Source organism: Rhinoraja longicauda, chromosome 21 (genome assembly GCF_053455715.1).
Source record: "Rhinoraja longicauda isolate Sanriku21f chromosome 21, sRhiLon1.1, whole genome shotgun sequence".
NCBI classification, from domain to species: domain Eukaryota; kingdom Metazoa; phylum Chordata; class Chondrichthyes; order Rajiformes; family Arhynchobatidae; genus Rhinoraja; species Rhinoraja longicauda.
Window position 1 is genome coordinate 35,688,573 of NC_135973.1, and position 144,179 is coordinate 35,832,751.

At 42.9% G+C, this 144,179-nt stretch overlaps 2 protein-coding genes across 9 annotated transcripts in view; one reads left to right on the forward strand and one right to left on the reverse strand.

Annotated features, from left to right (window-relative positions):
• Nucleotides 1-1,959: 1,959 nt before the first annotated feature.
• On the forward strand, nt 1,960-70,823 carry LOC144604144 (bMERB domain-containing protein 1-like). Its single transcript, XM_078418331.1, has 6 exons — nt 1,960-2,295; nt 24,933-25,062; nt 46,825-46,898; nt 63,518-63,632; nt 64,944-65,026; nt 67,333-70,823. Exons 1-6 carry the CDS (start codon nt 2,202-2,204, stop codon nt 67,449-67,451), a joined length of 615 nt encoding a protein of 204 aa, XP_078274457.1. The 5' UTR covers nt 1,960-2,201; the 3' UTR covers nt 67,452-70,823.
• A 4,279-nt stretch (nt 70,824-75,102) lies between these two features.
• Nucleotides 75,103-144,179, reverse strand: part of marf1 (meiosis regulator and mRNA stability factor 1) — a 70,103-nt gene continuing 1,026 nt past the window's right edge. Inside the window, exons 2-27 of one of the 8 annotated variants that reach the window (XM_078418335.1) lie at nt 133,872-134,092; nt 132,276-132,944; nt 129,262-129,433; nt 126,119-126,345; nt 124,309-124,426; nt 123,767-123,939; nt 119,552-119,986; nt 107,801-107,955; nt 106,257-106,412; nt 105,903-106,086; nt 103,668-103,846; nt 101,755-101,835; nt 101,090-101,326; nt 100,587-100,706; nt 96,450-96,625; nt 94,467-94,687; nt 92,002-92,144; nt 90,775-90,908; nt 88,475-88,677; nt 87,343-87,570; nt 87,030-87,260; nt 84,706-84,918; nt 83,436-83,496; nt 80,129-80,224; nt 78,185-78,349; nt 75,103-77,321 (exon numbers count right to left, since the gene is read on the reverse strand). In XM_078418335.1, the coding sequence (XP_078274461.1) occupies nt 77,083-77,321; nt 78,185-78,349; nt 80,129-80,224; nt 83,436-83,496; nt 84,706-84,918; nt 87,030-87,260; nt 87,343-87,570; nt 88,475-88,677; nt 90,775-90,908; nt 92,002-92,144; nt 94,467-94,687; nt 96,450-96,625; nt 100,587-100,706; nt 101,090-101,326; nt 101,755-101,835; nt 103,668-103,846; nt 105,903-106,086; nt 106,257-106,412; nt 107,801-107,955; nt 119,552-119,986; nt 123,767-123,939; nt 124,309-124,426; nt 126,119-126,345; nt 129,262-129,433; nt 132,276-132,944; nt 133,872-134,030 (5,175 nt within the window). In that variant the 5' untranslated portion in view covers nt 134,031-134,092 and the 3' untranslated portion in view covers nt 75,103-77,082. Of the gene's footprint in view, nt 77,322-78,184; nt 78,350-80,128; nt 80,270-83,435; nt 83,497-84,705; nt 84,919-87,029; nt 87,261-87,342; nt 87,571-88,474; nt 88,678-90,774; nt 90,909-92,001; nt 92,145-94,466; nt 94,688-96,449; nt 96,626-100,586; nt 100,707-101,089; nt 101,327-101,754; nt 101,836-103,667; nt 103,847-105,902; nt 106,087-106,256; nt 106,413-107,800; nt 107,956-119,551; nt 119,987-123,766; nt 123,940-124,308; nt 124,427-126,118; nt 126,346-129,261; nt 129,434-132,275; nt 132,945-133,276; nt 133,376-133,871; nt 134,093-144,179 lie in introns of those variants that run through there. The other 7 variants (XM_078418334.1, XM_078418340.1, XM_078418341.1 and 4 more) reach the window with 7 other exon arrangements.

Consider the following 144,179-nt stretch of genomic DNA (forward strand, 5'->3'; position numbering starts at 1 on the left):
TTATATTTAGATAGCACTCTGATCGATTTGTATTAGTTTAAAATTGGATGATATCAGGCTTGTATATACTGTACTGAAAACCTTTTGCAGCAGAATTCATCCTTCCATTACATTGGCATCTTCACATCATTAGCAAACTTGACATATGGTTGTATATCATAGAGTTGTAGCATCATACAATACAGAAGCAAGCCCTTCGGCCCAATTTATCCATGCCGACCAAGATGCCCCATCCAAACTAGTTCCATTTGCTTATCTATATACTAAAACTCTCGTTTGTTTGTTTGTTTGTTCCTGAACTGCAGCCAAAATGGTACACGATAGTGCGACAATTTTAGGTCCACCTTACTCACCCTTTGGTGCTAATGGAACAAGTTTCATTGAAGTCGGTGTTATATTTTTAGTTATTCACATTTTAAACTTTAAATCTATCTCCTAGGGAAGGAGGGGGGAGGGAGGGAGGGGGTGGAGGGGGGGAGGGGGTGGAGGGGGGGAGGGGGTGGAGGGGGGAGGGATGGAGGAGGAGGGAGGATAAGGGGAGTTGAGGGGGGTGGAGTGGGGGGACGAGAGGAAGGGGAGAGGTGGGGGAGGGGGATGGAGGGGGAGGAGGAGGGGGAGGGGAGGGAAGGGGGAGAGGAGGAGGGAGGGGAAGAGGGAGGGAGGGGGAAGAGGGAGGGAGGGGGAGGGAGAGGGGAGGGGAGGGGAGGAGGGGGACAGAGGAGGAGGGAGGGGGAGGGAGGGGGAGGGAGGGGAAGGGGGAGGGGGAGAGGGGAGGGGAAGGGGGGAGGAGAGGGTGCTGCACAAATGCAGGAGAGGTTTGGGCCCACTTGGTCTAATATCCCTCTAACCTTTCCTATCCATGTAGCTACCCAAATGTCTTTTAAATGTTGGTCTTGTACCTGGTTCAACTACTTCATCTGGCAGTTCATTCCAAATACTCACTGCCCTCTGGGTGAAAAAGTTGCCCCTCAGGTTCCTATTAAAATTTTCCACCCCATCAGAAATGTCTGCCTTCATAAATCCCCCACCCTGGGAAAAAGACTACGTGCATTCACAATTACTATTAAAACACAAAATAGTTGCGCAATAACACCAAGATAAGTGCCCAACCAGTAAAACCAAGCCCTGATATCATCTAAACATCTAAACACTGTGCTGCCCTTTTAAAGGGCACTCAATAAGCTCGAGCACAAAGATTGATCAACAGGTTTAGTGCATGCAATACAGACTAATATACTGACATGGTCCATGAATTGATTAGTGATTGGAAAGCAAAAATAGATAACATATGGAGTGTTCTCAGATTGAGAGACTGCGTTTGGCAGAGTGGTTGAGTGCAGGGCCCAGGTTTTCATGATACATCAATGTTTTGGATAAGGGGTCCAAATAAAATATTTCAGAGTTTGCTAATGATACCAGACAAAGTGGGACAGTGAGTGTGGAGGAGAATGTGAAGAGGTTGTAAGTGTCACTGGGGCGGCTAAGGTGGGTGTGAACTTAGACCTGGTGAGGATCTGGTGATGAAGGTGGGTAGGGGAGCTTGTTGGAGTGAGGTGAATGAAGGCAGCAAGAGAGAACCAGTAAAGGATTGATCTGATTGTCTGAAGAAGGGTCTCGACCCGAAACGTCACCCATTCCTTCTCTCCCGAGATGCTGCCTGACCTGCTGAGTTACTCCAGCATTTTGTGAATAAATACCTTCGATCTGATTGTACACCAGGTTTGCACTCTGAAGATGCTGGAGTAACTCAGCAGGACAGGCAGCATCTCTGGAGAGAAGGAATGGGAAATGTTTCGGGTCTGAAGAAGGGTCTCGACCCGAGACGTCACCCATACCTTCTCTCCAGAGATGCTGCCTGTCCCGCTGAGTTCCTCCAGCATTTTGGGTCTATCTTCGGGTTAAAGCAGCATCTGCAGTTCCTTCCCACACAACAGGTTTGCACTCTGGTTTGGCTGGTGTGGTGAACACCGGGTGGTGAACGATCTCTGTTTCAGTGTAAGAGCAACTTGACATTGGTACCCAGCCTGGGAAGCTGTAAGCATGCGTAGTGCAGGCTCAGCCAACGACCAAAGCCGCCTCCCCCTCACCAGCCCAGCCCCAGTGGGACCAGCAGCCGGCGGCATGGAGTGAGAGAGAGAGAGAGAGAGAGAGAGAGAGTGGAGAGAGCACACAGCGGACAGCAGAGAGCAGAGAGCCGGACCATGGAGATGAAGGCATCGCCCTCAGCCTCCCGGTCACTGAGGAGCTACGGGGCGGTGGAAGAGACGGAGTGGAGCAGGTTGTCGGTGGGGAAAGGCAAGTACTCGCTTGTGGATGGACCAACAGCCCACGGTCCATGCTCTGCTTTACTGTGGGGTGGGGGATTACAGGACCTGCAGAATGATGATACGGTAACCCATGCCCAGGAACCTTGGTTAGTGCTCAGTGTCGGTGCTGGGCTCATGGAGAATCCACCAGCAGCAGTATGTATGTATGTATGTATGAATGTATATATGTATGTATGTATGTATGTATGTATGTATGTATGTATGTATGTATGTATGTATGTATGTATGTATGTATGTATGTATGTATGTATGTATGTATGTATGTATGTATGTATGTATGAATGTATATATGTATGTATGTATGTATGTATGTATGTATGTATGTATGTATGTATGTATGTATGTATGTATGTATGTATGTATGTATGTATGTATGCATGTCATCTCAGCCTGCGCCCTGACCATGTATGTACCCGGGGATAGTGACATTAGGAATATCTGTACACATTACAGAGCAGCGCTGTCAGGCTAGTCTGGACATCCCCACAGCTTTCCCGTGTAGCAGACGGACTTAACCCTAGGCTCAGTTCTTTATTTTTAAATTGCATTGTAAAAATGCAATTAAAATTCTGCTGTTTAAATGTTCATTTCTTTAAGTGGGTTATTTTTGAAACAACAAAGTTTTTAGTGGACATGGCTAATGTTTAGTTTAGTCAACAAGCGTGTTATTATTTTTGCGCCCCGCTTTTTAAACGCATCCATTCATATCCAAATACTCAAACTTAAATTACAGTGCTTGAAAAATGTAACGGAGGATGTTAAATGCTGCCCTATAGAAAAGGCAATAAATTCTGATTAGGTAAATGTGTTTCAGGTTTAGTGCTAAGCTGATGACAAACATATTAAGAAGCAGACACAAAGATAAATAGTGATACATTATTTGTGGGTTTTACAGTCAAGTACAAATAAATTAAAATGCCGGATTAAAATGTCCATAATCATGAGTTTTTAAAAAACAGGTTAGTGTTTTGCCCTGATTCCTTTTTTGGAGCTCGGTACATTCAAGTAATCAGGGGAAATTCAAATAATGGACACATACAAATGAATTTCCAAATTCTTATTCCTTTAATATGCTAGTAACTCAGCCAAGGCGTTTGTTTGGAAGAGTAGGAAGCAGATCTGAGTCAACAAACATTGACCATTTGAAAAGCTGGCAAGCTTCATAAATAATCCATCTAAACAATAACATCGCTAGATGGCTCATTGTAACCCACGCACACTGTGCAACGCTTAAAACAAAATGTGGTCCATATTTCGCTGCTTGGTGAAGATGGCCGTTTTCTAAAATAACATGAATCTTTTTATAACAATAAAGCTTGTTTTTAATGCACGACTGTTATTTTTCCATTGCTATTTATTCATTGGAACAATGAAATGCAATGCATGTAATTAAACACTGCATGTTTAAAATGACCAACTGGAATAAGGATTAATGGATTGCAGTATTCCTGGATGTAACTATTTAAAATGTTAATTGTGTAAGGTGTTAAAACTTGCACATTGTTCCATACAATTTTACTGAATACACTGCTAATAATGTGATAACGAACTTCACATCAGATCTCAGAGGAATGATTCTTGTATAACTTGTATAATTAGAAACGATGTTACAGTAACAGTATGTTTAGTTGATTTATTTTAATGTTAATTTGAATGGTTGTGATCATTCTATGTACTTACTCTCTCGAGACGGTTTGATGACAGTGAAATGTCCTGGCTTTTAAGAAGAGACATTTTTCACAATCTAACTCCTTTAGAATATTCCATTGTGCCATACAATGGTGAATATTTTGATTGACAATGATTAATTGTATTGTACAATCCATTTGGAACAAATGAAACAGTAAAGACAAACATCAATTTGGAATGTGATATGAAAATGTACACCCAAACCCTGTGGATTTAATATATATTTAATCTAAGATAAACATCTCCTTTCTTGTAATATATTAACAGAAAATATACATTTTATAATTTCACTACCTGAACAGGAAATATTTTTATACCAAAATAAACTTTTTTTCCCATAATTAGCCACACACACACACACACACACACACACACACACACACACACACACACACACACACACACACACACACACACACACACACACACACATGTACACACACACGCACACACACACACACACACACACACACACACACACACACACACACACACACATACACATGCACACACATATACACACACACACACACACACACACACACACACACACACACACACACACACACACACACACACACACATGGAATATGCTTGTGTATTCTATTTATATCACTGTAAAGTTCAAAGCTGATAGCATTTCTTATTTACCTCCCATAGTAATTATACATACTGTACATGTAAAACTGCAATAATCTACATTCTGAGCCACATTTATCTTTTGAAGAATAATTTTCAATTTTCTGATATGGTCATCTTTATAAAAAACAGATATTTAGTTTGTGCTTCCTGTTTATGGTACAAAATGGGAATTTGTTGCAATTCTTCGATTTGGAATCACCTGCTAAACGTTTCCTATGTAACTTTCAAAAACTCTATGAGAACAAAATTATGTATAACTGCTTGGTTATAGAACGTAATAAATCATGGTACAAAATTAGATGACCAGCCAGGCAGTCATCTTATTACTCCGAAAAGCTGAATTCTCACCTTCAGTTGAGATGGTTTCTTGTCTAGATCTTTCATCACCTTATTGTGGAGAAGCATTTCACTAACACATGTCTTTATGACCAGTAGAAATTAATAACTTGAGCTTGACAAGACTGGACAAAACTGTAAAATGGGCACATAACATGAAATTCAGAAATGTATAGTAAATAATGAGGATAATAACAGAGCCCAGGAAGACAAGTGTAACCAGTAGACAGACAGACAGCAGGCAAAGAATAGGTAGACAAATTAAGTGATATTTTGTGACAGCAACATTGAAGAGAAGGAATGTTAACATTTTGTAAAGCTCACTTGAAAAATTGTCTCCAGCTTTGTGTAGCATTCTTTAGTCCCATGAAAGGTGGTGGAAGCATATTTAATAGTCTGAAGAAGGGTCTCGACCCGAAACATCACCCAATCCTTCTCTCCAGAAATGCTGCCTGTCCCGCTGAGTTACTCCAACTTTTTGTATCTATCTAATAGTTATTGCATGCAATTCTGGTCACTCCATTATAGGAAAGACTAGACCAAGTGGACCCGTTGGGCCCAAACCTCTCCTGCATTGGTGCACCACCCTGTCCTCCCCCACTCCCCTGTCTCCTCAACCGCCCCTCTCCCTTCCCCCCTCCCTCCCTCCTCCCTCCTCCACTCCCCCTCCCCTCCTTTTAAACTTTAAAATGTGAATAACTTTAAAAATATAAGACCGATTTCAATAAAACCACTTGGATTATCACTAAAGTGACAATGGTGAGTAAGGTGGGCCTAGAATTGTCGCGTTATCCTGTACCGTTTTGTCTGAAGTTCAGTCACAAACAAGATAACAAACGAGAGTTTTAGTATATAGATGTGGAGGCTTTAGAGTGGGCGCAGAAGAGGTTGACCAGAATGTTGCATGGATTAGAAAGTTTCAGCTCCAGGCAGAGGCTGTGACAGAAAGTTTACGAGAAGCTGACCATGATTGGAGACCAAATATTCCAAACTATATGAATTTTGATCAGAGAGGGAGAACAGGTGAATTATTTCCATATTAGAAAGACAGTCTTCAGTGAGGTTTAGTATGGAGTGGAAACTGAGCTGTGTACTGCCCACCCTCTCTTCCACCCCCACCACCCTCTACAATCAGTCTGAAGAAGGGTCCCACCCCTGAAATATCATCCATCCATGTTCTCCAGAGATGCTGCAAGACCTGCTGAGTTACTCCAGCACATTGTGTTGTTTGTGTAAACTGGCATCTGCAGTTGCTTGTTTCACTCTGATAGGACCGTCTGCTTTAGAACAGATGTTGAGAGAGACCGTACCAGATTCAGCAACAATCATAATGAACCCATTTCAGCAATGAAGGAACCAGAATTAATTTACTATCTGATAGAATGGGAAATTCTTGCAAATAGTAACTACAAGAAATTGAATTTGATATTAAGTTTGAAAGGGCAAAGGATTGTCATAAACCAAGGGTTTATATTTTGATAGGACTGATTTTGAAGAATTGAGGAGTACATTGCATGCAATAAGCTGGGCAAAGTTGAGCTAGATCAGGAGCCAGTGACCTATTTGAGGGTTACAAAATCACCGCATGTCTTGGGAAAGCAGAAACTGCTTTTGTGGTCCTTCTGACACGATCAGCAAATTAATTAAGGGAAAAAGATCAAGGGAAAGTGGGAACCCAGCTGATTGGAAGACTTTGCTTCTATCCTGGGGAGAGAAACAAAGTAACAAGGGGTACAATATGGAATCTGAGGGAAAATCTCAGGTCGTATCAAGCCAACAGAATGAATCGCAGCTGGCACCTTGTGTTGGTCTTGCAGTCACACCTACATTCAATGACAACACCGTTCCTCATATCCCCCAATACTCCGTAGAAGGGTCTCGACCCTGAAACATCACCCATTCCTTCTCTCCAGAGATGCTGCCTGTCCCGCTGAGTTACTCCAGCTTTTTGTGTCTATCTTCGGTTTAAACCAGCATCTGCAGTTCCTTCCTACACATTGTCCCACCACCATGGTACAAGTAGAGAGGATGCAAGCTCGTGTTAGGCCATGAGCAGTGCTGGGCCTCTGGCAGCCTGTCCTGTCAAATAACTTTCTAATGCACCTCTGGTGATCCGAGATATTTAGAAATAGTTGAAAAATATTAAAATAATTAAAACAAAACTTGTTATAAGAAGTTTATAAGAAGGGCGGCACGGTAAAGTTGCTGTCTTACAGCGCTTGCAGCGTCACAGACCCAGGTTCGATCCCGACTACGGGTGCTGTCTGTACGGAGTTTGTACGTTCTCCCCATGACCTGCGTGGGTTTTCTCCGAGATCTTCGGTTTCCTCCCACACTCCAAAGATGTACAGGTTTGTAGGTTAACTGACTTGGGTTTGAATACTTGGTATAAGTGTAAATTGTCCCTAGTGCGTGCAGGCTTGTGTTAATATGTGGGGATCGCCGGTCGGTGCGGACTCGGTGGGTCGAAGGGCCTGTTTCCGCACTGTATCTCTAAACTAAAAAACGGAACTAAAGTTGTTAAAACACATTAACCATGTAAATTAATTAGAAACATGAATATTATTTTGAATAAAGTGAAAGAATACCCAGCCATTAACCCGGCAGAGGTCAGTGACCCCTTTCAGATGAATGAGACCACAAGAGATACAGCTGGGGTGAAGCTGAAGTGCCAGGAATGAAATATAATTGGCCTGTCAGCTCAATACTCTATGGATGTCCCTGAACTCACTGGTGAATGTGGTGGAGTTGCAGGTCAGTGGCACTCCTATCTGGTCTCTCGTGCATTCAATACTCTGCACCACACAGGGCCAGATGTAGTCAATGCCAGAACATAATGGACCTGTCAAATTGTGATTGTAAAATCGAGTTTCACAGGGGAGGAAGAAGGCAAATTGATGCTGAAAGGACTGGACAAGCTAGGTGTAGGAAAAATGTTCCCAATGTTGGGGGAGTCCAGAACCAGGGGCCACAGTCTAAGAATAAAGGGAAGGCCATTTAAAACTGTGGTGAGAAAAACTTTTTCACCCAGAGAGTTGTGAATTTGTGGAATTCTCTGCCAAACAAGGCAGTGGAGGCCAATTCACTGGATGAATTTAAAAGAGAGTTCGATGGAGCTCTAGGGGCTAGCGGAATCAGGGGATATGGGGAGAAGGCAGGCACGGGTAACTGATTGTGGATGATCAGCCATGATCACAATGAATGGCGGTGCTGGCTCGAAGGGCCAAATGGCCTCCTCCTGCACCTATTTTCTATGTTTTATATGTCTAAAAGGAAACTTTTAAATAGATCATTAAATCTTTGTGGATTTAATACAAATTTAAAATGAAAATATGATCCTACCCATTGAGTCCATCAGGGCAGCAGGAGCTGTGTCATTCCTCCAGTCTCTCTTACCACCTCACCTCCAACTAGCTTCCAGGTGGAGAGGAGCTAACAGGATAAATGAGAAACTGTTCCATCCACATTACCTCCATTCCAGACCAACATCATGCCAAAGGCATCTGAAGAATGGTTTCAACCCGAGACGTCACACATTCCGTCGCTCCAGTGGTAGACAATAAACAATAGACAATAGGTGCAGGAGTAGGCCATTCGGCCCTTCGAGCCAGCACCGCCATTCAATGTGATCATGGCTGATCATCCACAATCAGTACCCCGTTCCTGCCTTCTCCCCATACCCCCTGACTCCGCTATCTTTAAGAGCTCTATCTAGCTCTCTCTTGAAAGCATCCAGGGAATTAGCCTCCACTGCCTTCTGAGGCAGAGAATTCCACAGATTTACAACTCTCTGACTGAAAAAGTTTTTCCTCGTCTCCGTTCTAAATCGCCTACCTCTTATTCTTAAACTGTGGCCCCTGGTTCTGGACTCACCCAACATTGGGAACATGTTTCCTGCCTCTAACGTGTCCAATCAATAGACAATAGACAATAGGTGCAGGGGTAGGCCATTCGGCCCCCTTCGAGCCAGCACTTTCATAATCATATATGTTTCAATAAGATCCCCTCTCATCCTTCTAAATTCCAGCGTATACAAACCTAGTCGCTCCAGTCTTTCAACATATGACAGTCCTGCCATTCCGGGAATTAACCTAGTGAACCTACGCTGCACGCCCTCAATAGCAAGAATGTCCTTCCTCAAATTTGGAGACCAAAACTGCACACAGTACTCCAGGTGAGGTCTCACTAGGGCCCTGTACAACTGCAGAAGGATCTCTTTGCTCCTATACTCAACTCCTCTTGTCATAAAGACCAACATGCCATTAGCTTTTTCATTGCCTGCTGTACCTGCATGCTCACTTTAAGTGACTGATGAACAAGGATGCCCAGATCTCTTTGTACTTCCCCATTTCCTAACTTGACACCATTCAGGTAATAATCTGCCTTCCTGTTCTTACCACCAAAGTGGATAAACTCACATTTATCCACATTAAACTGCATCTGCCATGCATCTGCCCACTCACACAACCTGTCCAAGTCACCCTGCATCCTCATAGCATCCTCCTCACAGTTCACACTGCCACCCAGCTTTGTGTCATCCGCAAATTTACTAATGTTACTTTTAATTCCTTCATCCAAGTCATTAATGTATATTGTAAATAGCTGCGGTCCCAGCACCGAGCCTTGCGGTACCCCAGTAGTCACTGCCTGCCATTCTGAAAGGGACCTACTCTTTGTTTCCTGTCTGCCAATCAATTATCTATCCATGTCAGCACCCTACCCCCAATACCATGTGGTCTAATCTTACCCACTAATCTCCTATGTGGGACCTTATCAAAGGCTTTCTGAAAGTCCAGGTACACTACATCCACTGGCTCTCCCTTGTCCATTTTCCTAGTTACATCCTCAAAAAATTCCAGAAGATTAGTCAAGCATGATTTCCCCTTCCTAAATCCGTGCTGACTCGGAACGATCCTGTTACTGCTATCCAAATGCTGTGCAATTTCTTCTTTTATAATTGACTCCAGCATCTTCCCCACCACTGATGTCAGGCTAACTGGTCTATAATTTCCTGTTTTCTCTCTCCCTCCTTTCTTAAAAAGTGGGATAACATTAGCTACCCTCCAATCTACAGGAACTGAACCTGAATCTATAGAACATTGGACAATGAACACCAATGCGTCCAAAATTTCCAGAGCCACGTCCTTAAGTACCCTGGGATGCAGACCATCAGGCCCTGGGGATTTATCAGCCTTCAGTCCCATCAGTCTAGCCAACACCATTTCCTGCCTCCTGTGAATTTCCTTCAGTTCCTCCGTCACCCTAGGATCTCTGTCCTCTAATACATCTGGGAAATTGTTGGTGTCTTCCTTAGTGAAGCTGCCTGTCCTGTTGAGTTACTCCTGCCTTTTGTGTCTATCATGCCAAAGGCAGTGATTGAGCGGTAGTGCACAATGACTCTTGTGAATGGACAAACCATAAGGCTGACCCCCAGGTTATAGTCAACTTGCTCACTGAAGCATATGAGAGAAATGGGTGGCACAGTGGCACAGCGGGTAGAGCTGCTGCCTCACAACGCCAGAGACCTGGGTTTGATCCTGACTATGGGTGCTAACTGTACAGAGTTTGTACGTTCTCCCCGTGACCTACGTGGGTTTTCTCCAAAATCTTTGGTTTCCTCCCACACTCCAAAGACGTACAGGTTTGTAGGTTAATTGGCTTGGTATAATTGTGAATTGACCCTAGTGTGTGTAGGATAGTGTTCATGTGCAGGGATCGCTGGTCGGCGCAGACTTGGTGGGCCGAAGGGCCCGTTTCCGTGCTGTATCTCTAAACCAAACTAAATGGTCTTGTGTGTGATATCAGCAAAACCAAGCACCTCTGTCAACCTTTCCCCTCTGTACAGTGCCATCTTCAACAACAAAGGTCCATGGCCATTCCCTGGAATATGTAGACCACTTCCTACATTTTGGTAGCTGCCTCACAACAAAGGCAGACACCAGTGATGAATGTCATCTTCAGTGTGCTGGCACATCTGAAGAAAAGAGTATTTAAAGATCTGAAACAAAGCTCAAGGTCTGGTGGGCAGCTTTGATCCCGACCCTTCTATAAAAACATTACCTACAGCGTGCATTTCAAAGCACCAGAGAGAAGTCATTACTGCTTCGTCCACCAGCAGAATTAATGAACCAGTGCCAATGTCCCAATCTGCAGCACACCGTGCCTAATTACATTCGGTTGGCTCAATGCCACGTTGTCTGCCTGTCCAACAGCAGACTTCCAAACAGGTCCCTATCCGAACTTCACCAAGATGAGAAATTGCAAGAGAGTAGTTCAAAGTTCAAAGTTCTTCAAACTTCTTTCACTAAATGTAACAGCCCCCCTGACTAACGGGGATCCTGGCAGCTTAATTTCCCAAATGGCAAAGATTTTGAATGCATTTTACAACATCAGGTGCTTTGTATGAGAGCAGGCACCACAACTAGCTCCCTGCCTGCTCCATCAAGCACCTCCAGGTTCACCTGCAACACTGCCTTCCACATTGCCTTCATCAGCCTCCTTGGCACCAACATAACTGGAGCGGAAGAATGTTACCCTTGTTCCTGAGGGACTGCGTAAGAAGAGGAAGATTGCTTAAAAAGACACAGGAATATAATTAGATTCTCCAAGTAATCAATGCTATTACTTATTCTCATACTTTTTTTCCTGACGTATAAAGAGGTCCTAATCCTCACTGAGTTTATGCTGACTCTCAGAGCAGCCCCATCAATCCTGTTCCCCCACTTATTGAAAGCACCTACCACCAGATACAGGAACAGCTTCTTCCCGCTGTTATCAGACTAGTCCTCACTCAAATGGTCCTCTGAGAAGGTAGCGCTAGCCCTGATCTTCCAACCTACCGCATTACGGATGTTGGATATTATCTCTGCAACTGAAATGCTACAATTCTACAAAACTCTGTATTCTGCCCTCTGGTATTTTTCTCTTTGCACAACCTGTTGTAGTTGTGTAGGAAAATAACTGCAGATGCTGGTACAAATCGAAGGTATCACAAAATGCTGGAGTAACTCAACGAGTCAGGCAGCATCTCAGGAGAGAAGGAATGGGTGACGTTTCAGGTCGAGACCCTTCAGACTGATGTCAGGGGAGGGGGCGGGACAAAGATAGGATGCAGTTGGAGACAGGAAGACAGTGGGAGAACTGGGAAGGGGGACGGGAAAGAGAGGGACAGAGGAACTATCTGAAGTTAGAGAAATCTACCTGTTGTATTTGTGCATGGCTTGATCGTATTTGTATTTAGTACTAGACCAAGTGGACCCGTTGGGCCCAAACCTCTCCTGCATTGGTGCAACACCCTGTCCTCCCCCACTCCCCTCTCTCCTCAACCCTCCCCCCCCTCCCTTCTCCCCCATTCCCCCCTCCCCCTCCCCTCCTTTTAAACTTTAAAATCTGAATAACTTTAAAAATGTAAGACGGATTTCAATAAAACTACTTGCATTATCACTAAAGTGACAATGGTGAGTAAGGTGGGCCTAAAATTGTCGCGCTATCGTGTACCGTTTTGGCTGAAGTTCAGTCACAAACAAGATAACAAACGAGAGTTTTAGTATACAGACTAGAAAAGAGGGCCCGTTGGGCCCGTCCCCACACCCCCCATTCTCACTCCCCCAGCCCCACTCTTACTCTCCAAGTGTGCCCGTTGGGCCCGGAAAAGAGGGCCCGTTGGGCCCGTCCCCACACCCCCCATTCTCTCCTCCCCCAGCCCCACTCTTACTCTCCAAGTGTGCCCGTTGGGGAGGGCCCGTTGGGCCCGTCCCCACACCCCCCATTCTCTCCTCCCCCAGCCCCACTCTTACTCTCCAAGTGTGCCCGTTTTTTTTTTTTTCCTAATCAGATGTTTTTTTTTTTTTTCCTAATCAGATGTGCAGTACTTTGGTCAACGTGGGTTGTTTTTAAATGTGCTATACAAATAAAAGTGACTTGACTTGACTTGACTTGACTTGCAATAACAAAAAAGACTTCTTGGAAGCTTTTCGAAACAATGTAGCCGCCGTCACAAGCTGAAAACTAAATCCTTGCTGAAAACTAAATCCTTTTCTGGAAACTTTTGGAAACAAATGTAGCCCCTTGAAGAAAAGGGTTAGAAATGAAAAATTTAAACTTTAATATCTCTCTAGCTTTAAAAAGGTAGCTTCAATTTGAACGAAAGTACTTACAATAGTTGCCCAGGTTAATGGTGAATACGGCGGTACAAAAATCGTAGCGCTTTGGTGTACCGTCTAGGAGGAGTAGGGTTTGTAAGTAATCTTCCGTACATACACATATACATACATACATACGGAATGTTGGACCGCAGAGTTTTAGTATTATACTAGAAAAGAGGGCCCGTTGGGCCCGTCCCCACACCCCCCATTCTCACTCCCCCAGCCCCACTCTTACTCTCCAAGTGTGCCCGTTGGGCCCGGAAAAGAGGGCCCGTTGGGCCCGTCCCCACACCCCCCATTCTCTCCTCCCCCAGCCCCACTCTTACTCTCCAAGTGTGCCCGTTGGGCCCGTCCTCCTGATCTGTGTATGTCAAGTGACCACTATAGCCTTCATTCTTTTTTTTTTTCCCTAATCAGATGTTTGTTTGTTTTTTCCTAATCAGATGTGCAGTACTTTGGTCAACGTGGGTTGTTTTTAAATGTGCTATACAAATAAAACTGACTTGACTTGACTTGACTTGCAATAACAAAAAAGACTTCTTGGAAGCTTTTCGAAACAATGTAGCCGTCACAAGCTGAAAACTAAATCCTTGCTGAAAACTAAATCCTTTTCTGGAAACTTTTGGAAACAAATGTAGCCCCTTGAAGAAAAGGGTTAGAAATGAAAAATTTAAACTTTAATATCTCTCTAGCTTTAAAAAGGTAGCTTCAATTTGAACGAAAGTACTTACAATAGTTGCCCAGGTTAATGGTGAATACGGCGGTACAAAAATCGTAGCGCTTTGGTGTACCGTCTAGGAGGAGTAGGGTTTGTAAGTAATCTTCCGTACATACACATATACATACATACATACGGAATGTTGGACCGCAGAGTTTTAGTATTATACTAGACCGAGTGGGCCCGTTGGGCCCGTCCTCGTAGGGTTTCCATTGTAACCGGGATGGGAGGAAAGGGGGAGGGTTGGGGGAGGGAAGGGGGAGGGAGGAGGGGAGGGAGGGGGGAGGGAGGGGGGAGGGGAGGGGGGGAGGGGGGAGGGAGAGGGGAGGGAGGGGGGTAGGGGTGAGGGAGGGGGGAGAGGGGGGGATGGGAGGGGGGAGGGGGGAAGGGAGGAGGGTAGGGGGGGAGGGAGAGGGGAGGGAGGTTGGTAGGGGGGAGGGAGGGAGGGGGACCTCCCCTTTTCCCAGTACCCCTCTTTCCCCGTTGGGCCCGTCCTCGTAGGGTTTCCATTGTAACCGGGAGGAGGGGAGGGCGGGAAGGGGGAGGGAGGGAGGAGGGAGGTGTGGAGGGAGGAGGGGAGGGGAGGGAGGGGAGAGGGGAGGGAGGGGGGAGGGGAGGGAGGGGGGTAGGGGGGAGGGGGAGGGAGGGGGGTAGGGGGGAGGGGGAGGGAGGGGGAGGGAGAGGGGAGGGGGGAGGGGAGGGGGAAGGGGGGAGGGAGGGGGACCTCCCCTTTTCCCAGTACCCCTCTTTCCCCGTTGGGCCCGTCCCCGTAGGGTTTCCATTGTAACCGGGAGGGGGGGAGGGAGGGTGGAAGGAGGGGGGAGGGGGAGAGGGGTGGAAGGCTGGAGGGAGGGGGGGAGGGAGTGGGGGAGGGTCGGATGGAGGGAAAGAGGGACGGGTGAGTTAGGGGCTGAGTGGTGATGGAGGTTGGGATTGAAGGGGGAGAGAGTGGGGATGGAGGTGGGAAGGAGGGGGGATGAAGAGGTTGAGGGGGGAAGTGGGACCTCCCCTTTTCCCAGTACCCCTCTTTCCCCCACCACCAAGCCCCCACCGCAACGACCCCTGTTGTCCCCCTCCCCAGTCCCCATTCTCAGACCCTCCCCATTCTCTTGGAATAAAAAAATACTTAAAAAAAAAAAAGTGCTTTTTAATTGCTTGTTTTGAAACATTCGCGGTTAAGTGCTTTTTAAAAAAACATTCGCAGTTAAGTGCTGGTTTTGAAACATTCGCGGCTACTTAGTGCTTCTGTCAGCTGCTTTTCAAAACAATGTTGCAACCATCTCACACAAGCATTGGGAGGATGGGAGGGAGGGAAGGGGAGGGAGGGAGGAGGGAGGTGTGGAGGGAGGAGGGGAGGGAGGGGGGAAGGGGAGGGGGGAAGGGGGCGGGAGAGGGGAGGGAGGGGGGATGGGATGGGGAAGGGGGGAGTGAGGGGGACCTCCCCTTTTCCCAGTACCCCTCTTTCCCCGTTGGGCCCGTCCTCGTAGGGTTTCCATTGTAACCGGGAGGAGGGGAGGGAGGGAAGGGGGAGGGAGGGAGGTGTGGAGGGGGAGGGAGGGGGGAGGGGAGGGGGGAAGGGGGGGAGGGAGGGGGGTGGAGGTGGGAAGGAGTGGGGAGGAAGGGGTTGAGGGGGGAAGGGGGGGGAGGGAGGGAATAGGGGCCCCATGCTGATCTGTGTATGTTAAGTGACTCGCACAACTTTAAAAAACTGGCAGTTGCTTTTCGCAACAATGTTGCAACCATCTCACACAAGCATTGTGACGTCACAAGCTGAAGACCTTGAAAAAAAAGGTCAGAAAAAAAATTATGTAAATTTAAAGTAGTAAACACCCAATAGCAGCCGCTTGTCCATCGCGAGCTGATCTCTCATTGGTGCACGGGTGCCATTGTGACATCACGCGCTGAAGCCCTTCAAGAAAAGGGTTAGAAATGAAAAATTTAAACTTTAATATCTCTCTAGCTTTAAAAAGGTAGCTTCAATTTGAACGAAAGTACTTACAATAGTTGCCCATGTTAATGGTGAATACGGCGGTACAAAAATCGTAGCGCTTTGGTGTACCGTCTGGGAGGAGTAGGGTTTGGCCCCTTCAAGAAAAGTGTTAGAAATGAAAATTTAAACTTTAATATCTCTCTAGCTTTAAAAAGGTAGCTTCAATTTGAACGAAAGTACTTACAATAGTTGCCCAGGTTAATGGTGAATATGGCGGTACAAAAATCGTAGCGCTTTGGTGTACCGTCTGGGAGAGTAGGGTTTGTAAGTTATGGACAGAAACTCTTCGGAATCTTTGCGTACATACACATATACATACGGAATGTTGGACCGCAGAGTTTTAGTAGTATATAGATAGACTAGAAAAGAGGGCCCGTTGGGCCCGTCCCCACACCCCCCATTCTCACTCCCCCAGCCCCACTCTTACTCTCCAAGTGTGCCCGTTGGGCCCGGAAAAGAGGGCCCGTTGGGCCCGTCCCCACACCCCCCATTCTCTCCTCCCCCAGCCCCACTCTTACTCTCCAAGTGTGCCCGTTGGGGAGGGCCCGTTGGGCCCGTCCCCACACCCCCCATTCTCTCCTCCCCCAGCCCCACTCTTACTCTGTCCTCCTGATCTGTGTATGTCAAGTGACCACTATAGCCTTCTTTTTTTTTTTTTTTTCCTAATCAGATGTTTTGGGTTTTTTTCCTAATCAGATGTGCAGTACTTTGGTCAACGTGGGTTGTTTTTAAATGTGCTATACAAATAAAAGTGACTTGACTTGACTTGACTTGACTTGCAATAACAAAAAAGACTTCTTGGAAGCTTTTCGAAACAATGTAGCCGCCGTCACAAGCTGAAAACTAAATCCTTGCTGAAAACTAAATCCTTTTCTGTAAACTTTTGGAAACAAATGTAGCCCCTTGAAGAAAAGGGTTAGAAATGAAAATTTAAACTTTAATATCTCTCTAGCTTTAAAAAGGTAGCTTCAATTTGAACGAAAGTACTTACAATAGTTGCCCAGGTTAATGGTGAATACGGCGGTACAAAAATCGTAGCGCTTTGGTGTACCGTCTAGGAGGAGTAGGGTTTGTAAGTAATCTTCCGTACATACACATATACATACATACATACGGAATGTTGGACCGCAGAGTTTTAGTATTATATAGATAGATGATTTAATTTGACTGGATAGCCACAAACAAAATCTGTTCACTGTACCTTGGTGTACATAACAATAATAAACCAATACTGATAATGATTATTTCCTGGTTCTCTCTTGAATACCTATTCACCAACCCCTCCCCCCACCCCCTCTAATTCTCTGACCACCCACCTACACGAGGAGCAATTTACAGTAAACAATTAACCAAGTAACCCTCTTGCCGTTGGGATGTGGGAGGAGACTGAAGCACCCAGCCAAACCCATAGGAGAACATGCAGCAGAGTTCATGCCAAGAGCTGATAAACAGCCCAATTCTCTGCAGCACCACTGCACTACTCATTTGGAATGGTGTAAATTTGTGGAATTCTCTGCCACAGAGGGCAGTGGAGGCCAATTCGCTGGATGAATTTAAAAGAGAGTTAGATGGAGCTCTAGGGGCTAATGGAATCAAGGGATATGGGGAGAAGGCAGGCACAGGGTACTGATTGGGGATGATCAGCCATGCTCACAATGAATGGCGGTGCTGGCTCGAACGGCCAAATGGCCTCCTCCTGCACCTATTTTCTATGTTTCTATGTAAATACATCTAAAAAAAAATGTCAATTATAAAGAAACATAAAACTGGTTATGTGCTTGTAATTTTGGTGCCAGAAGCATGAGACATGATTGTGCTGACAATTGATAGACAAAACCAACAGAGAAGTCAACCAGCTTAAATATAGAACATGAGTGAATGTTTAAAGAACACAAGTCAACAATAATTAAATATCATAGTGCACTTACGGTCACAGCTAAATAATAAGGCTTCACTTAATAATACTCATTACTTCCAGATGTTTGAAAGCCAACAAAATAAGATGGATACAAAATGCTGGAGTAACTCAGCGGGACAGGCAGCATCTCTGGAGAGAAGGAATGGGTGACATTTCGGGTCGAGACCCTTCTTCAGACCAGTCTATCTTCAGTTTAAACCAGCATCTGCAGTTCCTTCTTACACAAAATAAGATGGATTGTGTATTACATAACAAAGTAATGGAAATGAATTGGAAATAAGTAACTAAAGTGGACAATTAGAAAGCACATAGATGTTACTAATGTAACACGGTTTTAGAATAGTCTGCTGAGCATGTTAAACCGGTTCGTCCGTACAACGAGTGGCGTGGAACAGCACAGGAACAATGCCGGTGCTGACCAAGATGCCAAATTTAATTAATCCCCTCTACTTGCACTTTGATTCATGTCCCTCCATTCCCTGCATGTTCATATATCTATCTAAATGCCTCTTAAATGTCACTATCGTTTAAGAGGCATATCCCCCTCCTTGGCTGTGCGTGTTCCAAACACCCATCATTCTTTGTTGCAAAAACATGCCTTGCACATCTCCTTTCACCTTAAAACTATGTACTCTATATCTGACATTTTTACTCTTGAGGCCAAAACTCTGACCCTATAAAAGCCTCTCATCATTATCTAAACTTCTGTCAGGTCTCGCTTCAGCCTCTGATGCTGCAGAGTTTATGCAACCTCTCCTTATAGTAATATTCTCTAATCCAGGCAGCTTCTTGTGCATCCTTCTCGAAGCCTCCATATTCTTCCTGAATGAGGTGACCAGGACCTCAGCTCGATGATAGCTGCTCTACACTTCGACTATTTTTACCTGTCCTTTGTCATTTCTCACTTGTTTGATAGAATTCCTGCCCTCTATCCGAGGCAGGTGGGTTTATGTTTAAACATCTCTTGAACTCAAACATTTTGGCTGAAATTCTATCAAGAGAGCTTTTGTTTGTGATGTTTAATTCTGGCCCTTTTTATTCTCTTGGGTGGATGCAACTAAACAGGTGGTAGAATGTTAAAGGTGGTAGAATGGTAAACCCATGATTTGGCCAATATTCACACCAGCTGAAATCAAAATAGATTATTTGACCAAATCAAACATCCAGATTTCAAAGATGACTTTCAAAGGAAAAATGATTAACTATTCATTGTGGATGGACACAAAAAGCTGGAGTAACTCAGCGGGCCAGACAGCATCTCTGGAGAAAAGGAATAGGCGACGTTTTTCTCCAGAGATGCTGTCTGACCCGCTGAGTTATTCTAGCTTTTTGTGTCTATCTTCGGTTTAAACCAGCATCTGCATTTCCTTCCTACACAACTATTCATTGTGTTTATCACATTAGATTTATAAAATCATACTTGGTATTTCAAAAGTTTATTTCACTCAATTATTTCATTGTTTACATTTACACAAAAATCCTACATACTGTCAAGGATAATATTAATTCTTGTTTTTCATTGTTCTTTGAACATGTTACACGTTGAGGGTTGGATCTGCTTTCTGTTTGTTTTGTTATTGTCTTCCAAGCTTGGTTTTTATTAACATTTTGTTCCAAATACAATACAAGTTTTATATAAACTTAATATTTAAGGAACAGCAATGAACAAAGAATTGAGATCAAAAGTGAAAATAATTTTATTTCACAAGCAAGGTAAACGATTTCAAAGCTGACATTAAAAGTATAAATTTTTGCCTGAAGATATTTTGTAATTTAATATCTATAACGTTAATACATTATAAAATATCTTAAGGCTAAAAATTATACTTTTAATGTCAGCTTTGAAATTGTTTACCTTGCTTGCCAAATAGAATTATTTTCACTTTTCAACCAAATTTTTTATTGACTGCTATATTGATGTAGATTTTACATTTAAATTGTCTGATTATTTTGTTAGTGTTGAAATAAATGTACACTGCTTCATTTTGCGTTTAATTGGCAACACCATTTTACATTTGGAGCTGCTGAAGTGTTCATCACCAGTTAGCGCTGTCTTTGTTTTTTATACAGTGATTCCATTAAGGCAAGCATTTGCAACATAAAGAGGCAATTACAGCTGCAGGCATTGCATTAAATTGAGTACTTTGTTGTCACATGTGACAAGTCACAGAGAAATCCTTTGCTTACATACCCAAGGTATGCAAACGGTCGCCATGTAAAGGGCGCTGACAAAGTTACAAAGTATCCCATGCCAGGTCCAGCGATAGAAACATAGAAACATAGAAAATAGGTGCAGGAGGAGGCCATTTGGTCCTTCGAGCCGGCATTCATTGTGATCATGGCTGATCATCCACAATCAGTAACCCGTGCCTGCCTTCTCCTCATTTCCCTTAATTCCACTAGCCCCTAGAGCTCTATCTAACTCTTTTAAATTCATCCAGTGAATTGGCCTCCATTGCCTTCTGTGGCAGAGAATTCCACAAATTCACAACTCTCTGGGTGAAAAAGTTTTTTGCATGTGTGTCATCACGTTGCGATCTCAGAATGCCTCAGAAACATTGCTTCTAATAAATTATTTCCAAGACCTCGTCCTGTTGTTCTATAGACAAATGCAGTTGCAGGCATTGCGCAAAGCTGGAGCCGACGGGCAACAGATAGATGTGGTATACCTTAAACATGGGGGTGAGGTGGAGAAGTTGCTAAAGGCATTGGCTAATTTCTATCCCTTTTCAATATACTTACATGGCAAAGCTTTGAGGCACCACAACATTAGAGTAAGTGGCGATGGCTTATCAGAGAATAATAGCCACTTTGTCAATGATTTTCTGCCTCTTACAATAATGTACAGGTGCTCCATCTGAATTGACCTGAACATTGGAGAAGTCAAATCACGTTGTGGAGCATCTTTACGTGCTTTGCCATGCAATATCAATAAAGCAGAATTGTAAAGATAAACGATGAACTTGGTTCACATCTATATACTAAAACTCTCGTTTGTTATCTTGTTTGTGATTGAACAACAATTTTAGGCCCACCTTACTCACCATTGTCACTTTAGTGATAATGCAAGTAATTTTATTGAAATCGGTGTTATATTTTTAAAGCTATTCACATTTTAAAGTTTAAAAGGAGGGGAGGGGAGGAGGGAGGAGGGAGGGGGAAGGGGGAGTGGGGGAGAAGGGAGAGGGATGGGGGGTTGAGGAAAGAGGGGAGGGGGAGGACAGGGTGCTGCACCAATACAGGAGAGGTTTGGGCCCAACGGGTCCACTTTGTCTAGTGTGTTATAAAATTACATAACAACTGGAGCTCAAGTAAACTAGAGGCATGGAGCCGTAGATCACGGAGTCAATCTTACTTGTCCATGCCAACCAGGTTGGTACCTAAGCTAGTCCGATTGGGCTGCATTTGGCCCATGTCCCTTTAAACTGCTGAAAACACCCACTAAATTAATGTCCCCTTCCGATCCAAGCTATTTCCAGACCAAACCCACTCTTTGTAATCTAATCCAAATAGGGTACATTCAACCAAAGCAGCACTCCCTCAGTACTTTACTAAAGACTCAAGCCAGCTTGTGTACTGGTGTAGACTTGAATCTCCCAGTGGTGAGGCAGGGTTAACAGATCTATCCATCTTAAGGTGATCATTCCAGCACTAAATGTAAGTTTTGAAATTCCATGAATAATAATGGGTTTCGAGGAGTTTTAGAAATGCCATAATTGGTGAAATGAATGGTTGCAAAAGCTCCAGCCCTGCTTCCAATACCTTTATCTCAGCCAAGCTCATCTCCAAACTTGTGGAACTTGGAGCTAGCGCTCTCCCCTGCAACCGGACCCTGCACTTCCTGACCAACAGGCCACAGTCAGTGAGGATATGTGATACATCATCCTCTACAACACTCCTCCACACTGCTGCCCCACAAGGATGCATTCTCAATCCCCGACTATACTCCTCATGCACTCATGACTGTGCAGCAATATAGCAAATCAACTCAATGTACAAATTTGCAGTCAACACCACTGTAGTGGGCCGCGTATAAATAACAATGAGCTGGAGTACAGTGATGAGATTAAGAACCTCATAATCTGGTGCCAAGCCAACACCCCGTCCCTCAGGGTCAGCAAGTCAAAGGAGATTGCGATTACGTCGCTTCCTGAAGTCAGTTCACAAACCCTGGTAAACATTGAGGGTGCCAAAATAGTTCCAAGTTCCTGGAATAAATAGCACCAGCAATTTGTTCTGCACCAGCCACATCAAATCTAAGGCCAAGAAAGCACAGCAATGCCTCTACTTGCTTAGAAGGCTGAGGAAGTTCGACATGTCCCCAACAACTTTCACAAATGTCTATATTTGTGAATATAGTTGTAGAACTATTGTTCTACATTGTAGAAAGCATTTTATCGGGAAGCATCACAGAATTGTTTGGGAATAGCTCCATCCAAAACCGCAAGAGATTGTAGAGTGGGAAAGAAAACTGCAGATGATGGTTTAAATCGAAGGTAGACACAAAATGCTGGAGTAACTCAGCGGGTCAGGCAGTATCTCTGGAGAGAAGGAATGGGTGACGTTTCGGGTCAAGACCAGGGTCGGGTCAGTCTGAAGAAGGGTCTTGAACGGAAACGTCACCCATTCCTTCTCTGCAGAGATGCTGCCTGACCCGCTGAGATTGCAGATTTGTGGATGATGCCCAGACCATCACGCAAATTAACCTCCCTTCCATTGACTTCATCTACTCTTCACGTTGCCTCGGAAAGGCCGCCAGCATAATCAAGGACTAGTCTCACCCCGGTCACTCCCTCATCTCCCCTCCCCATCAGGCAAGAGATACAGAGGTGTGAGAACGCATACCAGGACCGTTTCTTCCCAGCCGTTATCAGTCAACTGAACGGTCCTCTCATCAGCTCGCGTGCAGTTCTGAACTCCCATCTACCTCATTGGAGACCTTTGAACAATCTTTTATCCGGATTTAGCTTGCATTAAATGTTGTACCCTTTATCTTTTTTCTGCAGACAACTTGATTGTAATCATATAGTCTTTTCTTTGACTGGATAGCATGCAAACAAAATCTTTTCACTGTACCATGGCAGTAATAATCTTTTCACTGTACCGTGACAGTGAAATCTTTTCACTGTACACGTGACAGTAATAAACTAAACTAAACTAAAAGTCTAAACTCAGCACCCGAGAGGAAACGGTCCGGAAATATCCTGCAGTGAGATCAGGGAGGGATGCTGTTAATTTGTCCGCTGCTGCTGGCTTTGATGCTGCTAGAGATTGGAAAATGCAGCACATGGAGCAGTGGGGAATTGGGCTCCAGGGCAGAGAAACTGAAGTGAGATTCTCATCTCCTCTCCTCAGTCTCAGGAGAATTTTAGTGAATGGAAGAATGACCTCTTAATTAAACTTCAATCTACAATCGGGCTCCATGTCAAACACTGAGGTCATACTGCAATGTTCATAGACCCATGACTGAAAAATTAAAAATTAAACGAATTTTGTGAATCAATCGGGCATCAATTGTGAATCTGAGGCAGGTGAGAAGCCCCAGACAGTCACCTTCACAATATTAGAGAAACCAGTTTGACTAAAACCTAACAATGCCATGGAACGTTATTTAATTTTGCCTCTTTATACAGTGATTTTGGGGCAATAAATTACACTGAGCCTAGCTGTCCGAGCTCTTATTACCACATTGCAAAGTTTCTGTATTCAACACAGTTAGCATGTTGATGGAAAAATTGGCTTCATAGACAATCAGGGGGCTTTGGTGCTTTTCCTAAATATTCAGTTAAGTTTAGAACAGGGGGTGGTCAGAAATCACATGCCTCTCCTCCCTGCAGTCCCCAGAAGGTGTCGATGTAAACACTAGGAGAATATTCTATATTGGACCTCAGATGCACTTAAGAGGAAATAAGTTTTAGTAAAACTCATGCACCATCTTCTTTCGATAAACACACAGTGGCTTCTTACTCTGGGGCAATTTGTTGGGATTGTGGATAATCTGCATCGGTTCCAGTTCTGAGGGATGAGAGATGTTTGTACTGGACTCTTAACACGGAGTTGCACCACATGGACTTGACAGAACAAAGTCTTAGTGGCAAGTAGTTTGATTGATCGTAGATAGACACAAAAAGCTGGAGTAACCCAGCGGGACAGGCAGCATCTCTCGAGAGAAGGAATGGGTGATGTTTCGGGTCGAGACCCTTCTTCAGACTGGTTAGGGATTAGGGAAATGAGAGATATAGACGATCATGTATAGAGATAAAAAACAATGAATTAAAGATACTGTATGTAAAAAAGTAACGATGATAAAGGAAACAGGACTTTGTTAGCTGTTTGTTGAGTGAAAACGAGAAGCTAGTGTGACTTGGGTAGGGGAGGGATGGAGAGAGAGGGAATGTTGGGGCTACCTGAAGTTAGAGAAATCAATATTATTACCACTGGGCTGTAAGCTGCCCAAGCGAAATATGAGATGCTGTTCCTCCAATTTGCATTTAGTCGCACTCTGACAATGGAGGAGACCTAAGACAGCGTGGGAATGGGAAGGAGAATTAAAGTGTTTAGCAAGTGTTGATCGTAGGCCAGGCACAGCACAAACATCGAACACAAATGCACATGTGGACCTGAGCATAAGCAACACTAATGCACCCAGCTATGCGCACACAGACACTGACACATGATCTTACCCAGATTATTCTCCTTACATCCTTCACTCCACTTCACCTTGATAATGACTAAACTTCTCACATGTATAGAAAATTCTAAAACACTGAACGAAGAAGTATCTTCCCATCTTAGTCCCTGGTTGACAGCAGTACAGCCTAATGCTTCTGTTCTCAGTAGAAGATAGTGGCAGTATCATTGGACGGGGTGAGGACATTAACTGTGGTTCCTGAACCTGGAAATATAGCCGTTATAATTAATTAAAAATTTAGAGTCTAATGGCGCAAGAACATGATTATCTCATTCAAATAATGATTTGTATTTTTCAAAAGAATGGCACTGATTAATCAAAATAGAATGTGCTGTTAGAAACTAATTACATGCAAATTGGAGACATTTGGTTTTGAGTCACTCAATAAAGCCACAGCAGAGATTGTTTGGATTCTTGAACAAGGCTGAAACCTGTAATTTTCAGTTTGTTTATTGCGGTTTTGGTTTCTCTCCACAGTTGCTGATCAGCTTGACATCATCTCCATGGATGATTTGACTGCAACTCCGGATGAAATTGAAATGGAAATGGCACGGATCCAGCGTCTTCGGGAGGTGCTAGTCCGGAGGGAATCCGAGCTCAGATTTATGTAGGTACTTGGCTAGCAAACTCTCACCATCAAACTCTGTTCAATGAATTATTTCTATAGATGTTGGAACTACAACTGTTGGTTCTTGATAATGGAAAATAATCAAAATGGAGAAGTAAGTATTATTATGTTGTGTAGGAAAGAAAACTGCAGATGCTGGTTTAAATCGAAGATAGACACAAAATGCTGGATTAACTCAGCGGGTCTCTGGATGCTTGACAAAGATAGGATATAGTAGGAGGCAGGAAGATTAGTGGGAGAACTGGGAAGGGGAGGGGAATGAGAAGAACATCTTAATCATATTTTTTTTAATTTTTGGTTCAGTTCAGGAGCAATTATTGCTTTTTAATTTTATTGTGCAATTGGTTAAAATTTGAGAGGGTCCAGAGGAGGTTTACAGGAATGAGTAGGTGAACATATGATGAGCGTTTGATGACACTGGGCTTGTAGTCACTGGAGTTTAGAAGAATGAGGGGGACCTCATTGAAATGTAATGAATAGTGAAAGGCTTGTCTGGATCTTCTGATCTTATAAGAAGATAACTGCAGATGTTGGTACAAATCGAAGGTATTTATTCACAAAATGCTGGAGTAACTCAGCAGGTCAGGCAGCATCTCGGGAGAGAAGGAATGGGTGACGTTTTGGGTCGAGACCCTTCTTCAGACTGATCTTCTAATCTTATGATCAGCAATTCTGGAACATTGGTTCACAGGTGGAGTAACGTTTACCTGTAAGAAGGACCTGTAGATGCTGGTTTACACTGAAGATAGGCACAAAATGCAGGAGTAACTGAGCGGGACAGGCAGCATCTCTGGGGAGAAGGAATGGGTGACGTTTCGAGTCGAGAACCTTCTTCAGACTGAGTTTGGCTACAACTCTTGTGTGATGGTTTACTCATTGCTGAATGGAGATGAGGCATTCAGTTTAGTTTAGTTTAGAGATACATCGAGCCTACCGAGACCGCACTGACCAGCAATCCCCCGCATATAAACACTATCTTACCTACACACACTAGGGACAATTTACACTTGTACCAAGACAATTAACCTACAAACCTGTATGTCTTTGGAGTGTGGAGGAAACCAAAGATCTCGGAGAAAACCCACACGGTCACGGGGAGAACGTACAAACTCTGTACATACAGCACCCATAGTCAGGATCGAACCCGGGTCTCCGGCGCTGCAAGTGCTGTAAGGCAGCAACTCTACCGCATGCGCCACCGTGCTGCCACTTCATTAGAGTGAGACAAGGAAAACTAAACACGTGTAAAATGTAATATAGAATTCCAAATCTTTACTTAGATGGGAACTTAAAACTACACTTTAAAAAAGATCAATGTAGTAATCATTTTGGTCATAAATATTCAATTTAAACGCGATCACTTTGTCTGCTGATGTGTGCCAACCTCCACTATGATTCAGTATGTGAAATAGCTTGTTTTAAATTATGCACCTTTAATCTCATAGATGATTATTTAGTGTTAAATAAATTCCTTGTGAGTTAACTTAAGTTAAATAAGATCCTTATTAGTTAACTTTGTCAGGCCTATAGACACACAAGAGAGAAAGGAAAGGTAACAGCTTGGCTGCAGCAGATTTACTGTTAAACCGATCCAGTTGCATTCAATGTGGGGTTTCTCCGGGTGCTCTGGTTTCCTTCCACATCCCATAGATGTTTACAGGTTAATTGGCCGTTGTCAATTACCTCTGAAGTGTGGATGAATTGATGGGAAAGTAGGATGATATAGATTTTGAGTGGGATGGTGATTGATTGTCAGCATGGACTCAGTTGGCCAAAGGGCCTGTTTCAATGTTGTATCTTTCAATGATTCAATGAGGAGCATTATCACAAAATAAAACTGAGGAGTTACAGCTTCCTTTACACTGAGATAATAAGAATATATTCAGCATTTACTGCTCATTTCAAAACAACATTGGGGCTATTGCTGCATTTTGTATATTTTATTATTTGATAAAAGGATGGCGTTATAGGATAGGGATAAAATATATTTGATTTCTGTCTCTTCCCATAAAAACAGATAGCTGAGATGGCATGATGGGATGGCAGTGGATAGAACTGTTACCACTAGGGTTGCCAACTGTCCCGTATTTTCCGGCACATCCCGTATTTTGGGCTAAATTGGTTTGTCCCACTGCCCTTATCACGTATTAGGCCCGGGGGGGCGCTGTAGGCCCCGACACTGTAGGCCCCGACGCTGTAGGCCCCGACACTGTAGGCCCCGACGCTGTAGGCCCCGACACTGTAGGCCCCGACACTGTAGGCCTCGACACTGTAGGCCCCGACACTGTAGGCCCCGACACTGTAGGCCCCGACACTGTAGGCCCGGACATTGTAGGCCCCGACACTGTAGGCCCGGACACTGTAGGCCCCGACACTGTAGGCCCCGACACTGTAGGCCCCGACACTGTAGGGCCGGACACTGTAGGCCCCAACACTGTAGGCCCCAACACTGTAGGCCCCAACACTGTAGGCCCCAACACTGTTGGCCCCAACACTGTAGGCCCCGACACTGTAGGCCCGGGGGGGTGCTGTAGGCCCCGACGCTGTAGGCCCCGATGCTATAGGCCCCAACACTGTAGGCCCCAACACTGTAGGCCCCAACGCTATAGGCCCCGACACTGTAGGCCCCGACACTGTAAGTCCCGATGCTGTAGGTCCCGACAGTTTAGGCCTTGACGCTGTACTCCCCGACACTGTAGGCCCCGACACTCTAAGTTTCCGACATTTTAGCTCTGGACAGTCTAGGCCCGGAGGCCCGGGCGCCGCCTAACGGAAGTTGCGTAGCAACCCACCTCCCGGCCCGGGCGACCGCCAATGGTGGAGCGGGAGCACGTGGCCGCTGGCTGGGTGAGGTCACGTGGGGCGTGGGGTGATGACGTCACCTTGTCCTGTATTTGGGAGTGAGATAGTTAGCAACCCTAGTTACCACACAGCTACTGTGAGAATGTTTTGACACTGACCTCCAATGCTGTCTCTGCAGAGTTTGCATGTTCTCCCCATGACCATGGGGGCTTCCTCTGGGTTTTCCCGTTTCTGCTGACTTCCCGAAGACATCCTGGTGCATTAAGTAGCTGCTGTACATTATCCCCCTGTAGGCAGGTGATAGAGAAAGCTGGGGGTGGGGCAGAGAAGGTGGTGGTACAAGAGTGAGAATAGTTTATAGGGAAATAATTGGAGAGATGGGACTGATGGGATTGCTCCAGAGCTGACACGGAAGCAATGGGCTGAATGGCTTCTGGTGTTGTAAATAAATATGGAAACTAGTTTTTTAGTTTACTTTAGTTTAGAGATACATTGTGGCAACAGCCCACAGAGTCCACACCGACCAGCGATCCCCACACATTAACACCACCCTACATGTACTAGGGGCAATTTTATATTTACATTTATACCAAGCCAATTAACCTGCAAACCTGCAAGTCTTTGGTGTGTGGGAGGAAACTGAAAATCTCAGAGAAAACCCATGCAGGTAAGGGGGAAAACGTACAAACTCTGTAGTCAGGATCGGGCCTGGCGCCACAATCTACATTAAACAAATTGATTCTGGAAATCTATTTTTTTTATACAGAATGATTCACATTTTCCTTAGTAACTTTGGTTTCAGAACTGAACAAGGGAAATTTAAAGCTTTTAACATAATTTGTTCCTTTTGTTAATCCTTAAAGCTTAGACTTGCCCCCCCCACCGCCATTCACTAAACAATGATGACTATTTTACTGTTGGTGAGAGGGACCGGAAGTTTCAGATTAAATCCTTGAACTGGCTTAATGTACAACATAAGGGCTGGAGATTCCAATGCAGAGATAGGAGATGGGGTTCACTCATAAGTAGGGAACTGGGAGATGGGAAAAGGTGGTATTAGAAGTTGAGCTAGGATTATTGACCATGAATTTATTCTGTGCAGTTTACTCTAACAGATATCGTCAATTATTCGCTAGCTACGATCTTTAGCCTTTTATTCACAAAATGCTGGAGTAACTCAGCGGGTCAGGCAGCATCTCGGGAGAGAAGGAATGGGTGATGTTTCAGGTCGAGACCCTTTTTCAGACTGATGTCAGGGGGGCGGGATAAAGGAAGGATATAGGTGGAGACAGGAAGATAGAGGGAGATCTGGGAAGGAGGAGGGGAAGAGAGGGACAGAGGAACTATCTAAAGTTGGTTCACAAAATGTTAGCCTTTGATGGACATGGTCAACTGTGTGTAGTTCCCCTCAACATACTTAACCACAATTGTGAGTATTTCTGTGTGAATGTAGGAGGAGGGGGTGGGAAAGTAAGGGGATGTTGCTAATCTTCCCTCGTGAAATTGATTAATTACGGCAACTGTCCAAAGACAAACTATTACATTTGGTTGCCTTTAGATCATAGAAGATAGAACAAGACAACAAAGGAAAATGCTCTCCGGCTCACAATGTCTGTGCTGATCATGATGCCAATCTGAACTCATCCATATTCCTCTATTCCCTGCCAGTTCATGGGTCTGTCTAAAAGCATAATAAACAGTTTTAGTTTCAAAGGTAGACACAAAATGCTGGAGTAACTCAACGGGTCAGGCAGCATCTCGGGAGAGAAGGTTTAGTTTCAGTTTAGTTTCAGTGTAGTTTATTGTCACGTGTACCGAGGTACAGTGAAAAGCTTTTGTTGCGTGCTAACCAGTCAGCAGAAAGACAAAACATGATTTCAATTGAACCATTCACAGTGTACAGATACATGATAAACATATATCGCACGATAAAGCTAGTAAAGTCCGATCAAAGATAGTCCAAGAGATCACCAATGAGGTAGATAGTCGTTCAGCACTGCTCTCTAGAGGTGTCAGGATGGTTCAGTTGCCTGCTTGCTATCAAACATTGCTATCATATCTGCTTCCACCATGTCCAATGCACCATATCCCAGGCACCAATCACCCTCTTTGTAAAAAAAAAACCCTCATAAATCTCATTTAATCCTTTAACTACAACCTATGCTCCCATAATATTTGACAATTCCATCATTCTATCTAAATTTAGCAAATATCTAAGTAAAGGTGCTGCAACGGTGAAATCAAACTCACTGGCTACAGTTTAAAAGATTATCTGGTTAATTCCCGGGATGGCGGGACTAACATATGATGAAAGAATGGATCGACTGGGCTTGTATTCACTGGAATTTAGAAGGATGCGAGGGGATCTTATAGAAACATTAAAAATTCTTAAGCGATTGGACAGGCTAGATACAGGAAAAATGTTCCCCATGTTGGGTGAGTCCAGAACCAGGGGTCACAGTTTAATAAGGGGTAGACCATTCGGGACTGAGATAAGGAAAAACTATTCACCCAGAGGGTTATGAATCGGTGGAATTCTCTAACACAGAAGGCAGCGGAGTCCAATTCACTGGATGTTTTCACGAGAGAGTTAGATATAGCTCTTAGGGGTAACGGAATCAAGGGATATGGGGAGAAAGCAGGAACGGGATACTGATTTTGGATGATCAGCCATGATCATGTTGAATGGCCTGAAGGGCTGATTGGCCCACTCCTGCACCTATTTTTCTATGTTTCTATGTTTCTACCGCAGAATAGTCATGTTGCTCACTCATGTTATTAGAGTCATAAAGTCATACTGGCCCTTCCGCCCAACTTGCCCACGCCAATCACAATCTACACCAGTCCCGTCTGTCAGACTTTTCCTTTGTTGTCTTGTTCTATCTTCTATGATCTAAAGGCAACCATTTGGCCCATATAAACCTTTCCTGTCCATGTATCTGTCTAAATGTCTGCAAAGTATGTGATAGTACTTGCCTCAACTACTAACTCTGGCAGCTCATTCCATATACCCACCATCCACTGTGTTCAGTTTCGTTTAAAGATACAGCGCGGAAACAGGCCCTTCCGCCCAACTGGTCCGCGCCGACCAGCGATCCCCGCACATTAACAACATCCTACACCCACTAGGGACAACTTCTACATTTACCAAGCCATTTAAACTACAAACCTGTACGTCTTTGGATTGTGGGAGGAAACCGAAGATCTCGGAGAAAACCCACGCAGGTCACGAGGAGAACGTACAAACTCCATACAGACAGCACCTGTAGTCGGGATCGAACCTGGGTCTCCGGCGCTGCATTCGCTGTAAGGCAGCAACTCTACCGCTGCGCCACCGTGACCGCCCTTCTATGGACTGTGTGAAAGGTTTGCTCCTCATGTTCCTATTAAATCTTTCTCCTCTCATCCTAGTCCTATGAAAACTATTAGAGACAAATATTATCAGCGGTAGAGAGAACAGAAGATAGTTTTCCTCTTGAATCTCGAATGGTCACAGCCCACCCACTTAATTTTCATTTTAACATCAATGAAAATAATAATAATAATAATAATAATGCATTACATTTATATAGCGCTTTTCAAACACTCAAAGACGCTTTACAGGGATTTCTAGAACATAGAGAAGTGAATAAATAGATAAATAAGTAAACGAACAGAGAAAGGAGACAGAAGATGAGGTGACCTTCAGTGGTTGAAGGCAGTGCTGAAGAGGTGAGACTTCAGTGATGTTTTGAATGTGGTGAGTGAGGAGGAGTCTCTGACGGTTTGGGGTAGTGAGTTCACAGAAGTGTCACAGTTCACAAAATGTCCACAGATGTGTATTACCTTCCAAAAACTCATCTAGAAATAATTTGTTTAATAGTCACTATTATGACACGCTTCTTCTGGGAGTCAATGGCTTACTGCACTACATCATTATACTGAATACAGCCTCATTAGATAAGCAACGTGGGCTTCGAGCTTTAATATTTTTTGAAATAAAGGATTCACACCAGTCTAAGATTTTTAACGTCAAATTGCCTCTGTGCATTGATAAGGTCAGCACATAGGAGATGATCTCCATGTGAAAGTGGATAGATTTTTTTGAGTACTTTAAAATCCCTATCCGGTTACAATCCCTGTGCCGACCTGCCCCAACGGGAGCCTGTTGCCATGGAGAAGGGCAGGAAACATGAGCGGTTTCAAGTCTGATCATCATTGGAACTCCTCTGGTTTCCACAGAACAATGCCTTTGAAATACGAAACCCCACACAGATCAAAATGCTGAACAATTGTCCAGATTGTAAGTGACGTGTTTTGCCAAATATCACCAGCTGTAAAGGTCTACAGTCGATTAGCAGAACACAACCTAATTGAGAAAGGAAACGGCAAAGGCTGTGAAATGAGATGTAAATTTCCTATCAACCATTTTAAGGTATTGCCAAAGCACATTATAACGCATGAAAGCACACAAACAAAACACAGATTCCATTTAAAAACACATTTGAAGTTGTGAACATTGCTTAAGATTGTTCTCAGATATCATGTGTCAAATACAGACATAATGATAAGAGTCAAGAGAGTTAAGAATGTTTTATTGTCCTATGTCCCAGATAAAACAAAAGAAAAGAAGCAGCATCTGCTGATTTCTACTCGTCCTGCAATATATGTGGCACGGTGGCGCAGCGGTAGAGTTACTGCCTTACAGCGCCAGAGACCCGGGTTCAATCCTGACCATGGGAGCTGTCTGTACAGAGTTTGTACATTCTCCCCGTGACCTGCGTGGGTTTTCTCCGAGATTTTCGGTTTCCTCCCGCACTCCAAAGACGTACAGGTTTGTAGGTTAATTGGCTTGGTATAATTGTGAATTGTTCCTAGTGTGTGCATGATAACGTTAATGTGCGGGGATCGCTGATCGGCGCAGCTGGGTGGGCCGAAGGGCCTGTTTCCGCGCTGCATCTCTAAACGAAACTAAACAAAACTAAAATTCCATCCTCTCTGCTCCCACTGCGTGATGCAAATCATCCTGGAAGTTTACCAGCTGCGTGGAAAGAGAATTTAAATTTTAATTCCCATTGTTGTTCTTGTAACATGGTTTGGAATGCTTCCTGCTGTCTGACTCGGTGGTCAGAACTTTCTGCAGCTTGTCAGCTGGCATGACCAAACTCCCGAGCAGCATCAGAACCTTTCCCAGAGTGACATTCCTGCCAGCTCCTTCCTCACTAATCATCATCAAACCTGCTTGCCAAGGGGAATTGGCAGAAGGCGGAAAAAAGCTGTCAACAGTCACTGGCAGACAGTTGAATCAGGATCATCACTGTGCCAACTCCAGGCTCGAGGAGGGATTTATAAAGCCGTTGGTTTGCTGAGAAAATATTACAATTGTATATAACTTCATTCTGTGTTAACACAATTTCATTTAGTCTTTGGGTATTTCAAATGTTTTAAGGTTTGGCTTGATCATTTCACTGTACACGATCACTATTTGTTTTTCAGTTTAGAGATACAGCCAGCTCACCGTGTCCGCGCCGACCAGCGATCCCCGCACATTAACACTATCCTACACCCACTAGGGACAACCTTTACATTTACCAACCCAATTAACCTACAAACCTGAACGTCTTTGGAGTGTGGGAGGAAACTGAAGATCTCAGAGAAAACCCACACGGGTCACAGGGAGAACGTACAAACTCCGTACAGATGGCATCCGTAGTTGGGTGGAACCCGGGTCTCCGGCGCTGCATTCGCTGTCAGGCAGCAACAGCCCATATATCTATATCTCACTATATCTCATTTCCCCTAACTGCTTTGGTTTGATTATTACATGTCGGTCAGTGCAACAAATGAGATCTTGATCTGGTAGATCACTCAGGCAAATGCTGTTATAAGTGATGAATCTGTACTGCCAGCATCTCATTTATACCCTAACAGCTCTTTGAAGTTCACACTGCCACCCAGCTTTGTGTCATCTGCAAACTTGCTAATGTTACTTCTAATTCCTTCATCCAAATCATTAATATATATGGTAAACAGTTGCGGCCCCAACACCGAGCCTTGCAGCACTCCACTCGCCACTGCCTGCCATTCTGAAAAGGACCCGTTTACTCCTACTCTTTGCTTCCTGTCTGACAACCAATTCTCTATCCATGTCAACGCCCTACCCCCAATACCATGTGCTCTAATTTTGCTCACCAATCTCCCGTGTGGGACATTATCAAAGGCTTTCTGAAAGTCTAGATACACTACATCCACTGGCTCCCCTTCATCCATTTTACTTGTCACATCCTCAAAAAATTCCAGAAGATTAGTCAAGCATGATTTCCCTTTCATTAATCCATGCTGACTTGGACTTGTCCTTTTACTGTTATCGAAATGCACCGTTATTACCTCTTTAATAATTGACTCCAGCATCTTCCCCACCACCGATGTCAGGCTAACTGGTCTGTAATTCCCAGTTTCCTCTCTCGCTCCTTTCTTGAAAAGTGGGATAACATTAGCTATCCTCCAATCCACAGGAACTGATCCTGAATCTATTGAACATTGGAAAATGATCACCAATGTGTCCACTATTTCTGGAGCCACCTCCCTGAGTACCCTGGGATGTAGACCATCAGGCCCTGGGGATTTATCAACCTTCAGTCCCATCAGTCTACCCAAAACAATTTCTTGCCTAATGCAAATTTATTTCTGTTCCTCTGTCCCTCTATGTCCTCCAGTACATCTGGGAGATTGTTTGTGTCTTCCTTAGTGAAGACAGATCCAAAGTACCTGTTCAACTCTTCTGCCATTTCCTTGTTACCCATAATAATTTCACCTGTGCCTGCCTTCAAGGGACCCACATTTATCTTTTTCTCTTAACATATCTAAAGAAGCTTTACTGTCCTCCTTTATATTCTTGGCCAGCTTCATCTTTTCAGCCCATATTGCACGTTTTGTTACCTTCTGTTGTCCTATGAAAGTTTCCCAATCCTCTGGCTTCAGGCTACTCTTTGCTGTGTTATACATCTTTTCTTTTAGTTTTATTCCATCCCTAACTTCCCTTGTCAGCCACGGTTGCCTCCTACTCCCCTTAGAATCTTTCTTCCTCTTTGGAATGAAATGATCCTGCATCTTCCGGATTATGCCCAGAAATTCCTGCCATTGCTGTTCCACCATCATTCCTGCTGGGATCCCTTGTGGCACCACCTTTAAAATGATACCTTTTAGATTGCTTTATTTGTTCTTTCTGGAAGAAGATGTCTCTTCTGGAAGAAAAGATGATGAACACATAACAATTTTGAGGTGGAAAGAGACATTGTGCAAGAGACATTGACCCCACTGAAAAATTCATGCAGCTGGGTTATTTTTGGCCATTCTGGATGAATGTGTAAAAGCATTGTCTTAGACTTTATTAATATGTAAATAAAGTGCCTAAAGGGCTTATCTTACATTTACATCTCCATTGTGGGAGGAGGAAGTTGACCTACAGCAAGGATGGCTTTAACAACTTTGTGTATCACATATTGTTACATCGAAAAGTGGTACTATGGTGAGTCGTGAGGCGATGTGCGTTGAGGTAGACGTTTATTAGCAGACTAACACCCGTGACAAAACCAACGCTGTAAACGACAAACAACCATAAATCTTACTGTCTCTCTCGGAGTTCTAAAGCAGACTGCCTGGTACCTTTACCTGCGCACCACCTCACCTCTTCTACCAATCAGAGGGTTCGATGGTCTGGACCAATCCCTGTGCCCCTACATGACCCCCCCCCCAGAACCCTCTGTGCGGTACCGGGCAGGTGCCCGGACCACCCGACCGGAGCGGGTGCAGAGAGGAGAGGGCGGCCCCACCGGGGGTGGGGACGGGGAAGCCGGCACCGTGGGAGGAGGGGAAACTGACGGAGCCGGAGGCGGCAGTGGCAAGGCGACCGGGGGAAGAGGAGTCCCGAACGGGGGCAGCGAGGGGGAAAACTGCTGTACGGGAGCCGCGGCCGGAGGTGGGCCCTGGCGAGGAGGTTGAGCCGCTGTGACGGGCTGGTCTGGGTCCAAATAGGCAGGCTTGAGGCGGGACACCGAGATGACCTCTTGTCGTGTGCCCACTTCTAACGTGAAGGTGACTGTGCCTTTCTTCACAACCCTGAACGGACCCTGGTAAACTGGCCGGAACGGGGGACGGTGGGCATCGATGCGTCGGAACACAAACTCGCAGTCGCCCAAAGCCGGCGGGACGTGTGAAGGGGGATCCCCGTGACGAGAAGCAGGGACCGGGGCCAGGGACCCCACCCGCGCTCGGAGTGAAGCTAAGAGTGCTGGCATGGAGGGAGGGAGGGTAGAACATTGAGGGAGAACGTCGCCTGGTACCCGCAGGGGTGAGCCATAGACCAGGTCTGCCGAGGAAGCTCCGAGATCGTGCTTCGGAGCCGTGCGGATACCCAGGAGAACCCATGGGAGCTGGTCGGCCCAGTCGGGGCCGGACAGGCGGGCAATGAGGGACGCTTTAAGCTGCCTGTGGAACCGTTCCACCATCCCGTTGGCCTGGGGGTGATAGGCGGTGGTTTGCTGTAATCGGGACCCGTACAGCTGAGTCAGAGCCACCCACAGGGACGAGGTGAATTGGGCGCCTCGGTCGGTAGTGATGACGTCCGGGACGCCGAAACGGGCAATCCAATTTAGTGCCAGAGCCCGAGCGCAGGAGACTGCTGAGATGTCGGACAACGGGAGCGCCTCTGGCCACCGGGTGAACCGCTCGACTACCGTGAGGAGGTAGGTGTAGCCCCTGGAGTGGGGTAACGGGCCGACGAGATCCACATGGATGTGGAGGAATCTGACTGCGGGGACCGTGAACTGCTGGACGGGGGGCCGAGTGTGCCGGTGGACCTTGGAGGTTTAACAAGGGATGCAGGAGCGGGATCAGGCGGCCACCTGCCTCCGCCAGACAAAGCGAGCTGCAACCAGAGCCGAAGTGGCCTGGATGGACGGATGTGCCAGGCCGTGAATGGTATCAAAAACCTGGCGCCGCATGGAAGTGGGCACTACCGGGCGGGCGCGTGGCAGAGAAATATCGCACCAGAGTTTGGTACGAGTGAGACCACAGGCTACCTGTGCCAACCGCAACCCCGAGGTGGTGTGGGGGTACAGGGAGGGGGTGTCTTCCAGGCGCTGAGCCTCCGCGAGCTCCTGGAAATCCACCCCGGAACTTACCTCGGCAACCGGGGAAACCGCCGGTCTGGACAGGGCATCCGCCACGGCGTTTAGTTTTCCCGCAATGTGCCGAACGTCGGTGGTAAATTCCGAAACGAAAGTGAGGTGTCTCTGCTGGCGGGCCGACCACGGATCGGAAACCTTCAAAAAAGCAAACGTCAGTGGCTTGTGGTCAGTGAAAGCCACGAAAAAGCGACCCTCTAAAAAATAGCGAAAATGACGGATCGCCAGGTAGAGGGCCAGGAGTTCCCGATCAAAGGCACTGTAAGCTATCTCGGGGCAAGTGAGCTGGCGGCTGAAAAACGCCAAAGGGTGCCAGAGGCCGTTAACCTGCTGTTCTAAGACGCCCCCCACCGCCACGCCGAAGGCATCGACGGTGAGGGCGGTGGGGGCAGAGGAGCGCGGGTGGACGAGCATGGTGGCGTTCGCGAGGGCCAGCTTGGCTGCTGCGAAAGCCGCGTCGGCAGCAGGGGACCACACGAGCTCGGTGGGGTTACCCGCGAGGCATTGGAAAAGGGGGCGCATGATCCGAGCTGCCGCCGGGACGAAGCGGTGGTAAAAATTCACCATTCCTACAAATTCTTGTAACCCTTTGATAGTGTCGGGGCGGGGAAAAGAGTGGATAGCAGCCACCTTCTCGGGCAAGGGAACGGCACCTGCCTGTGTGATCCGATGGCCCAGGAAATCTACTGAGGATAGTCCGAATTGGCATTTGGACGGGTGTAGGATCAGGCCGTGGTCCTGCAACCTTTGGAATATGGAGCGCAGGTGGGACCGGTGTTCGTGAGCCGACCGACTTGCCACGAGAATATCGTCCAGATATATGAACACAAAAGGCATACCCCGACCCACATGATCCATGAGGCGTTGGAACAAGCGCCTGGGCGGCGTTTTTGAGGCCGAAAGGCATCCGCAGCCACTCAAAAAGCCCGAACGGGGTGATGGTGGCGGTCTTAGGGATGTCTGCGGGGTGAACCGGGATCTGGTGATACCCTCGGACTAAGTCCAGTTTTGAGAATACCGTGGCACCACCCAGGCTGGCGGAAAAATCCTGAATATGCGGGATCGGGTATCGGTCAGCCGTGGTGATGGCGTTCAGGCGTCGGTAATCGCCACATGGTCTCCACCCCCCAGATGCTTTTGGGATCATGTGTAACGGTGAGGCCCACGGGCTGTCTGACGGGTGTATGATCCCCAGTCGTTCCAAAGTGAGGAACTCCTCGCGAGCGACTGCCAGCTTATCGGGGGGTAGGCGTCGGGCTTGGGCGAAAACAGGCGGTCCCTCCGTAGGGATGAAGTGTACGACTCCGTGCTTGGCAGCAGGTGTGTCGAAACGCTGGACTAGGAGCTCCGGGAATTCAGCGAGTATCGCAGCAAATGGGTCGGAGGTCGTGGTGACGGCCTGGACGGTCGGGCTGGATGACACGGAAACCGAAGGAGCGGGAGGGTCAACGCTACTGGACGACGGCTGCAGGGTCTTCCCGCGGACGTCAGGGATCAATGAAAAAGCCCAAAGGAAATCCGCTCCCAGGATTGCCTGGCCTACATCTGCGATGATGAAAGTCCAGTTGTAGGTCCTGGAACCAAAGGACAGGGACATGTCCCGTGAGCCGAAGGTACGGACAGGGCTGCCGTTCACCGCAATGAGCGGGGGGCCGGTCTTACCTGATCGCGCTTCCTGGCAGGATGGAGGCACAATGCTGACGATCGCCCCGGTGTCCACGAGGAAAACGGTACCGGTATGTTGCTCCACCAGGTAGAGGCGATGGTTCTGGCCGATCGAGATTGCCTCTACATTTGATCGGCCGAGGCATTTCCCGAGAACGTGCAGGGGCTTCTACAGTTGCGCGCCGCTGCTCCCCACCGTCTATGAAAGAAACACCAGCCGCGCTGGTGTGTTTCTATGTCGCGGGCCTGTTTCAAAATGGCCGCCGTCGACGTAGCAGTTTGGCGGGTTTTTTGAAAAGTGGCGGGCGGATGGGCGCCATCTTGGCCGCGCGGTCGGTCACTCACCGGTGTGGAAACCCGATTTACTGATCCGGGGCGCCTCGTCTTTGCCGCAACCAGTGCGTCCGCCTTTTCTGCGCCCCCGAAAGTAACGTCTGCTAGGACTACGCGGACGTCCTCTGGCAGCTTCTCGCGGAATGCCTCCTCGAACATGAGGCATTTGGTGTGCTCTCCCGCTAGAGTCATCATCTCCGTCATGAGGACCGACGGCGGTCGGTCCCCGAGCTCAGGTAAGTGCAGGAGTGTGCTGGCCCGCTGTTGTTGGCTGTGGCCGAAGGTTTTCAGCAGCAGCGACTTGAGGCCCGCATACTTGCCGGTTTCTGGCGGGTCGGTGACGTACTGCGCGACCCGTGCGGACGTCTCTGACGGCAGGACGCTCAATAGATGGTAGAACCTGGTTTCGTCCTCCTGTATGCCCCGGAGGTGGAACTGTGCCTCCGCTTGGGCGAACCACAGGCGTGGTTGGTGGGCCCAGAATGGGGGCAGATGAACGCCGACTGCGTTCGGTGTCGTTGCCTCCCGATGGGACATCTTGGTGATCTGTGATCACGTCGGGGTCACCACTATGGTGAGTCGTGAGGCGAAGTGCGTTGAGGTAGACGTTTATTAGCAGACTAACACCCGTGACAAAACCAACGCTGTAAACGACAAACAACCATAAATCTTACTGTTTCTCTTGGAGTTGTAAACCAGACTGCCTGGTTCCTTTACCTGCGCACCACCTCATCTCTTCTACCAATCAGAGGGTTCGATGGTCTGGACCAATCCCTGTGCCCCTACAGTACAACATTTGTTGTACCAGACACAGCTGTTAGAGTTTGCTGCATTTGATATGTGACGATCGGTGGATAGCTGTATCATAACTCCATCTACACTTCACGTTGCCTCGAAAAAGCAGCCAACATAATCAAAGACTTGTCCCACCCTGGTAGGGTTGACAACTGTCCTGTATTAGCCGGGACATCCCGTATTTTGGGCTAAATTGGTTTGTCCCGTACGGGTCCGCCCTTGTCCTGTTTTAGGTCCGGACGGCCCTGTGGGCCTGCGGGCACTGTAAGCCCAGACACTGTAAGCCCGGACACTGTAGGCCTGGACACTGTAGGCCCGAACACTGTAGGCCCGGACACTGTAAGCCCGGACACTGTAGGCCCGGGGGCAGCAGCAGTCCCGGACAGTGTAGGCCTGGACACTGAAGGCCCAGACATTGTAAGCCCGGACACTGTAAGCCCGGACACTGTAGGCCCGGACACTGTAAGCCCGGACACTGTAGGCCCGGACACTGTAAGCTCGGACACTGTAGGCCCGGACACTGTAGGCCCGGACACTGTAGGTCTGGACAGTGTAGGTCCAGACAGTCTAGATCTGGAGGCCCAGGTGCCGCCTAATGGAGGTTGCGTATCAACCCGCCTCCCGGCCTGTCCGGCCGCCATTGGCGGAGCGGGAGCACGTGGCTGTTGGCTGGGTGAGGTCACGTGGGGCGCGGGGCAGTGACGTCACCCTTTGTCCCTTATTTTTGAGTGAGGAAGTTGGCAACCCAACTTGGTCATTCCTTCTTCTCCCTGCTCCTGTCCAGCAGAAGACGCAGCAGCTTGAAAGCGCTCACCACCACTCAGGAATAGCTTCTTCCCTCTGTTATCAGGCATCTGATGATCCTTCCACAAGCTAGGGTACTGCCCGATTCACCTCCACGCCATTGTGGATATGGGCCTTGATTCAATGATACTTTATTGTCACATGTACCGAGGTACAGTGAAGAGCCTGTTACTGGGCTGTACTGTTTTGTGTGTGTGTATGTATATATTAATATATTAATTTATATATATATATATATATATACACCACACAAACACACATATATATAAAAATGTATATAAATTATATATTTTAAACAATTAACCTGACTCTGTGAAGTCAGGGGATTGGCATGTTTCTCTGACTGCATGGGCGCTCATTAAGCTTCTAAAAATATGTCTTCTGGCACTACGCTTCAGGGCAGTTTCCAGTGAAGATGTCTGCAGTCTTCAGTCAGGCAAGCTGCCTTCAGAGCTGTGATCAATCCCAACACTAAATAACATTATAAGGCCCAAGGATCAATAGCAATGAATCATCTGGTCACCCTCTTTGGGTGGTTCTGCTGATTATGCCGTGGTGAGCCTTTATTAGGAAGCAGATATTTCCTGAAGGTGAACCTATCCAAACATCTCTTAAATGCCACCATCGTATCTGCCTCCACCACCCCCTGCAGCACGTTCCAGGGCACTCACCACACCCTGTGTATAAACAACACTGTGCCCCCTACACCTCCCGTAATCCTTGCTGCTTTCAACTTCAAGCTTTGCCCTCTGGGATTTGATATTTCCATTCTGGGAAAAGGTCCACAAAGCCGTCACTAATGGGCATGAGTAATGGGGATGATTCTTAATGAACACATGCACCTGTAATAAAGCAACGATGTCAAGTAAATATTCTCACTGGAAGTTCAGATCCTACTCCAGGGACGAGCAGGTTATTCTCTTGCAAGTGTTTTGCCCATCAGCTATGTGGTGTGCTTTACATCCTCCCTCCCAGGAAGCCAATTTTAGCACCTCAGTTACCAAGGAACGAGATCAACCAATGCTTCATTGAAACTGAGATCTTGTGGATTATATGACAGTACAGTATTGTGCAGTGTCTTGATAACCTAATTACCAGAGGATCTAATGATATACTTCTTTAATTCTTTTTATGCGTGAAATACAATTGAATTTAGTTTATTTAGTTTAGTTTAGAGATAGTTTAGAGATTTGGAAGCAAGCCCATCGGCCCACCGAGTCCGCACTGAACAGCGATCCCCGCCACACATTAACACTATTGTACACACACTAGGGACAATTTTACATTTATACCAAGCCAATTAACCTACAAACCTGTATGTCTTTCCAGTGTGGTAGGAAACTGAAGATCATAGAGTGATATGGTGTGGAAACAGCCCCTTCTGCCCAACTCATTCACACCAGCCAACAATGTCCCAGCTACACTCGTCCCACTTGCCTGCGCTTGGTCCATATCCCTCCAAACCTGTCCTATCCATGTACCTGTCTAACTGTTTCTTAAACGCTGGGATAGTCCCAGCCTCAACCACCTCCTCTGGCAGCTTATTCCATACACCCATTACCCTTTGTGTGAAAAGGTTACCCTTCAGATTCCTATTAAATCTTTTCCCCTTCACCTTGAACCTATGTCCTCTGTCCTCGATTCCCCCACTCTGGGCAAAAGACTCTGTGCATCTACCCGATCTATTCCTCTCGTGATTTTGTGTACCTCTATAAGATCTCTCCTCATCCTCCTGCGCTCCATGAAATAGAGACCTAGCCTACTCAACCTCTCCCTATAGCTCACACCCTCTAATCCAAGCAACATCCTCATAAATCTTTTCTGAACCCTTTCAAGCTTGACAATATCTTTCCTATAACATGATGCCCAATACTGAACACAACATTCTCTGTATTAAATTCCAACAACCATTCCTCCAGCCCAGCTGGCCAATCGATCCAGATCCTGCTGCAATCGTTCACAACCATCTTCACTATCTGCAAAACCACTAACGTTTGTATCACCAGCAAACTTGCTAATCTTGCTCTGTATGTTCTCATCCAAATCATTGATGTAGATGACAAACAGTATCGAGCCCAGCACAGGCATCCAGTCTGAGAAGCAACCTTCCACCATTACCCTCTGCTTCCTTCCATGGAGCCAATTTGCTATCCATTCAGCTATCTCTCCTTGGATGCGATCTAACCTTCCAGAGCAGCCAACCACGCGGAACCTTGTCGAATGCCTTACTGAAGTCCATGTAGACAACATTTACAGCCCTGCCCTCATCAACTTTTTTGGTCACGTCTTCCAAAACAATCAATCAGATTTGTGAGACACGACCTCCTACGTACAAAACCATGCTGACTATCCCTAATCAGCCCTTGCCCATCCAAATGCCAATGTATCCTATCCCTCAGAATACTCTCCAGTAACTTACCAACTACAGATGTTAAGCTCACCGGCCTATAGTTCCCAGCATTTTCCCAGCAGCCCTTCTTGAAAAGAGGTACAATATTTACCACCTTCCAGTCTTCCTGTATTTAAGGACAACTCGGAGAAAACCCACGCAGTCAAGGGGGGAACGTACAAACTCCGTACACACAGCACCCGTAGTCAGGATCCAACCCGGGTCTCTGGCGCTGTAAGGGCTGCAAGGCAGCAACTCTAATGCTGTGCCACTGTGCTGTCCTAATATTTCACTGTACCTTAATTGGTACATGTGACAATTAAATTGAATCTTGAATCTTGAATCTAATAAAATGCTTAATATTTTTTAATTGAAATGACACGTGAATTGCAGATTGGAAAACTAGAGCGATGACATCATGGTAGTTAATGAAGCGGAGGTGGTGAGAGCAGTGAGCAAGGATATCATCCCCTGAGTACATTGCCCTGATACATGTTCCAGACGCAACTGCCCAACTAATGATAGTGATGCTTGACATGCATGAGTAAATAACTGGTTAGGCTGGCGCCACGCTCTTGATGATGGAGTGGGAGCAGATCCAAGGACACGCTCATACTCCCAGGCATAGTTGGGGGATCGCTCTCAACCTAAGCACTGTACTGAAGAGATGCCTGCTTCACTTTGGTCATTAAATTAGATTTCAGCCGAGTTAATCACTTCAACTAATATAAACTCTTGAGGCAGCATCATTTCTCATGAAATCACATTGACTCCATTAAAATGCTTGAACATTTCCATTACTCTAGTGAAGTAGAATATGTGAAGCTAATAAAGCTGTGGCAACTGAGGATTAAACAACTGCCAGGCCAGTACAAAGTTATGGACTTAATTGGGTATTTAAAGACAAGCGTCTGTGTGCATGCTCTTCAATATAAATTTGGCCTAAAATGACTTTAATATTTGCTGATATTTCATGCAGATTGTGAGACTGATCATAATAGCCCATGAGCTGGGAGCCACCACACGCAATGAAACTTCATTGTTTTTGAGCTGTTCATGCTGTGACCGATGATGCTCATTAGAATGATTGTTGTGAAAAATCCAAAAACCTGCAGTTGCTGGAAATCTGAAATAAAACCTAACATGTTGTACAGGGCCCTAGTGAGACTGCACCTGGAGTACTGTGTGCAGTTTTGGTCTCCAAATTTGAGGAAGGATATTCTTGCTATTGAGGGCATGCAGCGTAGGTTTACTACGTTAATTCCCGGAATGGCGGGACTGTCATATGTTGAAAGACTGGAGCGCCTAGGCTTGTATGTGATGGAATTTAAAAGGATGAGAGGGGATCTTATCGAAACGTATAAGATTATTAAGGGGTTGGACACGTTAGAGGCAGGAAACATGTTCCCAATGTTGGGGGGGTCCAGAACAAGGGGCCACAATTTAAGAATAAGGGGTAGGCCATTTAGAACAGAGATGAGGAAAAACTTTTTCAGTCAGAGTTGTGAATCTGTGGAATTCTCTGCCTCAGAAGGCAGTGGAGGCTAATTCTCTGAATGCATTCAAGAGAGAGCTGGATAGAGCTCTTAAGGATAGCGGAGTCATGGGGTATGGGGAGAAGGCAGGAACGGGGTACTGATTGAGAATGATCAGGCATGATCACATTGAATGGCGGTGCTGGCTCAAAAGGCAGAATGGCCTCCTCCTGCACCTATTGTCTATTGTCTATGTGTAGGAAGGAACTGCAGATGCTAGTTTAAATCGAAGATAGACACAAAATGCTGGAGGATCACAGTGTCTCGCTGAGTTACTCCAGCATTTTGTGTCTGTTAACATGCTGTCAAAGGGAACTTGGACCTGAACATGTAAACTGTTTCTCTTTCCACAGAGGCTGGCTGAGTGTTCCCAGCATTTCCTGTTTTGGGAATGATTGTTGCGTCTAGCCAGCAAGAACTTACTGTTCATACATGTACTCATCTTCACAGGGCAAGTGCTTTGAATGGTTTACACAGTTTAAAACTGGCCTGCATCTTCAGTCTGAAGGAGGGTCTCGACCCAAAACGTCACCCATTCCTTCTCTCCAGAGATGCTGCCTGACCTGCTGAGTTACTCCAGCATTTTGTGTCGACCTTCTTTTAAAGGAGAGCTATGTTGTGCCTGTAGCTAGGGCTGGTGCTTTAGTTTAGTTTAGTTTAGAGATACATCGTGGAAGCATAGAAACATAGAAACATAGAAAATAGGTGCAGGAGTAGGCCATTCGGCCCTTCGAGCCTGCACCGCCATTCAATATGATCATGGCTGATCATCCAGCTCAGTAGCCTGTACCTGCCTTCTCTCCATACCCCCTGATCCCTTTAGCAAAAAGGGCCACATCTAACTCCCTCTTAAATATAGCCAATGAACTGGCCTCAACTACCTTCTGTGGCAGAGAATTCCACAGACTCACCACTCTTTGTGTGAAGAAATGTTTTCTCATCTCGGTCCTAAAAGACTTCCCCCTTATCCTTAAGCTGTGACCCCTGGTTCTGGACTCCCCCAACATCGGGAACAATCTTCCCGCATCTAGCCTCTCCAACCCCTTAAGAATTTTATATGTTTCTATAAGATCCCCCCTCAGTCTTCTAAATTCCAGCGAGTACAAGCCCAGTCTATCCAGTCTTTCCTCATATGAAAGTCCCGCCATCCCAGGGATCAATCTGGTGAACCTTCTCTGTACTCCCTCTAAGGCAAGAACGTCTTTCCTCAGGTTAGGAGACCAAAACTGCACACAATACTCCAGGTGCGGTCTCACCAAGGCCCTGTACAACTGCAGCAGAACCTCCCCGAGTCCACACGGACCAGCGTCCCCGCACATTAACACTACCTTACACACACTAGGGACAATTTTACATTTACACCAAGCTAATTAACCTACAAATCTGTACGTCTTTGGAGTGTGGGAGGAAACCGAAGATCTCGGAGAAAACCCATGCTGGTCATGGGGAGAACGTACAAACTCCGTACAGACAGCACCTGAAGTCAGGATCGAACCCGGGTCTCTGGCGCTGTAAGGCAGTAGCTCTACCGCTGCGCCACCGTGCCGCCCCTGGTGCTCTCCCCTTATTCATCTCCTTCTGACAAATCAGCTGGCATTGGCAGGTATTCAGCACCCTCTCCCTTGCCAGGCCCACCATTTGCACCATTCATTTTACCTTGGTCTCCAATCTAACACAAGCCTTTGCCTTTGCTCTCTCCACCCCCCTCCTCTCTCCATAACTTAAAACATGCTTCTTTCCTCACTTTTGCTGCTCTGATGCAAGTTCCATTGACCTGGAACTTTAACCCAGTTACTCCCTCCAGAGACATTGACTGACTAATGAACATTTTCGTCATTCTTTGTTCTCATTTTAAAATTGTGTGTTTGGAGCAGGGTTTGAACCTGTATTTTTCTGGCTGAAGGGATACTAATTTTTCTCTTTTATGGTTCTTGGATTCCAAACTATAAGTGAAATAACAGGCTGTAGACACAAGGAACTGCAGATGGTGGTTTACCAAAAACAAAAGACACAGAGTGCTGGAGTAACTCAGCAGGTCAGGCAGAATCTCTGGAGAAAATGGGCGTTTCAGGTCGAGACCTTCATCAGATTAATAATGAATAGTTTATAGGGGCTGTATTAAACTATTCATTTTCCAGTTGATTGAGGATGAAGATAAATAGCCACAAATGACAAAAACTGGTGAATACTTCTCTTTGGGATGATTTTCTTTTGTCAACCTTAAATAATTAATAACACTTGTGTCGATTTGCAGGATAGATGACATTCAGCTGTGTAAAGAAATAACGAATCTAAAACAGGAGCTCCAGAAATTTGTCTCCATTCCAGGTAATTGATGTTTTAACCTCTAATGCTCTCTCTCCTTCAGAATTCTTCGGCGGTTTTAATTTTCCGTTCAACCACAGTATAATCACAAAGAACTGAAAGCTTGGGGATAGTGAGGTGTTTCTGCTCTAATAAATCTCCCTTGGACTCTTGGATTCTCATGTGCTTTCTAAGCTGTTGACAACTAGGTGTATTAGACCGGTCACTTGTACTGAGGCTGCACAGAAAATGCTGATCGAATGGCAGTGGTATTTGATAATATTAATACAAAAGGAGCAAAATCCAGTTGATGAAATTTGTGCAAAGCATTTTCTGTCGCTCGGGGAAACAAAATCAGTGTCTGGTAAGTAATAAGATGAGGCAGCAAATGATGTGATAACATTGTGTGGTGACTGCATCAGTGTGGCTGCACACAATCAGGGCAAATGAGTCCTAATGCTCTGAAGAAAATGGAAACGATTTAATTGTGTTTGCTTCAAAAAAGTAATAACTTAGGAATGGTGGTATTTACTTGTTAACTGAAGTTCTACTTTCATTTGTCAGGAGCTCATGGCTCTCAGTGATGGAACAAAATCCATTGCGATTGGAAGATATTATGAAGCAGCCACAATCATTTAATCTTTCGGTCTAAAGAAGGGTCTCGACACGATAGCGGAGTCAAGGGATATGGGGAGAAGGCAGGGACGGGGTACTGATTGTGGATGATCAGCCATGATCACAGTGAATGGCGGTGCTGGCTTGAAGTGCCGAATGGCCTACACCTGCACCTATTGTCTATTGAAATGTCACCCATTCCTTCTCTCCAGAGATGCTACCTGTCCCACCGAGTTACTCCAGCATTTTGTGTCTATAATCATTTACACAATCTCAGTTACGCTCTTTCAATGTTTGAATTCAAGAATGAAAGGGCAGGAGGGTTTTATATTCAACCCAACATCACTAGATGGACAACACAAAATCCCAGTCTATCCACATGCCTGAGGAGCCATGGACTCATAGGGAGCACAGAGACAGACGGTTTGTCCACTGAGTCCGCACTGGTCATCAACCGCACCTTTACACTAATCCTATACTAATCCTCTAATTTTATTCTTCACATATTCCGATCAACTGCCCCCCAGATTTTACCATTCAACTACATTTAGGGCAATTAATAGTGGCAAATTAACCTGGATCTGAGATGTGGGAGGAACCGAAGAACTGGAAGAAAATCTACATAGTCACAGGGAGAACGTGCAAACTCTATGCGGATAGCATCTGAGGAATGGACCCAGTTAATTCTCGGGAATGACTACTTCATTAATGTTATGGAATAAATTTTTGTTTATTGCCTATTTGTAGGTGTCAGAGATATTTGTTTTATAATCTCTGAGGAAATAGAGGCCCTGATTGTGAGTCTAAAGTAATCTTGTTGCAATCCCTAAAAGACGTCAACTTATCTCACAATGAAACGTCCAGCTGATTATTAAGAGGTGCTTCTTTCATTGGTCAGATGTTGACTCCTGTTTGTCACCAGTAGATGGGTGATTACGTTTTGTGGTCTTGGAGAGGGGAGTGTGGGGCAGAGTGTATGTTGGGGATGGTGAGAGCAAGATTCACAAACATGAGATCATTGGGAGGATTGGATAGAATGAGTCAGAGAAAGCCCAATGAAAACTAAAACACGGTTTCCTATCTAATCCACCTGTGGCCAGCATGCAGAACCTGGAGATGGCAGAAATTCTTTGTATGCACTAACGCTGCAATGTGGCAATGTGGCTGCAATGGACCACACTTCTCAAATTTAGTTTCATTGTTTTCAATGCAGCCAACTTTCAGAAGCAGAGTCTAATGCATTTACATTCCTATATCGTAACATTATGATTAGGTTCCTCTGCTATTTTACTTAGGTCCCAGCATCTTCAAGGTGGACAATCTTCTCTTCACTGAATTCAAACGACTTATGTCAGAGGATAAGAAAGTGTTCAAATTCTCTCACCTCAATGTACCCAATCCCACTCCACATTCATATATATCTCTTTCTTGTCATTATCAGATCAGGGTAGTTAAATCTAGGCTCCTATTTCTAATATACTATTCCGTAATATTTAATGGGAGCTGCAGAATATCCGGGTGCATTCAGTAGCAAGTGACATCTGTGCCACAATAGGACCATATAATTCCCATCTCCAACAAAAGTCTCATCAATTATCCTTGGGATTTAACAGGAAGATCATCACTCCAAACAGTGGTTTACCATTGACCAGAAGTGTAACTGGTCCAACTATGTATATACCATGGCTACAAGACATTGGGTATCCTGTGAGGTGCAATCCAGATACCCAAGGTCTTTCCACCGTCTACATGACACAAACCAGGAGTGCAATGTAAGATTTGCCACTTGCCTGGAGGCCGACAGTTCCAAGAACTCTCACAAAGCTTCACACTACCCAGGAATAAAACAGGCTACCTGGCTGACATTTCACCTACCACCCTCAATATTAATTCCTCATCACTGTTGCACAGTGGCGGCAATGTACAGTCTACAAACAGCACTGGGGTCTCACCAGGTTAACTTCAATAACTCCTCCCAAACCCACAACCTTAACCACCAAGGAGAACATGGGCCGTCAGTCTTTGGGAAAACCGCCACCTGCAGGTTCCCTCTAAGTCATATATCTTGATTTGCTGGATTGATCTATCTATCCCACCAAGCCCACGCCGACCATCGGTCACTCGTTCACACTAGTTCTATGTTATCCCACTTTTGCATCCACTCCCTGCAGACAAGGGGCAATTTACAGAGGGCACTTAGCCTACAAACTCACACGTCCTTTTGGAATGTGGGGGGATGTGGGAGCACCAGGGGAAATCCATACAACCACAAGGGGGACGTACAACTCCCCACAGACAGGTCGGGATCCAACCCAAGTCTCTTGAACTGTGAGGCAGCAGCTGTACCGGTTGTGCCACGTTTGGCTGGGAAATGCCAGTTGTTCATCATTACTGAGTCTGTATCCTGGGACTCCCTATACACCAACACTACGGAAGTACCTTCAGTCAAACAACTGCAATGGTTCATTGTCCCAAGAACAATTAGGGGTGGGTAAGAAACCAGGTCTTGTCAGTGACACCCAGATCCTAAGAGCAATTAAAAAATATCAGGACATTGCTCTCCTAGCTGCAATGGGCATGGCTGAACAATTTGGGTCAGTAATCCTTCATGATCAGACTTCAGTAGGTGACTGAGGCTGATTTTATGCATATATCCCCCACGATGCACTTTCACTGAGATTTACTAAGAGGTTGTTGTCATTTCTGTCCCCTCTGCTCCTTAATTAGTTTAAATACTGATCTTATCTCATTCGATAAACCCATCTCCAATAGACCAAATTTAGACTGCATCAGATCCCACGATCACACCAAGGCATTTGTCCACTCAACCTCTTTGCCTTTATTTATGATGTTTACCAATTGTCTCAGTCTTTAATGCTTGTCAACTTAGTGAAGTATACCACAGCTACAATTACCTACCATGGTGAAGGTCACTTAAGGCAGACCATTGGAAGCTGCCAAATTATTGTCGTCTACAGATCGTTCTGCCCCTTCCCAGAGTGAGCTCCATCACTCCTGCTAGCAGGACTTGCTGGTTCTGCCATCATGGGCCAGTTTATCTTCCCACCACATGGTGAAGGGATTGCTGACTTTAATAATTATCCACTCTGTCACGGGAGATTACACATACATTTTACTGATTTATAAGTCTGTGGTTTTGCTGATGTCGACCAATTCGGACCTGGTGGTGAGATTGTTGTCAGAGTTGGGCGGTACGGTGGCGCAGAGGTAGAGTTGCTGCCTGACAGCGAATGCAGCGCCGGAGACCCGGGTTCCATCCTGACTATGTTTTTTTTTTAAACGTTCTCCCCATGTGGGTTTTCTCCGAGATCTTCGGTTTCTTCCCACACTCCAAACACGTACAAGTTTGTAGGTTAATTGGCTTGGTAAATGTAAAAATTGTCCCTGGTGGGTGTAGGATAGTGTTAATGTGCGTGTATCGCTGGTCGGCGCGGACCCGGTGGGCCGAAAGGGCCTGTTTCCGCGCTGTATCTCTAAACTAAACTAAGTTGCTGTATTCTTGGTGGTACTCTGTTTAGATGATCATCTAATGGGCTGTTGGTTCTGCAGCTATAATGGCAGGGAACATGGTGGATGGGATGGCTGTGGTTTGTGGGGGAGAGCTAAGATCCAGCAGATCAGTTGATCAACAAGTTGTGTAGAACCAGTTGTCCTTGACTTCAAATATTCTTTTTCACTGAAGCAAGAGTTGACAAAGTGCCAGCTCCCACCAGTCTCTCATTATCCTGGAAGATTATCTGGATACTAATTGTGGCTAATAGTGTGAGAATAATTCACAACCTTTTAAAAGTAAGCAAGTAATTTCAGGCATCCCTGGGCCCACTGCTTCTGCAGGCTAGCACAGGTACATGGTGAAACCAAAACAGTGCTCAAGATAGACACAAAAAGCAGGAGTAACTCAGCGGGACAGGCAGCATCTCTGGAGAGAAGGAATGGCTGACGTTTCGGGTCGAGACCCCTTCTTCAGACTGATCAGTCTTCTACCCAAAACGTCACCTATTCCTTTTCTCCAGAGATGCTGCCTGTCCCGCTGAGTTACTCTTGCTTTTTGTGTCTATCTTCGCAGTAACAAAGTGATTAGTTTAGCCTGATCTGGGAATCAAAATGCTCCAGCAGGATATTGTTATGTCAATTTTCAGAGCTTTATTCAATTAAATGAGTGAGGAATAATGGAAAAGAAAAACAGCCTCGTGGTTATAAATATTGGAATGTCCCAAACTGCTGTACAGTGCATGAGGTAATTTTGGCAAATGTAATCACAGTTGCAGGAAACGGGGCACCCAATTTGAACCGGACAAACTCCCATAAATAGATTTTGTTCATGGTGATGGTGCAGTGGTCTCATTGAACTGCTCTCATTATGTGTAAGAAACTAACTGCAGATGCTGGTACAAATCGAAGGTATTTATTCACAAAATGCTGGAGAAACTCAGCAGGTCAGGCAGCATCTCAGGAGAGAAGGAATGGGCGACGTTTCGGGTCGAGACCCTTCTTCAGACTCTCACTATGTTGTTAGGTTGGGGGATCCAGGATTTAGACCAGGCGGTGGTGGAGGATAAGTGATATCTTTGCAAGTTAAGGTAACAATGTGGTAACGATGAGATATTATCGGATATTTATTTTAGGTCATTTTGATTGAATGGTAGATGTTGTGTAAGTCACTGTATAACTCCTTGGGATTCTTCAAAAGGGCAGCACAGTTGTGCAGCTGGTAGAGCTGCTGCCTCACAGCACCAGAAACCCGTGTTCGATCCTAACCTCGAATGCTGTCTGTGTGGAGTTTGTACGTTCTCCCTGTAACTGCGTGGGTTTCCACCAGGTACTCTGGTTTCCTCCCACCTCCCCAAGACATCCGGGTTTGTGCATTCATTGGCCTCTGGAACTTCCCCTTTGTAGGGAAGATAGACACAAAAAGCTGGTGTAACTCAGCGGGACAGGCAGCATCTCTGGAGAGAAGGAATGGGTGACGTTTCGGGTCGAGACCCTTCTTTCAGACTGTTAGTAGGGAATGGATGAGAAAGTGCAATGACATAGAACTAGTGTGAACAGGGGATTGATGGTCGGCGTGGACTCGGTGGGCTGAAGGGCCTGTTTCCATGCTGTATTTCTAAACTAAACTAAACTAAACTTGATCTTTCACATGCAGTGAAGTGAGATGGTACATTCAAAAGATGGCCCCCTCCAAAACAGCAGTTTATCAGTATTACACAAAAATATACTATTTCTTTATGCTGAAGTCTTTGGAGTGGGACTCGAACTCAATAGTTCTAGTGCTGAAGCAAGACCCAGCTCTTGACATCTTTGATGCTTGGCATGGGAAATACATTCTCAAACTCAGTAGGTTTAGGCAAAGCAAACGTGATACCACATTGGCAAATTAAAAGTGAGCTCAAGAGGAAAGATGGCATTGCTGAGCGAAAGGTACAAGTGATTTATTGGAATGAAATGTGGAAACACTTTATTAGAGAGGTGAGGTTAGCCCAGGGAGTGAGAGAAATTAGCCCAGGGAGTGAGAGAAGTTGTCACAAGACCCCCATACAGGGAGTCCCTAGAGTTATGTGTAGGAAGGAACTGCAGATGCTGGTTTAAACCGAAGACAGACACAAAAAGCTGGAGTAACTCAGCGGGACAGGCAGCATCTCTGGTCCCTAGAGTTAGATGTTATTTTTTGTTATTTATAGTTGATGGAGATCGAGGAGAAGATTCGTAAAACACTAGCATTAAGAAGGAGTCCGGAATCACCATTGAGTTACTGGAAGTTTGACAATAGGCCAATGCAGTGCCTGTATGCTGCAGTTACAGGCCAAAACATTCTCATTTGTTTTGGTTTCATTCCATCAAAAGTAATGGAATCTGAGAGTGAACCTGATGGTTAAGTGTGCAAGAAGGCCTTGTTATCAGCAAGAAGGCCTGTGCAAGAAGGCCTTGTTATCAGCAAGAAGGCCTGTGCAAGAAGGCCTTGTTATCAGCGGTCTATGGACACTGAAGGGATGTCACTGTTGCCCAGTTTCCAGGACAGAGTAAGATGGATTGCAGTAACTCCAGTGCTCTTGATCACCTTGACTACCAAAAGACTTTTGACCCATTCTAGTCATTAAATTTAAAGGAGTTGGATTTGGTGTAATAAAAAAGCTTCTAAACATAATGAGTAGAGAAGTTACGCTTGGGGTTGCCAACGTTCTCACTCCCAAATAAGGGACACAGGGTGACATCACCGATCCGCGCCCCACGTGACCTCACCCAGCCAGTGGCCACGTGCTCCCACTCCACCAATGGCGGCTGCCCGGGCCGGGAGGTGAGTTGCTATGCAACCACCGTCAGGCAGTGCCCGGGCCTCCGGGCCTACACTGTCCGGGCCTACACTGTCCGGGCCTACAGCGGCCCCCGTGCCTACAGTGTCTGGGCCTACAGTGTCCGGGCCTTCAACGCCCCCCGAGCCTAATACGGGACAAGGGCGGTCCCATACGGGACAAACCAATTTAGCTCAACATACGGGATGTCCCGGCTAATACAGTTGGGACAGTTGGCAATCCTAGGTACACTGGAATCAGCTTGGCCACTCCAACCGCACTCATTAACTTGCGGGACTCCCACCCCTCCCCTGATATTAGTCTGAAGAAGGGTCTCGACCTGAAACGTCACCCATTCCTTCTCTCCTGAGATGCTGCCTGTCCTGCTGAGTTACTCCAGCATTTTGTGTCTACCATACTCTACAATTTGGTCCTTTTGTACAAACTGACCCCACATTCACTTAAAAATGCTGCCAATATTTATCAGGTCAGGCAGCATCCATGGAGAGAGAAACAGAAAAGTACTGTATTCATTGTAGGGTCTGGTATAAATGGAGTCACATTATTTACCATCTAGATGGTTCCAATTACAGGATCCTGGAATCTTCAAATATAATGTTGCACTTAAAAAGGATTATACTGTACATGAGACTGATTTTGTACTTCTGGGACTGCCACAATTCCTGGAAACTAAAGTTAATGCCCCAGAGAAAATTACGCAGGAAATCTATATATAACAAAATGGATCTGCAGGTTTCTAGCGGTCTAGTAAAACTTTCCACTTCAGGAACTCAAATAATTTAACTAATAAGCAGAAATAGAAAATGTTGCCATGTTTACGTAAAGGATAAATTATTATCTATAAAATGCGTACAATTAATTTGGAAGCAAAACAATACTGATGCAGTGATATCACAGTCAATGCAACAGAGCTTTCGAAGTGTGTAGGAAGGAACTGCAGATGCTGGTTTTGTACCGAAGATAGATACAAAATGCTGGAGTAACTCAGCAGGACAGGCAGCATCTCTGGAGAGAAGGAATGGGGGACGTTTCGGGTCGAGGCCCTTCTTCGGACCTTTCGAAGTGTCTAAATAAAAGCCTCAAATGTAATGTTTAATTTTTCCATTTAGTATTATGTCAAATGAAATTATATTTTCCTTTTCTTTTCTAATGGGTGTTTAAAACAGGGAGTATAAGAAGATAACTGCAGATGCTGGTACAAATTGAAGGTATTTATTCACAAAATGCTGGAGTAACTCAGCAGGTCAGGCAGCATCTCGGGAGAGAAGGAATGGGTGACGTTTCGGGTCAAGACCCTTCTTCAGACTGAAGAAGGGTCTCGACCCGAAACGTCACCCATTCCTTCTCTCCCGAGATGCTGCCTGACCTGCTGAGTTACTCCAGCATTTTGCGAATAAATACCTTCAATTTAAAACAGGGATATGTTTCAAGTCCAGTTTTTAATAGCTGGGCTGTTCCACCAATATCCTTGTTCTTTTCACTTCATTTCAATGTTTATGAGCAGTGAACACATCCGAGAAAGGGAGCAAAAAACGTATGATTTCAGTAAACTAAGTAGTTCCCGAAATGCTGACACTTAAAGAAAGGCTCTGATTTTAAAACCAGAAGTGCCAAAGGCTATATAATGCAGCCAAGAGGGGAAACAAATGATGTGTGCAATTGTATTCTCAGTGAGTAGATAGATTCAAGGAGCACATTTTATAAAAATAATAGAAGCAGACCGTCTACTAGCTTTTTAAATTTCAAAACACGTACATACTTACAAACAAACACCTGAAAGGAATGTTAGAAGATACGGTTTTAAATTAAAAATATAAACACAAATAAAGCAGGAATTGTAGATGATTGGTAATGCAAATTGCAGTATATGAAATGTGCAGGCATTGACCTTAATAAATTGGTTGGTGATGGGTTCCATTCAGCTGCAGGTATAATGTATCAATGTCTGCCGTACATGTCAAACGTGCCCTGGATTTCAGTTTGCTGCTGATTCAGTGTGTTAGTATTAATTAGTTAGAATATAGAACAGTGCAGCACAGGAACAGGGACATAAGGAACTGTAGATGCCGGTTTATAAAAAAAGTGCTGGAGTAACTCAGCGTGTCTGACAGCATCTCTGCGGTACGTGGATAGGTGACGTTTTGGGTCAAGATCGATCTTCAGACTGATTGTGGTGGTGAGGGGGGGGAGGGAGAAAGCTGGAAGAGAGGAGGGGCGGGACAAGGCCTGGCAAGTAACAGGTAGATACAGGTGTCAGCAGCAATCAGCAGCAGCAGCAGCCAGCAGCAATCAGCAGCAGCAGCAGCAGCACCAAGCTGTGTTGCTTGGGAAGTATTGTGTGGGGATAGTAAGGAGTAAGACCTGTGTGATCTCCCGGACAAGTTTCGATCGCCTAGCTTGGGGTCGGAAAGGAATTTCCCGGATTTTTTTTTTCCCAAATTGGCCTGGGTTTTTAATCCGGTTTTTCGCCTCTCCCAGGAGATCACTCAGTTGTTTTGGGTGGGCGTTTGGAGTGGTTGGAGCAGCGGCCGGGTGGTAGGTTTAAAAACAGAGCACGGGGCTTTGTTTGGGGAGTATGAGTGCCAGGGCAGTTTATTGTTCTGGGTGTCGGATGTGGGGAATCTGGGAGTCTGATAGTCTTCCAGACATCCACATCTGCGCCAGGTGCGACGAGATGGGGCTCCTAAGGGACCGTATTAGGAACCTGGAGCGGCAGATTGATGACCTCCGTCTGGTCAGGGAGAGTGAGGAGGTTATAGATAGGAGTTACAGAGAGGTGGTCACTCCAAGACCACAGGAGATAGACAAGTGGGTCACGGTTAGGGGGGGCAAGGAGCAGAGGCAGGGACTAGAGAGTACCCCGGTGGCTGTACCCCTTGGAAATAAGTACTCCTGTTTAAGTACTGTTGGGGGTACAGCCTACCTGGGGGCAGCGTCGGTGCCCGGGCCTCTGGCACGGAGTCCGGCCCTGTTGCTCAGAAGGGTAGGGAAAGGAAGAGGAGAGCGATAGTAATAGGGGACTCTATAGTGAGGGGGTCAGATAGGCGATTCTGTGGACGCAGTCGGGAGACCCGGATGGTGGTTTGCCTCCCTGGTGCCGGTGTCCGGGATGTGTCTGAGCGTGTCCAGGATATCCTGAAAGGGGAGGGAGAGGAGCCAGAGGTCGTGGTACATATAGGTACCAACAATATAGGTAGGATAAGGGAAGAGGTCCTGAAAGGAGAATTTAGGGGACTAGGAAGAGAGTTTAAAAAAAAGGACTTCCAAAGCAATAATCTCAGGCTTACTGCCTGTGCCACGCGATAGTGAGAATAGGAATGGAGTGAGGTGGAGGATAAATACGTGGCTGAGGAACTGGTGCAGGGAGCAGGGATTCAAGTTTCTGGATCATTGGGACCTCTTCTGGGGGAAGTATGACCTGTACAAAAAGGACGGGTTGCATCTGAACCTGAGAGGAACCAATATCCTGGCGGGGAGATTTGCTAAGGTAATTGCGGAGACTTTAAACTAGTACGGTTGGGGAGAGGGACTCAAACACAGATAGCTAATAGGCAGTGTGTGAGGCAGGAGGCAGAAAAGGGAAACACTCAGACCCAATATGTAGGAGAGAAAGAAGTGAAAAGAAATAAACTGAGAATAAGAAATGATGGGTCCCTTAAATATGTATATTTTAATGCTAGGAGCATTGTAAGAAAGGTGGGTGAGCTTAGAGCCTGGATTGACATCTGGAAGTATGATGTTGTGGCGATCAGTGAAACATGGTTGCAGGAGGGTTGCGATTGGCAATGAAATATTCCAGGATTTCATTGTTTCAGATGTGATAGAATCGGAGGGGCAAGAGGTGGGGGTGTTGCATTGCTTGTCAGAGAGGATATCACAGCAGTGCTTTGGCAGGACAGACTAGAAGGCTCGATTAGGGAGGCTGTTTGGGTGGAACTCAGAAATGAGAAAGGTTTAGCAACACTTATAGGGGTGTATTATAGACCGCCAAATAGGGAACGAGAATTGGAAGAGCAAATATGTAAGGAGATAGCAGATATTAGGGGTAAGCACAGAGTAGTGATTGTGGGTGATTTCAATTTTCCGTATATAGACTGGGAATCACATTCTGTTAAAGGACTGGATGGTTTGGAGTTTGTAAAATGTGTGCAGGATAGTTTTTTGCAGCAATACGTAGAGGTACCTACCAGAGAAGGGGCAGTGTTGGACCTCCTGTTGGGAAATGAGACGGGTCAGGTGACGGAGATATGTGTTGAGGAGCACTTTGGGTCTAGTGATCACAATGCCATTAGTTTCAATATAATTATGGAGAAGGTCAAATCTGGACCAAGGGTTGAGATTTTGGATTGGAGAAAGGCTGATTTTGAGGAGATGAGAAAAGATTTAAAAGGAGTGAAATGGAACTTTTTATTTTATGAAAAGGATATAATAGAGAAATGGAGGATATGTAAAGGTGAAATTTTGAGAGTACAGAGTCTTTATGTCCCTGTTCGGTGGAAAGGAAAGAATAATAATTTGAAAGAGCCGTGGTTTTCCAGGGAAATTGGACACTTGGTTCGGAAAAAGAGGGAGATATACAATAAATATAAGCGGCAGGGAATAAATGAGGTTCTTGAGGAATATAAAGAATGTAAAAGGAATCTTAAGAAGGAAATTAGAAAAGCGAAAAAAAGATATGAGGCTGCTTTGGCAAGTAATGTAAAAGTAAACCCCAAGGGGTTCTACAGATATGTCAATAGCAAAAGGAGAGCGAGGGATAAAATTGGTCCATTAGAGAGTCAGAGTGGACAGCTATGTGCTGAGCTGGAAGAAATGGGGGAGATATTAAACAATTTCTTTTCTTCGGTATTCACCGAGGAGAAGGATATTGAATTATGTGAGGTAAGCGAAACAAGTAGAGTAGTGATGGAAATTATGAGGATTAAAGAAGAGGAGGTACGGACACTTTTGAAAAATATAAAAGTGGATAAGTCTCCTGGTCCTGATAGGATATTCCCTAGGACATTGAGGGAAGTTAGTGCAGAAATAGCAGGGGCTATGACGGAAATATTTCAAACGTCATTAGAAACGGGGATGGTGCCGGAAGATTGGCGCATTGCGCATGTTGTGCCTTTGTTTAAAAAAGGTTCTAAAAGTAAACCTAGCAATTATAGACCTGTTAGTTTGACGTCTGTGGTGGGAAAATAAATGGAAAAGATACTTAGGGACAATATATATAATTATTTGGATAAACAAGGCCCGATTAGAAACAGTCAACATGGATTTGTGCCGTGAAGGTCATGTTTGACTAATCTTCTTGAATTTTTTGAAGAGGTTACCAGGGAAATTGATAAGGGCAAGGCTGTGGATGTTGTCTATATGGACTTCAGTAAGGCATTTGATAAGTCAAGTCAAGGTATGTAGGTTAATTGGCTGGGTAAATGTAAAAATTGTCCCTAGTGGGTGTAGGATAGTGTTAATGTACGGGGATCGCTGGGCGGCACGGACTTGGTGGGCCGAAAAGGCCTGTTTCCGGCTGTATGTATATGATATGATAAGTCAAGTCAATTTTATTTGTATAGCACATTTAAAAACAACCCACGTTGACCAAAGTGCTGCACATCTGATTAGGAAAAAGAAAAAAGAAACATACAGTGGCAGGCAGCCAAACACAATGGCGCGGCCATCTTGAACAAAATGTTTAACTAAAGCAGAATGGTGTCCCGCGGCCGCGCCAGGTTCCACATGGAAGGTTGATTAAGAAGGTTAAATCGTTGGGTATTAATAGTGAGGTTGCAAAATGGATTCAACAATGGCTGAATGGGAGATACCAGAGGGTAATGGTTGACAATTGTATGTCAGGTTGGAGGCCAGTTTCTAGTGGAGTACCCCAAGGATCTGTGTTGGGTCCACTGTTGTTTGTCATTTACATTAATGATCTGGATGATGGTGTGTAAATATGCAGATGATACTAAGATGGGTGGTGTAGTTAATAATGAAGTAGCGTTTCAAAGTCTACAGAGAGACTTGGGCCTTTTGGAAGGGTGGGCTGAAAGATGGCAGATGGAGTTTAATGCTGATAAGTGTGAGGTGCTGCATTTTGGTAGGACAAATCAAAATAGGATGTACAGGGTAAATGGTAGGGAATTGAGGAATGCAGTGGAACAGAGGGATCTGGGAATAACTGTGCATTGTTCCCTGAAGGTGGAATCTCATGTGGATAGGGTGGCGAAGAAGGCGTTTGGTATGCTTGTCTTTATAAATCAGAGCATCGAATATAGAAGTTGGGATGTAATGTTAAAATTGTACAGGGCATTGGTGAGGCCGAATCTGGAGTATGGTGTGCAGTTCTGGTCGCCAAATTATAGGAAGGATGTCGACAAAATGGAGAGGGTACAGAGGAGATTTACTAGAATGTTGCCAGGGTTTCAGCACTTAAGCTACAGAGAGAGGTTGAACAGGTTGGGTCTTTATTCTTTGGAGCGTAGAAGGTTGAGGGGGGACTTGATAGAGGTTTTTAAAATTTTAAGAGGGACGGACAGAGTTGACGTGGGTAGGCTTTTCCCTTTGAGAGTGGGGAAGATTCCAATAAGGGGACATAGCTTCAGAATTGAGGGACAAAAGTTTAGGGGTAACATGAGGGGTAACTTCTTTACTCAGAGGGTGGTGGCTGTATGGAATGGGCTTCCGGTGGAAGTGGTGGAGGCAGGCTCGATTTTATTATTTAAGAGTAAATTGGATAGGTATATGGATAAGAGGGGATTAGAGGGTTATGGTCTGAGAGCAGGTAGATGAGACTAGGTCAGAGAGAGTGGTCGGCGTGGACTGGTAGGGCCGGACAGGCCTGTTTCCTATGCTGTAGTTGTTATATGGTTATATGAAGGGGGATTTCAACAGGTGGTTGGACAAAGGCCAAAGATGAAAAGACAAAAGAATTGAAGATTTGTGAATTGTGAAGCTGGAGGAAGGAATGTAGGGGAGGGGGAGAGGGAAAAATAGGTGCGAGTCAAGGTGGAATGCAGGGGGGGGGGAAGAGGTGGGGAGGGGGGTGATGGTACTAACCTAAAATTGGAGAATTCAATGTTCATATCATTGTTGTAAGCTACCCAAGCGGAATGTGAGGTGCTGTTCCACTGTTACACATGTGGAATGTGGCAATGGAGGAGGCACATGTCAGAAAGGTCAGTATGGTAATAAAACAGAGAAACATAGAAATATAGAAAATAGGTGCAGGAGGAGGCCATTTGGCCCTTCGAGCCAAATTTATTGTGATCATGGCTGATCATCCACAATCAGTAACCTGTGCCTGCCTTCTCCCCATATCCCTTGATTCCACTAGTCCCTAGAGCTCTTTCTAACTCTCTTTTAAATTCATCCAGTGAATTGGCCTCCACTGCCCTCTGTGGCAGAGAATTCCACAAATTCACAACTCTCTGGGTGAAAAAGTTTTTTCTCACCTCAGTTTTAAATGGCCTCCCCCTTATTCTTAGACTGTGGCCCCTGCATGGCACTCCACTCGCCACTGCCTGCCATTCTGGACTCCCCAACATAGGGAACATTTTTCCTGCATCAAGCTTGTCCAGTCCTTTTATAATTTTATACTTTTCTATAGGATCCCCTCTCATCCTTCTAAACTCCAGTGAATACAAGCCCAGCATTTCCAATGTTTCCTCCTATGACAATCCCGCCATCCCGGGGATTAACCTCGTTAACCTACACTGCACTGCCTCAGTAGCAAGGATGACCTTCCTCAAATTTGGAGACCAAAACTGCACACAATACTCCAGTTATGGTCTCACCAGGGCCCTGTACAACTGCAGAAGGACCTCTTTACTCCGAAACTCAAATCCTCTTGTTATGAAGGCCAACATGCTATTAGCTTTTTTCACTGCCTGCTGTACCTGCATGCTTACTTTCAGTGACTGGTGTACAAGGACACCCAGGTCTTGTTGCACTTCCCCTTTACCTTACCTGACACCATTGAGATAATAATCTGCCTCCTTGTTTTTGCCGCCAAAGTGGATAATCTCACATTTATCTACATTATCACCATCTGCCACGCATCTGCCCACTCACTCAACCTGTCCAGGTCACCCTGCAACCTCCTAACATTCTCTTTGCAGTTCACACTAACACCCAGCTTTATGTCATTTGCAAACTTGCTAGTGTTACTTCTAATTCCATCATCCAAATAATTTATATATATTGTAAATAGTTGCGGCCCCAACACCGAGCCTCGCGGCACTCCACTCACTACCCAACACCGAGCCTCGCGGCACTCCACTCACTACCCAGCACCGAGCCTAGCGGTACTCCACTCACTACCCAACACCGAGCCTTGCGGCACTCCACTCACCACCCAGCACCGAGCCTTGCGGCACTCCACTCACCACCCAGCACCGAGCCTCGCGGTACTCCACTCATCACCCAGCACCGAGCCTTGCGGTACTCCACTCACCACCCTGCACTGAGCCTCGCGGCACTCCACTCACCACCCAGCACCGAGCCTAGCGGTACTCCACTCACTACCCAGCACCGAGCCTCGCGGCACTCCACTCGCCAGTGCCTGCCATTCTGAAAAGGACCCAATGGGAAAGGGAGTTCAAATAGTTAGAAAATGGGAGATCCAGTAGGCTTGGAGGACCAAGTATAAAGCTTCAGCGAAACAGTCATCGATTCTACGCTTGGTCTCGCCGATGAACAGGAGCCCACATATCGAACACCCGATGCAGTAGATGAGGTTAGAGGAGGTGCACGTGAACCTCTGTCTCACCTGGAAGGACTGCTGGGGTCCCTGGATGGAGGTGAGGGAGGAAGTATAGGAAGTTGTTCCATCTCCTGCGGTTGCAGGGGAAAGTACCTGGGAAGCGGGTGGTTTGGGTGGGAAGGGGCGAGCAGTCTTTGTGGAAGGCAGAAAGGGGTGGGGATGGGAAGATGTGACTGGAGGTGGAATTGTGTTGGAGGTGATGGAAATGTTGGAGAATGATGTGTTGGATGCGGAGGCTGGTGGGGGTGAAAGGTGAGGACCAGGGGAACTCTCATCCCTGTTCCGTCTGGGAGTAGGGGGAGCGAGGGCAGAACTACGAGTGGAAGAGGAGACACCTGTGAGGGATCCATCTATGACAGAAGGGGAAACCCACGTTTACCAAAGAAAGAGGACATCTCGGATGTCCTAGAAAGGAAAGTCTCAACCTGGAAGCCAATGTGGTGAAGATGGAGGAATAGTGAGTAGGGAATAATGTCTTTGGAAGAGGCAGGGTAGGAGGGAGTGCAGTCCAGAAAACTGTGGGAGCTGGTAGGTTTATAGTACACATTAGTCGATAGTCTGTCCCCCGTGATGGAGACATAGCGATCAAGAAAGGGGAGAGAGGTGTCGGAGATAGTCCAGGTGAATTTGAGGACAGGGTGGAAGTTAGTGATGAAGTTAATGAAGTCTACGATCTGCATGGGTGTAGGAGGCAGTTGTCAATGTAGTGGAGAAAGGGTTTGGGGATAGGGCCGGTGTATGCCTGAAATAAGGACTGTTCCACGTAACGGATAAAATGGCAGGCACAGCTGGGGCCCACGCGAGTGTCCACTACACCTTGAACTCGGAGAGAAGTCAAAGGAGAAGTTGTTGATGGTGAGGACAAGTTCTGCCAAGCAAACGTGAGTGTAGTCGGAGTGAAATTGATTGGTTTTTACTTAACAGTACCTTGCTTTCGATATTATTCACAGAAAAGGATAAATGCAAAGAGGACAAGCAGAGGGAGGATATACTGATCCAGAAAATCCAGAATTTGGTGGAGAAAAGGGACTTCCTGGTTGAAGATGCAGAAGTGGAGAGATTACGGTAAAACATTGAATCTGATAGTCATTCATTTCATTTACGTTTTTTCCTACCTATTTCATTCTCCACTTGTAGAAAAAAAGGAGCAGGGTTCTGGTCTCCTTGACAACACTGCTTATAATGATACTCCTTTAATTCTAAAGATAGACACAAAAAGCTGGAGTAACTCAGCAGGTCAGACAGCGTCACTGGAGAAACGGAATAGGTGATGTTTCAGGTCGAGACCCTTCTGCGCTTCCTTTAATACTAGATTTGTGATTAACTTTAATTTCATAGTCTTATTCATTAATTTTTGCCCAATTTATTTGTAGTACTAGCAGTAGTCAATTAAAATAAATGGGATCTGAACAATGCCAGAGTCTATTATCAATGCATAATTAACCCTGTGGTGGGAACCTTGTGAACCACTGCAGTTCTTTTGGTGAAGATGGTCCCTCAGTGTTGTGGGAGAGGGAGTTCCAGGACTTGGTCCCAGAGGCAATGAAGGATTGGTGAACATATATATGGTGGTTGTGACAGGGGCCTTTGTTCATCTCATTCGTGGAGACTGGGGAAATACTGCTGGAGGAGCCTGCAGTGCCAGTGGTGAAGGGAATGAATGTTTAGGGTGGTTGGTGTAGTACAAACAGCGCGCGCACCTTTTTGTCGAATATTAAAACATACATGACACTGGATGCTGGCTTGTTCATGTTAATCTGTGTTAAAATGGGTGATTTATATCAATACATAACCTTCCAGATTAGTCTCTCATGGGGCCAAGGTTAAGGCTTTCTTTGCTAAACTCCATACAAACAACATCCCATGTTGGTCCTCTTGGAAATCTCGTCAAAAAACTATCAAATTTGAGAGACACAACTTCTCATTCACAAAGCCGTGCTGACTATCCGTAATCAGTCCTTGCCCGTCCAAATGCTGGTAGATCCTGTCCCTAAAATTCCCCTCCAATGTTACCCACCACTTATGTCAGGCTCATCTACCTGTGATCCCTGGCTTGTTCTTGTACCTTACCCTAGTTTCCCACAAAGTCCAAGGGTCGAAACCTGAGGACTTATCCACCTTAATATTCTTTAAGACTGCTGGCATCTCCTCTTTTGTAATTATGTTACGGTCCAATGCATTGTTACTCATTTCCCTCAGTTCCTTTTCTTGCACGGCCATCTGAGATGCAAATCAAAAGGTGTGTGCCCTGAAGGTGCAATGGCAAAATGACAAAGTTTAATCATTTAAACATCCATAAATCAAGGAAGACCCACGTGTGATATTTCAGACTGGAAAATGTTTCTAATTCTATTTTGTGGACATTTATTCTCACAGAGAAAGGGAAGAAGACAAGGAAATGGAAGAGTTTCTCCAGTCAAAGTTAAGACCACTAAAACATGTAACTAAAGCACCTCTGGGTAAGTCAAGCACCTCTGGGTAAAGCACCTCTGGGTAAGTTAAGACCACTAAAACATGTAACTAAAGCACCTCTGGGTAAGTCAAGATTAAAACAAGTCAACCTTGAAAACAGCTTTCACTTTGATTGTCACTTTGATTTTCATTCCAAGCTCTTCTGACATCTAAGCCCTGTTCCCTCGCCCCTCCTCAGTTCATCATGTGCCTAAGGGATCTTGGCCTCACCAGTGGGGCCTGGCAATCTTTGCGTTGTCCAAACTGCCTGAACCATGCGGCTTGCTACAAAAACAGATACAGGTTCTCCCCGACTTACGATGCTTCAACTTACAATATTTCGACTTTGCGATGGTGCAAACGGCAGCGAGCCGCGGCTGGCTTCATGGCCACGTGATCGCGTGTAATTCAATACATTTCGACTTACGATGTTTTCGATTCCCGATGGGTTTCTCAGAAAGTGACCCCATCGTAAGTTGAGGAGCACCTGTAGTGTTGGAAACACTCAAACAGGTCAGGCAGCATCTATGGTGCGAGGAACAGAGTTAATTCCAGAGGCTGAAGACCCTGCTTCACAACTGGGAAGGGTAGTTTTTTGTCGCAGAGAAGGTGGGGGATGGTTCAGGAAGACAAAGGATAGATCAAAGTCAGTCTGCCATTGTGTTGAGTTGCAGAGGTCATTTACTCTAGGAGAATGTGGGATGGATTTGCAATGTTGTGGGGATGCAGGCAACCTCTGCTGGGTGGGAACTCTGTTCACGAGCAACCTCTGCATGGTTGAGTTACACACCCTGGTTTCACTGCACATTGCCCCAGGCTGGCCTATATTTTTATGTAAATATATTACAGTGCCTGGCAGCTGCATTTCTGGGAGGAAAGCCAGGGCAAAGGGAATATCTCTGGCAGTGTCAAGCCAGGATTGCTCAGGGGATCCCAATATTTATGGATCTGGCTGGTTAAGAGATTAACGAGAAGAACTGCAGGGAAGAATAACAAGCAGAGGGATAAGATAACACTGTGAAAGGCAGGTCAGAGCTGTTGCTGAACCGGAAACCAGAAGGAGAATGCTAGAGGAGCCCAAGAGGTGGGACAGTGTCTGTGGAGAGGGAAATGCTGAGTTAACATCACAGATGGATAACCTTGTAACCCAACTGGGCAGTTCTAGTAGAAACACTGAGAGCAAATATTGATTTCTGAAGGCTGCAACAACTGTCAATTTGCCACCTTCAGAAGTCAATATCAAATTTACAGTGAACTTCATTGCAGTAGCACAGAAGACCATGGACATATAGTCACTGGGAGAATAAGATCGGAAATTGTCCCAAGCGAGGCCAAGAGGAACATTATTCTTGCTCCGGCCAGAAGAGGGGTGAGAGCAAGAAATACTGTCAAGGGCCCTTGTTAATTATGGTAGAGGATAAGGGAAATGGAAGAAATCTCAGAGAAACGAGTGTGGAAAGTCTTGTTATCAAAACTGATAAAATGGAGATAGAAGACCTGGGAGAATGGAACAGAGTCCTTGCAGGGAGCAGGGTCGGGGGAAATATAGTTGAGATAGCTTTGAGGAGTCTGTCGGCTTGCAATTGGCTGCAAGTCAAGTCATCCCTGAGATGAAGTCAGTGAAATCTAGGGGAAAATGGAAAAACACAAGGAACTGGAGATGCTGGAATCTTGTGCAAAACACAAGTACTGGAGTAACTCAGTGGGCCAGGCAGAATGTACGGAGGATACGGTTAGTTGACATTTCAGGTCAGAAGAAGGTCGAGATCCGAAACGTCACGTGTCCATGTCCTCCTGAATGGTGCCTGACCCACGAACTTACTCCAGCAGTTTGAGTTTTGCTCAGGGAAGAGCCAGGTAGGTGTGTACAGTGAGAAAGTGAAAGCAGGGTGGTAACTGGCATCAAAAATAATGAAATGTTTGAGTTCGATATAAGTAGTGGAAGCTGTCAATATGTCAGAAAGAGTTGAGGGGACGTGAAACGAAGACTGGTCCATGTGAAAGAGACAGGCAGAGCCCAAGCCCATGCAATTTAAATGGACCTTTAATCTGGAGAAAGTGAGTGAAGGAAAAATTGTTCAACATGAGAATGTACTTTCAAACAGGCAAGTGTGCTGGCAGATGCGATCAATATCCAGCTGTATCCTTTGATTACCTTTCTCACTACCTAGAACTCTGTCAATGTTTATGCCATCTACAGTTATTAACTTTACTCACCTTAGCGAACTTAGTTTGCTCGCTTTATTGTTGTACATGTTAACCGATTATGTACTTGAAATAAAATCCTACTATTTTCATTATTTTAATACTGCAGAGACACCAAAAGAGTTATCGGCAGTTAATGAACCTCCTCCAAACAAACCATCAGTGGCCAAAGCTGGAATGGCCTTAATAAAAGATTGCTGTGGAACTACGCAATGCAATATTATGTAGTCCCCCACTAATTATGTCTGAATCTCGTCTCTCAGTGTTTGTGAAAGAGATTGGCACCCAAGCTGGATGAGGAACAGCTGACCATACCATACTGCGGTACAACACTGCATTGAAGTGACCCTTCATGCATGGATCACGAACTCTGCATGCTGAAAAGGAAAACGCATCTTGTTTCCAGTGGTAGAATAAGAACCTTTTTATACCTGGCATGTGTGATAACAAAGTAGTTTATGAAATTGTTCCGGAGGTAAAAACACGACACAATGCGCACCACTTCTGAAACGTCCTACTTACACTGATAGGATTTCACAGGGCTTTCATGGAACAAATCTTCGAGGCTTATTTCATATGATTCTCTAGATTCTGCCAGGCATTTCAGCCGGGGACTCCAAACAAATACACTTGCAGTGAAAGGGCACATTCAGCTACTGAAAGTCAGGTAACAAACTTTTCAAATTTAAACTCAGCGACTTACTTTACAGGGTTGGAGACTAATTCTGTTCTGTGGATACCAAGTAGAGATTGTGATGTATCATATTTTAAAATGTGTCCTTATTGTGTTACAATCAAGTGTTCCCTTATTGATAACTAGGGGATTGTTAATGTACTATAAAGGTAAATTGCGATTTGTCATTAATTAAACGTAGAGCAGCAGCATTGTTAGAACTTTGCAAGTTAAGTTCTGAAATAAAAAGATCTACAAATTCAAGATTTGAGGTTTGGGGAAAATATGTTCATCTTTGGGAGGGACAAAAGATGGGTGGGGTTGATCACTGTTAAAGTTGAATTTCTACCCCATGTTCTTTGAAGTACGTAATTAGATCGAAGAACAATTATATTTCTTATTTATATTCTTCTTGGTTATGTTTGAATAAAAGTTTGTTTTCTTCCTTTGTGCATCACTTTCTATGCTCAGCACAAAAGCAACTGGTTACTTTCAGGGGCTCAAGTATGGCACCCACTTTAAACATAGGAAACATAGAAAATGGGTGCAGGAGGAGGCCATTTGGCCATCGAGCCAGCACCACCATTCATTGTGATCATGGCTGATCATCCACAATCAGGAACCCGCGCCTGCCTTCTCCCTATATCCCTTGATTCCACTAGCCCCAAAAGCTCTATCTAACTCTTTTAAATTCATCCAGTGAATTGGCCTCCACTGCCCTCTGTGGCAGAGAATTCCACAAATTCATAACTTTCTGGGTGAAAATGTTTTTTTCTCATCTCAGTTTTAAATGGCCTCCCCTTTATTCTTAGATTGTGGCCCCTGGTTCTGGACTCCCCCAACATTGGGAAAAAATTTCCTGCATCTAGCTTGTCCAGTCCTTTTATAATTTTATACATTTCTATAAGATCCCCTCTCATCCTAAATTCCAGTGAATACAAGCCCAGTCTTTCCAATCTTTCCTCATATGACAGTCCTGCCATCCCATGGATTAACCTTGTGAACCTACGCTGCACTGCCTCAACAGCAAGGATGTCCTTCCTCAAATTAGGAGACCAAAATTGCACACAATACTCCAGATGTGGTCTCACCAGGGCCATGTACAACGACAGAAGGACCTCTTTACTCCTGTACTCAAATCCTCTTGTCATGAAGGCCAACATGCCATTAGCTTTCACTGATTGCTACACCTGCATGTTTACTTAGTGACTGGTGTACAAGGACACCCAGGTTTCGTTGCACTTCCGATTTACCTAATCTGACACCATTGAGATATAATAATCTGCCTCCTTGTTCTTGCCGCCAAAGTGGATAACCTGACATTTAACTACATTATACTGCATCTGCCCACTCACTCAACCTGTCCATGTCACCCTGCAACCTCCTAGCATCCTCTTCGCAGTTCACACTGCCACCCAGCTTTGTGCCATCTGCAAATTTGCTAGTGTTACTTTTAATTCCATCATCTAAATCATTAATATTGTAAATAGTTGCGGTCCCAACACCGAGCCTTGCAGCACGCCACTCGTCACTTCCTGCCATTCTGACAGGGACCCGTTTATTCCTACTCTTTGTTTCCTGTCTGCCAACCAATTCTCTATCCATGTCAATACCCTACCCCAAATACCCTGTGCTCTAATTTTGCCCACTAATCTTCTGTGTGGGAACATCCTCAAAAAATTCAGAAGATAATCAAGCAGAATTTCTCCTTCATTAATCTATGCTGACTAAGACAAATCCTTTTATTGCTATCCAAATGTGCCGTTATTACTTCTTTAATAATTGACTCCAGCATCTTCCCCACCACCGATGTCAGGCTAACTGATCTATAATTCCGTTTTCTCTCTCGCTCCTTTCTTGAAAAGTGGGATAACATTAGCTACCCTCCAATCCACAGGAACTGATCCTGAATCTATTGAACATTGGAAAATGATCACCAATGCGTCCACGATTTATAGAGCCACCTCCTTGAGTACCCTGGGATGCAGACCATCAGGCCCTGGGGATTTATCAGCCTTCAGTCCACCCAATACTATTTCTCGTTTAATGCAAATTTCTTTCAGTTCCTCTGTCTCCCTAGATCCTCTGTCCACTAGTACATCTGGGAGATTGTTTGTGTCTTCCTTAGTGAAAACACATCCAAAGTACCTGCTCAACTCTTCTGCCATTTCCTTGTTACCCATAATAATTTCACCCGTGTTTGCCTTCAAGGGACCCACATTTGTCTACACTAATCTTTTTTCTCTTAACATACCTGCAGCTTTTACTATCCTTTATATTCTTGGCCAGCTTCCCCTCATACTTCATCTTTTCAGCCTGTATTGCCCTTTTTGTTACCTTCTGTGTCCTTTGAAAGTTCCCCAATCCTCTGGCTTCCCGCTACTCTTTGCTATGTCATACATCTTTTCTTTTAGTTTTATTCCATCCCTAACTTCCCTTGTCAGCCACGGTTGCCTCTTACTCCCATTAAAATCTTTCTTCCTCTTTGGAATGAAATGATCCTGCATCTTCTGGATTATGCCCAGAAATTCCTGCCATTGCTGTTCCACCGTCATTCCTGCTAGGATCCTTTTCCAGTCGACCTTGGCCAGCTACTCTCTCATGCCTTCAGAGTCCCCTTTGTTCAACTGTAGAAGGCAGGAACGCATATGGTGGGCTAATGAAAAGAGACAGAACCAGGCAGTGCTAAAACTAACTTTAAAGCATATTTGCACTCACCTGAACAGAGGAAAGTAAACTTTTGTCTCTCTCCTGACTAATTGTAGTCTTTGTATTGAAATGCTGTCAAATTCTCTAATATTTGTCATTATTTAATGTTGAATCTTTTACCCATTTAGGTCTATTTTAATGAAATGTACAATTATTGAAATGTGATTAAACAGTTGTGTGTTTAGATCTTGAACATAATAAAGTTATTAGCTTGGCAATGAGCCGTTTCTTTATTATGTAGGGGGAAATGCAGTGCTCATGTTGGTTGTGTGGAAAAAAACCGTATACGTTGAAAATCTGAAATAAAAATAGAAAATGTTGGATGCATTGAGCAGTCAGGCAGCATCTATATTTGTTCATGTTTTTGGTCAAAGACTCTTTGTCAGAACTGGGAAAGCGAAAACAAATTAGTTTTAAATTGCAGTGTAATCAACAGAGGGTGGCACAGCAGTAGAATTGCTGCCTTACAGCACCCAAGACCAGAATCTGATCCTAACTGCGGGTTCTGTCTGTACAGAACAGTACAGACTCCCTGTGACTGACCGACCGCATGGATTTTCTTGGGGTGCTCCGGCTTCCACCTACACTCCAAAGACGTGCAGGTTTGTAGGTTAATTGGCTGCGGTAAAATTGAAAATCGTCCCTTGTGTGTGTAGGATAGTGCTGGTGTACAGAATAGAAACAAAAAGCTGGAGTGACTCAGCAGGTCAGACAGCATCTCTGGAGGAAATAGGTGCCATTTTGGGTGGGGTCCCTTGTTCATACTGGAGTACAGGATAATTGCTGGTCAGTACACACTCGGTGGGCCAAAGAGCCAGTTTCTGCACTACATCTCTAAATTCTGAAGTCTAAAGGGTGGGGAGAGATGGATAGGACAATGATAGGATATCTAGAATGTTGAATAATGTAGATAGGACATTGATTTCTTCTGTAATCTGTGCTCATATCCCAAGATATTATCTGGGATATGAGCATTCAAGAGAGAGCTAGATAGAGCTCTTAAGGATAGCGGAGTCAGGGGGTATGGGGAGAAGGCAGGAACGGGGTACTGATTGAGAATGATCAGCCATGATCACATTGAATGGCGGTGCTGGCTCGAAGGGCCGAATGGCCTACTCCTGCACCTATTGTCTATAAGATCACTCTGTACATCATTGCTGTTAAGGGTCATGCCATTACCCGTGTACTTTCCTCTTGCATTCGACCTCCTGACACGTGTTCAAATTATAGCTCTGCCATTTCTCTCCCCATTTTAGTAACTGATCTATATCCTGCAGCCTCACTATCCACAACGCCAGCAATCTTGGAATTGTCTACAAACGTACTAAACAACCCAGCTACATTTATGTCATGAGTGCTGCCCAATATCAGCGGGTAAAGTAGCATCTCGAGGACATGGACATTTCTGGTCAGTGAGAAGTATCCTGTTAGTGTCCTCCAGAGATGCTGCCCGACCCATTGAGTAACTCCAGCACTTTGTGTTTTACTTTGGGTTCCAGCATCTGCTGTTCCTTGTGTCCACATTTATGTTCATCACAGATCACTGCAAAACTCCAGCGGTCAGATATTCAGCCTGAATGATTTAATCTTGTTAAATCTTACACACCATTTTCTTTTTGATCAAATTGACCTTAGTCATCCAAGGTTTCTGCACCATGATATCCTCATCCCTCCTTACTGGAACAGGCCTTTGGAACTGAACTTTTATCAACTGGCCTATAAATGACTTTGCCTTAGGTGCCAACTTACCCAATAACATCTGCTCTCAATGCCCAATAATTTAGCACCTTCCTCTCACGCCGATTTAGCACTAATAAAAACCTTAAAACCTGCGTCATCGTGAACACTATCCCCAAAATACTCTTCCACTAAAGAGCACCACTCACCTGGCCACACTAGCTTCCCAATATAAGGTCCAGTACGTTCTCTTCTTCATTTGGACTTTGCACACCTTTTGTTAGGTAACCATCTTGGATATACCCAACAAATTCTACTAAGGCTTTTGCACGAAGCAGGTCCCAATTGGTATCGGGGACATTAGGCACCCACAATGACAACCCTGTTGATTTGCAATGCAGGGAGTATTACAGAAAATAGGTGCAGGAGGAGGCCATTTGGCCCTTTGAGCCAGCACCACCATTCATTGTGATGATCCCTTGATTCTGCTAGCCCCATGAGCTCTAACGCTCTTTTAAATTCATCCAGTGAATTGGCCTTTACTGCCTTCTGAGGCAGAGAATTCCACTAATTCACAACCCTCTGGGTGAAAAAGGTTTTTCTCATCTCAGTTTTAAATGGCCTCCCCTTTATTCTTAGACTGGGGCCCCTGGTTCTGGACTCCCCCAACATTGGGAACATTTTTCCAGCATCTAGCTTGTCCAGTCCTTTTATAAATTTCTATGATTCTCTCTCATTCTTCTAAATTCCAGTGAATACAATAAGCCCAGTCTTTCCTCATATGACAGTCCCGCCATTCTGGGGATTAACCTGGTGAACCTACCTCAATAGCACTGCCTCAATAGCAAGGATGCCCTTCCTCAAATTAGGAGGCCCAAACTGCACACAATACTCCAGATATTGTGGGTAAAGCAGATGAATTTTCAGTCATCTGTCTATATAGCTGTTCCTCTATCTCTCACTGAATGTTGGGGGCCTGTGGGACAATTCCATTGGAATGAAAGATGGTAATGTAAAATTAATTGGAATGACTGAACTTTTCTTATTTTTGAGCTCTGCCCTTATCACCTCCAGTCTGTCCCGAGTGGCACCATGACATTCTTCCCAATTAGAAGAGCAACTCCTCCATCTCATTTACCACCCCCCCTCCCCTTCACATCTGAAGCATCAATACCCTGGAACATTGAGCTGCCAGTCATGTCCCTCTCGCAAGAAAGACTTTGCCACACCATCATAATCCCAAATACCGATCCAGGCTTTAAGTTCACTGGCTTTACCCATGCCACTCCTTGCATTCAAATAAGCGCACTTTAGCTTCACTGTATTACTTAACCTCTCCCTGTCCGTCCTTCCTTTGAGCATTACTGGTCCTAAACTCTACCTTCCCATCAGTCTTTCCCTTTGCTGTTCTTCCACTCTGCTTCCAACTCCCCTGCTCCTCAAGATTTGCAAAAGATGGCAAGGTGAAACTATTTACTTTGCACCAACTGTGTTGCACTCATGGTAGCAGTGTCCCATTGTTTGGCGGTGCTGGCTCGAAGGGCCAAATGACCTCCTCCTGCACCTATTTTCTATGTTTAGAACAAGATTGAAGATTGTTTGCATTACTATTGAAAATGAATGATCTGATTTGCTGTAGACTTTCTACATTTCTCTGCCATTCAATTTTTTCCCCCTAAGGTAAACATTTCTAACCTATATATATATATATATATATATATATAGGTGTATATATATATATATATATATATATAAGAAAATAACTGCAGATGCTGGTACAAATCGATTTATTCACAAAATGCTGGAGTAACTCAGCAGGTCAGGCAGCATCTCGGGAGAGAAGGAATGGGTGACGTTTTGGGTCGAGACCCTTCTTCAGACATTTCTAACCTATCTAGGTTGAAAAGAACAGGTTTTCATTTTATTTGCACGATTCAGAGAAACAAATTAATTCAGTGCAGACCTGGACACAATATTACACTGACAAATTTCCAATATCAATATTCCCAATATCAACCCAGTTTAAAAATTAAAAAACTAACAAATAACACACAAGTGACTTGGAACTCTGATAAGTGCCATAAAGATACAAGACATCCTCTTTCTAAAATAACTTTTGACAATGAGTTTTTTAATCTTAAATTTTATCACCATGTCCCTTTCCACAGATGTTGCCCAACTATTGTTGGTTTCCAAAATTTATTATTTTCACTTGGATTTGCTCATAATTTTTTCAAATTCTTACAACGCCCACAGAAACAAACAATTTGTTTGTTTTTATTAAAGCTAAAAAAGCAGAATGCATGAAGTATTATTAAAAGTAGAAGTCTATAGAGAACTCCAGATATCCTCATAGGTAGTTCCTAGAAATTTCAGACAATTATATATGACATACCCTGACTCCCCCAAATCCAACTCATATATAATGTGAAGACGTTACACCAACTGTGCAGCACAGTGGAGCAGCTGGTAGAGAGAGCTGCTGCTTCACAACACCAGAGACCCTGATTATCCTTGGGTGCTATCAGTGTGGAGTTTGCAGTTCTTCCCAAGATCAGTATGTGCGTTGCCATGAGCAAGTTGGGCTGAAGGACCTATTTCCGTGCTGTAACACTTCATGATCACAAGCTCTGGTTTCCACCCACATACCAAAGTGTGTGAGCTTGTAGGTTCATTGACACTAGAATTGTCCCAGGTATGTAGGGGGTGGATGTGAAATTGAGATAATAGAACTAGCATGAACGAGTGATTGATGGCTGGCATGACTGTAGGCTATTTCCATGCAGTATCTTTCAATCAAAATATAGGACAATCCAAACACAAAAATATGCTTGCTGTAATTTTTTTATTTATGGCAAAATAAATTTGGTCCAAAACAAAAGCATCCAGCATGATAACTTTTTTTTTAAACTGGTTTTAATTTTGTTGGACATTCATAGAAATGAAACAAAGCAGAAGCCTTTCTCATATTTTCAGAAATATCCAATACTTAGCCAACATAATAATGTTTGAAGACGTCAAATCAATCTGTTTCTACCAGTTCACATAAGTGGTACAAAGTTTATTACTCAAAATCAATCTAGTGAATATCAAGACAAATTTATGCAAAACTGCATAAATAAACCATGTCAGAACAAGAACCATGGACACTGGAGTGTAGATATCACAAACCAGAAGCCTAGCATAATGTCACTTGAGTGGCTTGTAAAGATATTTCTGTTCCTTTTTGATTATATTCCAGAGACTGTGAAAAGGTATTCAGCAATAGTTCCTGCAAAGCAGCCTCCCTAGTAATATCTAAACTGCTGCTTTCAGCAAGACTTTTCTTTAAAAATCTACATATTTACTGACGCATAAACATTGTCCAAATTTACCTTCAGCATTTGAATTCCAAATTTAACATGGAACAGATCTCTACAAAAGTGTTAAATTCATTCCAGCTTTTCTATTTTGCAATATTTCTGAAGTTAATATTTCAGTGTTTATGCATGTTATAAACCTGCAGTCACTGATACATGCCCATTGAAAGAGTTCATTTCAGTAAATACACCTTTTACAACAAAACTATTTGACACCAGTGGAGAACCTCTTATATTTAAAAAAACAGGTTAACTTGAAACATGTGTTCTGGCAAATACAATCCATTGTAAAAGCCAGGTTTTTATGCAGAAGGCCTAATGAACCCACTGCCACAGTCTCAATCCTTCCAAACTTGTCTAATGTCCTCACACTGACATAAAACTTCCCAACAGCAACTACTGACAAAACAATGGAATAAAAGTACTCCACAATAAAAAGACAACCTTCAGCGACTTTAAACAAAGCTCCCCCAATGAAACATGGCTTTAAAAAAAGGTTTAACAACAAAACCTTGACATTTCCACTTTCAGGGGAGATTCAATTGCATTTAACTGTCAAGTGGAAATGATAACTTTTAAACAGTTGTCCATACCCGACCTATGACCTGTGATTTATGCAACGAATGCATATTTCACATTAAATTCACTTCTGAACCAGTGCCACTGGCATCAGACTAGAAACACACCAGAAGAGTAGCAAACTGCTAAAGCAATGGTGACTTCAGGCTGTTGATGTAATTCACAAGGTCAGGCTTTGAGATAACTGATTAAACCAACTTGCAGTAAAATACTCAAACCAAACTCTTATGGGACACGCCAGCACAATTTGTAGTACTGGGAGATTTTTAGATTCATTCTTTCGACAGGACACCAACACGCATCAGTGAGCAGCATTCTATTCTTTCTACACACACACAAACAAAGCTGGAAGCTCATTTGCAATCACAAGCCATTCAAGTGACATTCTAATCATTTCACATACACTTGTACTGTTAAATTATACAAGACCTACTGTTGCTCTGCAGGTATTGGATCAAAGAACCTTAACAAGATTGAGCTGTCAATTTTTCCACAGAAGTTGGAGATAGTACGTGAATGGGCATTTTAGTGCAAGAAAAATATAGCTTTCTTTGACCTTCAAAAACAATTGGTCGAACATGACAAATAACTAAATTATAACAAACTATACACAAATCTTGGAATCTTAAGTTGAAGCCAAGAAAGTATATGGACTGCTGTAAATTGAACAAATTGTTTGGGTCAAGCTCCAAATACAAATTACGTTTGTTTTCTACAGGTTTTGTGGTTCTTTTTAAATAGGTTAAGTACAGAAATTAGCAGAGATAAAAAGGGTGTCCAATTCTTTGGATTTAGCACTTCAGAATCCATTTTTATGCTTTGAGTAATAAAACTGCAGGTACAAGGCTTCTCTTAAACTCATCTAAATATTACTGGGAGATGCCATTGAGAAGTTTGCTGCCAACTTCACTTTATTCCGGGGCTTCTTAACAGGGCTGTTAGTCACTTGCACATGTGGTGACCTGGATTCACGCACATCTTGAGATACCCCACTGGGAACAGTCTCTTCCATCTGGTTGTTAACGCTGCCACTGGTAAATACCTCTTCAGTCATAGCTGCAGGAAGGATAGTTTTCTCCTCCTCTGTCAAGATCAACATGTCTGTTTAGAAAATTGTACAGCATTACAAATTATTACATAATAAAACTATTTCCCCCTCTCTATCCTTCACAATTACAGTGGTTTTAACAATTTCATACTTGATTAGTAACCTTTAGAAAGGAGATGAAGGATTTCTTTAGCCAGAGGGTGACGAATCCATGGAATTCATTGCCATACGGTGGTGGAGGCCAAGTCATTGGGTATTTTTAAAGCAGAGCTTGACAGATTCTTGATTAGTAAAGGAATCAAAGGTTACGGGGAGAAAGCAGGAGAATGGGGTTGAGAGGGAAAGATAGATCAGCCATGACTGAATGGCAGAGCAGACTTGATGGGCTGAATGGCCTAATTCCACTTCTATGACATAACTTATACAACAATTAGATGGACATTACTACTTTAAAAAAAATCTTTTTAAACAGCAACTTGTATTTATTTGCTTGAGGTACCTGTACAACGGGGGGATTTCTGGAAATTTAGAAGCATACAGGCTGGTCAGCTTGCAGACATGATGAAAGTACACCTGACTGATCCTGGCCTGAAACATCATCTGTCCATTTCCTCTCAGATGCTCCCTAACCTGCTGAGTTCCTCCAGCATTTTGATTTTCTGCTCAAGATTCCAACATCTCAATTTCTTGTGTCTAAATAAGAGTGGACCGGGTGGGGATGGCAAACGTTTTGGGTGCAGATGCACCAAAGCGCTAGTTATGTGCACCACGGCTGTAAAGGAAGTGGGAAAATAGTTGCAAGGACAGACTTTAATAACAGATGGGTTTGGAATTCTGTCAATGGAAGAAGTTTCCCAACCCGCCATATCGTGGGATCCACAGCGTTACATGTTAAACAATAAAAAAAGTTTTTAACCTGCAACATTAGGTTCCTCAAACTGAATCAGATCAGCGCTTTCAGGAATAACTGGGTCAGGTCTGAGCTGAGGGGATGGTAAGCAGGATGGCACGGGTCCACACAGCAAGTCGATCGGAGAATGGTTACGAAGGCTGAGAAGCTCCTGTTCAATCTGGTTTACACCTATGAAGGCAATACAAGTTTCTAAATTGTACAAAATTACTGAACACTCAGTACAATATCATATCATATCATATCATATACAGCCGGAAACAGGCCTTTTCGGCCCACCAAGTCCGTGCCGCCCAGCGATCCCCGTACATTAACACTATCCTACACCCACTAGGGACAATTTTTTACATTTACCCAGCCAATTAACCTACATACCTGTACGTCTTTGGAGTGTGGGAGGAAACCGAAGATCTCGGAGAAAACCCACGCAGGTCACGGGGAGAACGTACAAACTCCTTACAGTGCAGCACCCGTAGTCAGGATCGAACCTGAGTCTCCGGCGCTGCATTCGCTGTAAAGCAGCAACTCTACCGCTGCGCTACAATATTCTATGCATTATTTTATCATTAAAAAATTCTATATTGACATGTAGCCTATTTTCTAAATGGGGTGAGAATTCAGAAATCGGAGGTGCAAAAGGACTCGGGAGTGCTGGTGCAGCATTCCCAAAAAGTTAATCTGCAAGTCGAATCGGTAGTACAGGACAAACAGGTATGTAGGTTAATTGGCTGGGTAAAATGTTAAAAAAAATTGTCCCTAGTGGGTGTAGGATAGTGTTAATGTACGGGGATCGCTGGGCGGCACGGACTTGGAGGGCCGAAAAGGCCTGTTTCCGGCTGTATATATATGATGATGATGATGATAAAGAAAGCAAACTCAATGCTAGCATTTATTTCAAGAGGACTTGTATATAAAAACAGGGATGTAATGTTGGGGCTCTATATGGCGCTGGTAAGGCCGCATTTGGAATATTGTGAGCAACTTTGGGCACCATATCCGAGGAAGGATGTGCTGGCTCTGGAGAGGGTACAGAGGAGGTTTACAAGAATGATCCCAGGAATGAGTAGGTTAACCTATGATGAGCATTGTCGGCATTTGGCCTACACTCACTGGAGTTTAGAAGAATGAGGGGGGAACCTAATCGAAACATACAGAATAGTGAAAGGTTTGGATAGAGTGAATGTGGAGAGGACGTTTCCACTAGTGGGAGAGTTTTGGACTGGAGGTCATAGCATCAGAATTAAAGAACGTTCTTTTAGGAAGTAGACGAGGAGAAATTTCTTTAGTCATCTGTGGAATTCTTTGTCATAGAAGGCTGTGGAGGCCAAGTCAGTGGATATTTTTGAGGCAGAGATAGATTCTTGATTGGTCCAGGGATCAGAGGTTATGGGGAGAAGGCAGGAGAATGGGGTTTGGAGGGAGAGCCATAATTGAATGGCAGAGTAGACTTCATGGGCCGAATGGCCTAATTCTACTTCTATTCCTTATGACCTTATGACATGACTTTTGGAACAAATACTGCACCAAAGCTTGTGTAAAATGACACTACCACATCATATTTCATCAGTTTGCAAAACAAAATATCACCGTATGTTTTAAAACATTAGTTTAATACCCATCCCCAAACAGTCCTTCTATTCCAAAAACTCAGGATCTGCTAAAGTATCCGAAATAGCTTTCAGAATGTAAGCAAGTTCCAGAATATTGAATTGATGCCATGAAGGAAGCAGTAGTTTTCCAAATCAGGTAGTGGAACGAAAAATCAGGTGATATTTCAATGCACCTGCTACCTCTATCCTTCTGAATGGATGACATTGGCTTTGAAAGGTGCCAAAAAATTCTATTCAAGTGCAGACTCCAATTTAAATTCCATTTGGAATATTGTGGAGGACCAAGAACCAAGACGACCAATTGTTTTAATATAATCGATTTACAAAATCTACTACTTACAGGAGTCGGACGTTTCAAACTCTGTCTCCTTTTCACTTGAGTTCTCCAAAACCAAGGTTACTGGTCGTTTTGGGTTTTCTTGTATCTGCTCAGGTTCTTCAAACATAAGTGCAGGAGAACAATTGGTAGAATTGTTTCGAACTTTGGGAACGAAGAACAAATTATTGGCAATGCAGATAATTTAGGAGGAAAAACTGGCCTCAGTTTTGCAGTGAAATGGCGGAGTGATCGATGTGGACTCAGCAATGACCTTGAGTAAAGCTTTCCATAAACACTATTATTCTACTTTTTTTGATCATGTTTGCTGCTGGACATCAGTTCAGAAGTAATTGCTGGCACCCAGCAACAATGACATTATCAAAGGTACTGAGCAACCATTCACGTAGTGAACAACAAAAGAGAAATCACAATTCAAAGCTAATCATTTAAACATTTGTGAAATGCAAAATAAAGATCAAAATGGATATATGATTGAAGTACCAAGTTTTTAAATGAAATGAAAGACATTTGAAAATTTTTAAAAAGTGTTTAGCACAACAGAATTTAATTAGTTTAATGTATCCTCATGCAAAAACTCAATTTACGGTATATTTTCCAGAAAGGCAGTTATTTTCTTCAATTAATTGAATTGAGTGCAACAGCCAAGGCTGGAAGACAGTGAAGCTGATAGAATTTTAAAAAATAGCAGTTTCAGGATTTTCACTTTAAACTGCAAATATGCAGAAATCCAAGTTGCCCGTATAATAATGGAATATACCGGAGGTTTCCTGGTTATCAAAATCACAATACCCAGCCTAAAAGCTCATTAGAAAGGTAAACATGTAGCATTATAACAGGTACAAAGAGTGCAATTCAATTCAAAATCAGTCATTAAAAACAACTTGTCGTAAAATCTTTTTAACGTCTCCAATTGGTCTAGTCTACAGATGTAGAGCATACACAGAATTTTCACAAATCGTATTTCCAAATTTGAAAAATATAAAATAATTTGGTATATTTATCAACATGTACAAATCATCTAGAAGCAAATGTAGATGTAAATGTAAATGTAGATGTAAATGTAAGTTTGCAGACGATACCAAAATTGGAGGAGTTGCAGGCAGCGAGGATACCACGGGATAGAGAGCAGCTACAGAAATGAGCGGAAAAATATCATTCGGAGTTTAACCTGAGCAAGTGTGAGGTGTTGCACCTTGGGAGGTTGAATGGAAGTATACAGTTAATGGATTGATGTGCAGAGGGATCTTAGGAGTCAATGTTCATATAGCTCACTAAAGGTGGCAGCACAAGTAGATAGGGTAGTAAAGAAGGCATATGGTATGCTTGCCTTCATTACTAGGGGCATTGAATATGAAGATTCAGGAGGTCCTGATGCAGCTCAAAAGGACTTTTGTTCGGCCCTATTTGGACTATTGTGTGCAGTTCTGGTCACCCCATTACAGGAAAGACGTGGAAGCTTTGGAGAGGGTGCAGGGGTGGTTTATCACAATGCTGCCCGGATTAGAGGCTTTCAGCCATAGGGAGAGGTTGCATAGATGGATTATTTTCTCTGGAATGTCAGAGGTTGAGGGAAGACTTGATAGTACATAAAATTATGAGAGATAGAAATAAGATAAAGTCAGAACCTATTTTTCAGGGTGGAAGTGTCCAACCTAGAGGGTGTAACCATAAGGTGAGACCACATCTGGAGTATTGTTTGCAGTTTTGGTCTCCAAATTTGAGGAAGGACATCCTTGCTATTGAGGCAGTGCAGCGGAGGTTCACGAGGTTAATCCCCGGGATGGCAGAACTGTCATACGAGGAAAGATTGGAAAGACCAACCCCTCTCGAGCCTCTTTTAGTGCATTTAAAAGTAAAAATGGACATTACAAAATAATGTGAATATGTCACCGTACACTAATAACATTTATGTGAATTTGCACATTAATTGATAATCAGCCCAAAAAGGTGGTAATTGGCTTTTCTGCTGTGTTTTATATTTTAACCCCGTCTTAATTATTTTAGTTAATTAATTAACTTAATCTTGCACTTAAATTTAATATTTACTCATTACAGTTCCACCACTGATTTTCTGGCACTCTTGGTTCCAGAGCTTTGCTGGTTTATCCAGCTGGCCAAGGAGGTCAGCTGTGGGGATAGATGTGCTGGCTCCCAGCTGGGCTGGAGTTCCAGAGCCCCGGCAGCATGTTGCAAATTCAACCCACCGATCGTTCGTGGAAGTCCCGATGAGGTCGAGATTGGCTGCCTTGCCCAGCCTAGGTGCCACATTTTTGGGGAGACTTCTAGGGCATGGGGGATTTCTCATGGAATCCCTAGCGACCTCTAGCAGACCTAGTGTTCATTACAAGTCTATACATCGTTTATTTTCTTTTCAATCCGATTTCTCCGTTGGTAAACTTGATTTTGGCAAAGTCAAAAACGCGGAAATCATGCAAAAAGCGCGGAAAAGAGATTTTAAAGAAGCGGAAATCCATGGAAACTTCACATGCCTGAAAGACTGGGCTTGTATTCACTGGAGTTTAGAAGGATGACGGGATCATAGAGAGACGTATAATTATAAAAGGACTGGACAAACCAGATGCAGGAAAAATGTTCCCAATGTTGGGGGAGTCCAGAACCAGGGCCCACAGTCTAAGAATAAAGGGGAGACCATTTAAAACTGAGGTGAGAAGAAACATTTTCACCCAGAGAGATGTGAATTTGTGGAATTCTCTGCCACAGAAGGCAGCGGAGGCCAATTCACTGGATGAATTTAGAAGAGGGTTAGATGGAGCTCTAGGGGCTAGTGGAATCAAGGGATATGGGGAGAAGGCAGGGACAGGTTACTGATTGTGGACAATCAGTCACGATCACAATGAATGGCGGTGCTGGCTCAAAGGGCCAAATGGCCTCCTCCATACCTATTTTCTATGTTCTATGTGAGATGGGGAAAATGTAAACATATTTATGGAGATGTGTGTGGCAAGTTTTATTTTTAAACACGGAGGGTGGGGGAGGCCTGGAACACATTGCCGGGGTGGTGGTGAAGGTAGATACAATAGTGGCTTGTAAGTAGCTTTTAGATAGGCACTTGAATTTGCAAGGAATGGGGGGATATGGATCACTTGCAGGCAGATGAGGTTAGTTCTGCTTGGCATCATGTTCGGCACAAACATTGTGGATTAAAGAGCCCGTTCCTGTACTATGTTAATAAACAGCATTAATTCCCAATTCCGCGCTGTATATATATGATATGATATGATTCATTATATTATTATATTATTAACAAAAGTGATGTGGAACCAGTACTAAAAAAGTTATATTTTACCTTTCATATCGTTTTTTAAAACCACTATTCTTTTCTGTCCATGACCTTTTATCCAGATGACCTGTTTCAAATGGAAAACGTTGAAAAGTTTGAATAGTTTGTCTGAAAAGCTTTTCTTTAAAAGAAATGGCTGATACAATCCAATGCATTGATCAAACGTGTTCATCATTTGTCAATGTCATCTCCATCTCAGGCAACACAAAGGGCTAAGTTGGCAACTGTAATTTGTTCAACATGACCGAAAAACAGAAAATGCTGGGAATACTCAACTGAAATTCGACTGTCTGAGCTGCAAAATATTTGCAGCATTCTATTCTAGTTTGATCATTTTATGGATCAAAATGTTTAAAGAATCCTTCAAAAACTTATGACAAATATTATCTCAAAAATGTCCAAAAATGTAAGCAGCAAGAAACAAGATTTTTAATTTCAATTTTGAATCCATTTCCTGTGGAAACTCATTCTAACCCACCACAGCAAAATATTTTCAACTAGGATGGAAAAGCAGTTCTGTCTAGATCTGATCAAACCTGTCAGCAGTATGATTCAAAATCCACAAGTTCATGTATTTACAATTTTTGATGGTTGGAGTAAAGCATTACTATGTTAACACTAACATCCTACCCCGACTTTACATTTCTGCGTTACAATGCTTATACTCAGTTGGCCAGTGTTATACTTCACTGTAGTTTACCCAGTTCATCGTTGAATCGCTCATTTTGCTCACATAAAAGGAATCTACCAAATAATTTATTATTCTAGTTACAACTGTAGTGACATAATGATCGATAGACAATGATAAATTCCTTAAAATCAACCACTAATCCTTGGAGACATGGACCAATTTACTGTCAAGCTCACTGCACTTCAAGGCTTCTATTGAATTTGTCTTCAGAAAATTTCCTATTGAGAAATCTTATAAGACTAATTATAAATGTTCAATTGAAAAGCACATTTCATCCTTTAATTCCCCTTACACGAGCCAACAGAAAAAAAGGTTTGCATTTTCGATGAGTGGGGGACGGGACAATGCGCACTGAATTAAAAAACTTTTCGTAAATATATCTTTTAAGGATAACATTGTAACATTTGCAATATTACTACAAGTAATAATGTTTAATCATAGTAATCGCTGAAACTAATAAATTGCAAAAAGCAAACTACTGCTCATAGGTGAATGGAAATAGTAAGTGATTAAATACAAGAAATAAAAAATATACAAATATACTTTCAAATTCAGAGTTTAAAATCAGAAAGAGGCACGCCTTACCTGTGGTATAGCAACAAGGAGATCCTCAATGCTTGCATACCCATACACTTTAGGTTGTAGAACCTCACCAGTGTACTTATGGTAAGTCGAGGGAAATTCAGTCAGAAAAACCTGTTGATAGTGGTAAGTGTGTAACAAGGCTCGCACATTCTTAGCAAACTGGTACACTTTGGTGAGTTTCACATATTCTTCTCCCTTGTCATCAGTGAATACCTGTAATAGATTGACACTCCCAAAATTTAGGAAACCATATATTTTTTCCCCATTGCAACATCTAGTTAAAAAACAAACTACCTCAAAATTGAAGTTTGCAGATGATACCAAAATGGGTGGTGTTGCAGACTGCAAGAAAGATGTCAATGTAGACAAAGGGATTATAGATCAGCTATAGAAATGATCAGAGAAATGGCAGATGGAGTTTAATTCAAACTTGTGCGAGGTGTTGCACTTTGAGGTCGAATTAAATGTAAGTATACAATTAATGGCAAAACCCTGAACAGCATTGATGTACAGAGAGATTTGGGGCTCCCATTATATACATCTCCCTGAAAGTGGCAACGCAGATAAGAGTAGTAAAGAAGGCAGATGGTATGCTTGCCTTCATCATTCAGGGCATTGAGTATACAAGTAAGAAAGTAATGTCACAACTTTATAGGCCAGGCCATTTTTGGAGTATTGTGCACTGCTCTGATTGTCCCACTGCAGGTAGAATGTGGAGAGGGTGCAGGTTTACCAGAACACTGCCTGGATTCCAGGGTATTAGCCATAAGAGGTTGGTCAAACCTGGATTGTTTTTTTCTGGAACAGAGGTTGAGGGGAGGCCAGATAGAAATAAAAGATTATGAGGGGCACAGTCAGAGAGTAAAGTCAGAATCTTTTTCCGGGGCTGGAAATGTTAGACTAGAGAGCATAGCTTTCAGGCGAGAGTGGCAAGTTTAAAGCCGAAAGATAGTGCCTGGAATGCACTGGTTGAGGCAGATACGATAGGGGCATTTAAGCAGTTTTTAGATAGGCATATGGATATGCAGGGAATGTAGGGATATCTATCACATGCAGGCAGAGTTTCTGTGCTGTACCATTCTGTGTAGGAAAGGACTGCAGATATGAAGAAGGGTCTCGACCCGAAACATCACCAATTCTTTCTCTCCAGATATGCTGAGGTACGCCAGCATTGTGTGTCTACCTATACTATTCTATGTTTTGTGATCTAAAATAAGAGACAATATCAAAATAAACATTTAACTGCAATATTGAAAATTACTTTGTCCTCAAGACAAATTCCACCCTTGTCTGAATTTTTCTTTCAAGTGAAGATTTAGTGCATTTGAAGAGGCCTGGAATTTGCAACCCGACATCACCAGATGATACATAGTATAAGAAAATAACTGCAGATGCTGGTACAAATCGAAAGTATTTATTCACAAAATGCTGGAGTAACTCAGCAGGTCAGGCAGCATCTCGGGAGAGAAGGAATGGGTGACATTTCGGGTCGAGACCCTTCTTCAGTCTGAATATGAACTCTATACAATGGGTTATAACAGGTCACATTTTACAACAGGGCAGCTCCAACATAAGCAACTAAATGTTGCTATTTGAATAACTGAGAAGCAATGATAGCTTTGAACAACTCTCACCAAAGTAATACAGGACTTACTTGATTAGTACAGATGTCAGAGGTTATGGGGAGAAGGCAGGAGTATGGGGAGAAGGCAGGAGAATGGGGTTAGGAGGGAGATTGAATGGCGGAGTAGACTGGATAGACCAAATGGCCTAATTCTATTATTCCTTACAACTTCAAATAATTGGTTAAAATAGTTAGTTTTGAGAAACAGATGTTTCGGGCAAGTGAGTCTGCATTGACCAGCGATCCCCACACACTAACACTATTCCACACTACATTTATACCAAACCAATTAACCTACAAATCATTGAGTGTGGGAGGAAACCTGAACACACGGACAAAACCCACGCAGGTCACGGGGAGAACGTCCAAACTCCGTACAGATAAGCATCCATAGTCGGGATCGAACCCAGGTCTCTGGCGCTGTAAGGCAGTAGCTCTACTGCTACGCCACCGTGCTGCCCTAACCCTAATTGATCAATTATTACTATACCAATTTCTTGAGAGCAGCGAAATAGTTTTCTTGCATAACGATAATGATTGTGCATCTTATTATGATGGTGTTACATTAGTAAAATTATGAGAATTTCTTAAACACAGGGGAACATACAACAATTTCCATGTTGGTCTAGAGATGGCACTGGAACAAAACTGACTTTCATACATCATGAGGAACAATACTAGATAATTCCAGAATTCATACCTCAACAAAGTATGACACGCTCTTCAACAGCTCTGCCATAGATACAAAACCATATTCAGATGGGACAAGAGGACTCTCATAAGTGGAGTCAAAATGTTTTTTAAGTTCATCAATTGTCAACTGTGAAGTGTCATCCAGAGACATCAACAGCACAAGAAGTTGTGCAGTTAGGGTGCGAAGAGACTTCCTGTTTATCAGTTGGAGCTGCTTGCCCGATGGCGTGTTAGTAACCTTTAAAGAAAAAATACATTTTTTATTTCAACAAATAAAAACTGGAAAGGAGAATTTGCATCAGACTAGCCATACAATATACCTTTGCAATATGGCAGAATCTTTGCATAAGTTCTCCGATAGTATTGACATCATAGTCTTGGAGTCGCAGATTATATCCATAAGCGGTGTTATACTCCGAAAGGAAATCTGATAATTTCATACAATTGTCCTTCTGTGACCGCAGCAATTTAACAAGTTGGGCTGTCAGTGCCTTTATTTGCTCATTTTCTGTTAAAACAAGATTTTTTTCCTCTCCACACTCTAGGACCTGTGGAGAATATTCACAAATGCATCATGACCACTTTGACTGTTAAATATATATAAACGTAAAGTACTATCCAAATGATTACTTTTGGGATAGACACAAAATCCTGGAGTAATTAAGTGGGACAGGCAGCATCTCTGGAGCAAAGAAGGGTGTCACCCAAAACGTCACCCAGTCCTTCTCTCCAGAGATGCTGCCTGTCCCGCTGAGTTACTCCAACATTGTGTGTCTAATTTCCGTTTAAACCAGCATCGGCAGTTCCTTCCTACACATGATTGCTGTTGGGTATAAAAGTAATCAAATGGAGCAACAAAAAACAAAAATCAGTATTTTGCAAATTGAATAAATGAGAATACAATAAAAAGCTTACTGCAATGTCATTTAATGCTTAGTTGAAGTGGATACATTGTGAAAGACAGCTGCACTTAGATTCACTGAAAATATTAACTTCTCTAACAGAACAACCATTTGAAAACACCTCGCAATGTATGAATTTTGTTATTGGGCTAAAAGACTGTAATTACGTATTGCTGTTTATTTGTACCATTGAATAAAAATATTGAAATATAAACAATGGACCTTGTTAAGAGTGTCAAATTCACGGAAAATTCAAATGAGCTGCACTGAGTCAAACTAGATGTGTTTAAAATACTTAACTCCAGATCTAACTAACCAATTTGTTTGGTGCCTCCTCACCGGCAAACTTATAAATACGAGACCAATCAATAAATTTAGTCTTAACTCAAATTTTATGTTTCCTTTACATAATACTGTTAAATATAAACTGACAAAACTAAAGTGCGGATTCAGTTTTAGTTTTTCAGCAGTGAAAGAACATGGCTTGAATTTCCAGACACTGCTCAATTTATTTGAGATATCAATTTCAGTTGCATGTCCTTATACTTACCTGCAACACTTCTGGTATTGATTCAAACAATTCCATGAGCTTGTTAAAGCCATAATATGCAAGTTTGCACTGGCGTCCAAAATGGTGATGGTATGTAGGTATAAATTTACTAAAGGGCATTCGGCAATGAGACTGATGTCGCAATAGATCCACTACCTCTTTTGCAAATTGCTTTGTCCTCTCAATTTCCTCTGGAGTACGATCTAAATTAAAATGTATTAAGATTGAACAGGTTTCGCAGCTTCCAAAGTTAAAGGTTGATGCAAAAATAAATCACATATTAAATTAAATGGCAGAAATAATTTAGAATAGTCCCAAATAAGTTAACTTTTATTTAAAGATGTGCAAGATAGTGTGATCACACAAGGTTTTGAAAACTCATGATGTACAACCAAGCATCTGCTAGCTGTAGAATGCAGTTGTTGGTGACTTTGCACACGTGATTCTCATTCTAAAATGTTCATACATTTGGCTGACAATAATCAAACGCACAAGTACAGCAGTTTGCTCGTATGGTACTGGGTTAATGAACAAAAACCCAAACTGAACTCCAACCCAGGCAGATTATGAAATGGGATTCAATGAAGAAATAGGTGCTGGATGGGGTTAAAAATGTTCTTCTGGAAATGGGAACTGACACAATAGACCAAATTGAGGAGCCAGCGCTGCCGTCGCAGCTGCGGCTTGCCTGCAGTCCGTCTGTCTTTTGTGTTTTTTGTTGTTTTTGTATGAATTGTAGTTTTAATACAGTGTAGTGTTTGTATGTTATGTTTGGGGGGGGGGGGGTGGGAGGGAACGGGAACTGTAAAAAATTATCTCTCCCGAACGGAGACGCGACCTTTGTTTCTGTGTCGTATCTCCGTTCCCGCTGCGGCCTACCACCGGCCATGCACCTGGGACCACCTGGGGCTCTGGTTCGCAGAGCCCGCGGCCCGGACTCACCACCTGCGGCGCTGGCTGCCTTCGGATGCTGCGGGAGCGGCTGCGACTCGTCTCCGGAGGCTCCGGCGCGGGCCGCGTGGACGTCGGAAGCCCGCAGGCCCCTGGGTGGGGGCCGACATCGGGAGCTCCGGCCGCGGCAGAGGCAGCGTGTTCGCCCGCCCCGAATCGCGGGGCTTGGGTCGGCCCGCCGCGGACCTTTCACCGTCCGGCGCGGCCTGGAATAGGCCGTGGACCTTTCACCGTCCGGCGCGGCGCTCCAATGTCGGGAGCCCCGACCGGGCAAGTTCAACAGCCTGACCTCGGGAGAAGACGGCAGGGAAGAGAAAATACATTCTGGCCTTCCATCACAGTGAGGAGGGACTGGAGGAGACTCACTGTGATGGATGTTTCTTTTGTTTGGTGTTAGTGTATGATTGTATGTGTTATTGCATTTTTATTGATTATTCTTATTGGTCTTAGTGTTTCAACTGTGGGTAATGTTTCATTTCACTACACATTTATGTGTATGTGACAAATAAACGACTATTGACTATTAATCTGCCCTACACTTGGCAACAGTCACACACCAATGACATTCTAGTTTTGGAGTAACTAGGAATGCCACCAAATCCAAGAATAAAACATTAATAACAGGAAGGAGAACAAAATGTGCAGATATGAGCCTGGATCCAGCTCCACTTCCTCCACAACCCAAAAACATTTATATATAACCATAAAAACAAATCAATGTTTTTTAGCTGTGCATGGGTGGGAAAGACAGAAAGTTTGGTTTGGGCAGGGAAGATCACAGAGGTGGCTATGTTAAGGTAGCTCTATCTTCATACTTAAAACAATTTTGCTGAAAAACGTAATAATTGCTTATCTATTTCCTTCTATCTGAAATCAGAAATAATTCAATTTTCTTTGCCAAGAGAGAGAGAAAAACAGTGGCAATATAAAATGTGCTCAACTGTATAAAAAGTTCTTAACAGTAATTCCCCTCCTTGCTCCAGGGAATGATATCTGCTCATCCCTTGCAGAGGGACATTTTCAAATGTACAATTACACTATATTGTACCATCAATTTGTATTCCAAGATCGGGTATTAATTATCAAAATTTACAAATCAAGGAATTGCCAAATCCAGTCATCCAATATTCAGAGGTTTAAATCTATTTAAGGCTTGTCCATTTTTTCAGAAAAGCACCTCAGAAGAGGGAAATCAAATTACCTGGAGATTTATCATTTTTATATATTATACATTTTACTCTGGCAGCATTGCTGATTTTGGAAAAAGGTAATTAATTTTTGATTAAAAATATCACGGTATTATCCCACGTTACACTCACTGCAGCAAGATAAAATTAATAACACAATACCTCTCTTTGGGATAGAAATCACTGTGTCTTCATCTTGCTTTGAAATGCAGATTGTAGTATCTGGTATTTCTGAAAGCAGATCAGCCAGTTCACACACACCGTAGTCTGTAATATCCCAATCCTTCGAAAAACACCTAACATAACCAAATAATGCAGAAACTTTAATATTCGTGATCCAATAAAACATAACTGTTATTTGGAATATGTTCTGTATCTCTGCAATATTTCTATAAAGGACTTTCCATGCTTCTGTCATCCTACTATTTGAAAGACAATAATATGCAAGTTTGGGACTTTCCAAAGGTCTGCTTGTTTGTTTCTCTATTTACCAATTAACAACAACCACCATTGTACGGTATGTCATTGTACGTGACATTGACGTCACGGTAAGCATTTATTTTCTAATTTCTAGTGGGAATAAACCATCCTCTTGAATTTCTGTAGTTCTTCCTACATTATTGTGAGTGAGTTCCCAGTGACATTGAAAGATAATGTGTGACTTGGAGGGAAACGTAGGTGGAACTCCAGTGCATCTACATCTATTGTCCTCGGTTGTGAAAGCTGTGTGGGAGATGCTGTAGACGTAGTCTAGGCAGGTAGCTGCAGTGGAATTTGGAAATAGTAGTTATGTTGTGATGGCAGTGGAGGTAACAAAAGTTTAAGGAGCTGGATGGGGTTCCGTTCAAGTGGGCTGCTTTGTCCCAAATGGGATCAAGCTTTGTGAACTATTGGATCTGCACTCATCCAAACAAGCAGAGTGTTCCATTACAGTTCTGACTTGCACCTTGGTGGAAAAGCTTTAGGGCGTCACTTGCCACATGATATACATCTGCTAACCTACTCTTGTATTGAGAGAATGTGCCCCGTCCAGTTGAGTTTCTCATTGGCATTTCTCAATAAAATTGAGAAAATTAATAAGGTATCCCAAAGAGGTTAGTTTGAACTTTTAAATCTCCATTGTAATCATTAATATTTTACAGCAGAAATTTGAACTTCTATAAGTTTCAATCCAGCTGAAAATATGCAAAGGCCCAACCAAATCCATGACGTTCACACACTTCAAAATTAGTGGAATAGCTATGGAGGAAGTGATACGCCATTGTACTGTGGATTATCTGCTCAGGTAAGAGATAGGAGCCATTAAGTGCAAGAATGTGCAAGAATTCAATTTTTAAAAAAAAATGAGTCTAAATAATCATATTGAATTACATAAGAAATGATACCTACCAGTGGTATGCTTGTCCAAATTCTCTTACAAACACCTGTTTGCTGGCCTGAGATTTAAGAAGTTTAAGTATATCTTGCGTAAAGCGCTTCACTTGTGCACGATGAGTTAATGTAAGTAGGCGTTTGGTGCCCAACCCAAGGACCTAAAAACAAAAAGTCAGTTAAATGGTATTGCAAGATGCTGTGCAACCTGGAGATGACCCTGCAGGAGGAACTCAGATTTTAAAAAAAGATTAAAACTTTTTTCAAGAAGTGATCTAGTGACTTACAAGTAAACATAGAAAAACTGCAGATGCTAGTATACAAAAGGCGACTCAAAGTGCTGGACTCAAAGGTCAGGCAGCACCTCTAGAAAACATGGACAGGTAACCTTTCGGATCAAGACCCTTCTTCAGACATTGTAGGGGGGGAAAGAAAGCTGGAGTGGAGGGGCAGAATAAAGCCTGACAGCTAGTACGTTGATACAGATGGGGGGGGGGGGGGGGGTTGATCGGCAGATGCCTGGTAAAAGGCTAGAGAATAAAAGACAGACGATGAGACAAAAAGATCGAAGAGATACAAATTATGAAGCCAGAAGGAGGAATGCAAGCGGAAGGGGACGGGGGAAATAGGCGCGAGTCCAGCTGGGGCACATGGAGGGGGAAGTGGGGAGTATCATGTAGTTATCCAAAAATGGAGAATTGGGTTGTTGCTCCAGTTTGCTCGAGGCCTCACTCTGGCAATGGAGGAGATCCAGGACAGAAAGGTCAGTGTGCAAATGGGAAGAGGAGTTAAAATGGTTAGCAACAGAGGGATCCAGCAGTCTTTGGTGACCGAGTGCAAGTGTTCGGAAAAAAGGTTGCCGAGTCTATGCTGTGTCTTGCCGGTCGGTGTACAGGAAGGGGTGTGAGAGCAGGGCTACAGGATACAGAGATGTGGGTGAGGCATCTATCTATGACAGTAGGGGAGAACCACTTTTACTAAAGGAAGAGGTAGAAGAGAAAGCATCTTGGGAGCACATGCAGCGAAGCCGGAGAAATTGAAAGTAGGGGATAACATCTTTGCAAGAGGCAGGGTGGAAGGAAGTGTAATCCACATAACTGCAGGAGTCGTACAAAGTTTTACTGCAGAATTTACCCACGACAAATATGGTTAGACTTGCGTTCCTAGTTTTCCCATTATAATTCAGTTATGAAATCCTCCACTGCTTGCTAGTTTCAAGTTTTTAATTACAATGATCTGCAGAAGTTATTTTATCTTGCTGCTTTTATTTGGATCATTTATACCCTTTGTGCTTAGATGTTTGCTAGTCTCTTAAGGTACACATTTAAGCAGCGAAAGAATATAAATGAATTATATTGTTCAAGATCAAAGACTTACTGGTTTGTCGGTTAATTGGATCTGTAAATGGCCCCACGTGTGTAGGGAGTGGATGTGAAAGTGGGATAACATAGACCTAATGTGAATGGGTGATCCATGTTCAACAAGGACTCGATAGGACGGAGTGTCTTTTTCAATGCTGTATTTTTTTATTTGATTTTGTTTTAAATCGCAGCACATCTAAAATCTGTTGTGGTCTTTATCTTTTGCATATGCCTGAAATAACTCGATGACATTTTCTTTTTGATTTGATTCACTCTTGCCCTTTGATGTTTTATGCACACTAAGTTTCACTCCATGTCCTACATCTTCCTTATTAATCTTCAAAACAATTTGGGTCTGTTTTATAATGAATTTTATTATCCCTATGCTAATTAGTTTCCATGCTTCATGTTTGAAGTCACAAGTAACAAATTCTAGGTTTTTTCCTAACCTGCTCATGTGCTAATGAGAAAGACATGAGAAAGGAGCAGAATTAGACCAAAACTAATGGACAAAAATTGAGAGCTGGAAAGCGTACCAATAATATCAAACAGGATTTTAAAAAATATGAATAGGAACAGCCATAAAGAAAGTGGGAATAAAATGATTTTGTTGATGCACCAGAATAAAATAGGAATACTTTGAGCTGAGGCAAGAGTGATATTATTTCCTCAGAATAGGCAGTGATGGGCAACAATTATGTCCAGATCACACCCATCCAAAGATTGTTACAAAGGAAGTAGGGGTATAATGAACAGCAAGGGCAATTACAGGACTTAACCAAAATTTACCACCTCAGTTAGGTATACAACCAATTAGTTCTTTCAAAATAAATCTTGAAAATTTGTTCAAATTGAGCTTGGAATCTTTTTGTTATCCCCACCAACCTGAGATTGGGCAACCGAAACTACAATTTTTGCCTACACACCCTACAACTTGTATTTGCAACTGAAACTTGCACAATTACTATAGTTTTGAATCGTATGACAAGTAGAAAATCATAACATCAAAAACAAGACACATCTAGGTATTAATCCAGTTAACATTTCTGCAACTGCATTTACTGAAAGGAAAATAGTACAGCGAGTCACAAGTATAAATGATATTTTTGTCATGAAATTCACCTGCAAAACGTGAGGCACTGCTTCCAATAATTCCATTAACTTGAAATAGCCATAGTCCGAAACTCTGCACTGTTTACCAAAATGATGGTGATAGGTTGGTATAAATTTGTCTTGAGATATGAGGCAGTGAGCTTGGTTCTTCATAAGATCAATTATTTCTCTACTAAACTGAATGAGCTGAGGATTTCCGACTGGACTCTTGCAGCGTGGCAAACAATGATCTAAAGTGAAAAAGAAAACAGGTGAACAGTTACTTAACGCCAAAAGTAAGTGAGCATGAAATGGCATAGCATTAAGCCACAATTTATATTATCAGGAGCAATGCAATACGAAACATAAATTCTGGATTTTACCAGCATCTGCTCAACTTTGATTGTCAAACTAATATAATTTTAAATTAAGATTTGCCCACATATGAAAACATTAATTTCTGTGTAATGTAATTTCTGTGCAGTCACATCATTTATACGGTACCTTTAAAATAACAGAACCTCCCAGTTTCAGAAACGTGTTAAACAAAAATAAATAGAATGGCAAAGGCTCGTGTGGATCAGTTGGTCTGAATGGCCCAGTTCTGTGTTTTATACTTTAAATAAGAAATGTCATTCTTAACTTATCTTATCATAGACCACTAGCAGAAGGGTGCCAATGCAATGTCTGTTTCCCAAGCTAGTTTTGGTGATAAAGGTGGATGCAGAATATTTATAGAAGTGTACAAGAATACAATGGAGGATTATGATTGGGACTGATTTATAGCCATTTATCCTCCATACATTAATACACACGATCTCTTTACTTTGACTAGAAATGTGATTGCATTGTGTAATCCCAATGACAATGGGACTTTTTTTTTGACACAAAAACACAAACGGCCAGTGTGCTTGGCATGACTTGCATGCAATTCCCATGGCCACATGAACCTTTGGCAGCAGTGCAATTCCAATGCTCTTGAGGCGTTACAGCATAGTCATTTGGCCTGCAAGGCACTCCTGAACAACCAAGGCTTTCTGGCAGTTCTGAATAAAAGATCTTTTCCACTGTCTCAATGTTTTCAATGACTGGAGACATTCAGAAATAACTAAAATACATTTAAGTAATTCAAAACAAATGTAAAATTAGATAATATGCAAGTTAAGTGTCTTTTAAATTAAATATGTCAACAAATATTAATTCGAGGAAACTAATTGGCTTCGTTTATCTTATTAACGATCATTAATCTAGTTTCCACAAGTGCTGGCATAATGCCAAGAGACATGTGCCAAAACTTCTGTTTCCGTGTTGTATGACACCGTAACAAAATGTATCTAGCCCCTCGGCTTGGTACATTACAGATCATGCATTCAAATTAGTCAAAAAGTGTCTGTAGAATTGACAGCCACACAAAAGAAAAATTCAATGCAATTTAGCCCAATGAACATTTGAGCTGTTTGGTGTTACTCTGGAAGTTTAACTGGACAGTTTCCTCCACAAATTGTGTCGGTGCACCTGATGTGATTTATACAAGAACCTAGTGCATTGCCTGGGAAAATAGTGCATGCTAATCCAGAGGCAATCATAATTGGATACCCCTAGGACAATGGCATTTTAGTAGCACAGTGCTGCAATGGACTCTACAAGTCCCATCATTTGTATGTTTCAGAATTCCAACCTCATTCAGCAATCTGATTGCAACCTGGCTCCCTGGTTCGAGGGAAACATCTATTTCAAACATTTGACAATGCCCCTCCCAGACCACCCCAATCCCTCACAGCATCTAGACAGCCAGTACAACACCCCAGCCCTGTCCACAAGCCACTATTGCTAAACGCAGGTCAAAATAATCTATAACTTGTGCATGTACTTTACAAAATGAAAATTACAATTTCACTTAAAAGAAGTAGGCTAACCATTGCTATAATATACCAAACTATATTTATTTTGTAGACCACAGATTAATTGAGATTTTCCATTAACTTGCTTTAAATGGAGAACAAGTCACCTTACCAGCATTAGGTGGTGGTGGATTGTTGTGAACCCATTTTACAACTTTAATACCATTTTGTGCTGTGACAATGTTAACACCAGGGACACAAGTTATGAGGTGCTCCAAAGGAACGCCACCTTCTCCTTCTTCCACTGTCTTCAGAACTGTGAACTCAGAAGCATAGCAATCTAAAAAGCTAAAAGAAAAAACAGAATTACTATGAGAAAAATCAAAATTGGAACAATACTTAGGAAAGGATGCAAATCTTGGTAACATTTCATACAATAAAGCACTCTTCCTTATTCAAAAGCAGTTTTGAAACATGAATTTTCAAAATAATGTTTGAGTCTAGGATTCAAGGAAAAAGTCAAACATTTGGCTACAATTGCATACTGTGGTCATCTGCACAAATTGTAAAGCAGAAGGCATAACAACTGAGTGCCTTGCTAAATAGATCTGCAGGTCATTTCTTGGCAATTTTGATTATTTTTAAGACCAGCTCAAAAACATCACAGCTTGTAACTGATTTAGGAAGTAAGGGGAAGTCATCAACTACAAAGCTGTCACTTGATTAGAGAGCGGCAAGATAAATCTTTTCCTAAAGGCTCATTGAAGCAGAAAATGCACAATTGGCAATAATTAATGGAGACACCAATGTAATTTTTTCTTGAAGGTAAAAAGCATTGTCAAAGTTATACAAAAGGCAACATGGAGAAAGCTGGATTGCTAAAGGAGTGTGTATACACATAACGAGAAAAGTGGTCTTTGTCCATTAATTATGTGTAATGGAAGCCTGCTCACTTTGGTGGAGGGAGTAAAGACTGAAGTCACAGCCACAAGGGGAACCGAATGAGGAATAACATTCTTAAAAAGTGTGTGGTTGTAATATGGAATGTACTGCAGGGGAGATCAAACTGCTGCGCTGGGTGAACTGCATAAACAGGGGGCGGATGGCACTCTTTTAGCCATTCTATGGTTTGATGAGCTATTGAACAAGAATTTTACATTCAATTCATAACTGCGCAGTTAACTGATTTCAATTAGCATTGCAATACTGTACTAAAATTGTCTCATCATTCCTGGGAAAAGGATGATGGGCAAGATTCAGCAGGCTTTTATTTCCTTACTTATCGAGTGACTGCCTACATTGATAAATGCACAGATCAATAGAACAGGATATTGCAACTGGGCTGATTAGTAATGCTCAATTATTTTTACACACCTATGGGTATTAAATAAATTGTTCGCTTTCGATTGTTTTACTTAATTCAGCACATCCCCAATTTGATTGAAATGGTCTCCTGGTCATTTGCAGAACTCCTCATTGTTTTGATGTGTTTATGCTTTATTCTTAATTGTTAACTATGTTTGTGTTGTCATTTGTGAGCGGAGCACCAAGGCACATTCCTTGTATATGCATACTTGGCCAATAAACTTATTCATTCATTCACAGATGAAGCCAAGAATTGCAGTCGTCTTTCTAAATATTTAAGAGGAATTCCCAACATCTTGGGAGGTTACAGATAATAAAAATATGGTGAAATTTGGAAAACTCTTGGGATTGCTTATAATCTCACTTTGTCTCTATTCAGGCCTCAAATTTAAACTGGGTTGTACTCGGCACCCAAATATTACTCTGATACAAAGTTTTAAATTTACTTCTCTTTTCAGACAATGTGCCGTTCTAGCACCTAAAATGATTTCAATAGTTCATAATACTGCCCTTCAAGTAGAACCTACATGTGACTTAAACATCAAGGATTTATTGCCAAAGAATGCAACCTGCTATTGCCTATTTTATTAAGCACTGTAATACAGACTGAACATTGATTTTCCAGAAATTGATGAAATGACAATATAACAGAATATTTGTTTATGTACTGGCACTCCATAGTGTTTTGGAGACACGGAGTGAGTGCTATTAGCAGGGCTGGGGTGTATTGGCATTTCATTATCACTTGACCGGATAATCCAGCAAGGCTCTGGAATGGAGGGTGCTGGAGAATCGACGTTCAACCTGAATTTCAATTCCTACAAGTCTGCAAAGCTCCTGCACTTCTCAGGACTCTACTGCATATTGGAGCTAGAAATCAAAAAGGCATTGGTGCCTTCATTTCCCATTCCAATAGTCAGATGCCATATCCCATGAAATGGAGGGCTCTCAGAACAGGTCTCTGGCTTGAATTTGGCCCTTGAAAGGGCCTCTTTCATTCCTTCGTGTGGAATTGCCATGCCAGGATATGATGCAACCATTCAGCATACCTCCTACAGTGCACCTATAGAGGTTTGTTGGGAGCATGGAGTGACAGTTGAATCTCTTCAAACTTAGAAGTGGAAGAGGTGGCGAATTATTCGTGACTACATATGCAGAGCCCAGCATTTTCATCAGAGATATTAATAGCCAGAAATCTGAAGGGTGTGGCCAATGAGACCAATTCACTACCCCTGTGCAGTGTTTATTTGGTTCAAGTTGGCCTGACCCTTTAAGACATTCTCAGTTCAGATCTGACAATTCATGCAGTGTGTTAATAGAGTCCAAAGATAACATCTCACTGTAATTTCAAATTGCAACTCTGGGCTGTAGGAGTTCCACAATTATTGCAGGCATTATACGCTACTAAATACTGACAATATATAGATACTGTTGATTATTTAGGCCATCCAGATATCACCTATACTATCAGCCATTCTCCCACTCAATAAAAGTCCCCAAATTTTAGAGTACCTCATCATGGATCTATCTAGCAGACACCCACTGACTTACACAAAGGTTACTTACGTTCCATAATGCTTTACTCAAGTCATATTTTACACAAGATGGAATCACTTTGTAACTAGGTAGAAACAAGGAACTGCAGATGCTAGTTTACACAAAAGGACACAAAGTGCTGGACTAACTAAGCGGGTCAGAAAGTATCTGGAGAACATGGATAGGTGACGTTTCAGGTCGGGCCCCTTCTACCGACTGATTCAGTCTGCTGAGTTGCTCCAGCACTGCCATTTTGAACTAGGTGCCGATGTCGTTGGTCTGCACCAGGTGCACACCATCCAGTTGACGTGGCTACTGCTTCAGTACACATTGTAGCCCCTAGCAGACAGGGCTCTCTTCAGATCGCGGCCACTAACAGGACGAGCTTGTTCACTGTGGGCTCCCTCCCCTTCACCAGCTGCTGCATCTTTCTGTCCACCGTCACTTTGTCTGCTCGCCCGTCCACTGCCACCACCTCCCTTGGACTCAGCAACATTTTCCACCTTGGACGCGGGCACAGATGGAGAAGGCGGTGGTGAAAGGGGCAGGAGGAGGAGGAGGAGGGAGAGCGGTGGAGTGCACAAAGCAATGGGAAGCAGTGGCAGTTGATGAGGTCAGGGAGCCCCATAGTGACCGAGCATGTCCTGTGGGTGGCCTGGAGAAAGCACTGCTGGCCAGAGGCTACAACAGCCATGTCAACCAGACAGTGCGACACCTGGTGAAGAAGGGCTCGGGTGCGCACCTCATAGGAGATGTTGGCAACGCGGCCTCGAGTTGCTCTTGTTCTCGCTCGCCTGCCCAGTGATGTACCAACTGTGGTCAAAACTGGAGGAGCAGCGAGCCCAGGCAATGCTTTAACATCTGTGAAGTGGACAGGAAGCCCTCGCCATCCTCCATCCTCAGGGAGTGCCCGCATTCTCATTTTTCTAGCCTTTAATTTCTTGCCTCCCTTTAATATGCTTCTTGATTATCAGAATTTACCTTGCAAGACACTTCCCTATTCAGGACTCATTGTCCAGAGTGAACACATTTGCAGAAGTCGCCTGATCAGAATGATTAGTAGTGAACCTTACGAAATGGCTTCAAACTGTCAACTTCAGTTCCTCCAATAGCAGGAACTTTCTAGCCAACACATCACCTTTGAAATGGATGATTGTGACTGAGTGAAGGATCAAATTAATAGTAACAATGTATCAGTATAAAACTAGAAACCTTAAAATTATAGCATAAAGCCAAATTCCTGTATTGCAGAAGGCTTAATAATTTATTGTGACCAGAATGCAGACGTTCGGAACAACCTGCCTGTACATGGCAGTAGGGAAACTTCTAGGAAATATTTTCTTCATTCTACTAATATCCCAGGATATCTACTACTATCCCAGGATATCCAAAAGAAGTTCAAACTTACCTGAGAAGTGGCACGGTTCCCTCATGTGTATGTAAAAGACTATGAACCTGCGGTGCAAATGTTTTCAGCGACGATATTATAAATGGTATTTTGTAAGAATCTGGATCAAATTCATTCTCGCTGCAAAACAAAAAAGGAAACCGAATATTATGCCGAGCCTCCTGCACTGACTAACATTCATCCCTGCAGTATTTAAGGATTTGTGATCTTTATGAAATACTTTAAGAAATATCTCAAGCTGAATGAAACATCACGTTCCTTTTTACCCTCTACATTGATTGAAGATGTTAAGAGAAACACATCCACATACGGTCAGAGGTAGTCTACGACCTATCTTTTGGAATGCAAACCAAATATTTCACAAGCAAAGGTTGTGTGCAATTACACAAAATTAGTTGCTGCCAAGCAAGAGAAAAAAAAAAGCACATTGATTCTTATTCTTTAGTTTAATAGCAATATGGTACATCTATAGATGCAAGAACGGATAGAAACGGGATTCCTACCTGTAACATTTATCTGTACAATGAAGTTTGCAGATTGGTTCGTGGTATTCCAGTCCTTCAAATATCACTGGACTACAATTGGCTGACGAACCATCATATGACAACACAGAAAACAACGGACTCTGTCTTGCCTGACTACTGGGCAGGAGACAAACCATTCGTCCGTTTACTTGGTCACGAATAGCCACTGTGTCAGTCAATTTGTACAAATCAGACACAATCAATTTGCGTGCAAATCTGGAGATTAATTTTAAAAAGTTACTTAAGAAAAGCTATGGCATTTTCGTAATTCTGTAATCAGCTCACATGTTACAAGCAAAACTAGCATGCCATTACTTGATGGTACAAATACTGCTGAACTGAGCAAAAGTATATTTGAAAGTGTGACCAAAGATAGGTCATTTTTCATTTTGTCAAAAGAAAATCCAATATTTTTGATATAACTATAAAAAAATCAAGGAAAATATGTACAATAGCATCTGTAGAATTAAAAAACTTGATTAGAATTGACTAAAACAAAGAATCAAAATATCTTAATTCAACATTTAACTTGCATCTACCGCATATATTCAATTCCTTTACACACCTGAATTCAGAGGGACAAAAGAGTACAGGACTTCATAAACAGATAGCGCACTAATAACCCACAGATCTAAAATGTGTACCTTTTCTCATAGAGTTCGGTGAATTTTAGCAATGGCAAGCAACATGCTGGAGCATCCTGCAGAATCAATATGGCCTCAGAGCTATAATAATAAACAACGAGCAAGACATTCATTCATGACATGTCTAAACATTGTATAGTTTATTCAGACAAGCTGTCCTGCAATATTTCTTCTTGGAGTAACATAGACAAGCTGAGCATCCAAAGACCCAGGTGGAAGTGCCAATTTTTGCATTTGATATTTTATTTCAAACATCCAAATTCAGTCTTGAATAAATTTGTCCAGAGTTGATGTTAAGAAATTTGATACCACTCTATTAAATGGTCCACAAAGCATGCTTCAAAGCTGGAAGTCTTCAAAATTTATCAAAATCTTAGAACGGTACAACACAGAAAAGTAACACTTTTGGCCCACCATAAAGACTAAATGTGCTAATCCTACATTAGGCCCATACCTCGCTCCTGCCTTTCCTATCCAAGCATCTGTCCAAACATTGTAATTGTATCTGCCTCTACCATCTCTTCATGCAGCTTGTTCCAGGCTACCACCACCCCCACCGTCTATGGTGAAAAACATACCCTTCTAGCTTCCTCCAAGTACACCCCCTCCCCCCCCTAAATCTGTGCCCTCTAGTTCTGGACTCCCATACCCTGGGAGAAATAATCTGTCTACCCTATTTATGCCCTCAATTTTATAAACCTCTATAAAGGTCCACACCATAAGCCTTCTACAATCCTGTAAGAATAAATACAGCATATCCAATCTTTACTGAGAGCTCTCCATTCCAGGTAATATCCTGGTAAATTTCTTCTGCACTATCTCCATTGATCCATCTTTTCTGTAGTGTGGTGACCAGAAGAGAACACAATAATTTTCCAAGTGTGGGCAAGGAACGTTTCGTACAGCTGCAACATGAAGGTCCAACTCTTGTATGCAGTGCCTCGACCTATGAAGGCAAGCATGTCAAATGGTTTTTTTTCACCAGTGCCTCCATTTTCAGGGAGCTATGGACATGCAGACCAAGGTCTTCCTGTACATCAACACTCCCAAAGTTCCTACCATTTACTCTATATATCTTAACCATATTTTGTGCTCTGAAACTCGACCATCTTACACTAAACTGGATTAAATTCCATTTCCCACCACTTCACCCAACCTTCCAACTGATTTATTCCAATGTCCCATAGACAATCTTGGTTATCTACGACTCCACCAGTTTATGTCATCTACAAACTTGCTAATCAGACAAACTGTATTCCCATCCAAGTCATTTATATATATTGCAAAGGTCCCAGCACCAGTGTTCAGTCAGAACAACACCCATCCACCAGTACCCTCCGCACCCATCACCAAGCCAATTTTGGATCCAATTTGCCAAATTCCCTCAGATACCTTGCTCCACACCTCTGGACCACCCACCATGCCTAACCTTGTAAAAAGCCCACATGAAGTTATCTTCTGTACATCAAGTTTTAAGATACTTGTTTAATCATAATTGGTATAACAGGCTTTTCATTTGAAATAAAGTTACAACTTTTGCTTTTAAGTTACTTTGTAGTTAAAATGAAAAGGAAATAATTCTTAAAACCAGTTGGCATAAAACATGACAGTGTGGCCATGCTGTCGAGTTGGATTTCCTCCACTGATCAAACACTACACAATGATTTGGATACACAAACTCAGTGGAGTAACTCAGTCATACAGCATCACTGGAGAACACGGATAGATTCGTTTTGGGTTAAATCCCTTCTTCTGAAGAAGGGCCCTAACGTGAAAAGTCACCCTTCCATGTTCTCTAGAGATGCTGCTTAACCTGCTGAGTTACTCTAACACTTTGTGTTCTTCTAATAGAATTAATAGTTATTCCCAAAATCAAGTGATTTTACATACAGTAGAGGCAGAAACAATTTTACCTTAGTAAAGCCAAGGATTTATTGACATTCCCAGTGGCTAATGATACTTGGATTCTCTTGCATCCTATTCGGTATCTGTGTAAACTATTAACAGCCGAAATTGCTTCCTGGAGACTCTCCATCTGCACCATTGCCTTCAATTGATAGTCGGTGTGAGGACTTAGTTCCACATTCTTCACCTATATATCCAATAGTTCAGATGAGAAAATAAATGTTCATCTTATTTCTAAAATACAGAAATGACTGATAAAACATAAAAACATTCATTTCAGATTATTAATAAAGTAACATTGTAAAAACTTTACAAATATCACCATCTTTCATTGGATGATGCTGGATAAAGGAATTACAAAATATATCCAAGTCAGAATGCTATGCCACTTGGAGGGAGGCTGGCACATGGTAGTGTTGCAAGTGCCTGAAACCTTTGCCCTTCGCGATGATGGGGAGTAGGTGGTATTGTTGATTTAGTCAAGGCAAGTAAATGCAGTGCAAATGGTATATACTTGAGGAGGATAGGGTATCAATGAGTCAGGTGTGTTGTGCTGGATATGTCAAGATAATTAATCAGTGCCAGAACTACAATCATCCAGACAAATGGACAGATTAAAAAAAGAATCACGTTCCTGACTTGAGCCTTACAGATCGTGGAAAGGCATTGGGATGTTATTCTGACTTGTTCAGATACCAAAGATTTTACTTGGCTGGTCAATGGTGATGCCCAGATTATTAATGGTGGAGTACTGTAATGTCATTTGTCGTCAAGTGTAGGTGATCATATTCTCTCATTGCAAGGCTCATTACCTGGCACTTCTGTGGCACAAATGTTACTCGTCATATTTACATAATTGTGAATAGAATTGAACTTTGCGCAGTGAGCAGCAGAATCCCCACCCATGACCTTAGGATGGAAGGAATGTCATTGATTAAACAGTTGAAAATGGTTAGACCTAGGAAAATGCCGCAAGGACCTCTTGCAGTGATGTCCTTGGAGGTGGGATAACTAGCCTCCAGCTATCACAATCTTCCTCCTTGGAGCAATGTACAAATCCAACCATTGGAGTTTTTCTCCTTGAAGCACATCAATTTAAATTTAAGTGGCCTGTTGTGAAGGGCGGTCACTTGCAAGTCACCTCTGGGATTCAGCTCTTTATTTGTACCAAGTATGTAAATGAGGATTGGAGCCAACAAGCCCCAGCAAAACCTAATGGAACACCAGTGGTGACCAAGTACCACCTTCCGTCACTTTGTTGATAACTGATCATAAACCGATAGGATGGTGATTCAATGGATTGGTTTTGTCCTCTTTTTGTGATCATGCTGCAAATTAAATTGGCTGAAGATCGACTGTGTGGATCTCAGGAATAAAGCAAAGGTGGATCATCAACTTGGGATTTTAATCTTTTACGCTGTGTTTACAATATACTGAGCAGCTTCATACGCCATTTCAGTGGTTACTTAAGAGTCAACCACATCAGTGGGTCTCGAGTCACAGATAGAGTAGACCAAGTAGGAATGGTAGATTTCTTTCTCTGAAGGGCATAAGGAAACTCGAAAACCTTTTGATCAATATTAATTACTTGTTTTTGTTAAATTACAGATTTGCTGAATTTAATAATTCCACATTGGCCCTTTGGATGATTAGCTGGTAACAACTTTACACCATCAGTGTACCCATTAAATTTATGCAAAAGCAAATTTATTAAATCAACAGAATAAACATTTTTTTGTTGAACTATGTCACACTGCAGGAAATATTTAAAGTTTAAATCTGAAATTGTTCAGAGATTAAAAGCAAGTATATATATATTTTTTTAAATCGAGGATTGAGCTAACTTGAGCCAATGTTTGGACCTTTATTGAAGTACCAAAATCAATTCATTAATGCAGAGCAGGAGCATTATATAGTGCACTAACAACATAGAATCAGATTTAAACGCAAACATTTTAAATAAGTGCAAATTCTGAAAAATAACAAACGTTCTTTCGTACAGCTTATGAAGATTGAGATTTTCTTATTATTAAGCTTAGTACAGCTCACAGCCAAGAGAGAGGTGTATACTTCTACCCGATCCCTAATTCATTAAGAAAAGGGAGGTAGGAAATAAGAAAATGAAAAGACATGACAAAAGTTTCACATCTACAATAAACTATTCATTACAACTCTGCTGTCTTAGATGCAAAAAAAATATTCATTGTCAAGCATTCCTCTATTCAAGCATTCCTGTCAGTTACCTTGCCATGCCTGAAGAAAATCTCATGCAATATTTGATGTAGTTCCTTTCTGGACATTCTGTAATCCAAGTTGCTGACCTGCACATCTGCTCCATTTGCAAATGGGTCAGTCTGGACATCAGAATAATGGTTTTGAGTTGTGCTTATAGGTGAGGAACGGTTTGAGAGGCTTGGAGATAGACTCCTAGGATATCAAAAGTCAAATATTGTCACATTTTTCTAAAAAAAAATCACAGTACAGATTTACTAAACTAAACATCAACACTTTGTAAATGCAGTAATATTCCCATTTATTATTACTCATTAATTTCACATATTTATCTCTTTTAAAGGATGGGCAAAATTGAAAGTTACCTAGCAGACCAGGAACCATGGCACATAATAGGTGGTGTATTATGTCTTGAAATTGACAGCTTAGAAAAAGCAGAAGGGGAACTGATACGGAAGTCAACTTTTTTCTCACTTCTGTCTGTTGGACACTCCAATGGATTTGAAGTTGGAGTTTCTTGCCTATTTAAGAAAACATTGAATAATGTGCTTATTCTTCGGTAGATTCTTACAGCTGTCTGTTATATGAAACATTTGTCAACATCAGACTACATTTACCTCAGAATATTTCTATATTGCAGCGGCATAAGAAGAAAAGGCAAAATTAAAATGCTGGAATTGCTCAGCATATCATAAAATGTGTGGAAAGAGTGCTTGAGTAACTCAGTTTCCGACAGCATCGCTGGAGAACATGGATCGGTGCCGTTTTGGGTCGGGGTACTTCTTCAGACTGGTTATAGGGGGGCCGGGGGAAGGAAATCTGGAAGAGAGGAGGGATAGGACAAATGTGTGAGACTGAGATTGAGGAGTTGCAAATTGTGTAGGTAGAAGGGGTGGGGGGGAAAAGGTGAGGGGTGGCTAGAGGTTACCCATAATTAGAGAATTCAGTGTTCATACCATTGGGTTATTAGCTACCAAAGTGGAATGAGGTTTTGTTCCTCCAGTCTGGCTATGGTGGCAGACCAGGACAGAAAGATCAATATGGAAATGGGAAGAGTGGTTAATATGGTTAGCAACCTGGATGCTGTTTGATCCACTGAGTTACTTCAGCACTCGGTCTTATTTTGTAAACCAGCATCTGCAGTGCCTTATTGCACATAAAATAAGTGAAGGCAGAAGCAATCTTTCATGACTTCTAATCATAATCAGAAAAGGTTATGGACAGGGATAGATGGAAGGGGTAGAAAACATACAAAGGGTAGATGTGTGAAAGTTAGGAAGGTAGAATAAACCAGATGACAAAAGAGAAGTGCAGAGAAAATATTAATGAGACAAAAAGCATTCTACAGAAGATGGAATTAGGAATAATATTTACTGTTGAACTCGATAGTTAGGATCATGAATTTCATAATTTGTGAGTGATAATCCCTATCCACTACTTCTGTGATGAAATTGCTGGCTACATCAATAATCTGTCAGTTCATTTGAAGATCAACATTCGGACAGAAATCTTTGCCATGTATTACACTTCTTATCCTAGCTGTCCTTCACACAGCTGTGTTAAAAGCAAATAATGTGCTAGAACTGTTTCAACAAATTATACTCAAAATATTTGCTTCCCATTAAAATGCCTAATCATTTAAGAACATCCAGTGTTCTTAAATTCTAGAAAAGTGACAAAAATCTACAAAGACAACATTTAGCACTTTCAGTTAGAAGATTTTTACAGTAACAAATAAGTCACTCTCTCATCATACATGTAGTCGACATGTTCATCAAACCATACTGATTCCTTTCTTCAATATGATCAATTATCTCAAAGAACATGAAGAACTAAAAAGTACAAAGCTTAGAAGTACAAAATGACACAATTACTCATCAACCAGAGTACATGTTAAATGCAAACTCACTTAACGTTTCCATTGAAAGATTTTCCATTTCCTGTATTTTTAGAAGTAGCTGGAGAACACACAGAATGGTTTATTGGTGGAGATTCAGTTCCTTGCTTTTTGATCTGAGGTGCTTGTCCACTTTGTTTGGTTTTGGATTCCATACCACAGAGCTCCTTATAAAATAAATAATTAACTGTTAAAATATAAGCAACTGTGTCAATGTCTATGTCAGTAGTTTTGTTTAAAACAAGAAAAAAAAGGTTTTACATTTTGAATAAACCAAATGATTTCCAAACCTCCACATGAAAAAACTTAAATGAGGTTAAGCATTGTTAGCCCATTCATAATTGGGAGGGACAAGAGTACACATATTTGAAAAAGATGTTGTGTCAAAGCTAAGTTTGACAACAAGAACAGAATTAGTGGAGTTTTATAGACCTAAATTACATAAAATTAAAATTGAAGACAATCAGGTTGTTTTCCTCAAACTTCACATGTTCCACCAATTTGTTTAATACTACCATAAACATCAAACTCACTTTTGCGGCTCAAAAACGTACATACCTGTCACTTATTCTAAAGAAACCCGCTTTCATTTCTCAAATTAGTTTCAAGACATAACTATATTCAGTTTGAGAGTTGTAAATCTGTGGAATAATCTGCCTCAGAAGGCAGTGGAGGCCAATTCTCTGAATGGATTCAAGAGAGAGCTAGATAGAGCTCTTAAGGAAAGCAGAGTCAGGGGGTATGGGGAGAAGGCAGGAACGGGGTACTGATTGAGAATGATCAGCCATGATCACTTTGAATGGTGGTGCTGGCTCAAAGGGCCGAATGGCCTACTCCTGCACCTATTGTCTATTGCATGTAAACTACATTATTTTCAGAGTTCAACAACCTCAGTGTATTATCATTTAGTCAACATTACTATTAAGCGAAAAGATGAAAATTTAAAAAACAGGATATATATTTATAAAGTAATAGAAATACAAGCAGAGATTATGAATAGTTTTGCCATCTGTGTTACTTATATTGTATTAACACACCAGTAGAAAATATAGTACTTACCATTTCAAGTTCCAATTATTTCAAGATGGATTATGATAATGACATTAAAAGTTCATCTTTTTTAAATGATTTAATTTGTGTTTACTAAAACCTGAAAGGCTTTTGTAAACCAGTAGAAACACTGATAAAATTCAACTTTCACTTGCAGAGAAGCTGTTTAACCAGAATCCCTCATCACATTGGATAATGGTAGGTCTACCAGAGGACTAGAAGATTCCAATTGAAGTGTTAAGAATATAGTCTAAGCACCACATTGGACCTTAAACTTCCATTCTTTTGGGCAAACAACTGCCATATCAGCAACTTAGCTCCAAAGGAAAGGTAAGAAAATGGTTTCTACTTATTTTACTTTTGGGTGGAGGGGTGAGGACAGAAAATTGCTCGTTTCTACCACTTTAAGCAACACACCTGTAACACTTAAATCTATCATTACCCAATTAGTCACTTGTGAATTACAGATGCAGCATTAATTGCCTATTGGAAGCTGTCTTATTTATTTGAACTAGGTTAGTCTATGTTTGGTTATAGCTTGCAAATCTGTATTTAAAAACATACATGACAAAACTGTACAGTAACTAAATCTGTACATTTTGCCAAACACTATGCTCTTTCCAGATACAGTCTGCCAATAAAACTCTTGCTTTAGTGTATTTTCACTCTATCTAAATTAGTTTGATGTTCAACTTTCTGGACTTTTAGGGGAAAAACAGGGTTTTTTTAAATCTGGGAAATTTTCCTGAATGAAAAAATATCTCCTCAATCAGTAACTTCCACAGTTCTGATAAGGATGGACAAAGGCATTCTACTTTTCAGAAAAATATATTATTTACACCATTCGTTCCCATCTTAATTTTTTTTTAAACCAATTCAGCACGAGTCCCAGTCTTCCACAAATTGTAGTTTCTATTTCAACAGAACACCTGTGAGGAATGCCAACAGGATTGGGCTTCTTGGATTCTTTTCATATCTCATTTAAAAACTGAACTGATGGATATAAATTGAATGACAAGATGTGTTTTTAAATTAAATGTTATTAGTGTCAAGTAGGGTGGCACGGTGGCGCAGCGGTAGAGTTGCTGCCTTACAGCGAATGCAGCGCCGGAGACTCAGGTTCGATCCTGACTACGGGTGCTGTACTGTACGGAGTTTGTACGTTCTCCCCGTGACCTGCGTGGGTTTTCTCCGAGATCTTCGGTTTCCTCCCACACTCTAAAGGCGTGCAGGTTTGTAGGTTAATTGGCTGGGCAAATGTAAATTTTTATTTTTTTTTAATCGTCCCTAGTGGGTGTAGGATAGTGTTAATGTGCGGGGATCGCTGGGCGGCGCGGACCCGGTGGGCCGAAAGGCCTGTTTCTGCGCTGTATCTCTAAATCTAAATGATGCTTTATATATATTAGCTAACTGTTTTAAGACATTTAATATTTTAAGATATCCTGGATATTACACACAATTTAAAACTAGTTAATGACCCTAAATATCTTCCCAAACCAGCAACACCTAGATTGGGGCTGTACTGGCAATGAAAGGTTTACTTAGAGCAAGGGTTCCCAACCTGGGGTACATTTTGCCTAAATCCTAAATTTGTTGACTGTGTTTGGTTCTGGTACCTGTTCATCATTAGTTGTTCATAAACAAGTGAAATAACATTGTTATGTGCTATTATTATTGTTATTTGAACTTAAAATAATAGTGTTAAAAACAGTATTTTAAAATTTCCCCTTTGTCAGTTGCTTTATTATGGTAGAAGTGTAAACTCAAATTACTGAACAAAACAGGGTGGGGGTAAATTTACTTTCGAAAAGTTGCAACGGGATAAACGGGATGAAAAAGGTTGGGAACCCCTGACAGAGGGATATGGGGCAGACAGAAGCATGGAGGGGGATTAGTGTAGATGGGGTATCTTGGTTGCATGGGCAAGTTGAGCTGCAGGGCCTGTTCCATGCTGAATGACTCCATGAATGTTTTCAGGGTGTGTTTCATCAGTACACTTGATTAAGCTCAGGAAATGTTGCTGGGAAGCTTCTGGGCAGGGAAGCAAGTAATTCTCATTATTTGTCAATCAAATGGATTCTTTGTCTGGAGGAAGGGGTCATTACAAGTCAACATCACCATGTGCAAATTCATGCATAAAAGTGATGGATTCCAATAAGGAATCATACAAATTGATACTTTTTAGCTCAAACGTCATTTACAGCCCAGAAATTAAACCGTCAACACAAATAATTTATTTGAAACTATGCATTTCCTATATGCTAGAATAGGATAGGCAATGTGTATTCTTTCATCAATGTTTAAAGATTATAGAGTCCCAAAATGAGTGAATTTAAAAATAAATGCCCTTCAACAAAAGCACTAATAGCACTGGGACTTGGCCAATAACCTTTCATCTTTTAGTTTTTGTGAAAGGAAAAGGATAACGAGGTAATTTGGAATTAAATTATATTGTTAAGCAGCAATCAAAGGATTTATCTGCATGATCATGAGGCAGTAAAGGATGTGATGTCATTTAAGAAAGGCATGTCCCCAGGTTGACAATAGACAATAGGTGCAGGAGGAGGCCATTCGGCCCTTTGAGCCAGCACCGCCATTCAATGTGATCGTGGCTGATCATTCTCAATCATTACCCCGTTCCTGCCCTCTCCCCATACCCCCTGACTCCGCTATCTTTACGAGGTCTATCTAGCTCTCTCTTGAAAGCATCCAGAGAATTGGCCCCCACTGCCTTCTGAGGCAAAGAATTCCACAGATTTTACAACTCTGACTGAAAACGTTTTTCCTCATCTTTGTTCTAAATGGCCTACCCCTTTTTCTTAAACTGTGGCCCCAGGTTCTGGACTCCCCCAACATTGGGAACATGTTTCCTGCCTCTAACGTGTCCAATCCCTTAATAATCTTACATCTTTCAATAGATCCCCTCTGTTTTATTGTTTATTTTTATTGCTTCTTATTGTTGACTGTGGGTAACGGAATTTTGTCCGAAAACATGTTTTTGGATGACAATAAAGGCTATTCTATTCTATTCTATTCTACTCATCCTTCTAAATTCCAGAGTATAAAAGCCTAGTAGCTCCAGTCTTTCAAAATACGAGTCCCACCATTCCGGGAATTAACCTAGTGAACCTTCGCTGCACGCCCTCAATAGCAAGAATATCCTTCCTCAAATTTGGAGACCAAAACTGCACACAGTACTCCAGGTGCGGTCTCACTAGAGCCCTGTACAACTGCAGAAGGACCTCTTTGCTCCTATACTCAACCCCTCTTGTTATGAAGGCCAACATTCCATTGGCTTTCTTCACTGCCTGCTGTACCTGCATGTTTCCTTTCAGTGACTGATGCACTAGGACACCCAGATCTCGTTGTACGTCCCCTTTTCCTAACTTGACACCATTCAGATAATAATCTGCCTTCCCATTCTTACCACCAAAGTGGTAACCTCACATTTATCCACATTAAACGGCATCTGCCATGCACCTGCCCACTCACACAACCTGTTCAAGTCACCCTGCAACCTCATAGCATCTTCCTTACAGTTCACACTTCCTTACAGTTCATCTGTAAATTTGCTAATGTCACTTTTAATCCCTTCATCCAAGTCATTAATGTATATTGTAAATAGCTGCGGTCCCAGCACCGAGCCTTGCGGTACCCCCCTAGTCACTGCCTGCCATTCTGAAAGGGACCCATTTATCCCCACTCTTTGCTTTCTGTCTGCCAACCAATTTTCTATCCATGTCAGTACGCTACCCCCAATACCATGTGCTCTAATTTTGCCCACTAATCTCCTATGTGGGCCATTGTCGGAGGCTTTCTGAAAGTCAAGGTACACCACATCCACCAGCTCTCCCCTGTCCATTTTCCTAGTTACATCCTCAAAAAATTCCAGAAGATTTCAGTGTGGATATATATTTCCAATTTATTTTCAGGTTTATATAAAATGTATGCCTCACTTATGCTTGTGAGCATTAATGGTTTTCTGTGCTTGACACTAAAAGCCTTTATTGGGTGGATTGGCTGATCTTGGCAGTAACTACTGCCATTTTTCTTCTTCAAAGACCAATCTGCTGATTGCCTGTTAATGCGAAAGTAACTGGAAAACGTCTCTTTTCACAGCAAAAGAGGACTGGACTGATGTAACTGCCCACTGAGGTATTGAGCTTCGGCTCACTGGTCCCTCAAGATGCTACAAGCAGTGAAGCATCTTTTAGTTTTTGTAACAGGGGAAGGTTCTAGCGGGCAACAGGTTCTGTCAAGATATTTGGCACTCGTAGATTATTGACCGACAATGGGCTTTGCTCTAAGCAACATCTAGCAAAAAGTCACACCTGGATGGGTCTGGGAAGGGATAATTAGAGTTTGGAGCATGCACCTATCACCTATCTCTCCCCACCATTCCTTCTACCTACACCTTTTGTGACTTTAATCCTTTTGTCTCTGACATCTTGACCTTTGTTCAACCATCTGCCTATCACCCCCCCCCCCCCGGCTGTGTTCGCCTATGACCTGGCATGATTTGTCTTGCCCTTCCACTCTTCCAGCTTTTTTTCTCCCTACCCCTGCAATCAGTCTTAAGAAGTTTCCCAACCTGAAACGTCATGTATCCATGTTCTCCAGGGATGCTGCCTGATTTATTGAGTCACTCCAGCTGTTTATGCCTTTCCAACAACTGCACTTCCTTGTTTCTACTGAATGTTGGTGCTGCTGCATTAAATATGTTGATAATTTACTTTTGATCTTTCTTTGTTACTGATACCTTGAGGTGTTGAGACGTGGCAGAAATAGGCCCTTGGACCCACCGAAACCACGCCGACCAACATTCACTAGTTCTATCCTACACATGAGGGACAATTTACAGAAGCCAATTAATCTAAAAACCTGCATGACTTTGCAATGATGGGGAAACAGAAGCACAAGGAGAAAACCCATGCAAACACAGGGAGAACATACAACCTCCGTAGAGACAGCACCCCTGGTCAAGATTGAACCTGGGTCTCTGGTGTTGTAATGTAGTACCACTACTTTCCCCTTGAGGATTGTATGAGCAACGTAAGGCAAACTGACGAGCACTCCATTTGAGTGTCCTTCCCAATTGTTGAGGGATGAAGAATCTTCAAATCACCAGAAGTATTGTATTAATGAAGACCAGCCATCTGTTTACCAACCAGATCCTGTCTGATTTGCACATTTCTGAATCCCCGCATAAAGTAGTTGATTTCCCAAGTTAAGATTAGTGACTAACTATAATTATTTCCATTTGCATTGATGTACTGTATTCTTGCATTAGTCTTGCAGACTAGTGAGAGAATTGATTGGGGATGATCTGAAATTCTGCAATGTCAGGATAAATCAAAAATACTAGAGGAACAAGATAGACCACTCGACCCTAAAAACCGTAGTACGTCAAGGCACCATTTTAGTAGGCAGAAACTTGCAGAAACATTTAAAAAGAAAAAAAAAAGAAAAATCTGTGAATAGATCAGATATATTCTGCATTTTGATGGTATAATTACACATACTGTTCCCCCAAAACACTGATTACACCTCAAGGCATAATGAAAGGCGGGTTTTGCCTACTAAAATGGCTCCTTTGCATACAATTCAGTATAGGCGATTTCAACGGAGTGGTCCATCTTGTTCCTCTAGTATCTTTGGGATAAATATATCATGAGGGAAATTATCCAGCTATTTCTCAATGCATTGTTTGGACTCTCAGAACCCAATCATTTCCCAAGAGAAAAGGGGTATTACTTTAATGCTGGGTCTACACTGGTGATTAACTTTCCCAACAAATGCAATAAACCTTCAAATGGCTTCAGAATGTAGATTTGTGCTTCCCAATGGAACAGAGGAGCAAAGGTTTTGTACTTAATTCTGTTCACTTCAAACACAGTATCACTTTGGTTATAGGCTGCTGTGCTCCCTCTGCAGATGACCACATTTCTGTCCAAGTGGGGATAAAATTGGATGTAACAATTAAAACATATATACATGGGGGATCCAATGTGACTAACGCAGGAATAATGCCATGTATCCACAAAACATGAGCATTATCGCAGTATCCCAAATTTGATATTTATCGTGGGATGGAGAGGGTAAAATGGGGTCATAGCGAGAGTGGTGGTGCAAATGATCAGATCATTGGAGACAATGCAGATGGTGGTGGATGTCACAAAATCACTAGCTGAATGGCACTCAGAATAATAAGTGAAGCTGAGGTGATGACAACTCTGACTGAAGTGATGGCTGGCAAGGTATGAGTCTTTCTCCTGGCTTTGCCACTCCCATTTCCAAAACAACCTTTCGCAACAATAGCCTGTCACATTGACACAGCAAAGTCAATTTCACTGTGTAGTAAAAATGTTGAAATTATCCAAAGCAGTATTATTGAGTTGGCCTTATTTTAGGCTGGTAGATTAATTGCCCTGGAATGCCTTTTCGAGATATTCCTCTACCTACCTAGTAATGGTATGCACAAAAATGTATATTTAGCATGCTGGACAAAACAATGAAACTATTTAAACGCTACTGGAACAGTGTAGCACAAGAACAGGCCCTTTGGCCCACAATGTCTGTGCCGAACATGATGCCAAAACCAATTCCTACATGGCTGCACATAATCCATATCCCTCCACTCCATGCCTATCCCAAAGTCTCTTAAATGCTGCAATCGTATCTGCGTTAATACCACCCCTGGCAGCTTGTTGCAGGCACTCACCATTGTGTGTTTATTAAAAAATTGTTCTGCACACCTCCTTTAATCTTTGCCCCTCTCATTTTAAAGCTATGCCCTAGTGTTTGATTTTTCTATCCTGAAAAAAAAGGTGCTGTCTTTCCTATCTCAAATGTCAAGTGTGTTTTACTGTCATATGTCCCAAAATAGAACAATGAAATTCTTTGATCAGTCTGAAGAAGGGTCTCAACCCAAAACGTCACTCATTCCTTCTCTCCCGAGATGCTGCCTGACCCGCTGAGTTACTCCAGCATTTTGTGTCTATCAATGAAATTCTTACTTGCAGCAGCATAACAGGCATGTACAGTGCCCTCCATAATGTTTGGGACAAAGGCTCATCATTTATTTATTTGCCTCTGTACTCCACAATTTGAGATTTGTAATAGAAAAAAATCACATGTAGTTAAAGCGCACATTGTCAGATTTTAATAAAGGCCATTTTTATACATTTTGGTTTCACCATGTAGAAATTACAGCAGTGTTTACACATAATCCCCCCATTTCAGGGCACCATATTTGGGACACAGTAATGTCATGTAAATGAAAGTAGTCATGTTTAGTATTTTGCTGCAGATCCTTTGCATGCAACGACTGCTTGAAGTCTGTGATTCATGGACATCACCAGTTGCTGGGTGTCTTCTCTGGTGATGCTCTGCCAGGCCTGTATTGCAGCCATCAGCTCGTGCTTGTTTAATCCCCTTCAGTTTTCTCTTCAGCATATAAAAGGCATGCTTAATTGGGTTCAGATCGGGTGATTGACTTGGCCACTCAAGAATTTACCATTTTTTTAGCTTGGAAAAACTCCTTTGTTGCTTTATGTTTGTCCCAATGTTTGGGATCATTGTCTTGCTGTAGAATGATCCGCCAGCCAATGGGATTTGAGGCATTTGTTTGAACTTGAGCAGATAGGATGTGTCTATACACTTCAGAATTCATTATGCTACTACCATCAGCAGTTGTGTCATCAATGAAGATAAGTGAGTCAGTACCTTCAGCAGCCATACATGCCCAGGCCATAACACCCCCATCACCGAGTTTCACAGATGAGGTGGTATGCTTTGGATCTTGGGCAGTTCCTTCCCTCCTCCATACTTTGCTTTTGCCATCACTCTGATATGTTAATCTTTGTCTCATCTGTCCACAGGACCTTTTTCCAGAACTGTGGTTGCTCTTTTAAGTACTTCTTGGCAAACTGTAACCTGGCCATCTATTTTTATGCAGCGAACCAGTGGTTTGCATCTTGCAGTGTAGCCTCTGTATTTCTGTTCATGAAGTCTTCTGCGGACAGTGGTCATTGACAAATCCACACCTAACTCCTGAAGAGTGTTTCTGATCAGTCGGACAGGTGCCCTCCAAACATTATGGAGGGCACTGTATCTTGGTTAATTGGCTTGGTGTATGTGTAAATTGTCCCCGGTATGTAGGATATTGTGAATGTGCGGGGATTGTTAGTCGGCGCGGACTTGGTGGGCCGAAGGGCCTGTTTCCCCGTTGTATCTCTCAACTACGCCGATTGTGTTATGAGACCCAGTTCCCCGAGCTTGTAACTAGTGCGGAGGGAATGATGTGTTGATGCAAGGTGTAGTCTATAAGCAACAGCCTAATGTATGTGTTTTATTGTCCAAGTATCCCAGTGCAGAGTGGAGAGCCAGGGAGATCGTATTCTCCACTGACCGGTGGCGGTGGGAGGAAAATTGAATGGGTCCAGGTTCTTGTTGAGGTAGGAGTTCCCATGCACCTTAACCACATTCTCAAAGCACTTCATCATCATGGACGTTAGCACCACTGGCCAGTTGTCATTGAGGCATGTCACCTTGCTCTTCTTGGGCACTGATATTATTGATGCCCTTTTAAAGCAGGTGGGAACCTCAGACCGTAGTAATGTGAGGTTGACAATGTCTGCAAAAACTCCAGCCAGTTGGTCCAGCCCACCTATGTCTTTCATCATTTTATATACTTCTGTCAGGTCTTTTCACCACCTCTGGCATTCCAGAGAAAGTAATCCGTCTGTCCAACCACTCCCTGTAGCTAATACCCCCATATTCCAGGCATCATTCTTGTGAATCTCCTCTGAACCCTTTCCAAATTCTGCACTCTCTTCCTGTAATGGGGTGACCAGAACTGCATTCTTTATTGAGTAGTCTGCTGAAAAGCACTGTACATTTAACTATTGTTATAATGAACCATAGAGGAGAGGGGGAATGGTGTTCTTATTGCTGATTGTCCGCTATAACTGAGTACGGGATGATCATTGTCGTAGAAACTAGGAACTACGGATCCTGGTTAATACATAAAAGTACACAGTGCTGGAGTAACTTCAGGGAGATCAGGGAGCATTTCTGGAAAACATGGATAAAGTTATGTTTCAGGTCGGGACCCTTCCTTGTACTGGAACTGGGCCTAGAATCCAGGTGGTGTCAACAGCCTGGCCTGAAGGCGATCAGGGTGGCAGTGCAGGGTGTGGGTGGTGTCAACAGCCTGGCCTAGAAGCAGCCGGGATGGCTTCGGCAGCTCAGCCTGGAAGCAGCCAGAGCAGGCATTGGCAGCCTGGCCTGGAATCGGCCGGAGTGGCAGTGCAGCTGAGGGTGGTATTGGCAGCTGGGCTTGGAAATGGCCAGGGATACTGTCGGCTGTCTGAACTGGAAGCAGCCGGGGTGTGTGACGTTGGCAGCCCAGCCTGATAGCGGCTGGGGGTGGCATTGGTAGCCCAGCCTGGAATAGGCCGGGGTGGCAGTGCGGTTCAGGGGTGACGTTGGTAGCCCAGCCTGGAAGTGGCTGTGCAGGGTCAGTAGCCTGGCCTGGAAAGAAGTCCGTAAAAACAAGGGTTGACTGTAGTCAAACATTGTTAAAAAGAATGTAATTGCATTTTTGACAGCAAGACGTGATCAAAATAGGGCATGGGACTTAATATTGTTTGGAAACATTCAATGCATTATGATTTCAATGCTGTTAAACATTTTTCTGTATTTGTCAAATGTGGAATGGCACAATTCAGTTTGGAATTTTTTTATTCCCACATATTTTTAATAAGAAATTTCAGGTTTAATGTTACCTGTCAAATAGCAAAGCAATTTTTTGTTTCAAAATGGTGGAGAGTCTTTAATGTACCATCACCATGTGTGCGAACTGAAAAGTTAATCTCTTGGACTTGCCAAACTGACCAATGTAGCACAGGTTTTGCAGAACAAAATGCTGAACTTCTGGCTTGATGAGGCTTTGTAAGTAGTAAGCATTGAGGCCCTTAATCCTGGATAGTTGGTTGAAGACAGTGATTGCTCTCCAGTATTTCAATGAAGTGGCAATGAATTCTGTCAGTGAGAGCAGTGAAATTATTTGGCAATGTTGAGATAACAGTTGTGTTCAATGACCTCTTTGTTAACTGCTGATGGATGAATGTAGACTTTAAATAGATTCATTGCATTGCAATACGTATGGGAGGAATGAAATTAACATCTTTTGTGCGTCAGCTACATAATATTCAAGTTATGTTACTCCACTCTTAACCTTAAATTCCTTGGCAGATAAATGATCATACCTCATATGAACCTAATAAAATGAAAGTTCATGTTATGTTGAATGCAGACACATTACTTCTATCAACCAGTATTACTCAAACCTTTTTTATACTTTCTCCATTAGTAAAAAAAAAGAAATAGAACACACTCATCTTACTGACCTGACTGAGGTGAGACGGAACTTTTTCACCCAGAGTTGTGAATTTGTGGAATTCTCTGCCACAGAGGGCAGTGGACGCCAAATCACTGGATGAATTTAAGAGTTAGATAGAACTCTAGGAGCTAGTGGAATCAAGGGATATGGGGAGAAGGCAGGCACGGGTTATTGATTGTGGATGATCAGCCATGATCACAATGAATGGCTGGCACGAAGGGCTGAATGGGCTCCTCCTGCACCCATTTTCTATGTTTCTATGACTGTGGTGCCATGTATAATTAGTGGTCAAATAATTAACTACTTACCTGTAAGCTTCTGACCTTTCCATTTTTAACTGCTGATCCTTGGGTCGTCCGTGTGTTCTTTGCAGCAGAGTTCTTTTCGTTATGTGATTGTTCATCAAGGTCTTTATTCAGCTGAGATTGTTTTGTAAGTTTACTCGCCTTTTTGGGAGATTTTGTCTTTTCAACTGTTATGCAGTTAGTTTTGCTTTCACAGAAATCTTTATGTTTGGGTGTAAATGATACAAGGATCTTGTTGCCAAATACATCCTCATTCTCCATTCGCTTCTGTGCACGCTCAGCGCTTTCCTGGCTTGTAAAGCGAAGGATTGCACTGCTGCCGGTGATGCTCAAAACCTTTCCACCACAATTATCAGATAAACGACGCAGTCTGTTGCCGACTTGCTTGCTATCTCTGTTAAGTGGCAAATTGTATGCATACAGAAGAGTATGGCATTGCTGTAGAACAGAAAATAAAGTGAATGGGCAGAAAGAGATCAAGCCTTCTATCATTTTATTGCTACCCTTTTCTCTTACAATATTTTTCTCTACCTTGTCAGACCAGTATATTTCTAACTGCTCTGACTTTTGTGGCAAGACCATCAACCTGATACGTGATTTGTTTCCTTCTGTGCAGATGTTGCTTACATATTGTTGAGTAGTTCCACAATTCAGTTTTTATTTTGGGGTAACAGTATTATTTCTTCACCGTGGAAAAATTGATTATTCACTCCAGTATGACAAATGCTAGTCAGAGTTCTTGTAAACAAATAAGAGTATCACTGGTAACATGGCCATTGTTACTGGAGTAGTCGGCCAATATACAAAGTCGATGGCAGCTGTGAGATTTAATTTCAGTCAATGATCTGGAATTTTCTAAAATAATGCGCACAAAACTATTGGACTATTGTAAGATCCCATCTGGTTCATTCATGTTCCTCTGAGAGAAAATCTGTTCTTTATCTAATCTGACCATAAGACATAGGAGTAGAATAAGACCATTGAACCCATCCAATCACAGCTGATCTATTTTTTCCTCTCAACCCCATCTCCTGCCTTTGCGCCGTTAATGCCTGTCCTAATCAAGAACCTAACAATCTTTGCCTTACAAATACCCAATGTGTTGGCCTCCACAGCCATCTGTGGCAATGAATTCCAGAATCACTATCCTCTGGCTAAAGAAATTCCTCATCTTCATTTTGAAGGTACATCCTTGTATTCAGTGGCTGTGCACTCTGGTTCTAGACTGGATACACCTTTCCATGTCCACTCTATCTAGGCCTTTCATTATCTTGTAGGTTTCAATGAGATCCCCCATCATCCTTCTAAACTCCAGCAAGTTAATCCGCCATTTCTTTGTTCCACATTACAGCGTCATTTTCCAGCAATCCAATGTCCACTCTTGCCCCTCTTTTATTCCTTGCATATCTGTGAAAACATTCGGTATCCTTTTGTATTATTGACTAACCTACCAATTAGGTACCTACATATTTCATTTTTTCTCCCCTTATTGATTTTTTAGTTGCCTTCTGTTGGTTTTTAAAAGCTTCTCAATCCTCCGGCCTCCCGCTAATATTTGCCATGTTTTATGGCTTCTCGGCCCACCAAGTCCGTGCCGCCCAGCGATCCCCGCACATTAACACTATCCTACACACACTAGGGACAATTTTTACATTTACCCAGCCAATTAACCTACATACCTGTACGTCTTTGGAGTGTGGGAGGAAACCGAAGATCTCGGAGAAAACCCACGCAGGTCGGGGAGAACATACAAACTCCTTACAGTGCAGCACCCGTAGTCAGGATCGAACCTGAGTCTCCGGCGCTGCATTCGCTGTAAAGCAGCAACTCTACCGCTGCGCTACCGTGGGATGAAAAGATTCCATGTCTTCCAAGAAATTCCTGCTGATGCTACTCCACCGCCATGCCTCTCTCACGCCTGTCGTCACCTTTACTCAACAGTAATACCAATCTCAGCTTCTCCCTCAAACTACATTGAATTCTATCATATTATGATCACTGCCTCCTCGGGACTCCTTCACCTCAAGCTCCCTAATTAAGTCTGGTTCATCACGCAACACAAAATCCAGAATTGCTTTTTCTGTAGTGGGCTTGCCACAAGCTGCATTCAGAAACCATCTCGTAGGCATTCTACAAATTCCTTCTCTTGAGACCCAGTAGCAACCTGATTTTCCCAGTCCACCTGCATATTGAAATCCCCCATGACCACGGTAACATTGTCTTTCTTATATGCCATTTGTATTTGCTGATGTAATTTGTGCGCTAGATCTCAACGACTATTCGAAGGCTTCTATATAGCTCCCGTCAGGGTCTTTAAAGGCTTGCAGTTTCTTAACTCTATCTACAAGGATTCTACATCTTTGGACCCTGTCGCTTCTTCCCAAGGACTGAATTTCATTCTTTACCAATAGTGCCACCCCACCCCACCCCCTCTGCCCGCCTGCCTGTCTTTTCAATAGGATGTGTATCCGTGGATATTCAGCTTCCAGGTCTGATGCTCTTTAGGCTACGACTCCGTGATGCTCATGTCATACCTGGCAATTTCTAACTGCGCTACAAGCCCATCCACCTTGTTTCGTATACTGCGTGCATTTAATTACAGCCCCTTAAGGCGTGTATTTACTATCCCTCTTCTGAAAATGGCCCCAGTGTTGCCTGACATTTGATTCTGATCCTCTTTTAAACTTCCTTATTATGTAGGCTTTGGTATCCTTTTTTACTTTCCTTCCCTTTAACTTTATCCACATTTTTCCAATCTGATGAACTCCCTCCCTTCCCACTATTTAGTTTAAAGCCCTTCTATAGTCCTAGTTATATGGTTTGCCAGGACCCTGGCCCCAGCAAGGATCAGATGTAGTCCGTCCTATCGGAACAGCACCCTCCGTTCCCAATACTGATGCCAACGTCCTACGAATTCAAACCCACTTCTCCAACATTTAACCACACATTTAACTTTCTAATCTTAGTGACCCTACGCCAATTTGTTCATGGCTCAAGGAGCAATCTAGAGATTATTACATTTTTGGTTCTGCTATTTTAATTTAGGTTCTAGCTGCTCAAGTTACTTCATCAGAACCTCTTTCCTTGCTTTATCTATGTTGTTGGTACCAACATGGACCATGCCAACTGCATCTATACCCTCCTACACTAAATTCCTCTGCAGGTCAAATGAGATGGCCCGAACCCAGGCAGGCAGCAGAGACTTCGGGACTCTCGATCCTTGCGACAGGGAATTGTGTCTATTCTCCTGACTATACCGTCCCCAATTACAACTCCGTGTCTCTTCTGTCCTGCCCTCTTATCATCATATCATATCATATATATACAGCCGGAAACAGGCCTTTTTCGGCCCTCCAAGTCCGTGCCGCCCATTGATCCCCGTACATTAACACTATCCTACACCCACTAGGGACAATTTTTACATTTACCCAGCCAATTAACCTACATACCTGTACGTCTTTGGAGTGTGGGAGGAAACCGAAGATCTCGATCCACGTGCCATGGTTAAGTTCCTATGGTCCGCACTCTCATCCACTGAGCAAGATTCTCAGACCTGTTAGACAAACTCAAGGACTCTCAAGCCTCTCAGAGGTTCCTAGATCACTGTCTCTTGGATTCCTCTCTTCCCTACCTGCTTCATTCGCAGTCACACCCTCTTCTTCCTGAACACAGACTGAGTTGGGAGTAGGGAATCTAACGGGTGTGACTGCCTCCAGGTACACAGCACCCAGGAAATTCTCCCCATCTCTGATGTGCCGTACTGTTCTGAAGCTCAGATTTCAGGTCATCAAGTTTGAGCCTGAATTTGTCAAGCAACCAACACTAGCTGCGGATGTGGTCACCAGGAACCACACTGGGGTCCACCAGCTCCCACATTACGCAGCTACAGCACATCACATAATCCTGCATCCCTACTTTATTTATTCACAACAGCCCCTTTCTAAAACTCCCCGCGGCTGGTCTTGAAACCGAGTCCCAGAAACGTGATTGAATCCGAAATGGCACAGCAAGTCACGCCATTCAAAAGCAATATTAAGTGTTGAAGGAGAAAGACAATCTTGCTTCTGGAAAAACAGATAATTTAAAATCAGCAAAGTATCTAAACATTGTATAACTGAAATTCTCATTAGCACGAGTTATAATTTCATGGAAAGACATATTATATTAGAAAATTATATCAGAAAAACAAATGTTAAGTTTAATTGAGAAGTAACTTACTTGTGTTTTCTCTGGTAACCTTGGTGGTAAGTTAGAAACAAATTCCTCAAATTTGATATGTTTGTGTGCATGTTGTAAAAGTGCATCCGAAACTTGATTCTTATGAACCAAAATGATTTGAAAACCATGCCGATGTCGAAGGTCACTGAGTTCTGAGGCAAAGTTGACATCAGCTGTTAAATGAGCAAGCAACAATTATTAGAAAGAACAAGTTCTGACTGATCTCTTCTATTTTAAACTTAAAGATGCTGAGAAAAGATTTATCTCTGTTTAATCATTGCAAACTACTAAGAAATTATAACTCGTATAACATTCAATGGACCTTCATTGCATTGATCTAGATCCAAAAATATTCCTGCTCCTATCAAGACTCAGATTTTCATTATGCTATGCATTCTAGATCTTCAAAACCTAATGCTACATTTAATATAACTCACATCATTTCCAGTTAACCATCTTCCCACTGAGTATTGGCTGGTATTCTGATCATGATCAATTTTACCAAATGTAGTTAAATTTGGCTTATTGCATTGGCTACTTACAGGATACCAAAACAACCGTGGACGGAGCTGTGTGAGTTTCAGCGAATCGCCTTAAACTCTGTCTAAGCTTGTCATCTGCAGCATTCTTTGCAGTTGCATTGATATGAGCAACTGTAACCTGGGTCCAAAAAAAAAGCGGTTAAAAAAAATGGTTTTTTATCACAACTTCATTACTAAAATGTACATGGTCTTACAATCATAATGTATGGAAATGAAATTAAATCAGAGATGATGATACTAACCGAAACCATCTACAAATCAATGTATTCACACACTTCATACACTTCACCTCCAATTTCCATCCTGCCCTTAAATATACCTGGACTACCTCCGACATCTCCCTCCCGTTTCTGGACCTCACCATCTCCATCACAGACTAGTGACGGGCATTTACTATAAACTCACTGACTCGCACAGCTATCTGGACTACACTTCTTCCCACCCGGTCCCCTGCAAAAAGTCTATCCCCTACTCCCAATTCCTCCGTCTACGCCGCATCTGCGCCCGGGATGAGTTGTTTCACACTAGGGCTTCCGAGATGTCCTCGTTCTTCAGGAAACGGGGCTTCCACTCCTCCATTATAGATGAGGCTCTCACTAGGGTCTCCTCTACATCCCGCAGCTCCGCTCTTGCTCCCCCTCCCCCCACTCGCAACAAGGATAGAATCCCCCTCGTTCTCACCTTCCACCCCACCAGCCAGCGGATCCAACATATCATCCACCAACATTTCCGTCGCCTACAACGGGACCCCACCACTGGCCATATCTTCCCATCCCCTCCCCTCTCTGCGTTCCGCAGAGACCGTTCCCTCCGTAACTCCCTGGTCCACTCGTCCCTTCCTACCCAAACCACCCCAACCCCGGGCACTTTCCCCTGCAACCGCACGAGATGCAACACCTGTCCCTTTACCTCCCCCCTCAACTCCATCCAAGGACCCAAACAGTCTTTCCAGGTGAGACAAAGGTTCACCTGCACCTCCTCCAACCTCATCTATTGCATCCGCTACTCTAGATGTCAACTCATTTACATCGGCGAAACCAAGCGCAGGCTCGGCGATCGCTTCGCTGAACACCTGCGCTCGGTCCGCATTAATAAAACTGATCTCCCGGTGGCCGAGCACTTCAACTCCCCCTCCCATTCCCAGTCTGACCTTTCTGTCAAGGGCCTCCTCCAGTGCCATAGTGAGGCCCACCGGAAATTGGAGGAACAGCATCTCATATTTCGCCTGGGCAGTTTGCAGCCCAGTGGTATGAACGTCGACTTCTCCAACTTTAGATAGTCCCTCTGTCCCTCCCTTCCCCTCCCCTTCCCAGATCTCCCTCTATCTTCCTGTCTCCACCTATATCCTTCCTTTGTCCCGCCCCCCTGACATCAGTCTGAAGAAGGGTCTCGACCCGAAACGTCACCCATTCCTTCTCTCCCGAGATGCTGCCTGACCTGCTGAGTTACTCCAGCATTTTGTGAATAAAGCGATTTGTACCAGCATCTGCAGTTATTTTCTTATAATGTATTCACACCGACTAACTCTTTTGCAACACATCTAATTTTGAAGTCAATGCTACGTAGGATGGTGTGTGTGTGTGTGTTGGAGGAAGGGGAAATGCATGGGGTGTAAACATAAATTTACTAAGCTTTTTCATGCTAATGTATGCTATTTACTAAATTTTCAAAACTTTAAAATGTCAACATTCTTTAACTTCCGAAGTTTTTTAAAGCTGAAGTTCAGCTTTTTAAAAATAACAGCACGTTAAATTCTTCAGATTCAAAAAAATATTACCACTGTTATTGGCAAGTTGTGCAAATGGCTTACCTGGCAGTTGTTAAGTTCTTGGATAACTTCCTTGTTCTCTTTGCTGATATCGCACACACACATGAATTCTGCCTCTCTGTGGCCATGGAAAAACTGTTGGCGGATTCGCTGTACTATTGTCATGGCTGACCGCCCCGTTGGGACAGAGCAATTTTCTATATCCCAAAACACCCCAATAGGTGGTAGATTCTCTTGTTGTTGACCTGGTGTTCCTACATCAGATGATCCTGTTAATACGTATTAGAATTAGAGTCCCATTTTCAACTATACTTTCTCAGTAACTTGCATTGCTGATGGTTTCTATATTTCTTTTCTATTGGGTTGCTGAATAAAATGATCAGACCTCCCAGCATTTGATTTTACAAATTCAGAATTTTGATGTTCAAAATTCAGAATTTTGATGTTCAAAATTCAGAATTTTACACCAAATTCATAATATGGCACGTAATGCAACTTTTCAACAAAAAAAAAGTATGCACGCAAAATGCGCGTACACGTTGCGCTACATTCATGTGTGAAAAACGACTATTATTTCCAACAGTCTGTCGTTCTTGGACCACATGTACAAAGGTCAGGCCTGTCATGAGTATATTCTGCTATTTATAGAAAAGTTATTGAACAGAAATACTTTTTACAACACAAAGACGTGTTGTTTTGCTTTCTCTATTTTGCTTTTTCCCCTTACACATGATGTATGACTAAGTTATGAAGAAAGAGTTTCATTTAAAAATGCACATACATAATTTTTCATTGAAGACATATTTCCTCCAGTGGTCTTCAACAGCAAATCACAAGTCCATGTTCCCCCCACACTTCCACTCCCTCTCCCCCACCCCCGCCTACCCGCTTCCCCCCCGCACTCCCGCCCTCCCCCCCTTCTCCTCCACTCCCCCCCCACTCCCTTTCCTCCACTCTCCCTCCCCTTCCTCCACCCCCCTGACCCCCATAACATTAACGGGCCTCGCGCTACGCAGCGAGGCGAGCACAGCGGCGAGGCGAGTCAGGGCCAGCGGCGAGGTGAGACTGGGCCAGTGCTGAGGCGAGTCGGGGCCAGCGGCGTGAGGCGGGGTGAGCAGCGAGGTATGTGTTTTGCGGAAAAATGTGAGGTGAAATCGGAATGGCGGAAATGAAATAAGAAAGCGAAAACTTTCCGCCAAATTCGGAAGGGTTGGGCGGTCTGAATGATTCTAAACTGCTTATTAAAACATAATTTACATTCAACTTTGATCTGCTTATCAGTGCATCTGCAACATTTTGATAAACAAGTATAAGAATAATCAATCTATTCATGCACCATATGAAGAAATGCCATGCAAAGTAAATAAAATTCTTGGACAGCCTACAAAAAAAGAGCAAAATTGATGTTTGTGGATTGTGTTTTAAAAGAAACTTTGCCAGTGAAATAAATAATGAGACATTTGATATTTTGAAGTTTCAGGCCAGTTTCAATCATTCAGCACCATAATCAGATTATCAAAATTAAATCAACTTGCTTCTTAAATCTAACAGTGATTTACTGTTTATCGACTGTAGCAGATTGTGGCCTGGCTTTGTGATGTGGAACAAAATTTCACTGGTGGAAAGCAGCAACTAATTGTATGCAATTTTTGAAGGGCGTGCAGCGTAGGTTTTCTAGGTTAATTGCCGGAATGGCGGGACTGTCATATGTTGAAAGACTGGAGCGACTAGGCTTGTATACACTGGAATTTAGAATGATGAGAGGGAATCTTATCGAAACGTATAAGATTATTAAGGGGTTGGACACGTTAGAGGCAGGAAACATGTTCCCAATGTTGGGGGAGTCCAGAACCAGGGGCCACAGTTTAAGAATAAGGGGTAGGTCATTTAGAACGAAGATGAGGAAAAACTTTTTCAGTCAGAGAGTTGTGAATCTGTGGAATTCTCTGCCTCAGAAGGCAGTGGAGGCCAATTCTCTGAATGCATTCAAGAGAGAGCTAGTTGGAGCTCTTAAGGATAGCGGATCAGGGGATCTGGGGAGAAGGCAGGAACGGGGTACTAATTGAGAATGATCAGTCACGATCACATTGAATGGCCCGCATGGCCTACTCCTGCACCTATTGTCTATTGACCAATGCATATAAAACAAAATAAATTTAAATTTGAAAATGAGTGACTAATTAATAAATTGATCTTAAAGATACCGTATATTTAAACACAATTGCCTAGAAATTGGACCTGTTGAGATGTTTTTAATGCTTAAATCTGATATTAAAAAAAACATTTTGGTGTTACCTGTTTGCTTCCATTTCGTATTGAAGTCCCACCCATAAACAAATTGACTGGTACTGTTCTGATTGTAAGTCTGTGACCAGTGAGCAATGCTGGGACCTTGGATGTGCATTAACAACTTGGATGTGCATGAAGGAGTTTTGATCAATAGTTTCCAGATGACACAAAAATTGTTGGCGTTGTGGATAACAAGGAAGGTAGTTTAAGGCTGTAGCAAAATATAGATCAAATGAAATGTTGGGCGGAGTATTCATAAGTGATAGGAGCATAATTTGGCCATTCGGCCCATCAACTCTTCCACTAATGAAAATGTCCTCTCCACTTCCACTCTATCCAGGCCTTTCACTATTCGGCCAGTTTCAATGATATCCCCCCCTCATCCTTCTAAACTCCAGTGAGTCGAGACCCAGTGCCATCAAACACTCATCACATGTTAACCCACTCATTCCTGGGATCATTCTCGTCAACCTCCTCCGGACCCTCTCCAGAGTCAGCACATCCTTCCTCAGAATTGCTGACAATACTTCCAATGCAGTCTGACCAGCACCTAAAAGAGGCTCAGTATTACATCCCTGTTTTTGTATTCTAGTCCTCTTGAAAGGAGCTTTTAAAGAAGATTTTGGGGAATTTTGTTTTATATAAAGAGATTGGTTAATAATCTAGAACTTGCTGCCAGAGAGATAGTGGAAGCAGATACAGTGCCTATATTTAATGGACATGTGAAAGGGTAACACATAGATCAATAATGCAGGCAAATGGGTTTGTGAGAATGGGTAAAAAGGTCAGCATGTTTGCTGGCTGTCAATACAGAATTTTTTTTACACTGAAAGAATTCTCACAATGTCTTAAAATTAAGAATTAGCACGAATGGGAAAGAATATTAACGCTCATACCATACTTCTGAGGCTGGAGGCCCAAGCTTCCTCCTGTTAAGATTGGCATCTCAGTCATTTGTCCTTCGCTCTGAGCACCATTGCATGTTGACATGGAAACTGGAACAGACTGAGTTGGTGGGGGAATATTTGGCCAAATCTTCGTTGGATCCAAAACAGGACGCCTCGATGGCTACAACAAAAATTGAAGAATAATAAGTTAGGGCTGCACTAACTTACGTTAAGACTTCACGTTAAGCAAGTCATTTTGAGAAATGTATGCAAAACAGTTAATTCAGTAACTAATTCAACATGCAATAGATAATCTATGGCACAGATAAACCAGATGCTACAACACATCTGGTTTATAATATTTTCTGCTTTATAATATTTATGAAAGATTTTAGGAGAAAGAAATTATCCTTGAATTGCACCTTGTTTGAACGAATACAAAATCTTCTAAAATCATGAGGTGTATTTGCTTTTATTTCAATAAATTGATCCTAACATTGATGAATTACATATTTTCCTCCACGTTGAATCAACAGGAATTCAGTTCAATACTTAAGAGTATTCGGAACAGCAACTTATTATTGAAGGACTATTACCTTTGGGAATGTTCAAGTTGTGTCCGACAGGAACAACAATGGACAAGATTTAGGAAGAGTAACGCGTCAGAAAAGTATAAGGGAAATAGATTGGAGACCCGAGAGACTGCAGGTGCTGAATCTTAAATAAAAAAGAAGCTGCTGGAGGGACCTAGCAGGTCAGGCTGAATAAGGCACAAAATGCTGGAGTAACTCAGTGGGAAAGGCAGCATCTCTGGAGAGAAGGAATGAGTGATGTTTCTGTCCCGCTGAGTTACTCCAGCATTTTGTGTCTACCTTCGATTTAAACCAGCATCTGCAGTTTTTTCTTACACAGGCTGAATAAGGGTCCTGACTTGCAACATCAACTGTCCTTCACCCTCCACAAATGCTTCCTGGCCCAATGAGCTCCTCCAGCAGTTTTGTTTTTCATTTGAGAAATAAATTAGCAGGCAAACGCAAATGTTCAGCATATGACACAAGGTGAATAAATGTAATTTAGTTAAAAACAACTGTTTCAGCCCACATTCAGGTACTGAAATGACTTTTTGAAGAACATATTATGGTCATCAAAATACAAAGTGCTGGACCCAGTGGTCCAGGCATCATCTGTGGAGGGAATGGCTGGATGATATTTTGGGTCAGAATCCTTCTACAGACCGATTGTAGGGAGAAAGGTGGTGGTGTGCCAGAAACTAGCAAGTAATAGGTGGACACAGGTGAGGGAGTGGGGGAATTGATTGGCAGATGGGGGGAATTGATTGGCAGATGGGTGGAATAAGCGACAAAGGCTAGAGATGAAAAGGAGTCAAAGGGGTGTCTGATAAGGAGAGAAGAGGGGTGAAATAAAAAGCCAAACAGAGAGAAATAGGTGGATGGGGACCTGTGAAAAAGAGGGACAGGATAGTGGGAGAAATAGCCATGCACTAGGGTAAGGGGTGGCAAAGGAATGAAAGAATGGCGAGTGGGGGTATTACTTAAAATTGGAGATTTCAAAGTTCGTACCACTGGTATGCTACCTAAGTGGAATAAGAGGCATTGGTCCTCCAGTTTACACATGGCCTCACTCTGGTAAAAGATGAGACCAAGGACAGAAAGGTTGGTGAGGGAGGGGGATGGGAGTTAAAATGGTTAGCAACCAGCAGATCCAGAGTGTGTTTGACGAAAGGATTACTTAGTCTATGTTTGGTCTCATCGATGACTGAGGCTAGAGCGATGACAAAGATCAAAAACAAGATTTAAAAATGTTTGCTTGTTGATGATTTGCACATTAATATTATATTATAATATTATAATTGTGATTATATGAAACACAGTTGCCTTCATGTCTGCAATACCTTGTAACACAACTGAAGGAGAAATGCATCATTAACATCATTACATACACATTTTTTAAATTGACATGTGAAATAAAAAATGTGTCATATAAACTGAACAAAATGCTCAAATGCCAGTATCAATATTTAAAAATGGAATTCAAGCCTGAGAGCTAAAGAACTGAGAATATTTTTAAATAACTTGTAAACTTGTTTTTATATTCAAATCAAATAATATGAGGGGCGTGGCTGTGTTCTGCAGCTGCGGCTCACCGGCAGTCTCTCTGTCTTTTTTTGTTGTTGTCTATTGTCATCATTTAATGTACGTTTTGTTCTATTTTTAACTCTGTTTATGTGGGGGGTGGTGGGGGGGTTGGGGGAAACATTTTTTTCTAATCTCCTCCTCAACGGAGATGCGACCTTTACCGTGTCGTATCTCCGTTCGCGCTACGGCCTAACATCGTGGAGTTGGCGGCCTCCAGCTGGGATCGACCTTGAAGACTCCGGTCGCAGGGCCTGGACTTACCATCTCGGAGGCTTCGGCCGTGGGCCCTGCAGACCGCAACATCGGGAGTTTGCAGGTCCCTGGCTGGCGACCGGCTTTCAGGAGCTCCAGCCGTAGCAGCTTCGACCGCCCCGGAGCGCGAGGTACGATCGACCCGCTCGCAGGCCCTTCATCGCCCTGCGTGGCCTGGCCGCGGCACTTTCCATCGCCCGGTGGGGGCTCAGGACCTTCATCGGCCTGCTCGGCTCGGCCCTGGGACTTTCCTCCGCCCGGTGGGGGCTTCAAAAGTTGGGAGCCTCGATCGCCTCGTGGCGCCACGGGAGAAGAATGAGGAGGAGATAATGACTTTTCTTTGCCTTCCATCACAGTGAGGGTGTGCCTGGAGCAATCACTGTGATGGCTGTTTGTGTTAAAATTGTATCTGTGTGTCCTGTGCTTTTTGTTGTCTACTGCCGGACCCTGACGTGAGAGGACGCTGACGCTATTTGTTCGCTGCTTCTCCGTCAGGATAGTTTGTCTGTTTGTTTTTATGTTATGACTGTTTTTGTAAAGCGCTTTGAGCACCTGGTAAAGCGCTATATAAAATAAATGCTTATTATATTATTATTATATAAAAATTAAACTAACCTTGTTCACACAATCATCACAGCAGTGTGAACTCTTCAGATACATAGAACCCACGTGCAAAGGTAAAGAGTCAGTGCACACACGTTTAAGTTGGTCAGCTTGATTCCTGTGGTCTTCCAAGTGCTCACTAACTCCAGCAGTGAGCTCTGTGCAGGAAAAGAGACTAGATGTGTTGTAGCTCTGAAGCATAGGAACTTGATGCAGTTGTGGAACACTGCCATGATAGGGCTGGGACTGTTTGAAAAGGGTTCCACAACAGGACAGCTTCTGGGAAAGTGGTGGCTGAAGCTGATAGCTGGAAACAATATTCTTGACATAGGGACTAGTCAAGTGGCATGGAGCTCCATCTAAATGATTTTTAGCAATTGCTATTTTACAAGACTTTGGTGTGTGGAAAGTAGGCCTTGAACTTATTTGACACGTCACAGTTCCAGTATTTGTGTGTTCTAAAGCTCCACTACGTACTGAGTGAATGCAACCACCACCATTGTGAATTTGGAGGGAGCAATGTGGACACCAGCTTACTTTCAAGCCACTTGACGGCTGCTTTGGAAAAGGTTGAAGATCGGATGAGGGGACACTTGCAAAGAAATTAGAATTGGTACGATGAGAGGGAAGTGAAAAATCCTTTAACTCAAGCACGGGTTTGTTACTCTCCATGTAATTTTTCTGGAAGAAGACAAATGTCTAGATTAGTATTTTTCACACAAGCAAAGAACATTGCAAATGGAATTCATACACAGTATTCAAAATGTTACAGAAATTACCATAAATAATGATATTCAATTTAATGTTTCTGCAAAGAACAAAAAACACTCAGCCATTTATAAACATTTTATGGCACAGAGCAGGTGCAAATATATTGAAACAAAGGTAAGACACTTGTGTGTAAGGATTTATTTATCCATGCTTTCAAGTTAGAGGAAAAGCGTGCATAATAGCTGCTAATATTTGTTTATCAATAACCATGTCTGAGAACAAACGTGAAGAATAAATGTTACTTGACTTTTCCGGTCCTCTTCACCACCCCTGTTACAGCAATTAAGACTTCTCCAGTCCTTTGTCTAGGTCAGTTCAGAGTTCCCATTTTTCCTTCTACACTGTAAAAGCCAGAATTATGTGCATTTATCTTTATTATTGCATGCACGTAACCTTTTAATCTTACATAATTTTCTATCTATGCTGTGAAGCCACTCAATAACTTAAAAGTAGGAATACATATCAACTAAACACAAGTTTCAAATCTAAGTTATTATTCTAGCAAGTAACATCATGGGACAATTAATACAGCAAACTCTATTACATGTCTTAGACTGATCAAATTTGTTTTCTCTGATTCCTAGTTAGAAGACTTTAGAACAGACAAAATAGCTAAAAGATAATCTCAAGACTATTGTAATGATACTTTTTGCTACTTTCCTACATGACAGTTCAACTTCAAAATTCAACTCCTTATGGAGAAATCAGAAAAAAATTATTTGCACCAAATAGGTAAATTTATTCATGCAACTGCTACACTTTGTCAATAAAAGTGGATGTTTTATAATGTTCAGAAATGTAGAAGAGAATTTAGAAGAGGCTGTAAAGAGAATTTACCGTTTTTTTATTGGATGGTAATATCTGCTCAACGGTTGAAAAGCAATTTGAGATTTTCCAGAGCCACTGTTTAGAAACATTACCATCATCATTTGGTTGATTCAGGCTTCCAACAGGACTACTGCAGAAATAATTCTCTTTTCTGTTGCCATCCATCATACAGCCTTACATACTTCCTCAGCGTCATTTCATCTGTCTTTCCTTTCATTCTTTTCTCCTGTCTTTAGAAAGTAAGCACAGGAAGGAAATTATGAAACAGCAGTTGGAGTTTTCTATATTTGGGTTTTTCCAACCTGCATCACTTTCCAATAATACCAGAAATTTAGATCTGCAATACAAAGCCAACATGTGGCCTCAGTGTCATAAGACATTTGGTACATGAATATGTAATAACAGCAGATGCTGGTTTATACCAAAGAGAGCCACAAAATGCTGGAGCAACTCAGTAGGTGAGGCAGCATATCTGGAGAACAAGGATAGTTGACAATTCAGATTGAGACCCTTCTTCAGCCACAAAGACATGAATACTTCACTCACGTGCACAAAGCAATAATGGAATGTACAAATCATAGTTGCTCTTTCCCAATTGGGCTATGAGATAGTAAGTGTGAATTAACCAAATTAATTTGGAGACAACTAATTTTACAGCTGTGTGTTTGTTGGGCCTCCAATTATTCCTAAAACCCAAACTTGCTGTCAGCTTTAGATTCTGTACTCTACAAAAGTGTGATTTAATTAAACAGAAACACAAGATATATTATCACGGCCTAAAACACCTTAAGTGTTCCAATTTAGAAGAATTATATCTTGCATGGTCTTTAACATCTACTCATTGTTGCTACTTAATTCACTATTTGAGCAATGAATGAGTAGCAGCACAAATGTGGCATTTGGGATCTGATCAAGGAAAATTGAGGCAATCATATCCAATTTAAAAAAAATGAAAATTACTACTTTCAAGTATTGATTATCCAAGTCAAGTTGAGTTTATTGTTATATATGCACACATCTGATAAGGTACAGTTACAATAAAAAATCTTCCTTGCAGCAGCATCAGATTCATTCAGCACAAGAATAAACCATGCATAAATTACAGGAATTCTGCAAGGCAGCAAAAACTAAAGACATTAGTGCAAAGCACAATTATATTTAAAAAAACAAGCCCATGATAGTGCAAGAGGTGATCTGTACTGTTCTGAGATTGGACTAGGGTTGTGTCTGTTCAAAAATCTGATGATTGTTGGAAAGTAGGTGTCCCTGAACCTGGTGGTGTGTGACTTCAGGCTTCTGTAATTCCTGCCTGCTGGTATAAAGCAAAAGGAAGGCACGAAAGGTGGAGATTCTTGATCACCTTCTTGAGGAAATGCCTTAAGTAGATGCTTTCGACGGTGGGTCGAGTCCATCACTTGTGTTCCTGTACGTTGGAACTGCCGTACTAGGCCATGTGGCAACTAGTCAGGATGTTTTCTACGGTACATTGGTAGATGTTTGTTAAAGTATTTGGTGACATGCTAAATCTCTTAAAGATGCTCAGGCAGTAGAGGCTCTAGTATGCCTTCTTCTTGATTACACCTGGGTGCTGGGCCTGGGACAGTTCATGAGGATGCTCAAGAATTTGAACCTGTTCACTCTCCCCAGCACTAATCCACTAATGAAAATTGGTAAAACATAATATACTAATCTACTAACTTGCACAAATGATTGAACGACAAATGTATAAGTTTGCCTGTTGTTGGGAACAACTAAAGATGTATCCAGACTGCAGTACAACATTAACTTTTACTTTTTATACAAATAAAGCAACTTTACCAGTAAAATCAATACAGGTACTTTTGCCATTTAAAGAAAAATTTCACCTTGCAAGAAATGACTGCTTTAAGTCTGCAGAAGCACAATAATAATCTGCATCATAAAAATGTTTTCCTCAAATGCGTTCCACCCACTTTTTGTTTAGATGGTGCACAGGTGCAGCATTTTCTGTATTGAATTTACTCTCATAAATGATTTTTAAAATATTTTAAAAAATCATGAGAGTAGAATTCTATAGATGTTGTGAATTAAATTCAATGCAGAAAATGCTGCACCTGTACACCATCTGTACAAAAGATGGATGGAAAGGATTTGAGGGAAACATTTTTAGGATGCAGAGATTCTTGCTTCATATCCAATTCTGCCCAAAATTATCTTCATTGCAGTTTCACCCAACTTCCAGTAACATCTGTTCTTTTCACGACCCAAGACGAAGACCTCAATGGTGAAACAGGCCTCCGGAGGATGGTGGCAGGTTAGCAGGTGAAGCACCACAACGTCGGAGAAGATGGAAGAAGGCTGCAGCAGGGAGTGATGCTCGAACTATGTGGAGTCCATGTGACTGGACTCTGGTCTGTCTCAGTCAAGGACTGTATGGTGGCAGTCCGTGCACCAGTCACTCCATGTTAAAAGATGCCATGCATCCACCAGGAGGGATACATCACTTGCACAAATGGAGCTGTGGCTCCAGGATCGGCCACTTCAGCCATCTCAAGAGCCACAGAAAAGACCAATCAGGAGGACAATCATACCCAATCTGAGTACTCGCCAATGATGATGATGAGCATTCGATTAATGAGGAGAGACAGAACTGTTTGAAATTATTTAAGCTGAATGAGAACTGAAACAAGGTGCCTGTTTGTTGAAGAAAAAGATAACATTCAAGGAAGTTGCACACACTAATTTACACAGTGGTTACTGAACAGACGCAGTGAACTACCTAGATTTAGTGACAACACATAGTCGAAACAAAATTTAATAAAACGTTTATATATCTGATTTGGTGACCCTGATCTGCTCAATTAAATGATTTACTGTTCAAAGTAAATTTAACTGCAACATTTTGACAAATATTCTGAGCAACTTTTTCCCTAGCCAGAATTTGTGTTTATCAGTCACCCAGATTCAGGAAATCATTATTGGATAAAGAAACCCAATCATTGATAAACGTGGGTCCAGGTCCACAGAACAATGGATATTTTGAAAGTAAGTTTGACAGATCCTATTGCATTAGGTGACTCAGCAAGAAATTACCTGCCAAAAGCTCAACTGTGATTCTGCAATACCTGTAATATGTTTGAATTACAGAAAGCATAATAAGTCTTAGTTAAACAAAACCACATTAAAAAGACTTATGAAACATTGGCATCCGGCAATGCAAAATATTTTCATAAAATTATGACAGCCTTTGTGGAAAAAAATACATGATACGCTGAACATTAAGGAAGGCAAACGCAATGCTAGTATTTATTTCAAGACGGCAAGAATACAAAAACAGGGATGTAATGTTGAGGCTCTATAAGGCACTGGTCAGGCCGCACTTGAAGTATTGTGAACAATTTTGGGCCCCATATCTGAGGAAGGATGCACTGGCTCTGGAGAGGAGCCAGGGGAGATTTACAAGAGTGATCCCAGGACCGAGTGGGTGAACATATGATGAGCGTTTGACGGCACTGGGCCTGTAATCACTGGAGTTTAGAAGGATGAAGGGCAATCTCATTGAAACTTAAAGAATAGTGAAAGGCTTGGATAGAGTGGATGTGGAGAGGATGTTTCCACTATTGGGAGAGTTTAGGACCAGAGGACATAGCCTCAGAATTAAAAGACGTTCCTTTAGGAAGGAGGAGGAATTTCTTTCGTCAGAGGATGGTGAATCTGGAATTCTTTGCCACAGAAGGCAGTGGAGGCTAAGTCAAAGGATATTTTTACGGCAGAGATAGATCGATTCTTGATTAGTACGGGTGTCAGGGGTTATGGGGAGAAGGCAGGAGAATGGGGTTGGAAGAGAGAGATAGATCAACCATGACTGAATGGCGGAGCAGACTTGATGGGCCAAATGGCCTACTTCTGCTCCGATCACTTATGACCTTATGAACATGTAACTACAGTAAATCTATAACAATATAAACCATTCAACTTTTGCATTCACACTTTAGGATATCAGATCAGTGTGACCCTATAATTAGGTGCATAATTACACCCATTAACCCAGTGTTAGTTGTAGCTCAGTGGCAGTGTTACACTTAAAGACGTCACTGCTTGAATAAGACATTAAACCTAATCTGCCTGCTTTCAAGAATGTAACAAAAAAATAACACTTTTTAAAAAGACCAGGGACATATTCCTCAGTATCCAAAACAACATTTATCCTTCTTGCCATTATCTACACCTGTCCTATGTTACAATAACTACACCAAATAATGTGACACCTCTGGAGTCCTTCCCTAGTCTAACCTTAGTTGCAAAAGGCATTGTATAAATGCAAGACTTTTTTCCTCACAAAGGTACAAAGTATAACAATTCCCTGTGTGAAATGCCTTACAATGAAACTGATTTTGCTGTAATTCACTGCAATGCTATAAATAAACTAACATGTACCATTCAATAAATAAATTGTACTTAAACAGGTGTCCTATTTGGCACTCATTGTGGAAGAAATTAATTTAGAGGGAAATGAAAAGCGGAGACGTCGCAGGTTTGCTTGGTGACTTTATTGCATGATCTCATGGAGAGATGGTGGCAGTAACTGCCCACCAGTTCCCTGACTTCACAGCAGAATTAGCCGACAGTTATACTGTGCAAAAAACAACTTTTGATTTTTTTGTTAGATACAACTCTACGAAAATATTCTATCAACTACATGGGTACCAATTATTTCATTAGTCATAACATACTTTCTGTTTATGTCAATCTTATTCAACAACAGATGGTTAATGCAAGTCAAACACAACACAAGGGCATCTTGACATTATTCTATCTCACCTTTTAGGCAGCCACCATCCCTTCCTCGAGCCAATCATAAGCACCCTATTTACAGTAACATTTCTATGCTACTAGTGGTAGGGTGCGTGGGTGGTCTACCATAACTTCTCACAAAGGAGTTATCTCCTCTGCTTTTTCATGTTTACCTTTACCATCCACCCTTCAACACATTCCCAGGCAACAAGTAATATGTCTAATCTTACTTTGCCGACTCCTACGAACCTCTCCTGCACCTGGTCAATGAGAGATGCCAATTGTCACATCCAAGCACCCTTTCATTACCTTATTTAATTCTAATCAAAATTAAGTAAGGAAGGATATTTTTCTTCCACTCATACCTTCCTAGGTAGGACAGTGCTAACAGATCAATCAATGATAGCTTCAGTGAAAATAAACACAAGGTATTGAACACTAAACATCCACGAAGAATCCTCACAAACTAAAACGTACCCTAACAAAATACAAACATATAAACACATCACAGCAGCATTAGATAATGGACATGAAGTGAAATATGCAGCTGGGCAGAAGAAAAAATAAGGAGGAGGTTACTGGGATTGCATTATGGGAGCCATAATCCTGTCAGTGTTGGGGGAGTCCAGAACCAGGGGCCACAGTCTAAGAATAAAGGGCAGGCCATTTAAAACTGAGGTGAGAAAAAAACTTTTCACCCAGAGTTGTGAATTTGTGGAATTCTCTGCCACAGAAGGCAGTGGGAGGCCAATCAACTGGATGAATTTAAAAGAGTTAGATGGAGCTCGAGGGGCTAGCGGAATCACGTGATATTGGGAGACGGCAGGCACTGGTTACTGATTGTGGGTGATCAGCCATGATCACAATGAATGGCGGTGCTGGCTCTAAGGGCCAAATGGCCTCCTCCTGCACCTATTTTCCATGTGTTTCTATAATGAATTAGTGCTCTGCAAGGTCAGCGTTGATTAGACACTGGTCTAATTCATTCATTCTCTCATTAACTTCACCACCAATTTCCATCCTGCACTCAAATTCACTTGGACCATCTTCGACACCTCCCTCCCCTTTCTTGATCTCAGTCACCATCACAGGAGATAGACTATCGACTGACGTCGATTACAAACCCGCTGACTCCCACAACTATCTTGACTACACTTGTTCCCACCCTGCTTCCTGCAAAGACTCTACCCCCTACTCCCAATTCCTCCATCTACGCCGCATCTGCGCCCAAGATGAGGTGTTCCATACCAGGACATCCGAGATGTCCTCATTCTTTAGGGAACGGGGGTTCGCCTCTCCCATCGTAGATGAGGCCCTCACCGGTGTCTCCTCGGTGCCCAGCAGCTTTGCCCTTGCTCCCCTTCCCCCAACAGAGACCCCCAGTCCTTCCCTTTCAGTCCATCAGCGGTCGCATACAGCACATAAGAGTGACACTAGTCCCCCTTGCCTGCACGCTCCATATCCCTCCAAACCTGTCCTATCCATGTATCTGTCTAACTGTTTTTTAAACGATGGGATAGTCCCAGCCTCAACTATCTCCTCTGGCAGCTTGTTCCATACACCCACCACCCTTTGTGCGAAAAAGATACCCCTCGGATTCCTATTAATTCTTTCCACCTTGAATCTATGTCCTCTGGTCCTCGATTCCCCCACTCTGAGCAAAAGACTCTGTGCATCTACCCGATCTATTTCTCTCATGATTTTATACGCCTCTATAAGATCACCCCCTCATCCTCCTGCGCTCCATGGAACTGAGACTCAGCCTACTCAACCTCTCCCTAAAGCTCACACCCTCTAGTCCTGGCAACATTCTTGTAAATCTTTTTTGTACCCTTTCAAGCTTATTATCTTTCCTATAACATGGTGCCCAGAAATGTACACAATATTCTAAATGCAGTCGCACTAATGTCTTATACAACTGACCTCCCAACTTCTATACTCAACACTCTGCCTTTTTGACCTGCGACTCGACCTTCAAGGAACCATGCACCTGTACTCCTAGATCCCTACAACACTACTCAAGAGGCCTACCATTTACTGTGTAGGTCCTGCCCTTGTTCGACGTCCCAAAATACAACACCTCACACTTCTCTGTATTTAGAGCGGCACAGCGGTAGAGTCGCTGCCTTGCAGCGCCAGAGATGCGGGTTCAACCCCGACTACGGGTGCTGTCTGTACAGTTTGTATGTTCTCCCCATGACCGTGTAGGTTTTCTCTGAGATCTCCGGGGATCGCTGGTGGGCGCGGACTCGGTAGGCCGAAGGGCCTATTTCCGAGCTGTATCTCTAAACTAAACTAAATTCCATCAACCATTCCTCCGCCCACCTGGCCAATCGATCCAGATCCTGCTTCAATCTTTCACAACCATCTTCACTGTCTGCAAAACCACTCACTTTTGTATTATCAGCAAACTTGCTAATCTTGCCCTGTATGTTCTTATCCAAATCATTGATGAAGATGATAATCCTCCAAGATTTTCGCCACCTCCAATGGGATCCCGATACTAGTCACATCTTCCCAATTCCACCCCTTTCTGCCTTCCACAGAGACCGTTCCCTCCACAACTCCCTGGTCAACTCATCCCTTCCCACCCAAACCATCCCCATCCCAGGTACCTTCCCCTGCAACCGCAGGAGATGTAACACTTGTTCCTCCACTCCACTCTGTCCAGGGACCCCGACAGTCCTTTCAGGTCAGGCAGAGGTTCACTTGCACCTCCTCCAACCTTGTCTACTGTATCTGCTGTTCAAGACTCTTATTCATCGGTGAGACCAAACATAGACTAGGCGATCGTTTCGCTGAACACCTTTGATCAGTCCGGCTGGACACACCTGATCTCCCGGTTGCTAAACACATTCATTCTTCTTCCCATTCCCACACTGACCTTTCTGTCCTCGGTCTCCTCCATTGTCAGAGCGAGGCTAAATGCAAATTGGAGGAATAGCATCTCATGGGCAGCTTACAGCCCAGGAGTATGAATATTGATTTCTCTAACTTCCCTCTCCCCACCCAAGTCACACCAGCTTCTCGTTTTCATCCAACAAACAGCTAACAATGGCCTGTTTTCTTTATCATCGTTACTTTTTTGCATATCTTTCAGTCATTGTTCTTTTATCTGTCTATATCATTGTCTATATCTCTCGTTTCCCTCTCCCCTGACTAGTCGGAAGAAGAGTCTCTACTCGAAACGTCACCCATTCCTTCTCTCCATAGATGCTGCCTGTCCCGCTGAGTTACTCCAGCTTTTTGTGCCTATCTTCATTTTTACCACTTCATTTGTGAACTTAGCTGTCAAATTTGAGTTGTCACTATCTCTAGTAAACAACATTTTCCAAATAAATGTAAGTTGTGTTTCGTATGTATATTTCAATGCAGACTATTTTCAGCATTTCCCTAGTTGCTAATACATTAGTTTTCATAATATAGAAACATAATGGCAGCAAAAACAAGGAGGCAGATTATTATCTCAATGATGTCAGGTTAGGTAAGGGGGAAGTGCAGTGAGACCTGGGGGTCCTTGTACAGCAGTCACTGAAAGTTGGCGTGCAGGTACAGCAGGCAGTGAAGAAAGCCAATAGCATGTTGGCCTTCATAACGAGAGGATTTCAGTATAGGAGTAAAGAGGTTCTTCTGCAGTTGTATTGTGCCCTGGTAAGACCACATCTGGAGTATTGTGTACAGTTTTGGCCTCCTAATTTGAGGAAGGACATCCTTGTAATCGAGGCAGTGCAGCGTAGGTTCACGAGATTGATCCCTGGGATGGCGGGACTGTCATATGAGGAAATATTGAAAAGACTAGGAGTATTCACTGGAGTTTAGAAGGCTAAGAGGGGATCTTATAGAGACATATAAAATTATAAAAGGACTGGACAAGCTAGATGCAAGAAAAATGTTCCCAATGTTGGGCGAGTCCAGAACCAGTCTTAGAATAAAGGGGAGGCCATTTAAAACTGAGGTGAAAAGGAACTTTTTCACCCGGAGAGTTGTGAATTTGTGGAATTCCCTGCCACAGGGGGCAGTGGAGGCCAAATCACTGGATGGATTTAAAAGAGAGATAGATAGAGCTCATGGGGCTAGTGGAATCAAGAGATATGGGGAGAAGGCAGGCACAGGTTATTGATTGTGGATGATCAGCCATGATCATCACAATGAATGGCGGTGCTGGCTCGAAGGGCCGAATGGCCTCCTCCTGCACTTATTTTCAACGTTTGATGTTTCTAGAACCATGTGATCGTGGCTAAGATTTACTAGATGACGTTTGAATTCAATCTAAAACTACAAGGATTAATTGTGAAATATTTGCAACTACAACAAAATATATTATTGAATTCTTAATAGATTTATTGGCTGATTGTTTTAATAAAATATCATAATTCATTCCAGATACATCAATCTGAACTTTTTTAAACATAACCACGTTAGATGAAGGTACCATTTTGCCAAGTTTGAGGTACTTTCCTGACCAACAACAAAGGAAACAGGGAAATGAAACTATTAGAGCATCAAATACAAATGGCATGTAACCTCATGTCTGAAGAAGGGTCTCGACCCGAAACGTCACCCATTCCTTCTCTCCCGAGATGCTGCCTGACCTGCTGAGTTACTCCAACATTTTGTGAATAAATCGATTAAGAAAATAATCTGCAGTTATTTTCTTATACTACTGGTTGCTCCACTGCGATTTCTCTTCGAGGTATGTCCACTTTGAAGAAGTTCTCCTCTCTTCGACGAGTTTAGCAACATGCTCTCTCGCTGCTCCCCCTCTGTGATTTCTCCTGCCCTCCTACTCTATGACCACATCTTGACCCAGACTCGCTACCACAGCCACATCTGCTAAGTCTGAAGAAGGGTCTCGACCCAAAACGTCACCCATTCCTTCTCTCCCGAGATGCTGCCTGACCTGCTGAGTTACTCCAGCATTTTGTGAATAAATCTGCTTAACCTTTTGGCAGTCTGCTGACTTTCTCATTTAACTGTTTTTTTGTAATTTGCAAGATAAAATAAACTTATAACTGTTATTATTCATCTATAAATTTTAATAGTGATATTTGACACCCAAAAACGCCCATTCTTTCCGAGGTTGATCATGTCTTCTTTTTTGGATGGTATTCGTTAATGAGATTGGGCTGCCTTTTTGAGGCAGTGCGTCCTGTGGACCCCTTCACTGGTTGGGAGATCAACACCTGCGATGGACCAGGCAATGTCCACCACTCACCATAACCTCTTTCATTCCTGGACGTTCAAGTTACAGAACCAGACCATGATGCAACCAGTCAGAAAGCTCTCTAAACTGATTCAACATGGGCTTGACTGGATAGATGCCATAAGGATATTTTTACTTCTGATGAAATCTAGAACAATTAAATCTAGCATTGTCCTTTTATAAAAGATTGAAATTAGGCCTTTTTTCAAAGAGTGGTGCATTAATCACTGGAATGTTCTACTCCAGAGGATATTTGGTGATGAGTCATTCTGTAAACTCCAAACTAATAGAAATTCATCCTTGGACTATAAGGCAAACAAAGCTCGTGGAAAAGTGGAATT

What these genes read in the sequence shown, in the direction of transcription:
- LOC144604144 (XM_078418331.1), top strand. Translation starts at nt 2,202, where the DNA reads ATGGAGATGAAGGCATCGCCCTCAGCCTCCCGGTCACTGAGGAGCTAC. An exon ending in GAAATTTGTCTCCATTCCAG is followed by an intron (nt 46,899 to 63,517) that starts GTAATTGATGTT and finishes TATTATTCACAG; the next exon opens with AAAAGGATAAATGCAAAGAG. An exon ending in GCAGAAGTGGAGAGATTACG is followed by an intron (nt 63,633 to 64,943) that starts GTAAAACATTGA and finishes TTATTCTCACAG; the next exon opens with AGAAAGGGAAGAAGACAAGG.